We start from the raw sequence: 144,179 nt of genomic DNA on the forward strand, positions 1-144,179 counted from the left end.
TCTGCAAATAGCAATGACAACCCCCAAAGTCAAGAACACACTTGGTTTGTGTGTGTGGATGATGGTGTCTTGGGTTTATGACTGTATAATCTAACAAGCTAAAATCAGGCATAGATTAACACAGCATCAAATAAATGATACTTTCTATAAAATAGACATATTCAATTAACAGCATCAACTTTCTAATCATCTATTGCCTTTCCCTGTATGCTCCATTTAGGAAACGTTGTGACATCAATCCGGATTTAGAGAGATAGCTCGTGTTAATTTTTTTACTGGTTTGAATAATATTCAACTCTTATTTGCCAATGATTTCTGAAACCCTCATATCTTATGCTGTCATGAATGACAAGCTTTTAATGTATTTTCACTTAGATTGCTGCCATGCATTCACCTGGAAATCTTTTCCTCATTTTACAGATGAGGAAACTGACCTTTCGAAAAGTGAATAATTTGACTGAGACATCACGACTAGTAATTGGTGGATCAGAGATTCAAGGCCAGGACTTTCTGGCTCCGTGTCTTGGCCTTGCCACCTCCTGGCCAGTGTATGGTAAATTTACAATCCTTTAGAGACTGTTCATCTGAGCACTTTGCGTTCTATTTTTTTACTCATTGTAAAACATATTTGAATAGAAAAGTTTCTGTTTTAGAATTATTCAGAAATTTATTCACAATATATACTACGATACTAGGTACAACAGGGTGAAAGAAAATGGTATCTTTTTTAAGTAATGATTTTATTCCTTACATGGGTGTATTAAAGAAATATAAGGATACTTCATTTCATAATTAACCTAATGCTTTCCTTTAAAAAACCTCATTTTAAAATTTTGTTTAAATTGTGGTTATATTCTTGTAAAAGATTTGGACAACTTAGAAAAAACAAAGCCCTTATTCGTGTTTAGTCTTAATTCAAGATATAGCTCCCTGAACTAGTTATTTATCTAGATTCCTCAGCAATAAGTTCACCATTCCTTAATCTGTGCTAATGTGACTGGGGCTGAGACTCAGCCAAGAAGATTACTCAGACTGCCTTACCAGATGACTTCCTGAAAGGTTTTACCAAGAAGAAGTGGTAGGAAGAGAGGAGAGGCTTCCTCTCAGTTTTCTCTAATCCTTTTAGTCTTTGTCCCTCTCCCAGGGCAACTAGTTCCGGTCTCCTTGTTCTTTTGACAATCCTGGAACCAGCTTCAAGGACTCCTCTTTGTATCCTTTTAGCTTTCTAACACTTGAGTTTAATATCCCGTGTTTGAAATATAAGTTGGTTCTCTTTGTTCTTTTCTGGACTCTGATACATCACTATGATCATTTTAATCTATATACCTAACTATTTTATTTTATTTTATTATTTTATCAGTGATTGCTTACATATAAAAAGAATGCGAAAGATAATAATATAAAAACAGAGAAGCAAGTACAAACCTAGCTGTGAAGAAGAGGGCAATTCTGCCACTAATGGATGCAGGCTTTCAGGATAAGATAAACTGGATGGATTTTATAGGTCATAACCTGGGTTCAGCTTCTCTGAGAGGTTATAAGCACTCCTTCTGGGAAGGTGAGTGGACAAGACCAAGAATGAATCCTGGCAGATGTAGGACTCATCACAATGGGTTATCAGGGGGGTTGACTGAGCCAGGTGCTGATTAATTTGTAGGAAACCAGGTGGAGTGGGCTGTTCGTATGTTCTCACCTTAGGCAGCTTTTGGTTCTCAGAAATATGCCAGAGCAGAACTTCTTTGAGGGATCAATGGGTGTCCTCAGATGATCCATGTAGCAGGAAGTAAGTGGAAAACAGAGTAAACACTTCACCATCATGTGGCCCAGGCAAGCCATCTCAGTGATAACAGCTTGGCACTCAGCAAATTTAACTTGCTGGACCTCAAACCTGAACTGATGGCCCTCTTTCTTAGCTTTCTATGGCTGCCATAACAAATCACCACACATTTGATGGCTTAAAACAACAGAAATTTATTCTCTCAATTCTGGAGGTTAGCAGTTCAAAACTAAGGTGTCAACAGGGCCATACTCTCTATGAAGGCTCTGGGGAAAAGTCCTTCCTTGCCTCTTTCAGTTTCTGGTAGCCCCAGACATTTGTTGGATTGAGGAAGCATAACTGATTTCTATCTAGCTCTGTCTTCATGTAGGCGTCTTCTCTCAGTTTCTGTATCCAAATCTCCTTTTCCTTTCTCTTATAAAGTCACCAGTCATTAGATACAGGGCACCTATTTGCAAATAAGGTTACATTCTGAGGGTTTGGTGCACATGAATTTAGGGGGGGTTTATCCAACCAACTACTCCCTCACTATTGCTGGTATGCGGCTGTCTTCCTTGGGTCACCATTCATTATTATCCTGAGATTTCTGTTGCCTCTCTCTTGTGTTTCTATTTCCTTTATCCCATAATGTCCTATTTCTTGCCCTCAGTTTGGGGGCATCTTCTAGTAGTTTCCTGAGAAACGTTGCATGAAAGTAAATACTTTTGAGACCTTAGATATCTGAAATTATTTTTATTTTACTCTCACATTTAACTGGAGTTTGGTTGGGTACAGAACTATAGGTTGAAGATCATTTTGTCTCTTAATCTCGAAGATATTTTCCCACCATCTTCTAGGTTCCCGTATTGCCATGAAGAAGCGGACAGCACTCTGATTCCTATCTTTTTGTGTGAGTTGTTTTTTCCTCTCATGAAGCTCAGAGAATTTCCCCTTCCGCCATTGTTTTGAAATTTCAGGGTGATGTGTCTCAGGCTGAGTCTATTTGTGTACATTGTAGGCCAGTTCAGTTTGGAGACTAATCTCCTTCAGTTCTGAGACATGATCTTGAATTATTTGATGATTTGTTCTTTTTTCTCTTTTATTTGATGATTTCTTCTTTTTCTGGAACTTCTGTTACAGAATATGTGTTCTCTAATTTTTAATACTTTGTGTCTTATTTTCTACTCATTGTCTTTTTTACTCAATTTCTATAAAACTTTTTCTGCTGAGTGATTCTCTTTCTTTTATTTTCCTCGGCTACTTCTGAAGAGGGTATTAAAAAGATACCATTTTTGGAGCCTGAGCAGCCTTCTTGGTACACTTCCTGCTTGTAGAATTTTTGAGCCTATATTAGGCTGAATAGTAGCTACCCAGACATAGCAGGTCCTGATCTCAGAACCCGGAAATGTTGCCTTCTAAGGAAAAAAGATCTTTGCAGATGTGGTTGAATAAAGGATCCTGACAAGGGAGACGATCCTGAATTATCTGGGTGGGACCTAAATCCATTCACAAGTATCCTAATGAAAGGGCGGCAGAGAGAGATTTGACACACACAGAAGAGGAGGCAATGTGACTACAGAGGCAGAGATTAGAGTGATATGGCCACAAGCCAAATGATGCCAGCCGTCATCAGAAGCTGAAGAGGCAAGGCACAGAGTCTCTCCTGGAGCCTCTGGAAAGATGTGGCCCTGCCAACATGCTGATTTTAGTTCAGTGAAACTGATTTTGGTCCCCAGGCCGTCAGTACTGTGAGAGAATAAATTCCTGTTGTTTTAATGTTCCAAGTCTGTAATAATTTGTTACAGCAGCCACAGGATACTAATCAGGGGACCCTGAGGTCTTTTTACATCTTGGACATGTCCACTCCTTTTCAGTCTAAGCTGGTGGCTTTCTTGGCCATTCAGCTGTCACAGACATTCTTATGTATTTGATACCGTTTTACTCCACATGACAAAACTACATGCATAATCCTTGCTAAGAAATCCCTCTCCCTCTGGTTATAGTCACAGGTACTGGTATATCATACTTGTTCATTGTCTTCTGACTTCCAATGATGTGTTTGACGGGTCTAATGCCATTAGGAGGCCTGATTCTTTACAGATGAGCTTTCTTCTTTCTTCTCTAGAAGCTTGTGAAATCCTCTCTTCATCTTCCATGGTCCACAAATTTGCATTTCTTTCTCTCTTCTGAGAGTAAAGCTCATAAACAATTTTGGGCTGACCATACTCAGATGTTCCACAAGCATGTTAGATCCGACATGTTAAAAATGTGTCTTCCTCCTCTCCATTTTCTCCCTATCCTGCTCCTTTTCGTGTATCTTTCATATCCTTTATTTGTACTGCCAGCTACCCACTTCCCTAACATTCAGGCCTCACCCTGGATTTCTAATCATTACCAAGATCTTCTCGTTTTTAACTTCTACAAATTGTTGAATTGTTGACTCTTTTCCCTCATTCGACTATGAGCCATAAGCATGTCTCTTCTAGACTACTGCAACAGCCTCTTTATGGGTGACTCTTCTACACAACTTGTGTTCACTCTCAGCCAAGTTGCCAGAGTTATTGATCTAAATCTAATTCTGACCTTGGTTTTTAAGACCCTTAAGTGACTTCCTTTTGCTTACAGAGTAAAATCGAAGCTCCTCAATAAGAAATTTGAGGCCTTCCGTGAATTGATCCCTACTTATCTCTTCACTTTTACTTGTTCCAACTTCATGCTTTATCATACACTTAAGATATTTGGAACTGGCATGTGTCTCAATATACCCTATGATCTTTCATACTTCTGTACATCTGTGCATGCTTTTCTTTCTGCCTTGAATGCCCATCTTACCTTCCTTTACTTTGATATTCTTGCTCTTGTTTCAGAGAATAGCTCAGGTATTTATACTCTCTAGGAAGCCTACATTTAATCTCCAAACTAGATCAAGTTCTCTTTCTTGCTGTTCTTTTAGTGTCCTGATTATACCTCTAGGTTAGCACATGCCCTCTTATGCCACCATTATTTGTATGTGCCTTTCTCCTCTTCTAAATTCTAACCTCATCAAGTAAAAGGATTGTGTCGTTTATATTTTTAGCCCAGTGTCATGCTCAGGTTCATGTGTCAACTTGGCCAGGTGGTGGTACCCATTTGTCTGGTTGGGCAAGTGCTGGCCTGTCTGCTGCTTTGAGAACATTTCATAGAATTAAATTGTGATCACACTGGCTACATCCACAACCAATTCCATTTGTAATCAGCCAAGGGGAGTATCTTCTGCAATGAATGATGTTTAATCTAATCAATGGGAGCCTTTTAAGAAGAATTCAGAAGAGACAGTTTTCCTTCCTGCTTTAGCCAATGAGTCTCTCCTGTGGAGTTCATCCAGACCCTCCATCGGATTCATCAGCTTCACAGCCTACCCTACAGATTTTGGACTCGATGTTCAACAGTTACATGAGACACTTTTATAAATTTTATATTTATGGATATTTCCTATTGATTCTGTTTCTCTAGAGAACCCTGACTAATACACCTAGTGAAAAGCACAGTGTCTGACCCCTAGCAAATCCTTAATAAACATTTGTTATTTAAATAAACCTATCATTTTATTTATGCTGTTAATTTCTGTTAACTACCCCAAACTGTCTGAGTGTTTTGCTGTCTATGCCTGGAGCTTCTTTTCATTTTGTTTTGAGACACTACTTGTCCACATTATATATTCAAATCACTTTTGACATCAGCACTCTTTCTACAGTCTTGACCTCATATATATAGTATGTATGAATTTATATGCTGAGACTTATGAGGTCCATTTCAAGCACTAAAAAATTGTAATTAAACTTCATCAGTAGGATATTAACCCAGAGAATTCTCGAATGTTGACCAATTGGTTCCTGAGAGTGTTGATCTTTAGATATAGGAAGTTCAGGATATTGTGTTTAAAGGTAGTTGCTAAGATCAAGCCTGAATTATATAGCTTTTGAAGTGTATGTATCATCCATATACCAGAAGTCTGGATTGGAATAAGTGAAAAAGTAAACATTTTCATCAGTATTTCTTAGAATGGCTCTTTGAAAAGATGAAAGCAAGTGAGAGGCTGCCTTCTAAAATGAGTGAAAGGAAAATGAATCATTTTATAAGGGAAGTAATGTTTGGTAATGCTTTTTCTATTGCAAAGTGGTACATGATTGCTTACTCTTGAAATCATTGTGATTGTTATCTTGACCAGTTTGAAAGTCAATTGACTGCTTAAATTGGAGCAAATTATTAGACTTCCCTGATACATTTCTGAGTATTTTGGGCAGAAAATAAGAGTATTTATAAAATCCCCTTGAGGGAGTGGAGAAAAAAATGTGGAACTATTAAACCTCTCCACCTGGGAAATTTCTAATAGTCTATCAAGCATTAGGGACTCCCAATTTAATAAACCAAGCCCTTGACCTTAAGCCTTGCCCTTATGAAACTTATTTCTGCAGTGGTGAAGCTAAGCCTACTTACAGTTATTCCTGAGAGCCATCCCCAGAGAACCTCTTTTATTGCTCAGATGTGGCCTCTCTCTCTAAGCCAGCTCTGCAAATAAACTCACTGCCCACCTCCTCTATGTGGGACATGACTCCCAAGGGTGTACGTCTCCCTGGCAATGTGGGACATGACTCCCAGGGATGAGTCTGGCCCTGGCACTGTGGAATTGAGAATTCTTTCTTGACCAAAAAGGGGAAAAGAAATGAAATAAAATAAAGTTTCAGTAGCTAAAAGATTTCAGATACAGTCAAGAGGGCATTTTGGAGGGTATTGTTATGCAAGATTCACCCAGATACTTCAAAGTGACACAGTATGACAAGCTCCAAAGAACAGTATTCCTGAAAACCCTGAAGATACCCTGGGCTTTCTCTAAGACTCTCTAAAAGTTTTAATTAGTAAGTTTATTTCTTCAGAAACTTAAGGCCTCCAGATTGTTTTTATGCCAGATAATCCCTGACACTGAAAGGTAACAGATACTCCAAGAACATCAACCAATTTCATTTCTCTACCTTATTACGTTGACAACCCCTTCCATCATGAAGAAGCTAAAATGGTCATTGCCCAGTGTGGTAGTTAGATTCAGTTGTCAACTTGGCCAGGTGAAGGCACCTAGTTCTGTTGCTGTGGCCATGAGCCAATGGTAAGTGAACCTCATCTGTTGCTGATTTACATCTGCAGTTGGCTAGGAGGTGTGCCTGCTGCAATGAATGATGTTTGGCTTAATTGGCTGGTGCTTAAATGAGAGAGCACAACGTAGCACAGCCAAGCAGCTCAGCATTCCTCATCTCAGCACTCGCAGCTCAGCCCAGGCCTTTGGAGATGCAGAAAGAAATCACCCAGGGACAGTTGTTGGAACCCAAAGTCCTGGAGAGAAGGCCAGCAGAGACCATCCTGTGCCTTCCACGTAAGAAAGAACCTCAGTGGAAAGTTAGTTGCCTTTCCTCTGAAGAACTAACAAAATAAATCCCCTCTTACTGAAAGCCAATCCATCTCTGGTGTGTTGCATTCCGGCAGCTAGCAAACTAGAACACCCAGATATCCCTGAAGATTGAGAGAATGATCAAATGGGAGGAAGAGAAAGTAACTGAGAAGTTAGGGTTTAACAAATGATTATGAGCACTGATGCTTTATATAGTTGTTTCTTTTCAGTTTCTAGTGTATCAGAATAGCCAGAAGGAAATACCTGAAATTGCTGAAACTGTAATCCAGTAGCCTTGACGTTTGGTAATGATTGTATAACTATATAGTTTTTATTATGTGGCCATGTGATTGTAAAAAAACCTGGTGACTGACTCTCTCTTGATCCAGTGTATGGGTAGAGGAGTGATAAAGACATTCATGAAAAAAAATAGACCAGGAATGTGGGGAAAAATTCCCCTATATAAACTCTGGACAATAGTTATAGTACTACTTTAATAATCTTTCATCAATTGTAGCAAATGGAACTACTGCTAAAAAATAGTAGAATTACAAAAAGAATGTTTTCATCAATTGTAACAAATTTTCTGTGCCAGTGCAAATGTTGGTAGTGGGGGAGTGTATGGGAATCCCATGTTTTATGCATGATTGTTCTCTAAACTCACAAATTCTCTAATAAAATTTTTAAAAGTAATTTCTAGGCTTGTCATATTTTCCCATGACTCAAGACCAACAGATCCCATATACATTTTAATAGATTCTAGTAGCTATTGTTTCTGACTAACAGATAACTATTTCTCTTATCCATCCTTCACACTCCCATCCCCCTCCTCCTACCCCCAACCTCACCTCTTTTAAAAACAAATCTCATGTCTTGGCCTTAGGTGAGAGTGGGTAATTTGGCCTGGACCAAATTAATTTTTCTTTCTTCTGGACAGAATAATTTTTTTCAGGGCACTCAAGCAGAGTCACTTAATCTTTCCATGGAATGTATACATGGATGTTGGACAGAGGCATTTTCTTTTTGATGGAATTTTCAGTTGGAGTGCTATGAACATTTGACCAACTTTTTGATAGGCTTTTTCAGTTGCCCTTGGCCAACTTTTTTGGTTACACTGAGAAAATCCATGGAGGTTTTGCAATAATATAAGTCTTAGGTATTTTAATGAATTGTTCTCAAAAAAAAGAAATGATAAAAATATTTGTGTTCATCTATATCATCTAATTTTAAATTATTAGATTTTGGGGGATAGAAACCTTGATTTTTTGCTTCCATCAATTATCGTACCCATCATAATCTCAGGTTCATGGTAAGCATTTGTCTGGTCTATGTGTTCCCATAACCTACAGCCATCACCATGAAAGCCAATAGAGACTTGTCATTCACATCTCCATTCCTGATTCATTTGTCTTATTTATTTCTTGGTGTGCTTAACTTTTATTTTGAATTTATTATTTCACACTTTATTCGAGGCTTTTTCTTGACTGTACCTTTTCCATCCCTGACTATAATTTATAGTCCTCTTCTTGTGATGCTAATTCAACCCACCACTCTTCTCCTTCTGAGAAGGGCCCTCTCTGGGTTGATCCAAGCCTTGTGAGCAAGGTCAGACAGCATCGAAAAATTATTTGTTATTGAGAAATTACAGATCACACTTCAATCAGTAATACTCTACCATAGTGAAGTGGAGCTAAGTACAAGCAAATTGTGTGATCCAATATAGGCTTGGCATGCTTGTGTTTCTCAAACTTGGTTACTTTCTGCCTGATGTCTTCCTTAAACAATAATTTTCCTTGCTTTCTAAGTCATTCATAAACGTTTTTAATATGAAAATAACCATAGATATATTATCGAATGCAAAGCAAAATTTACATGGTTTCAGAAGACGAAACCCTTTCTAAAGAAATGTTTTCATTTTTTGGATGTTAGATCTATGGGGTCACATGCCTTGGGGAGTGTAAGGGATGAGACATAACTACTGTCATTTGTTGTTAAAGATAGTTCTGTGGAAATATTTGAAATGATGATGGTACTATATATCTTCTTTGCCAATACTAGATGGGATTAATGTTTAGACAGACAGAAAGCTGCCATTTTGAAACATTATATACGTGACACTCTGCTGCACACTTTACAATCGTATATCAATAGCATTTATAGTAACTGTTTTAAAGAGGAGGCAAATGAATCTTTAAAAAGTTAAATTACTTGAATGAGGCAATACAACTATTTTTTTGTTTAGACTTGGAAGTCAATACAGGTCTGTAATGTTTTAAAGTTCTCTGAACTACTAGAGTACACAGCCTACATGGGTTCATTTAGAATAACCTCATTCAAAATAAGATTTTACAGACAATTGAAAAGAACAGTTTCTATCAATAAACTAGCCAGCTTGAGGTCTTTTAGGAATTTCAAAGTAGGAGAAAGAAAGAACGAAAGAAAACATAATGTATGCACACACAAATACACACACACAACAATTTGCTTCGGAAGACTGAATTATAAACTATTCTCAGATTTTAAAATTGAAGTTATTATAATGATACCTTCTGCCAATTCAGCTTCAGAACCAGCAAGCTTTTGTTCAAGAAAAGGATGCTATGGGATTTGCTTTGTGTAGGTCAGAGCTACTTGTGCCCAAGCATACATTAGTGAATACAATGAATACTAGCACCTTGTGGACAATTTGTTCAGAACAGTGTCCCCTAAGATTACAGTTCTATGAACAAAATCATAGGAAAGGGTAAAATAGCCTGCTTTATTGTACATTATTTACAATAGAAAATTCATTAAACTCCTTTTTAAAATCTCATTGATAGAACTACTTATCATCACATTTTTCTTTCCATTTTCACTTTTGCTAAGGTTGACCTGGCAAGAAATTTATTTCAGTTTGCTACACTATGAACCTCTGGTGCATTGTCTCATTTATTCTGTGAGTGAACATTTTGACTATTTGGCTTAAAGTGGTTTACTGTACAGTGTGATAGCAAAAATTTGGCCTAACATGTTTTCTATTGATTAATTTGAATCTTGTTGATCTACAAATATAAAGCTTAATGCAAACTTGTAAATATTAAACCCCATCTAAGCTTCTAATCTTAATATCAATTCAGTTTGTGGGTGCTAGAGCAGAAAGCCAGGCTGCTGTTTCTCAGAAAGTGTTCTATGGAGCACAAATCAGCATTCCAAGATGCTTGTGCAAAAGTGCTTCAGTGGTCAAATGATTTGTGGAATACACAGCTGCACAATATATAAATTTTCTTAGTGATTAACACTATAATTAGTATATTAAGTTCTTTAAACCACATTGGAGTAAGAAAGCAAAGTAATTTTACTTAACCTAAAGTATTTCAAACTTACATGGGTAAGTAATAAAAGCATTGACCCTCGACTTTTGACTCTGCTGTTTCTTGAAACACAATATTGGAAATGCTTGTATCAGTACCTACTGGTTTCTATGTCCAACTGGACTTGAGTTAGAATTCTAGCTCATAGAATTTGGGTAACACATTTTTTTTCTGAATGAGTCAAAGACTCTTTAAGAATATTTACCTCAAGAAGTTGTTAAATTATGTGAGTCAGTACATTTAAAGCAAATAATGCAATACCTGGCATAAATTTTAGTTCACTTACTCTTAATTTGTGTTTATCCCTCCTATTTTAAAAGACATTTTTGAAATCTCACTTCCTTTGTAAATCTTTCCTTCAATAATTGATCTAGAAAGATAATATAGTCCTAAACCCAACTGAAGTAAATGTTAATTTATTTTGACCATAGTTTCAAATATAGAATAACAATGTATTTTCCCTTTCAATAAGTGCTCTGCTTAATGACAATGATAATAAATAGTTTCCTTTTAATGCAGAGGTGAAAGTCATATGATTCCAGGGAAGACTACAGAATACAATTTTTGGTTTTGCTCCTCACTGGATTCCTTAAGCAGACAAATCCTAAGCTTATTGATGTAAACCAAAGAAAGTTCTTTTGAAGCTGTGTGAGTTGACAGAGAAGTATCAGAAAAACCTCATATTTGTGTCACGATGGGGTGCTGTCATTAAGAAAAAAAAACCCATAGTTATAGCAATGTGCATTCTGAGATATCAGTTATGCTTTTGGAAAAAGATTGCAATTGCTAATTCCCTTGAGTACCTCAACCAAACTTGTGGACAACCAGGTTATATAAATAACACCGAAGAATTTTATTTTATTTATTCCCTCTTTCAATTTGTGAGACCGCATGTGACTCTGATTGTCTCATTTTAAGAAAGACTAAAGTAAAAAATTCAGAGAAGCAAATATTCCTGGCTTGTGTCACTATATAAGAAAGAATTCTGGATGAGTTATGTAACCAGCATTGGCCCTTTGGCATGATGGAAAGGATTGCAGGTACCAGAAAGAAAGCAGCATGACTACTAAAGGGTCATGAATACAGATAGAATTCAAAGGATGATGCATTGAGGAACCCACTGGACCATACAGAAGCAGCCTCAGATGGGGATCTTCAGCTCACTCTGGGTGCCTCCCTGTTTTTCCATCTGTTTGTATCCCAACTCATTTGAGGCAGAAAACCTTAATTCAAGACTATGTCAGGAAGGCAGATGTAGATTTCAAGTAGAGTCTTAGGTTTTTGTTGGAATGGCACATTGTTTCAGTTTGCTGAAGTTGTCAGAATGCAATATACCAGAAATGGAATGGCTTTTAAAAAGGGAATTTGTTAAGTTACAAGTTTACAGTTCCAAGGCCATAAAAATGTCCAAACTAAGCCATCCAAAAAAAGGCACCTTGACTTAAGAAAGGCCGATGTCTGTCACATGGGAAGGCACATGACTGGTGTCTACTGGTCTTGTGACTGATTCGGTTGCTTCCAGCTTCTAACGCCAGTGGTTTTCTCTCTAAGTGTCTGTGGGATTTCATTTAGCTCCTCTGGGACACAACTCTGGGTTCTGGCTTGCTTAGCATGTTATGGGAGGGCACATGGTGACATCTGATGGGCTTTCCATCTCCAAACGTCTGCTTTTTGGTCTCTGCTCTGTCAGCACTACAGGCATCTCCAAATGTCTGTCTCTTTCACTTATGAAGCAACTGTCTCCAGCATCTAAGCGTCCCCCAAAATGTTTCTCCTTTTAAAGGAACCCTAGTAAACTAATCAAGATCCTCCTTGAATGGGCAGAGTCATGTCTCCATGAAATCAGAAGGCCACATCCACAACTGGGTGCATCACAGCTCCATGGAAACAATCCAATCAAAGTTTTCCACCCTACGCTATTAAATCAGGATTAAAGGACATGGCTTTTCTGGGTTATACAACAATCAAACCAGTACACCTATGTACAAGACAAGTGAACTTTCCTCTGGTTAAATTTTACTCTCCTTCATAGCATGATTTTGGAGTGTTTCTATTCTAGAAAACCTACTCTGTCAGAGAGGGAAAAGGAAAGTGATAAAAAGTATGAGAGGTGAAGAACTCATATTCTTCTACCCTTAATCCTTATAAATTATCCTACTCCTTGTTCATTTCCTAAGCATTCATTTTCAATAAACTTTTGGACAAGAGTTCTCTTTAATGAAGAGAAAAGTCAGGGCTTGTGAGTACTTACGGTAATGTATGGCAGCTGAGATGAAGAATGATTAACAATGTTGGCTTTGAATTCAGGCAGGCTTTGTTGGTGTACAGAATCCACTACTTACTGGCTATGTCACATTGATCTTTGAGACCTAGTTTTCTTTGATTATATACATACACAGTATACCATAATGGCTGTAATGGACATGGTGTTTAGTTTTCTAGTATTCTTTTTACTTAGTGTCTCAGACAAAGGTAGTGGAGTAGAGTAGTGAGGGTCTGACTATATATTTGAAGTAAAATCTAGGTGATTCATTGTTGGATTTAATTTGGGGTTTAAGATTAAAGGAATCAAGGATGACACCTAAGAAAATAATACTCTTTGTATAGTGGGGCTGTGATAGTTATTGAAACAATTTACACAGACTTAACACATAAAAGGCTATTGGGTGGTGGCTATAGAATGAAAATAAATTATTACATGCATTGTATAAACTTTGACAGCACTATGGGCATAAAGGCAGCAACAAATATCTTTGATAATCAATACAGTGTAGAATGAGTCATGATTTATAACATCTTTTGATAAATTTTGTCATTTAATCCTAAGAAAACCCTGATAGGTATATATTACCATTTTGAGGAAGAAAAACAACTAAAGATGAGATGGATAAAGTGGCTTTGGTTATGGTTCTGTAGAAATAATTATCTCTCCTCTAACTTGAGTCTTCTGACTCCAAATACAACACTCGCTCCACTTAGCCTGCCTTCTGCTGACTTTTCTGATCCAAGATGTCATCTTTTTGGGTACATATCTTTGGGTATATATCGAGGGAATATAGTAGAGTTGTGAGCAATTCACATTTTTTCTAATTTTCCTTACTGTGATACAGCTAGGAGGTTTCATCTGTGGCTATGTAGAAAAATAATCATAATGAATAATAACTAGATTCATTAAAACTTACCAAGTTCCAGGCATTAATAGTATTTGTGTTAGTCCATGAAGTCTAGCAATTAATTTTATAGGAACTCTCTGAAGCAATGTATCAGTCAGAGTCCAGTCAAGAGACAGATACTACACCAGTAATTTAATATGAAGAATTATTAACTTGAACAAGGTTGCTAACTAGTTGTGGTGATTTGAATCTGTACATACTCTCAGAAAAAACATTTCCTTAAATCTACTCTGTTCCTGTGCATGTGAACCCATTGTAAGTAGACCTTTTTGATGATACTACTTCAGTTAATATGTGTACCACCTTACTAAGATTGAGTCTTTATCTTCTTACTGAAATCCTTTATAAATGGAATCGATGGGCGGGGTGGGGGTGGGGGGGAGAACGAGAGAGAGCACCACAGAAGCAAGATGCTGAAATCAACAAAACTTGGAAGAGAAGGGAGTGACCAGCAGACATTGTTTTGTGTCTTGCCAATGTGGCCAGGTAGTCAAGGATCACTGGCAGCCAGTCTTTGGGAAGAAAGCATCACCATGATGATGTCTTGATTTGAAGATTTCTCAGCCTCAAACTTTAAATTAATAAGTTTCCATTGCTTAAGTCAACCTGTTTTATGGTATCTGCTTTTAGCAGCCTAGGAAGTGAAAACATCACTTAAAGGGGTAAAAGAGAGCTCTAAATAATACAGCAAATTCAAAAAGCAGCCACTACCTTTAGGGCTGAGAAAGCATGAACAAAGAAGGAACTAAGAATGTGAAAAAAGGTCCCCGCCAAGTCTGAGATTCAAAACTTAGGTTGGGACTTATTACATAATTTTTTGGAACCAGAGTCAAATGAAAAGGCAGAACAACTTGACAAAAAATTATTAAGAATTTCAACAAAAGACAGCAAAGCATTAAACCCAGCATGGTCACATGCCCTGACTTGGGACTTATTATCACAGGGACACACACACTGTTTGAGGTGAAAAAACTTGGTACAGTGTGCAAACAGAACTGTTTTGTATGAGCTGCCTGCTGAGGGCTGAGTAACCTGCTAGAGGGTGCAGGTAGTTTGGAGTTTAGCTATTGGAAATTCCTGTAGAAGTTTTCTTGGGTGTTTGCAGGCCAGAGTTGACCTGCAAGGAGTTGCAACTTGAGGTACTAGAAACACTTGTTAGAGAGGGACTGTTTTGGTTTGCTAAAGCTGCCATAATGAAATATTTAGCAGTAAGGATTTATTAAGTTACAAATTTACAGTTCTAAGGTCATGAAAATGTCCCAATTAAGGCATCAACAGGATGGTCCCTTCTCTGAAGGCTTGTTATGAATGAACTTGGGTTCTTTTGTCAGATAGCAAGGGACATGGCAATGTCAGCTAGTCCTTCTTTCTTAGGTTTCATTGCTTCAGCTTCTGGCTTACCCATCTGTGACTTTTTCTCTAAACTTCTCTGGGTATTTCTCTGTGTGCCCCTCCTAATTTCATCTCTGAATTTTCTGTGTGTCCTTTATCCTCTTCTAAAGTATATCAATAAGATGATTAAGAGCCACCTTGAAAGAAGTGGGTAACAGCTCAATGGAAATAACCTTATCAAAAGCTCCCACCTACAATGGGTCTATACCCATAGGGATAGGTTAAAAGAACATGACCTTTTCTGGGATACATAACAGCTTCAAACTACCACAGGTAAATACTTGGGTCTCCCATGTACCACTGGCAGTTGCAATGTAAGAGAGGGGGAAACCATATACTTTAACCAGGAATGAAATCCCCTTCTTCTTGCATTGCCCTTCAATGACCTTTACTGATAAAACCTAACACTGTCAGTTGTCTAAGGAGAACTGGTACAGTGCCAGTATCACAAAGAATGGCAAAGAAATGGGGATTTGGAGCTGAAAGGCAATGAATTGACAATGGGTACAGTGTTGGGTTATTATTCCCATGTTACAGATGGAAAAACTATTTCAGAAAGATTGAATCTCCAGTCTTGGGAATTATATGTAATTCCAGAATTCAAAACCACACCAGTTTTCTATATTGTACCATTAGCGTGACACATTCATGAGCTTGGCTGCCATAGCTGATTTATCAGAAAGAGCCTAGGTTGGAGGGAGCTCAGTGAATAACAAGCAAGTCAGCTATTGTGAGGAAAGGGTATTGCCAAAGCAGGTCTATTGAGAGAACATCTTAAAAGAAACAAATCATAGAAATGACCATTAGGAGAATCAAACATTTTTCTCATTGTAGCTCAAGGCAACTAAGTACTTGGTAACAGGAAGCTTCTTTTTATAGCTTTTTATATTAACTAAAATATTTTAAAATATATTAACTAAAATATAGTTTTATAGCTTTTTATATTAACTAAAATATTTTATAGAAATATTTTAGTTAATATGAAAGGGAATAGTATAGAATTAAAATGTCAAGATTTTACAATCCTTAATGATATATAGGCAATATTTATCAATGACTGCTGATATCAAGAAAGAAAATGAAAAATGTGCCTACTGATTGAAACACACAGCACTATCTTTGAAGTATTTTTGACAAAATTGTATGAATATGATGAAGCCGCTATATCTACCAATTCAAAGAAAGTCTAAGGACCAAGGAAAATGTTAAAGGAAACTTCAAGAATAAAGTCAACAAAACCCACAGTGTGAAAAACTACAGGACAAGTGATTCAGATTTTTCAGCAAATAAATTACAAAAAAAAAGAGATGAAAAAGGAGCATATACATTACAAGAAACTTCAGACACATAAAACCAGTTGCAATATTAGGCCCTTATTTAGATCCTTAATTGAACAATAACCACAGAAAGAGCAAAACTATAAAAATAAATATTTTGAGAGAACTGTAAATATTTGATAAATTATATAATAATTGTTACTCTTTTAGGTGTGTATATAGAATTTGTGTGATTTATATTCTTTTATGAGTCCTTATCTGTGCTGGTTTGAAAGGATGTATGCCCCTTAGAAAAGCCATGTTTTAATCAAAATCCCATTTCATAAATGTAGAATAATCCCTATTCAATACTGTATGTTTGAAACTGTAATCAGATCATCTCCCTGGATGATGTGATTTAGTCAAGAGTGCTTGTTAAATTGGATTAAGTGATGACATGTCTCCACCCATTTGGGTGGTGTAGATTGGTTTATTGGAGTCCTATAAAAGAGGAAACATTTTTGAGAATGGAGATTCAGGGAGAACAGAGAATGCTGCAGCACAACGAAGCACAGAGTCCACCAGCTAGCGACCTTTGGAGATGAAGAAGGAAAATGCCTCCCAGGGAGCTTCATGAAACAGGACGCCAGGAAAGAAAGCTAGCAGAGATGCTTTGCTTGCCATGTGCCCTTCCAGCCAAGAGAGAAACTGTGACTGTGTTCACCATGTGCCTTCTCACTTAAGAGAGAAACTCTGAAGTTCATTGGCCTTCTTGAACCAAGGTATCTTTCCCTGGATACCTTTCATTGGACATTTCTATAGACTTGTTGTTATGGGACATTATCTCAACCTTGGAACTGTAAACTAGCAACTTACTAAATTCCCCTTTTAAAAGCCATTCTGTTTCTGGTATATTGCATTCTGGCAGTAGTCATTGTGGTAGGAATGGAGGTTATGCATGGGCTCAGCAACATGGACTTCCATTCACCAAGGCTGACTTGTCTACAGACACTGTTGAGTACCCAATCTATCAACAGCAGAGACCTACACTCAGCCCCTGATATGGCACCATTCCCTGAGATGACCAGCCAGCTACATGGTGGCAGGTTGATTACATTAGACCACTCCCTTCATGGAAGGGGCAATGATTTGTACTAACTGGAATAGACACATACTCTGGATATGGGTTTGCTTTCCTTGCATGCAATGTGTCTGCCAAAACTACCATCCGTAGGCTTACAGAATACCTTATCCATCATCATGGTATTCCACATAGCATTTCTTCTGATCAAGGAAGACACTTTACCGCAAATGAAGTGCGGGAATGGGCACATGCTCATGGAATTCTCTGGTCTTACCATGTTCCCCATCACCCAGAAGCAGTTGGATTGATAGAATGGTGGAATGGCCTTTTGAAAACTCAATTATGGTGCCAACTAGGTGGCAATACCTTGAAAGGCTGGGGTAATGTTCTCCAGGAAGCTGTGTATCTCTGAATCAGCATCCACTGTATGGTGCTGTTTCTCCTATAGCCAGGATCCATGGGTCCAGGAACCAAGGGGTAGAAACGGGAGCAGTACCACTCGCTATTACCCCTAGTGATCCACTAGGAAAATTTTTGCTTCCTGTCCCTGCAACCCTGAGCTCTGCTGGTCTACAGGTTTTTAGTTCCAAAATGGGGAGTGCTTCCACCAAGAGAAACAATGATTCCATTGAACTGGAATCTAAGACTGCCACCTGGTCACTTTGGGCTACTTATGCCACTGGATCAACAAGCCAAGAAGGGGATTACATTACTGGCTGGGGTGATTGACCCTGACTATCAGGGGGAAGTAGGACTGAAACTACATAATAGAGGTAAAGAAAAATTTTCTTGGAATATAGGAGATACCCTAGGCTGTATTTTAGTACTACCATGCCCTGTGATTAAAATCAATAGAAAACTGCAACAACCCAACCCAGGCAGGACTACCAATGGCTCTGAAACTTCAGGAATGAAGGTTTGGGTCACCCCACCAGGCAAAGAACCATGGCCAGTTGAAGTGCTTGCTGAGGGTAAAGGTGGGCATGGAATGGGTAGTGGAAGAAGGTAGTGATGAATATGAACTTTGACCACATGATCAGTGTCATGGTTAGGGACACATATTAACTTGGCCAGGTTGTGGTACCTGTTTATCTGGTTGGGCAAGCACTGGCTTGTCTGTTGCAATGAGGACATTTCATAGGATTAGGTCATGATCACGTCAGCTGCATCCATAGCTGATTCCATTTGTAATCAGCCAAAGGGGAGTGTCTTCTGCAATTAGTGATGCTAAATCTAATCATGGGAAGCCTTTTAAGGAGGACTCAGAGGAGACAGGTTCCATTACTGCTTTGGCTGGTGAGCCTCTCCTGCGGAGTTCATCCAGGCCATCCATCGAAGTCGTTGGCTTCGCAGCTTGCCCTGTGGATTTTGGACTCTGCATTCCTGCTGTCACATGAGACACTTTTATAAATTTTATATTTGCAAGCATTCCCTGTTGATTCTGTTTCTCTAGAGAACCCTAACTAATACAATCAGTTACAGAAATTAGTAATGCTGTTTTGTTCATGTTATACTATTTAAGTTGTAAGATATCAAGTTTAAGAATGAATGTTACCCAAGGATTTGCACCCTATTCTGGAGAGATTTAATGTGTTTCCAGTTATATGCAGGACAGTTGAGTATTGGTAGGTGAAAGAAAAAATGTGTGTCTTATTGGTTTTTATTTAGAAATTAGGTATGGTTTAAGATGGTATACATAGCTGCAAAGTTGACAAGGGGTGGACTGTCATGGTCAGGTTCATGTGTCAACTTGGCCAAGTGGTGGTACCTGTTTGTCTGGTTGGGCAAGTGCTGCCCTGTTTGTTGTGATGAGGTCATTTCATAGAATTAAATCATGATCATGTCAGCTACATCCATCAGCCAAAGGGGAGTGTCTTCTGCAATGAGTGATGCTTAATCTAATCAATGGAAGCCTATTAAGGAGGATTCAGAAGAGACAGGCTCTTCCTGCTTTGGTTGGCAAGCCTCTCCTGTGGAGTTGGTCCAGACCCTCCATTGGGATCATTGGCTTCACAGCCTGCCCTGCGGATTCTGGACTCCCATTCCCGCAGTCACATGAGACACTTTTATAAATTTTATATTTGTGAGTGTTTCCTGTTGATTCTGTTTCTCTAGAGAACCTTAAATAATACATCTCTTAAAGCTTACATACTGAAATATATCATAATTGATAAGACATTTGATATTTGCTTCAAAATAATTCGTGTGTTGGGGGAATTAAGTGGAGGTGTAACAAAGTGTTTTGGTTTGCTAAAGCTCCTGCAATGCAATATATCTGAAATGGATTGGCTTTTTACAAAGGGGATTTATTAAGTTACAAATTGCAAGGCTAAGGTTGTGAAAATGTCCACATTAAGGCACTGAAAAGAGGATACCTTCTTGGAGGAAAGGTTGCTGGCATCTGGGGTCCCTTTGTCACATGGAAAGGCACATGGCAATGTCTGTTGGTCCTGGTCCTTCTCTCCAAAATGTTTCTGTGGGCATTTTCTTTCTCTCTTAGCTTCTTTCAGCTCTCAGCTCTCTCCAAAAGTGTCTTTCCCTTAAAGGTCTGCAGCAAGAGGATTAAGACCCACCTTGAATGGATGGGGTCACATCTCCATGGAAACAACCTAGCCAATAGTTCCACCCTACAACAGGTCTGCACCTGCAAGATTGGATTAGAAGAACATCCAGAGTGATGCCCTGATAAATCCCAGAGTGATTTGTACAGTGAATAAAAAATATTTGCAAAGTGCCTTTGGGGGAATGGCGAGAAAGGGGGAAAATTGAAAAAATAAGAAAAAAAAGAATATGTTTTTTTCTGAGGTATAACGTTTCAATCCAGCATGCAAAGTTAACCATTAGTATAATGATGGGATTCATTATACTAGTCTCTTTACCTCTTTATTTTTAAAAATTTTCATAATGTAAAAAACATTTTCTTTTCGTGAAAATAATTTGACTTTTTAAAAGGTATTACAGAATTTGCAGTTTCTTGGCTGCTTCTAATAAGGATGAAAGAGAAAATATATTTTCCACTATGCAATTGCCTTAAACTCCTGGTTGTTGTAAAAGGGAAGTCTCTGGGGATTTGTTATAAAGTACTTAATTCGTATTTTATGTTTATGCATTTGAATTATTTTGTTCAATTAGAAAAAGTAAAAGGAAGAAAGCATTCTAGTTTAAGATGAACTGCTTCCACAAGTGTATTTCTTTAAAAGTGAAATAATAGCTCCTTCTCCTTTTACTTCAACGTGTCCCTGATTCTGGGGTCTGCCTCATCTTAGCTGAGTGACAGAACGAATTGTTAAACAAGATTTCATCGCAGTATCTAAAAGTTTATATTTTTCTTTTTCACCTTGGGCGATTTAAAACAGGAGAGAAAAATGTATATTTTTCTATTAATCAAAATGTTTCAAACATAAAACTTTTAGGATATCCTTGGGCTACCAAAGTCCTCTTTCTATTTCACTCTTCAGTAGACATTTCTGAAAACAGGTCAGCAAGAAGCAATAGCAATATCAAGAGGCTTCATTTAATTGAGCCTCTGGGGCTGTTTAAAACTTTAAATGCCATTTCTTTTCTTTACTCCTCTCAGGGTATATTCTGGGACCAGTCTCTTTCACTTAGTAGGTACTCGAGTGATGTTGGTTGAACTGTTTCTAAGAGCCGGTGAGCGTAATGAAAATATCTGGCTTCTCGTTTGTGATTCACAGTTAAGTAGTTATGGGACCTCATATGAATTATGTCACCTCTCTGGACTTCAATATCTTCACTGCAAAATTATGGTAATGAAGTAGAAAATCACTGTGAACTCCCCCAGCTCTGACATTTGATGCATAAAAAGGGTCAAACTTATTACCTCTGCTTCATGGGGTAAGATAAATTACCTTTTAGATATTAAATTAAGTTTTCTCCCCATATTTCCCTTCTTTCCTCTTCAATCTTGATCCAGGAGAGGCTTGTGGGAGGTTTAGAAAGGAGGGCTGAAAACTAGATGGGTTGAGGAGCTTGTTTGGATAAAAAGTTCCCCCACAGGCTCTCTGATGCCTTGATCTTATCGAAGTTTGACAGAATGTACATGCTGCTCCATGGAAATGGAGAGAAGGCAAAAATGGGTGACATGACTGTATTTGCCCTTTTGTTACCAGGCTGAAATGGAAACAAACATTAATAGAAAAAAAAATTAAATTTATAGCTCATGCACACTGGAGATTATAGCTTGAAATATTATGTTCACTGCATTTATTACTGTAAACATTCAGATTGAGTGTATTCCTCTTTGCATCATCTGGTTGTTTTGGCGTTCCATAAAGACAATCTGAAATGACATTATGAAAGTGATTTAACATTTCTGGCATATGAAGTCTCAACCTGGAGATTAGGTGATGGAAAATCAATGCAAATTAATCTACAGTGAACTTTGTTGACATCAGAATGTCTTCAGAGGTAAGCAATGGGAGAATGGAAGTTTTACAACTAATTGTTTGAAATAATTAAGGATAAAATTTAAGCTATGACCAACGTTCCCACTATGAATGGAATCAGAGTAGCAGGCGTCTGGGAGAGTCGATAATTATGTCTAATGGGCTGTAAGTGAAATTGTAAGCGTCAGTGCCTTTGATTTTGTTATTAACTGATCCAGTTTAGTTAAAGCCTGTGAATTTTAGATGAGGGATAAGGCAGCTTAGACCAGGTCTGCTGACATGGGGTGAAAACTGAAGGGAGGTGGGCATAAATGGACCTTGTAAAGCAATTTTGTGGGCAGCCTTGCCTTCCCAGTTTCAATCCAAAGTACTTCCTTCTAGGTCACTACTGCCTCAGAAACTTCCCCATTTACTCACTGCCAGCAGCACACTGACTATCTTATCATAAGGAGAAATCAAGAAAAATCTACTAGATTTTAAAATGAGATGCTCCTCTATTTATGATCACTTCTATTACTTACCAAATGGAGAACTGTAGTGACTAAGCCAAACACAGAGTTAAAGAAAAAAATCACTCGTACTTTGCTTAAATTACTGGAATGTTATTTGCCTTCTTTATTTTTCATAGCATATATATCTGTCTACTCCAGTTTGTTTAGATTATATTAACTTTCTCTGCCTTCCCATGAACATATCCAGGATTGGGGAAAGAAATTAGCTCCAAAATCTACTGGCCAATAATAGAAGCTGATCTGTTATTAAAATTCAGCCTAGGATAATCCAAAATGAGTTTAATTTGCATATAGAAAATTGTTTAAACATAAAGCCTGTAGCTGTAGAGATTGCTTTTTCCCCTTTAATTTCCACTCATTCAGTAAGCAGTGATTAAGCATCACTTTGTGCTGTTCCTTTTGGCTCACCTGTGAAATGACAATCACGAATCCAGAAAACCCCAGCTAGTGGCAGGGTCTTTTCAGCTTTTGTTAATTAGACTTTTGTCCCTGACCCTTTCTGTGTAATACCACAGCTTTGGGCCCATCGATATTTAAATTGAGGCCTCTGAAAAGAGCTCCAATTCCTTACACTTACTCTCAGGGATGATTTTCATGACCCCAGTGTTTTGTCTGACCTTTATGCCCTGATATTTTAAAGAAATATTGGATGCCATGGTATTGGCTGTGATGATGAAGGTTACTAAAAATGACAAATAACTGACCCTTTAATAAGATTTAAAACACGTTTATTGAGCTGTGAGACTGTCAGTGGTAATGAGATTTTATTCTCATTTTCTCACGTCTCTTTTAATTTACAGCAGAGTTAGAAAAAAATTGTTTTTAAGGACAACCAAAAAATATGATTCATGGCTTCTGCTCATGGATATCTTAAGCTCATTAGAAAATTATGAAGATGCATAATGCCTGGGATAAACCAAAGGCACATAAAACATTTTGCTTAAGGTAAAATTGATTTCAAATGTCCTGGGGGAGTGAATTTTAGTTAGCCTTAGATTAATTTCCTGTAACTTCAAGACTACATTGTATGGGGACAAGGTAGCTCTTTAAATTAAAGATGGCATAATTAAAAGTGCAATAAATTGAAAGAATTACATTATTTGATATAATTTCTATGCAGTCTGGTCTCACTGTCTGATTCTGTTATGGCATTGTCAATGAGTGGTGATGACTAGGTACTGATTTTCAACTTTATTATTCTTCACTCTAATCATTCTTTATTATAATACTTATCTGCAAGGGTGCATCGATCAGAAAGTGCCCGTTAATTACACTGCTAATGATCTGCAAGTGAAGAGGATTATGCTAGAATGAATAGGGAACATGCTGTAAGTATCTTTGGGATAGCTTCTCTAACTATAGTAGTGACACTGTGGGAAATGTTGAATTGGTAGGCAAAACTACCAGACTGGAGCCAGCAGGTAGCAGGCATTATTGACCTTTCATTTATTTGTAAAACTGCAGGAGCCCAAAGCCTAATATTAATCAATGATACTTACAGCTTCTCTGGCGTGGCAAAGCTTGAGGAATGTAGACCCCGATAATGCACAGAGATGAAGCGGTTTCACAATGACATGGTTTGATTCTACTTCAGGTTTTTGAACTTTTCCTTTCAGCTCCAAAGAGGGATGAAATATGAAGCATGAGCCATAAGATCTTTATATTTGAATGCAAATTATGGTAAGACTAATTATTCTTAGATAAGTTGCTTCCAAATATTTATTAGGCTAATATGTGTGCATATTTAACATACTCATATACTGATTTTTCTTCCAAAAATTCTCATATGCTTTAGAATGACAATGTTTACTAATATGCTGAGAAATCATATTTTAGAAGCCATGGAGTCTTAATCCAGCAATATCTTGTGCTGATTCGACTGGTATTGAAACTACATTTCTGTTTCTTAAAACTGGATTTAGTGTTTAGAAAAATCACAAATTTCCCAAGTGTTGTCTTATTCTTGTGGCATAGGGTATGTCATTAGGATTGCCTTTAAATATCATTGAGCTTGAAAACTGGAGAAATGGAAAATGAGATGATTTTGAACTGAGTATGTAATAGATATACTTCTTTCACATAATTAGAGAAAAGAGAAAATGTGATTATGGACCATTCACCGTAGAAAGTAAGTCTAAGTTGATTTTCAAATTTGAAATACGAGGTGGGGGGTGGGGAAGAGCAGGCTAGAGAGCCTCAAATGCTATTGAAAAGGCGTGGAATGATTTTTCCTCTTATATTCTATCTCATTGCTGATATGGAACAATAAGAACTTTTTTTGGATTATCCTTGGGTTTGGTGAAAAGGAGTACCAGTCAGGAAGCAGCAGCATCACAAAAACAAATGAATGAAGAAACAAGTGACTAAAATCCTGTTCTTAATTATCACTGCTCTTCACTGGTCTTTTGACTGAATTCACGAAAAATAAAAATAATCATGCTTTGCCACTTAGGTTTTTTTTTTTAAATGAAGCCTTCAGTTTTCAAACTCATTCTTTTGTATTCCCTGCCAGACAACTTTGATTTCATTTTAATTGTTTAGATTTTGTGATATACTGCTTCTTTTTGGCATCAAGAAGACAATGTTTTGTTTCCTGTGGATGCTAAAATGTAGGACAAATTAAAATTCAGCATACCTATTGCTTGGAAATTAAACTACTATTACATTTCTTCAGAATGATTTCTTTTATTACAAAGATATATTTAATTATGCGTTTAAAAATGAAGTGTTACTTGAAATTTGGAAGGGATTTTATTATTTCCATAATTCTCTTGCCAAATTAATTAGATACTCTGGACCCAATATCTAGTTTAAACTCATCAGAAAATTGCAGATGACATTTTGTATGTAAAATTAAATAGGAGACTTTTAGAGATTTCTTAATTTAATCTGAAAGGCAATAGCAAAAATAGTTCTCTTTGTCAAAATTAAGGATGCTATTTAAAATTAATTCTAAAGCTAATCTGAAATTATTATTTCAGATTAAATGCTAAGGACAAAGATTAATGGTGAAAAATTTTTAATTAGTAGGAAGGAATTGAGTGGAAAATTATTAACTTGTCCCTTCATAAATCTTTAATACCAATTGATTAGTGCTTTATATTTAAAGATACAATCACCAGAGTGTAAATAAGCAGTGTAACCTTTCTTAATCATAGGATAAAATATTCCACCAGACATTTGAAAGGCATTTCCTTCTGAAATAGATGGACTACTCTATTTCATTCCAAAAATAATGGAGAAGTTTTATTAAAAACAAAACATATTATCCTGAATGGAATCATTTCCTAAACTTTGAATCTCTGTCTCTTGCTCTCTGCTGGCAAAACCTCACACTAGCTTTTTGAGAAATACTAAATTTACCTCTATCATTTAAAAGTAAGTGTGAATCCTCAGACTCTCATTACTTAGTATTTTTAAAGCATCTTTAACAATTTATTTTTAACCACTTAGCAACTATTTTTCCTGTATAAGACTGTCACTAACTGCCCACTCTTCTGTTGGTCAAAAGGTAGGCATTAATAAAAACTAATTGTTATATTAATAAATATAACTGAGGATAGTTTTCTCCTTTTCAGTAGTGATCGCAAAGTCCAAACAACATGGATAAAATCAAAACACAAATATATTTACATGAACATGTACGGATTTGAAGAAAAGTTATCAGAAGTTTTCTTGGGGCAAGCACTATCTGAGAGCAGTATTTGATAAAATGAATTTAGGTAGATGGTGATACCCCAAGGGTTGTCCAATCATAAAAATGGCCCCTGATCCTCTAGGCATGATAAAAGAATAATTTACATTGCTTCCAGAAGAGAAGTAGTGAGGGAAGAGGGCAATAAGATGCCAATAGTAAGCTCCTGGAATGCTGTGTGTTGCATGATGTGCCTGATCCTTGCTAAGAATTTAATTGTTGTAGAAGCTTGAGAAGATGCTAATTTTGCAGCCTCTGTTGATATGCAATGAAACAGAGGCAGCGTGTGCCAACATAGAGTTAAAGCTGAAAACTGGTACACATGGAATTAACAAAGGCATTGTATCAGCACAACAATAAAAAATATTCAATTTATAGTTTTTAGGAACCATGAATGAGGTTGAAGAAAAAAAGCATGGTTTACAAGAGATGGAAGAAAATTCAATTCATTATTATGTATAGAAGAACTAAACCTGACAATTCAGTACCTCTGACACTTTTTAGAAAAAAAAATTTTTTTTCAGAGATGGTTTCAAATATGAACGTGGTCGCTTCTAATTACTTCCATTTCTTATTATTTTCAGGACAGCTAAGCAAAATGGCATCCGCTTTAGCGATATTTCTGGAAAAGAGTTCAACCATGGTAGAACATTGAATGATATATATTCAGGATGAGGACAGAGAATCCTGAGGACAAGGCAAAGTAGTACTATTGTTCCAGGTTCTTTTCCATTTGCTGATGTTTGTTGACACAACCATACTTATCTATGCTTATTCATTTATATATTGTCTATGGCTGTTTTCATGCTGCAATGGCAAAGGTGAATAATTGTTACTGAGACCATCTGGCCCACAAAGCCTAAAATACTTATTATCTGTCCCTTTATAGAAAAAGCTTCTCTATCTCTGAACACGGAGCTATTTTGTATTTTACTCTAAGAACAATGAGTGGTCATTGATAGGTTTTAACCAAAGAAATTACATAATCTGATTTATACTTTAGGAAGATCCTTCCAGTTGATAAGTGGAGAAAGATTAGAGTGGGGGCAGGAATGAAAGTAGAGCTGTGTTTTTAAGAAGCACTTGCAGTAGCCCAGATGAGAGAGGACTGTGGCCTGTCAAACAACGGTGTTAGACAAGGATCAAAAGAAGATGACAAATTCAAGTTATATTTTGATATTGTGATACACAGACTGATTTACTTCTGAATTGGATATGAAGGGTTGAGTGAAAGAGCAGAGCCAAGGATGACTCCTAGGATTTTGGCTTCAATAATTGGGAGTTCACTAGGGTTTTGACTGAGATGGGGAAGAAAGGGGTTGGAAACAATTTTTTTGAGGGGAGAAAGAAAAAGGGATATCCTTTACACATATGAGTTTGAGATGTTAATGAGTCAGCCAAATATAGAAGTCAGTGAAACTCAGAGAAGAGGTCTTGGCAGGTGACATAAATTTAGAAATCATAGATATGATAATTCTATTTAAATCCATTGCATTTAATGAGATCACTTAGAGACTATATAAAGAAAAAGTAAACACAAATGGTACAGCTGAGCGACACCAATATTCAGATATCAATAAGAAGAACAAAGGACTCTGAGAAGTAGCAGTAGTAAGGTAGTTGGACAACCAGATGTCTGAGGCTAAGAAAAGAGAGTGTTTTCAAAAAGGAATGGTTAACCTTGTTAAAAGCTGCTAAGAAATCCAGTGAGATAAGGAAAGAACTTTCTCATTGAATTTGGCAGTATGGAGGTCTGTGGAGACTTGACTGGAGTGGTTTCTGTGGAAGGAGGGGGTAGAAACCAGCCTGTAGAGCACTCATCATAAATAGGAGGTGAGAAAGTGGACAAGGCTATAAAGACAATGCTTTTCAGTTTGACCATGGAGGGAAGCAAAGAAATGAGACCAAATCTGAACCAATATATGGGATCATGAGAAAATTTTAAAATCAAATTTATAATCATGGGAGCTATGATAGCATGTTTGGAAATAATGGCAATGCTATAGTAGAAAGGAAAAGATAGATGATGTGGGAAATTGGCTTCAACTTTCATAGGGAAAAGGGCACTGTGACGGTGAGAAGAAGGTAATGGGGAGGAGAATTGTCAAGTTCAATCAGTTTTTAGATTGAGTGGTGGGAGGAAGAGGGGTTTGTGTCTGATGGTTCCCATTTTTTAGGAGGAGTAAGAGCTGTTTCATAGAAGAAAGTGTGGAGAAAAGAGGAGAGACTGTATAGGAAGATGGAAATGAATGTGGGCAGTATGAAGTGCCAACTGATAAAATAAAACAAGTTAGCACAGGTGCGATAATTTTCCCCCTGATTACTACAACAGGTGCTATGAATACTGTTAGAAATTTGCGACAATAGTTTAAGAGGTTTAGAACACAGATTTCAGAGATAGGGCAAACCTGGTTTCACATTTTGACTTTACCACTTCCTAGTTGTATGATCCTAGGGAAACTATTTTATCTCTCTGACCATCAATTTTCTTCTCTGTAACACGATTGTAACAAAACCTATCTTGGTGTAGTAAAAATTAAATGCTACTGAATTTACAGTCCGTAATAGAAGTAGAATAAAGCCATTAATAAATGGTAGCTATTGATATTATACATGGACATTTTCCTTATTAAAGTCCCCACAAATAAGAGAGGTTTGCTTGGACTTTTGATCATTTTCTTAATTGCAAGCTATTTTCTTTGCTTTCATTATTTGTGAGGTTTGGCATCTACATTCTTTGTATTGCCCTGAATCTCCACCACACCAGCTTCAACAATGTCTGAAGGATCTGGGGTATATAAAGGACAAAATGAATCCTATATTTGATTGCATCTAATTGAAAAATGAATCACTGAAGAGGTAAGCGATGAGCAGGATTTTGAAGAGAAGCAAGATATTGATGGAGAGAGCAAGGACTGAATTTGTAGGTCAGTGGGTTGGAGTGCTGTATAAGAAAAGAAACAGAGATGAAAATAAGCAACCTGCTGCTATGCCAGAGACCTAGGTTTGATTCCCGGAGCCTGCCCATGCCAAAAAATAAGAGCAACTCACTTATGGGAGATAGCAGGTAGATATTGCTGGTGGGAGTGGAGAGGCTGAAGTGAGAGGTAATGAGAAATGAAGGTAGAATGGGGCCCTAGGGCGGTATAATATTAGTGGAAAACGCTTAGGCCTGAGAAAGCTTGGTATGGGAACACTAAGTGACACTGAAGCACTGGAGAATGCTGAGCAGGCAAAGGACCTGAAAAAATGAAATTAAAGGGAAAATCTTAGAGTATTAGTGAGTAGGGGGATCTCAATGAAAAGTGACTGGAAGCAGAGAGATTGTCTTTGAGGCTGTCATAGAATTCAGGTATGATGAGCTTATGAGGCCCCCCGCCTGAGTGGCTATGGGAGTCGAGAGGAAAGTGTAGATTATAATGACATAATTTCAGTGTTTGTGGGAGAGTATATGAAGAAAGGTTGAGACAGCAATTAAAAATAGCTCAAACCTTGAAAATTTATAGCACTGAGGCATCTTGCAGATTAAATGATATGGTAATTTGAGAGGCGATGGAGTGGGAACAACGGGAGAAGAGAAGGGAAATATTTTTACAGGGTGAAGATATAAGACAAGTCTATCTGGATTAAAATTTCATTTAAATTACAATAATAAAAACAAGGACTAGATATGGATCATTCCATCAAAGAAGGAAAAATAATAGGAAGAAGGAACATTTGGAGCACTCTCCAGAAAATATGATCTTGGGTAAGTGAGACCACATTATGTTTCTGCTCAGTTTTACATAAGGATATAAAACAGTGGTCAAAATGGAGGTGTTATGTAATGATGCATTACTTGGGTGCATGCCTCTAATTTTCAGTCTTCTTTCTGTGTATGTCACCTTGAGCATCAAGTATTGGGAATAGGAGCGGGCAGTTTCCATGAGATTTGGTACTCAGTAAGAAACCTCAGAGGTTCCAAAACTTTTTAACTTGGAAGTACATGATGAAGCAGGATTTTACTTAGAGGTGGGATTTGCTGAGGAGTTGATTTAGATGCCACTGGATCATGAGGTGACAAGGAATATTATTATGCCAATGAGATTCTCTAATAACTAACGTGCAATGATGCATTCCAGGTACTGTATCCTGTCTGGTCCTTTGCATACAGTTGTACTTGCTAGTTATCACTTAAACATGGCCCTCTTTGCAATCTGTACAAATAGTACAACCTTAGAAGTAAAAACTTTTCCTTATGAAAGGGGCCTGTAAATACCTTAGTTTGAAATGCATTTTTCACCTTTCTCTGTGAATAAATAAAGGAAAGACAGCGCCCTTTCAAGTTTGATCAGATTACAGAATTACTGTTATCTTTAACACTTTTAAGGTATGTTTAACTGTGAAGTAAAGTGTAAATTAGCAAGAAAAACAAGTTTGGTTTCCCGACTAAAATGGGGAGGTCTCAACAGCTGGCATCCAGCTGGTTTGTGTTTTTGGCTTGGAAGTGTTCTGTGTTTTCTTGTAGTGCTGACAAAACTTCAAAATACAAGTAATACTCAGTGAAAGTAGAATCTAAATCCCTGTCATAATTAACTTTATGTAGAATATGCATATCCTATTTTATACATAATTGATTATATATTATGCCTCTCTATAATGTTTGTAACTTTTCTAATTCTCATCTCCCATTTAGTGGACTTTAATATCTTTCAGTGTGCTAACTTATTTGAAATCAAAATATATTTGGTAGTGTTTATTTCACTCTATTTTAAAACTATTTTCATATGGGCTGAAGATTTAATCTAAGTCCATATGCTATGTTGGTGTTTAATTACATGCTTGTGGTTCCTATCACTAATGGAAATATTTTACTTTGTTTAGAAAAACTTTTACACTTCAGAATTTGTAGATTTCTCAAAATAGTATATATATAGTTAGGTATAATGTGTGCTATGAGGAAGTTAAACTATTTTTGAGTTGAATTTATATTAAATGTTCCTTTTAAAAATAAACCCTACATGATAAAAATGTTAAAAAAAAATAGTAGCTGAGGAAAAATGTTCTAAAAGTGAGTAAGCCAAATAACTTTTAAAAGTAAAAATGGTTTATATATCTGACCAGCTGGCTGTGGGACTGAGCAGATGCGTGAGTAGCCAATGAGTGAGCAAACTCCTAACCTTCCTTTGCGGCCACAGGAATTCACCTGGAAGTACCTTATATCTTCTCCTTTGTTAATTCAGTCCCCAAGTGGGCTAGAAAGTGGTTTTCAAATCATTACTCCACAGTTTTCCGAAGCATCTTTGATTGTAGTAGCTCCTTGAAATTAAGTATGATTTTGAGAGAAAGGCTTCTATAAAGCAGGGTGAGAAATTCTTAAGGGTAAGTTGGAAATAGACTTCTCTCAAATCACTTTATAAGGGCTTTCATGCTTATACTGAAAGGACAATGAGGACAGCTCCTGTTGAAGTGGATTCAGCTTCAGAGGAGTCCTGGCAAATTGCAGCAGTAGTTGGCCTTATCTCTCGGCTGGCCTTATCTTCTTGTCCATAGCTAGTTGTCCCTGTTGGCTTCTTCTCTCCTCTCTTCTCCTGTCCAGTTGGCTGAGACACCCTAAATGGAGAGAACTTAGGTACTGGCCCTTCACTGCTCAGCTCATGAAGTCTACTTTCAGTACTAACATTCCCAAACCTCAACTCCACAGTGTTTTCTTGGGTAGTTGCATACTTTCAGAAAAGATTTTCTTTTTTCCTATATATTTTGTGGATTAGCCAAAATTAAGATTCTGAACTTGAAGGTCCCACATTTAGGAGCTAGAATTTGTGGAACACAGGAAGTAAAATGATCTTTCTGGTACAGTCGAATTGTTAAAAATTTCAGGGAATGGTGGCTGGTGGGGAAGTTGAACATCAAATAAACCCAAGAAATTGTCATTCTGATTAGGGGAACTGCAGAGCTGGGATTTTAACAAATTGAGTTATATCTCCAAGGCCAATTACAAGTATTTTTTTAAAAATCAGATTGAAAATAGTTTAGATTTGTTTATAGGGATGAAACTCAACTTCTGGTTTATTATTTTTTAAAGACAAGTTTTGTTCATTTTTTACATTTTTCAGTCTGTTCACCAAGCCCAGTCCAGTCCATTGTTCCTTTCTTATATTTCCTTTTACCAGCTAGAGAAAGTGACCAAAATTCCATCACTGGCTTCTCCACATACAGAAATTCACTGGATTCCTTAAAAACAAGTATGAAAGCTGTAGCTCCTCCCAGATTGACAATAAAGGCTGACTATCCACATGTAAACAATATCTGAACTTTCATTCCCAACCACTATTACAGGTAATTTAATTTTAGGTGACTTCTCAGCTCCTACCACATCATTGCTGATCTTGAAAATTTTGATTATGAGTGTTTTGAGGGAACCATTAGCATTCTTGCACCTTTCTGAAGGTTGATGAACCTAAGGGTAAGTAGTGGAGGAAGACTGGCTAGAGATATTTTAGTTATAGACATCTCTTGGAAGTTTCTGCTTTTGAAAGTTTCCTAATTCATGGCAATGAGAAATTGAGTTTCCTTGATGGGAATGTCAAAATTTTTCTTCTTTGTGACTATTAAGAAAACAGGGAAAAACAAGCATTTCCAATTTCTGTATCAGGAAATTGCAGAATGCCCACTTCAAATAGTCTCAAAGGATATTTACTAACTCAAATATATGAAAAGTGTGATAATATGGCTGCTTTGAGCAAGTCAGGCTCAACTCACTTTCACCAGGACAAGAGTTCTCTCTTCATCTCTTCACTCAACCTTTTTCGCAATGGCTCCATTCTCCATTCTCTCCCTTTATGGTACAGCATCAGTCTCACACCTTGCTAGACTCGAGTAGACCATTACTCAAGCTAAGTTTTTGAGGTTAGTACTACTACTTGGACCTGATCAATTTGTCTTGAATCATGGGCTCAGAACTGAACCAATTGTTGTATGCCGGAGAAGAAGATGTGATTAACCATGCTAGGATTACATCACCCTAGAAACTGGAAGTGAATTTAGCTCCTCAGAAACCATGTGGTCTGTGAATGGTGAAAGGATGTCAATGTCTCCACATGAAGATGGAGGTGATGTTAACAAAATAAGATGAACATATTATGGGGAACCAAGCACAGCAGTTACCCACTTTGCTTTTGCAGTACTTTCTCCCGAAAATATGTTTGGGGAAAGACCCGATATTTCATAAGGCTGGTATACTTGGGATAATGACATAAAACCAAGAATGTTTTCTACCAACTTTTCCCTTTTTTGGAAACTGATTTTTAAGAATTAGAATTTAATATACTACACGGCACAGATAAACTCAACTATCAAACAACATGTGTATGACGTACTTAGAGAAACTACTGAAATGTGTGGTTGTAACTCTCTTTAGATCTAACCAGCAGAAGTAAAGTAAAGGTTTTGAAATACTTTGAGCAACTAGAGATGGTCTTAACACATTAGAATTGCTAACAATGTTTTGAGAAACGAGAAAAAAGGATGCAATGAAGGAAACAAAGGGAAATTATAAGAGATGCTGAGGAAATACAATTCATTATGTAACCATTTTGTCTTATCCCAAGAATCATACTATTAAAAATGTTTTCTCATGTCTAAAGAATATTGTGACATTATTCCTTAATACAAGACAAAAACGAAAAAAAAGAAATCCTAGATTCAGTTGACATCCTATTTGTTCTTTGGATTTTACTACTTCAAATAAAAATCTCTGCAACTGTCAATACTTCATCCATTCTTTTTTTCCCCAGCTTTTCCAAGTTCTGGATGTGACTCCTATCTTCCCTGTGAATGAGATTTATTTTGTAAACAATTGGCATAACATTGTTGACAACTCAGATAGGTCTCGAAGATTTAGAGGGAAAGAAAGAATAGAAAATCTCTGACAAAGTTTATTTCGGTCTAAAGTGTACAATATAATTTCATGGTGTGGTGATATTTTGGATTAAATATTTCTGTTTGTAAGATCACCTTAAAGAGAACACACTTATGTATGTATATACACATAAATTGTGCTTGATAGAGGGACGTTGGCATTTGAATAATCAGAATATGTAGTTTCTACACCAGACTACCAGATAGAGTATTGATTGGAATTAATGGTTATTCAGCCAAATGATCAGTTTTCTGCCCCCTCCCTCTCCTCCAGGGAATCGCTGTGCAATTGAATGGTAACAACCTTATGGCCAGTTATTTTGGTTTCATCCAGGGATATCATCCATCCTCCATGAAATCATTTCACCTTTCAAAGAGCTATGTCTCAAACTTACAAGTTTTTCTTGGGGAAAGTTTGGTCAAAATTAAAATTTAGTAAAAGTGATGGCAATGGAAGTCAAGATCTCAAGATGGCATGTGGTACTTTTAAGTGCAAGAGTACCAGTCAGCTGGGAAAGCCCTTTTGAGAAATATTCAAATAAGTGTGAACATATGACCAATTTTTTTTTTAATGAGAAAATAAATGCCATCTTCTAAAATTAAGACTGTAATTGATACTGCTCATTTCCTTTTCTCCACTTGGCTGGCTCAGGAGAATCCATGTGTTCATCTATACTTATTTCTAGAATCAGCATCCATTGAGTGCCAGTTATGTGAAACACGTGTTAGGGCAGAATATTAGAAAGTAGCAGAAAGGTTTATATTATTGAGGAGCTCTAGTGGATGTTGGGGAAATAAGAGCTGTATAAAGGCATAAATGTTAATGTTAAGTACAATGACTACCAAGTTAATGGTATTAACTCAAAGGTCAACAAATGTTTTGTGTAAAGGGCTAGATAGTGAATACTTGAAGCTTTGGCTTTAAGGGTCGTATGGTCTCTATCACAGCTACTTACTTCTGTTGTTATAGCATAAAAACAGTTATATAAATGAACACACTTTATTTGTGGACACAAAAACATGAAATTCATATAATGTTTTTGTGTCACAAAATGCCATTCCTCATTTTATTTTATTTTTTTCAACCATTTAGCAATGTAAAAGTTTTTTTTTTTTTTTTTTTTTTTTTTAGCTTACATCTCATACAAAACAGTATGGGCCATAGTTTGGTGACTCTTTGTATAGAAGATAAGTGCTCTGATTTAATGGAGTATGGCTATGTAACATATTCTTTGATGATGTTTTTATCCTATTATAGAAAGTGAAATATACAAGGCTATATATTCAAGAAAACTAAGTTGAGTATCCAATTTTTTTTGCAATCAATTAATTGGCTATTTAATTATCTATGTTAGGAATCTTACTTGATTAGTGCTTAAGCTTATATATGTTCCTAATGCTATTGGATGATGGCTTAGCTTGGCTAAGCATAAGGTTTGTATATAATCCAACAATGAGAAAGAAAGATTAAAAAGGTGAATGGAAACCTGAGACTCTAGAATACAGGACTAAGTATGCCCTACATTAAAATAGAGGTGCCCTGGTGGTTTGGGACAGGAAAGTAATATGATCAGAATTGTGCATTAGATGGTTTAGAATTTAGACCAGAAGGATGGAAAGAAAATAGGGTAAAGGAACTGACATGACTGAACTTCTATTATATGTCAGATACTTTTTCGACCATTTGATGGAATAAAGTGGAAAGCTGGTTTGTAAATATTGCGGGAACCTGGAGGAGGCAAAGGTGCCAGACAACTCTTTGCTTCAGACCAAATGTGCACAATAAAGGAAGGTAAATAGTCAAAGATTATTTCAGGCTTCCAAACCTTGGTGATTGAAAGAATGGTAATAGGGAGTCAGGACGAAGAGTTGGCTTGGGGGATGAAGTTTGGGTTGAGGAACATGTACACAGCAAAGAAAATTAGTGCAGGTCTACAGATGTAAGTTCCAAGAGCTCCATTGATCATTTTGCAAATAATGTCTAAAGATAATTTTAAAAATTGTCACCTCATGGCTTAGATTACTGACATTTGCTTGTGTCCTGCTTTTCATCCATTGGAAACAATAAGTATGGGCAGAACTAGTTATAATTTTGTGAGTCAGTTAAAATATTTGAAGTATTTTGGTTTACTAAAACTACTGGAATGCAATGTGACAGAATGGGTTGACTTTTACAATGGGATTTTTAAAGTTATAATTTACAATCCTTGGGCCATGAAAATGTCTGACTTAAGGCAGCAATAGGACAATACCTGGACTCTGAAGACAGGTTGCTGGCATTTGGAACACCCCTGTCACATGGGAAGGCACATGGCCAGCATCTGCTGATTCTTTCCTCCCAAATTTTCCTGCTTTCTACTTCTGGTTCCAGTGGCTTCCTCTCTGAGCTTCTGTGAGTCTTTATTTTCTTCAGGCTTTTCTCTATGAGTTTCCTTTAATTTCATATCTTCTAAAGGACTCCAATAAAAGGCTTAATACCCACCTTGGGGCAACTCCTCAATTGAAATAACCTAATCAAAAGGTCCTACCTATAACAGGTCTGCACCCTCAAGAGTGGATTAAAAGAACATGGCCTTTTTCTGGGGTACATAATAACTTCAAACCATCACAGATAGCAAAAAAATTTAGGAAATTATGGGAAGTGAATGGATGCATACAAATATTGTCATAACAAATTTAGTAGTTCCAGAAATTGAATGTATTATAGGCAGCATTATTTTACTTAAGATTTAAGTATGCCAAAATCTATATGTTTATCATTTTATTTAACATAAGCTTCAAACACCTTCTGCTTTTTTTTCTCCTAATATTATTTTTATGAATAGTAAAATAAAGAGGCTAAGCATTTGAGTCATAGAAACCTCAGTAGTTTAGTTTGCTGACTTGTAGCCCTGTTCTTCCTATTCAGAATAGAAAATTCTTCAAAAGAACAAACACTTTTGACTGATCTATACCATTCCCCTTAAGTAAGTTCCTTGCGTGATTAAATAGATGTTCTCACTGTTGTACAGAATTTCCTTTGAGTTGCTCCATTATTGTCTCATCTTTGGTTATTGAGTTGCTGTGTTCATATTTTATAACTTAAGGAGTTAGCAACAATTTCTAGTAATAATGTTACTAGGGAGTTAGTAACAAATGAGATGTGATGCTCATCTACAGTGATCTGCTCTATTGGCATCTATGGATGCTGAGGGGAGGTTGACTTTGAGTCATAGTTCTTGACACTTTAATATTTATAAAGTACCAGAGAACTAAAACTAGTCTCCTGAGGAAGTAGGGTGCACATAGAATTAAAAATTAAACTCAATCCTGACTCTGGCTGGTTACTTGTATAAAACCAAGGAGATTATTTCAGACCTCTCTTCCTTTCTTCCTGCGTCTATCACTTCCTTTTTCCTTCTTTAATTTCTTCCTTCCTTCTCTTCATTTAAGTACTCATTTCAGTCAGACTTAGATGAGGAAAACAGAAGCAGCTCTAAATGTTCCAACTGGGAAGATGTGGTGGTTTAAAGGTGTATGTATCCCAGAGAAACATGTTCTTAAACCTAATCCATGTTTAAGGGTGTAAGGCCATTGTAAGTAGGGCCTTTTGATGAGGTTACTTTAGTTAAGGCATGACTTACCTCAACCAGGATGGGTCTTAACTTTATTACTGGAGTCCTTTATAAGAGGAATGAAATTGAGCCAAGCAGAAGGAAAGTCATGGAAGCAAGAAGCTGAAATCAATGAAATCCAGAAGAGAAGGGAGAGACCAGCAGATGCTACCATGTCTTTCCAGAGAAGACAAGGATTGTTGGCTCCTTGGGAAGAAAGCATGGGCTTGATGATACCTTGATTTGGACATTTTTCCCAGCCTCAAAACCATGAGGGAATGAATTCCCTTTTTTTTTAAGCCAAACTATTTCATGGTATTTGCTTTAAACAACCCAGGAACTAAAACAGAAAGTTTATTTATTTATTTATTTATTTATTTATTTATTTATTTTTTAGCAACACCACATTTATTTTGTCATCCAGCCAAGAAAATACTTCTTAACACAAGGAGATTAAGAAAACATCAGGAAATTCCTGGAGGACTACTACAAATCAGCCTTCAGTTATAGTAAAATTAAGATATTCAGTCATTTGGTCGTCATCCTTGCCATCCCACTTAGAAGCTGGGAAGGGTTTAAACAGAGAAAAGTAGAGGCTTTCATCCAATTGGAAGGGATGGGGGAACAAAAGTCCAGAAAGCCACTGACACTAGTATCACACCCAAACAGAAGATTCTCAAGTCTTTTCCTGGAATCCCTACATTGCCTTCCTCTCACAATTTCCTCCTCAGTTGCCAGGATAATGTCTTTCCCTTCTTCTCAGTTGGCCCAGACTTGCGCAAATGCCTTTCACTAACAGATTGTAGTCTAGAACTGCAGGGAGATAAGAAATCAGGGAAATAAATGTCCAGATTCCTCACTTGCAATGCAGAAGGATGGGAAGACAATGATACCAAGTTGGCAAGACCTGACCCTGTTGCTGAATCTCTACGAGACAGAAAAAGATGACTGTGAAGTTTCCTGCCATTAAGATGTCCAGTCTGTTAAGGTGACTTGTATGTTAGTTCCCTAAGATGGTAAAATTTGTTGAGCAACTATGCCAGGGACATGAATTCAGTAAATTGATTTCAACCTGAAAATCTTTGCAGTGAAACCCTGTTAACAAAATGAATTATTAATGCACAACATTGGTTATATCACAGCTCATTGTCATGGGCCCAGGTCTTAACAGTTTCGTGTAGTGAAACCTTAACCTACAGCAATTAAATGAAATATAAATACTGCCCCTCACCATAAGTGGTATTAACAAGTATCACTACATTTTTCAAAGTGCTTTTTAAATTACTAATAAGATCATTACGCTTTTTTCAAATAATGATTTGGGGATAAATTAATCTGGTAGTGTGATATCCCTTTGATTGAATAAAACCTCTGTTTATGGATTACTGAGAATTCAAAGAAATTTGTAAGTTTTCAGTCCTACCTAGTCCTGTCAAGTGTGGGCTGTCTCGCCGTAGGGGCAGTGGTATGTTGAGAGACGAGTATCATATAAAAAGAGAAATTAGGCATGTAAATTTGAGCAACTCATTTCATTAAATTATATTTTATCTCTTCCAGACTTGATTTTCTTAACATCCAACTGAATCATAGAGGAGAGAGAATTCAGTGGTGGGAAGTTATATTTAAATGTTATACTTGTGGCAAAAATGACTGATCACCCCTCTATACAACCTTCCTCAGTGGCTCCCAATTTCTCATGTGCAGGATAATGTCTTTGTTTCGTGTCATGTCCCAAAGCCTGTCCTCTCCAGTTTCAGAATTCAGATTTGCCTCAGATTCACCCTTTCTTCATAGTCTTCCCTTAAACTTATCTTGCCATCTCACACTTCGGTATCTTGGTAAATGCTCTAAGCTCAAACTGCAACACTTAACATCATTGTGTTTGCTTCTCTTTTGTCTATCTCGCCACACCAACTCAAGCTGATCTCTATTTTCAATATTCTAAGTCTTGCCCAGCACTGTGTCCTCTGTGTTTCCAAGGACCCACTGTTTACCTCTATTATCCACTTCTTTTTTTTTAATGATTTGATTGCCTGCCAGTTTTCTGCACCAGACTAAAAGTTCCTTAAAGGCAGGGCCTGTTACTGTCTAACTTAACATCCTCAGAGCCAGTCAGAACTCCCAGTACATAGGAAGTACTCATTAACTGATAAATGAATGAATGAACAAATCTTAGGAGCAGGCAACTTCTGATCATAATGATACAATGACTAAAACAAAACTACTCTTACAATGATTCCCATTTAAATGCTTTAAGACTATAATAGTATTATAACCTTTTTATTATAACTCTACAAAAAGGATAGGCATTACAGATTTTTTCATAGCATTTTGCCCAGTGCTTAGTATTCTACTGGGCCCCACTGTACCATCAGCAGGGCTTATAATAATGAACTAAGCCAGCCATTTTTTTTTCTCCCAAATAATTCACTCACCCTAGTTTACCTTACAAATCCAGCTGCTGGGAGAAGCTCTGATGGTTATAGGGTTAAAGAGAAAATGGTCATAATTTTTATTTACTGTTTTCCATATAAATGCACCTCATTATCTGCTGTACCTCATTATATACGATCTATTTTATGACTATTTAGTTCTCCCTAGCAGTCCTGTTTTTATTCTGTTATGCTTGCTGTCTAAACTCTTAACTTTATGACTCCATTATCTCAGCTCACTGCTGCCTGCTGTCCCACTCCCGCTGCTGAGATAGGTAATGTGGCTTTGCTATTGCCAGGCCAGCATTTCTAATAAATTCCTCGCATACAGACAGGCAGCAGCATAGGGCACAGCAGCTCTGTGTAATGCTTTCATATCACATCACTGGACTCTCATTAGATACTTGTGAGAGAAATTACCACCGAGAATTCTTCAGGCACAATAGCATTAATGAAGTTAGGAAATGACTCCTACAGATGTTTGACACTCAATCAATCCTACTTAATTTAATTACACTGCTGAGTGAAAGACAAAAGAGATGCTCTTGTAGTCCAACCCTTGCTTTTTATTTTCTCATATGCTTTCTTTCCCTTCTGACTTACTTAATCCTTGCTGAGAAATGTCAATGTAATTAACTTAAGTTATAATTATTTAAAAGTGGACTTTGCTATAACACCTTCTGTCATTTTCCACTTCTCTCCTCCTACCAAACTGCAAATACATGAAAGCTCGGCTATGTAAATAGGGTGATGGAGTGAGGAAAAATTACGCTTTTATGACCTTGACAATTCATCCACTTCTTATACCTCTGTAATTAAGAGGAACGATGGCTTTGGCACTTAGAGCTTGAAGTTCTAGAATTTTTTCACTGAGATAGGTTGAATGGCTTGTTCTTTAAGTTAAATAGATCCTTGGAAAGCTCCTTTATACCAGTCTCAGAATAACTGGATTATATTTAAAGTACCAAAATTAAAATAACAACGGACGTTATACTGGCCTTTATTTGTTACAAAGTCAATTCAAATATATGTTCTCTTTTAATCACTGCAATGGCTCAGCAGGATGTGCATTGCTATCATTTTAGAGATGAAGGACATGAGGCTAAGAGTATTCAGGTGATTACCTTGTCAAAGATTTTTTAAACTTTAACTTTCATTCATTCAACTAACAAGTAAGTATTGCCACCAAACCATGTGCCAAGCAGTCTTCCTGGCACTGGAGAAATTATCAAATAAGTAGAAGACCACAGAGTCATGTGGTCACTGATTGGATAGAGGTATATAAAGGATGCAATGGAGGTGATTGGATAGAATCAATTAGGGCAGCATATGAGGTTGTGGTGGAAAGAAAGCTGAAGGGTTCTAAGAGCAGTCTGTACAATATATTGAAGTAAAAGAGAAACATGGAAGGCATATATATCTTTCTTTGCTTGTGAATTAATGTGTCAATTAAAGTTTTAGAAAGATTCAATCTAACTTCAGTATGGGTCATGTGAAGAATGCCGTATAAGGTGGATGTTGCTGCCTCACATAAAGGTGGAAAGCATAAGAAGAGAAGCCGAATTGGAAGGCAAGATTATAATTTTCATTTCAACTTAGTTTTCTTGACTATGGGACATTTAGGTGAATTTCGGTCTGTAGTTGAGTAGGAAGACCTGCAAGAAATAAGTTTAAAGATAGGAGTTAAGGAGCCCTTTTCTGAGAACGTGTGGAGTGGGACGTAAAGAGGGCTAAGGTAAGTATCAAACACTGGAGAGCTGTAAAAGTGAATAGCCTTGATTTCTTTAGAGGAGACATGTCATCTAGACCAAACTGTCTCCATGTCCCTGGAGAAGTGGCAGGATAAGGTGGAAAGAGCAGTAGATTGGATTCAAAACAATGGGATCTTTTTCTCATTTAACCAATAACTTCCCTGTGGGGCCTAGAGGAGGGAAACCCGGTCCCTTCTGGTTCTCAGCTGTTCTATCCCTGAGATAAGGAGTTATAGCAATTTCTTCTCTTATCCTTCTCATCTCTACTATTCTGTGTGACAAAGTCCCAGTGACAAAAGCATTCAGATGAAGGGGAAGGACTGAAATAAAGATGAGCACAGTAAATGTTATGCACTTTGATCAGAACCAGCTCTTCCCTGCATGAGAAGGGCTCATATGCCCTTGTAACACAGAGCCTGAGACATGTTCTAAGGGGCATAGTTTTGAGAGATCCTTACTCCTTCCACACCCTCCTTTTCATTTAATACTTCTTCCTTGGTTGATCCCCTTCCTTGATTGGTCAAGGAAGTGTTGGACACTTCTCTCATGAAATGACCAAAAGCATGTAAATGTTTATCTATCTATCTATCTATCTATCTATCTATCTATCTATCTATCTATCTATCTATCTATCTATCTATCTATCATCTATCAACTATTTATTATTTATCTATCTGTCATTCACATATCTGAGAATACATTATATCTATATTTACATCTTTATGCAGAGAGAGAGAGAGCCATCACCTATTGAGCACTTAATATATATGCCATTCTACCTATAGGATATCTATATTATTTCATTTACTCCTCAAAATAACAGTGTGAATTAGAAATTATTTAAACTATTTTGTAGATATGAAGTCCAATCTCTGAAGCAGTTCAGTAACTTTTCAAAAGCACAGCTAGTACATGGAAACATGGCAGAACAAAGATAAAAATCAAGTTTGACTCCAAAATATGTGTTCTCAATCATTATATTATATTACTTTTAATATTGCTTGTATTAATAGTAATTTGTGTTTTAAGATAATAACTTCAAGGAAACCCAATTAAAATGTCTGAAAGTGTGTATTTGATTTTTATGGAAAATGCAGTAATAGCAGCAAGACCCAGGTAGTTTATTTATATTTCATTTTTTGAATTTTTTATTTTGCTAAGATGGCTGTGGTTTTTACCTGGCACTTTTCTCAGGGTTTATCATATGTTTGTATACTCATTTTAGTACTTTGAAAATAGCATAATAGGGCTGATCTAGAACCATTTCCTGCCTAATCTGAAGTTACTGTCTGTTCTCTTGTCCTATATTTTGTCTCCCTTTGTGAAGGAACAAAAAAAATCTTTTTTTTTTTTTTTTCCTTATTTCTGTGCAAGCGCTTACTTAAGGTTTTATTATATTTGGCCATGGGACATTCAGTAAACTTACTGATGATATCAAAGAATGATTTTACAAACAGTAAAAGTTACACTATTGACACCTCCAAATTCTGGAGTATTTACATTGTGTTAGGTGCACACTTGCTCCAGGAGATTAACAAACATTACTAGAAAGGAGATTTGTCTATTTACATGGGCACTGGATGTTTTGCTAAGGCTCTCTAAAACTGATGGTAATTGAACAGTGCCAGTGTGTTAGTGAAAAAATCTTTTTTTTTTTGCTTGAAAGATTACATTATATAGGTGTAACTTGCTTTGTACAAGCCTTCAACTGATTGGATGTGATGTTTCCATTACTGAAGAAACTCTCCTTTATTGATTGTAGATGTAAACAGCAATAGATGCAATCAACAGACTATTATTTAAATCAATGAAGTACCCTCAACAATCTGCCAGTGCTTTCTTGAACGAACAACTGGATACCATAATATCAAGTTAATATGTGAATTTAACCATCACACATATGATCTGACAACTGCACTCTGAAGTATTTATCTTTTGGAGTTGAAAAGTTATGTGCACACAGAAACTGGTATACAAATGATTATGATAGTTTTATTCATAATTGCCCCAAACTGGAAGCAACCAAGATGCCATTCAATAAATGAATTGATTAACAAACTGGCACAGCTATATAATGGTTAGAAGAAATGAGTTATTAAACAATGACAGCACATGGAGGAATCTTAAATACATACTGCTAAGTAAAAGAACCCAGTCTGAAAATCTGCCTACTATAAGATTCTAATATTACATTGTGGAAAAGCTAAAATTATGAAGATAGTAAAAAGGTCAGTGGCTGCTATGGTTGGGGGTATGGGTGAAGGAAGGAATGACTATGTGGAGCACAGGGCACTTTTAGGGCAGTGAAATCATTTTGTATGATACTATAATGTTGAATATATGACATTATGCATTTGTTAAAATCCATAGAACTGCATTGAAAACAAAATAAACAAAACAAAAAAAGAAAAAAAAGAAAAACTCCATAGAACTACATACACAGAATGAACCCTAATGTAAACTATGGACTTTAGTTACTAATAATGCATCAATCTTGGTTCATCAATTGTAACAAATGTACCACATTAATGCAAGATATTAATAATAGTGGAAAGTATGCGTGGGTATATGGGAACTGTCTTTACAATTTCTCTGTAAATACAGAATGGAGGATGGATTGGAGTAGGACAAGATTTAATGGAAGGATATAAAATAGAAGGTACTGTAGTTTCCCACTGAAGTTTAAAGTGGTTTAATCTAAGGTGATGGCAAGGGGATAGAGAGAAAAGACTGATCAAGAAATACTTACAAGGTGGAATTAAATATTTTTGGAGATATCTTGGATATAGGAAGGGATAAGGAAAAGGGAGTCTTTCAAAGATGTTACTCTTGAGCAACTGGGTAGGTTATAGACCTGTTTATTGAAATAGACAAAAAGGAAGGAAGATAAAGTTTACTGGGAAGATCATGAGTTTGGCTTGGATATGATCAAATTATATGACTGTGATTTGTGAAAGTGAAGATATTAAATAGGTGGTATTTAAGGATCTGGATTAACTCTATGATGTCTCAGGTTGTCTTAGAGCTAGTATTATAGTATGAACACCTTGATGAACTAACAGCACATAAGAAAAACAAGTATCCAAGAAGAGGGACAGAGCTCCAAAGATTGCTTATTTCAACTCTTTCTATGCCTCTTGCTTGGGCAAATGGGTGTTTGTGTCACCGAGAACATGCCCAACTTCTCACAGAAACCACTTGACTGGAAATGGACCTAATCAGCTGAGTTTTACAATTTCACAATGCAGGACAACACTGTGAGCCCCAGATAAGGATGAGGGTCTTTAATCTTATATAACTTAATATAATACCTGGATACATACTATAATATATTAACCAGATAATCAAAAAGTATTGGCAAAATCCCTTGAGGGATGGGAGAAAAAAATTTGGAACTATTAAACTTTACCATCAGGGAATCCCTTGATACTGTGTCAAATATTGGGGACACTCAAATCAATAGGCCAAGTCCTTGATCTTAAGACTTACTCTTGTGATGCTTATATAGGTAACAGAGAAGTTTAGCCTACCTATAGCTATACCTAAGAATTACTTCTGGAGGACCTCTTTTGTTACATAGATGTGACCTCACTCTACTCCCAACTCTGTAAGTGAAATCATTGCCCTTGCTGCTATGTGGGACATGACATCCAGTGGTGAAATTCTCCCTGGCAGTGTGGGAGATGACTCCCAGGGATGAGTCCAGCCCTGGCACTGTGATATCAACAATTCCATCCTGACCAAAAGGGGGAAAAGAAGTATAATTTTAAAAGTATCAGTGGCTGAGAGAGTTCAAATAGAGTCAAGAGGCTACTCTGGAGCTCATTCTTATGCGAGCTTCAGTTAGACTTTGCTGCCTATCATAACTTGCCAACCCCCAACCAAAACCATTCCAGTCAATCCTAAAGAACACTTAGGGCAATATATAAGATTCTACAAAGGTTCCATGCACTATGGTAACTTTCCAGAACCTACAAGATGGGTCCCTGGACCAGATAAGTCCTGAAACCTAGAGGGCTCAGCCTCTCCAGAACATCATCTAGTTCCATCTCCCTACCCCATATTATTGACAGCCCCTTCCAACATGAAAAAATTAGAATGGTCATAGCCCAAATAACCCTACAGAGTGGGCTAAAAAGATCAAAGGTGATAGTGGAGTTATACAGAGAAGGTAGGGATTAACAAATAAATATGACTGCTGAATGGTTAAATTGATATTTCTTTTAGTCTCCAGTATTTTAGAGAAGCTAGAAGTAAAAACCTAAAATTGTGGAATTGTAACCCATACCAAATTCTGAAATATCTTCTACAAATAATTGTTGTCCTGTGCTTTGAAATTTATTGCCTTTTTGTATATATATTTTTCACAAAAAAGGAAAAAAATGTCAATTGTGATGCCAAAAATATTTAGGCTTTCGAGTCTCCTATATTCTGGAGCAGCTAGAAGGAAAAATCTGAGAGGATGGTATGGTAGCCCCTGACAAGCTGTGGGATCTGTCCTGTAACTACTCTTTGAAGAGTGCTTTGAAAACTAAAAAAACTAAAAAACTAAAAAACAAACAAACAAAAAAAGAGGATGAAATGCACAATTTTAACTTGGAAAATCCAGAATCCAAACAGTCAGTTATAGTCAAATCTGGAAAGAAATAAGCCATTTGGTCTTAATGGTCTTAAATACAATTTAGGTACATTGTCACATACATGATTATGTATGTAACAACCTGTAAAGCTATTTCGTGTCATTTTCTGCTCCTTTTAATTGCCACAGGTATTGCAAACATCCTGCTTTTAATAAAAGAACATCATAGATGAAACTCTCTGGTTCTTTTGTGCTTGATTATTATTATATATTCTGATTATTCCTAATCTTTTCGTTTGTAGGAAGTGACTAATTTGCAAAGGCAAAATGTGCAATCAAAGCTTTAGAAAAATGGTGATAATTACTCCTCTCATATAGGAGTAAAGCACCATCTAGTCGGAAAATTGAGGGAAGTTATATAGCACTATCAGGGGACAAATCTATTCTTCCATTTATAAATCAAAGTTGATAGGTAGACTTTCAGTACCTGCATTGAATATTAATAAGAAAGGCTTAGTGCCTGAGCACTGGGCCATTATCTTATGCCACGTTTACTGGCACAAGCTGGACTACTTAGTTTTGGGGGGACAGCACATCTATGAGACTCAGGGGATTGGTGAAAATATCTGGAATAATGAAAATTCAAATGGGACATGTTACTACATTATTATAATAATGGCCCCAATTCCTCATCTCTAATTGTAACTATACCTTTTGCATGTGTCTTTACAGCTTCTTCCTGTCCTTTTGAGAATTTACCCATATGACTTGCTTTGGTCAATGGCACATTAGCAGGAGTGGTATTGTCAAAGGCTTGAAAACTGCTTACTTGGTTAGACTTGCTCTATTCTACCTTCCTTGTGAAAATAACATATCTCAGCTATTTCTATAATCCTGGGATAAGACTGCAAGACAGGTGGAGTTGAGCCTGTATCAGTTGTCATATGGAAAAGATGCTAGCTGGTGTTAGGTCACCTGAAAGAAGTTAAGAGAGAGGAGAGAATGGGTTTTATTTGTCATCAGAATCTTGTTAGCTGTCAGTAAATAATTCAATAGACAGAACACAATTGTTTTTTTGGTTAAAGTGAAAATTGAGGACAGCTAAAAGATTGGCACATAAATAATGGGGACATGAATGCATCTGGAAACAGATTCAAGGGTATTTGAGGCCAAGAAAATGAACAAGCTACCAATTTGTGAATGGCCTGGACATAAAAGCAGCAGGAGTTGCATGAGTCTTTCTCTTTTAGGGTGAATCTTCTTTCCTTCCTCTTCTAACTTTCTCACTTTAGCCCCTAAGAAAGTGGTTCTTACGTGGTGATTTGCCCTCCAGGAGACACTTGGTAATGACTGGAGAAATTTTTATTGTTTGGACTTGGATGGTGGCTCTACTGGCACGGAGTGTATAGAGGCCTAAGATGCTACTAAACATCCCACATGACAAGGACAACTCCCCATAGCAAAGGATTATCTAGCTCAAAATTCCAATAGTGCCATGGTTGAGAAACCTTGCCCTAAGATGTAGCTGGTGTGGCTTGACCTTATGAATTCTATATGCAACAGAGAGGACTGAACAGAAGTCCTGTTTCTTCAAGGACCTAATACACACACCAGACCATCTGCTAAGCATTAGGGATAAAAAAAGGAGTGAGTTACTGGTCTCATTTTCATGGAGCACATGGAGTATGCAGTGGGAGAAACAGAGAACTTAAAGTGTCCTGTGAATAAACATAAGATTACAAATTACTATGAATGAAAAGATCCTAGGGCTTATGAAAGAAATTTAACTTAGGTGGTCTAAAGAAAACTTTACCAATAGGTGGCAGTTTAACTGAGATGATGAGTTGGAGTTAACTGGGTAAAAAAGGGTGGCACAGCCACTAAGGTAGAGGGAACAGCATCTACCAAGTCTCTGTAACTAGGAAGGGTGAAGTGTACTTGAAGTATTTGAAGAACTGGAATTAAGTCAATGTGGCTGAAGTGTCTAGAGCAAGCGGGTGGTTCACGGTGAAAAGGCAGGGAGGGGCCAAATCATGCAGGGCTTCATAGACCCCTTTGAAAATTTTGATCCTTGTTCCAGGAGCCACTGAGGGATTTAAAGTGGGGAGTGACTTGATTAGATTTGTATGACTACCCAGTGGATGGACATTTGGGATCACGGGTGGAAAGAAAGGACTGATTGGTCCTTTATAGAAAAGGTCAGTAGCACAAGTAACTAGCCTTTCACTCACAGATGAGGAAATTCATTTGATATGATTGGAAGAAAACTAGAAACTGGGCAAGGGGATGGTTAGTATAGGCCAGTGAGTCAGAGCTTCCCCTGACTGAATGGGCACTGGGCAGATCTCCAGGGTCTGTAGGTCAATTACTTGGCAAACCTGTCTTACCTATGAAACAGGTGCAGAAGCTCTCCCTAAGGATTTTTTTCTCTGGTCTGCTAAGTGGAGCAAGGAGTTGCCCTAAACAGCCTAGCTGTGCTGACTGACTTTCCTCAGTTTCTCTGGGAAACATATTTTCTATACAGTCATCAGGCTGCTTTATATAAATAACCAGGTCTTGAGAGCCTACTACATGCCTAAGATAACATAGTATTTACGAGCATGACCAGATTATTTATGTTTAGTGTCTGTTTTACTAGCAGCATGATTTTGGTAAACTTACTTACCGATTACAAGCATCCATTTCCTCATCTGTAATAGAGGGATACTATTGCTACCTCATAGGGTTGTTGTGGTATTAAATAAATTTATTAATGTAAGAGCAGTGCCTGGTAAACAATAAGCTTTCAATCATAGTTACCTATTATTTTAATTGCTTATTGAGCACTTGAGATAGAATAATGAATACAGGTGATCAATGTAACCAACGAATGAACAATCTAGTAGATATATCAGAAAAGTAAAAATATAATTTCAATAATGTGCTTAATACAACTACAAAAAGAGATAGTTATCTATGGAAGTGCAGAAGAAATACATCTTCCATAAAAGCCTCTATCTCCGCCCAGATCGTTCTGTTGAATTCCTGATCTATATATCAAACTGTATTGGATATTGCCAGTGGATGTTCCAAAGGAAACTCAAGCACCATTATTTATACTGTTGTCCCAGGGAGAAACTTGGGTGTCATTCTAGTATCTCAACCTCATTGTTGCTTAATCAATCAACTCTGACATTGCCTACCTATTTAACATCTCTCACACCCATCTACTTCTCTCTAGATTGCCATAAGCTTTGTTTATAACAATTTCATCCTTTCCCTAGGTTACTGGTAGCCTCCCAATTGTTCTTTCTTCCTCCAGTATTGTGTATTCCACTCTGCTGTCCACACTGCAATCTAAGGGATCATTCTAGAGCATGATGCTGATTGTATCACTCCTCTAATAAAACTCTTGACTGGCTCCCACTGGCTTTAGTATAAAGTACAAGCTCCTTAGGCAGCAGAGGTTGTACTTTGGATGTAGCATCTCCATCTTATCAATACAGCCCTCTTTTCAATAGACACTTCCAGTATTTTGAACAGCTTGGAGTTCCATGAGTATGACTACACTTCCTTTGTCATCTCTAGGCCTTTGCAAATGTGAATCTGATCTTTTTCTCCCTGCTTTGACAGGAGCTTAATGATCACTTCTTGACTTAGGACCTGAAAACCTGAGAAAAAGGCAAAATGCAATAACTCACAAATAGCATTTTCATTTTAAAAGAGTACGCATGAGAGAACATTGACTGCCTCCTGCCTTTCCCATCACTCCTTTCCTTTGAGTGTGGGTTTGGGATCCGATCACCTGAAGTAATCTATTTTCAGTTTATAAATGACAATAAATTTAAGTTAATATGGAAGAGCTACAAAAATTCAGAAATCTAATTTATTAAACTATTTTAAGTTGTAGGAAAAAATAGAAGACATACTTCAAATCTATATTTTTATTTTGGAACTAGTGTTCCAATAATAAATCCTAAAGCTACTCTATTAAAAGGTTGAGCAAAACCGCAATCACTACATTCTCTCTGAAGGAGCAGAGCATGTAAATGATAGTCATTCCTTATTAATCCAGTCTTTGATTATCTCAAATACGGTACCCTTGGCTCCATTATCTAGGATAATTGATGTGCATTGTATCATGGTTCTCCTTCACACTGGATTATTAACCATCTCTGTGACATGCGTTTATGACTTCAAATGATTTTTTTTTTTGCTTATCTCTTAGAGACTAGGGTGATTATTGGAAATTTTGATTTTTTAAATATCAGAGTGAGCCTTTTTCAAAACAAATCTACTTTAGTATTGCAGTTTATGTAATTCAGAGAAATTGACCTTTATTTTTGGACTTAAACCAATAGTCTGATTAGATTTATTTAAAAAAGGACCTTTGATAAAACAATGTTGTCACACTACTTCTTGAAATTTTGATGAAGTGCTTAGTTGAAACAAAAATTAAAGCACCTGAAAATAAATGCTTAGACTCCTCTATGGGTCAGAAATCTATTTAATGAGAATCCGAGTCCTTTCTCTAAAGGACAGTTATCCTTAAGTAGCTTAGCTAAGTAATGGTCATGGGAAAAATACAATGGCCTATGAAAAAGGAGTTAATTGCATTTCCTCACCTTCAAATGAACAGATAGGCATATCATAAAATTCTCTGTAGTTTTTTCTACTTTTCAATGAGGTGCCTTGGTTAAAAATTCTTGTAGGAATTATGCTTGGATGTGATCATTGATGATAGGTGTAATATTCATATTGTCATGCATTATTTGGAATTGTTCCCCAAAGTATACTTTTTGCCATGGTTGTACTTTTGGCATGTTAAGAGAATCCAAGTCAAATAAAATTTTAGTAAATCATAGGAGTCTTAATATTAATGTAACTCAGATGGCTGAAGGAGGAAATACTTATAATAGCATTATGAAATGGCTCTGTTGGATGGTGTATCTGAGACACAAGAAAGGAGGCTCTTTGACCTGTAGATGGAAATAGTTGGGGAGCATATGTGTGTAGAGGATGGAAATGGTGGAGCCCCTACAGTAAGTTTTGTTTAGTTTCCTAATATATGCACATGGCATATATTGGATATTCAGTAGATTTTTAATTGAACCAGAAATTAAATCTCTGGAATCTCTGGCACCAGAAATATTGTTGGTGGTCAACAAATACTTTAAAAAACTAACACTTTTTTCATAACAACAATAGACAATACTTTTTCAACTTTTACCATGTGATAGGCATTCTGTGAAACACTTTATGTAGATTTTATCATTTAAACCTCATTTATATCCTCATGATATGGGTGGGGCTGACATAAACCCCATTTTGCAGACGAGAAACCAAAGCATGGAGAGGTTAAGAAACTCCTCCCGGTCATAGAGCGTGAAAGCAGTGTAGTTGGGATCAGAGGACGAGTGCCCAGATGTGTTAATTTCTGCACCAGATACATGAAGATAGATGTAAATAATTGCAATACTATGACTAATTGCAATACTAGAGCTATATACTAGGCTCAATTATAGCACAAATGACAAATGATCAGATTTACTTGCACAGTCAGGACAGGTTTCCCAGAAATAGTGAAAAATATTGGCAGGCATGTACATGGTGAGAACACTCGACCTAGTTCTGTTTTTGGTACTGCCATCAGGTTTGAGTAAATTAAGTTGACCTTGTGCAAATCATCCCTTTAACTCACTCATATTTCCTTATCTGTAAATGGAGAGGATTAGATGAGATGACATCTTATCTTAGCTATTATAATTCAAAATTATTTATTTTACTGGTGTGTATGCCTTCTCCACAAAGGTAGACTTAATAAACATCTATTGAATTAAATTAAATTGAAATAGAGGGAATATATCCAGTGGATGATATTGTTATACTAAAACAATCATTTGATTTCTAGGCAAATATTCTTTCTGTATCTCACATACTTATTTTATGTTAGTGGAATTTGCCTGTGATATTTCCCCTTTTGAAACTACTAAAAATAGGGTCTTCATGGGTTTATTTTTGTTGAATTCCAAATTTGAGAACTTGAGATTTATGATTTTTTTCTCATTTCCTAGATGTGCTCCTAGGAAATTCCTAGTACTAGGAATTTGTGGTCATTGTAATCTGTTACTTTACCTAGAAGAGTTTCTAAGGAAGTTGACTAAACTGCATATCATTGACATGTGTTTATTCATAGGAGTGAGAATAAACTAGGAATCACCGTTCAGTGTCAGGAAGTGAATTTTCAAAGGGGTATAATTCATCCTTTTACCTATGGAAGATGATGTCAGTCTCTTACTTATGTCATTTTGGAGAGAAAAACATTATCCTCCTTAAAACTACTTTTAGAGAAGAATCATGGTCTCCTTCAACACCAGTGGAGAAAATTGTATCAGAGATATACTTGATGAAGATAAACAATTTTTACTGTGAATTGTGTTTAGGGGTGAGGGTTGATGGTGAAATAGATTTCCAGTTTAATTTATTTTCTCAGTTGTTTACTATATTCAATTTTCTTGATTTCTCTTTATTATTTCCTTTTTTCTGCATGCTTTGGGTTTAATTTGTTCTTTATAGTTTCTTAAAGTGGAAGCTTAAATTCTAGACTAAAAACTTTCCTTGTATTCTAATACAATAATTACTGCTATACATTTCCTTTTAGAGTTTCTTTTGCTGTAGCCCATAAATTTTGATTTAATTTTCATTAAATTCAAAATATATTCTAATTTTCCCTGGGAGCTTCCCTGGAACCTATGGGTTATTTAGAAGTATATTGTTTAATTTCAATAATATTTGAGTATTTTCTAGACATCTTTCTGTTACTGATTTTCTTGTGTGATTCTGTCATGGTCAGAGAACATACTTTGCAATATTTCAATTTTCAAATTTTGTTGTGGATTGTTTTATGGTCTAGAATGTGTTTCCATCTTGGTGAATGTATTATTCTGCACTTGAATCTATGCTGGTAAACTGGGCAGGGATAAAAAGAAGCCACAAGGATTCCTTTTATGCCTCTAGCCTAAAACAGACTGAAAGCAATCCTTTTGGCCCCCCTACTCTTTGAGCTGTCCAATAGATTGCCTCTGACCAAATGTGGCGACTTAAATACAAGTGAATTAAATTGAAATTAAATAAAAAATTCACTCTGTCAGCCACACTAGGCACATTTTAATTGCTTAATAGCTGCCTATGGCTAATGTGCTGGTTTGAAAGGATATATGCCCCCTAAGAAAGCCATGTTTTAATATAAATCCTATTTCGTAAAGGTAGAATGATCTCTATTCAGTACTGTATGTTTGAAACTGTAATGAGATCATCTCCCTGGTTGATGTGATTTAGTTAAGAATGGTTGTTAAACTGGATTAGTGAATGACATGTCTCCACCCTTTTGAGTGGGTCTTGATTAGTTTCTGAAGTTCTATAAAAGAGGAAACATTTTGGAGATTCAGATTCAGAGAGAGCAACACTACAAAGCAGAGAGTCCACCAGCCAGCGACCTTTGGTGATGAAGAAGGAAGACACCTCCCAGGGAGCTTCATGAAATAGGAAGCCAGGAGAGAAAGCTAGCAAATGACGCCGTGTTCGCCATGTGTCCTTCCAGCTGAGAGAGAAACCGTGACTGTGTTCACCATGTGCCTTTCCAGATGCGAGAAGAACCCTGAACTTCATTGGCCTTCTTGAACCAAGGTATCTTTTCCCTGGATGCCTTTGATTGGACATTTCTATAGACTTGTTTTAATTGGGACATTTTCTCGGCCTTAGAACTGTAACCTAGCAACTCATTAAATTCCCCTTGTTAAAAGCCTTTCCGTTTCTGGTATATTGCATTCTGGCAGCTAGCAAACTAGAACAGCCAATGAGTACTGTATTGGACATTTCCATTGTGACAGAGGATTCTATTGGGCAGTGCTGTTCTAGATTCATATTCTATCTTGTCCAATCTACTAGCAAGGTTCTCTAGAGAAATAGAACCAACAGGAGATATCTATAAATATAAGATTTATAATGGTGTCTCATGCAATTGTGGAATGCAAGGGTCCAAAATTTGTAGGGCAGGCTGTGAGGATGGGTACTCCGATGAAGGGTCTTGACAAGCTCTATACAATAGACTTACTGGCTGAAGAAGCAGTGAAAATTCTCTCTTCTCCCTTAAAAGCCTTTAACCTATCGGATCAAACCCAACTGATTGGATTATTTCACTTGTGGGAGACATGCCCTTAGTTGATTGTAGATGTAATCAGCCACAGATGCAATCAACTGACTGAAGATTTAACAAACCAGCCTTCTGGTTTATCAACTGGCCACAAAATATCCTTGCATTATTGGTTAGGCCAGTGCTTGCTTGATCAGATGACTGGGCCCCATCACTTGACCAAGTTGACACCAGAACCTAACTATCACAACTTGCAAGAGAAGGCATGGAGAAGTTAACCTGAGAAGAGAGCAAGGAAAGAAACTTCTTGTATGAAGGCTTAGGGCAGAACTTGCAAGGTTGTCCACCTCAAGCTTTCTCCTTCTGGGGAGGGTTTTGTCATGAAAGAGGAAGCCTAAGCTTGTCTTGATGGTAAAAATTCCAAAATTTGGAAAAACTATGTTCTTTTAATCCTAATCCAAACTTGTTGGGACAGACCCACTGCTTGTGTGGAACTTTTTTATTAGATTATTTTCATCGAGATGTGGCCCTGCCCACTCAAGGTGAGTTTTAATTAATTTATTGGAGTTCCTAAAAGAGCTGAAAGAGATAGATAGATAAAGAGAGAGAGAGAGAGAGAGAGAGAGAGAGAGAGAGAGAGAGAGAGAGAGAGAGAGTCAATACAGAGAGAAGAGTCCTAGATGAAGACATTTGAAGATGCTAAAAGAACCATTTGAAACCAGAAGCCCAGAAAAAAGGATAGCAGATGTCACCATGTGCCTTCCCATGTGACAGAGAAACCACAGACTTAGTCAGTCTCTCTGAGTGAAGGTATCCTCTTGTTGATGCCTTAATTTGAACATTTATATTGCCTTAGAATTGCAAACTTGTAATTTGACACATACCCTTTGTAAAAGCCAATCCGTTTCTGGGATGTTGCCTTCTGACAGTTTAGCAAAATGAAACTGATTTTGGTACCACAGAAGTGGGATGCTGTGGTTTGCAAATACCAATATGTTGGAATGGCTTTTTACATGGTATGCCGATTTGAAAAGGTTTATGTACCCTAGAAAAACCATGTTTTGATCCTAATCAAACTTGTGGGAGCAACATTTTCTTCTAATCTCTATTCAGAACAGTATGTTGGAAACTTTAATTAGCTTATCTCCATGGAGATGAGACTCAATCAAGTGTAGGTATTAAATTTGATTAGGTGAGGGTGTGTCTCCACCCATTCCAGGTGGGTCTTGATTAGTTTACTCGGATCCTATAAAAGAGGAGGCATATTTTGGAGAGAATGCCTTTTGAGAATGATAAGAAAGCCACAGCAGAGCCAAGCAGAGCTACAAGGCTGAGAGAACCACAGAGTCCACCAGCCAGTGACCTTCGGAAATTCTGAGAGAGCAGAGAATGGCACAGAACCATGAAGCAGAGAGTCCATCAGCCAGTGACTTTTGGGGATGAAGAAGGAAAATGCCTCCCAGGGAGCTGGAGAGGAAGCTAGCAGATGATACTGTGTCACCATGGCCTTTCCACTTAAGAAAGAAGCCCTGAACTCCATTGGCCTTTTTGAACCAAGGTATCTTTCCCTGGATGTCTTAGATTGACCATCTCTATAGACTTGTTTTAATTGGGACATTTTCTCAGCCTTAGAACTGTAAACTAGCAACTTATTAAATTTGCCTTTTAAAAAGGCCATTCCATTCCTGGTATATTGCAGTCCAGCAGCTAAAAAACATGGATAAGGGGAAGATTCTGGAAAAATTGTGAGGCAGTGAATAGAAAAGGGCTGGATTGCTTTGAAGAGACTGTTGGCAGAAATCTGAATGTTAATGCTTATGAAGCCTTAGACAGAAATAATGTATGTGTTATTACAAATAGGAAGGAAGGCAATCTTTGTTTTAAAGTGATAGAGAATTTGGCAAAATTGAGTACTGATGTTGGATGGAAGGCAGAATTTGAAAGTGATGAGCTCAGATATCTAGTTTAGGAAGTTACCAAACTAAATTTGGAAGATGGAGCCTGTTTTCTCCTTGCAACTTATAGTAAACTGTGATAAGAAAAAGATAAGCTGAGAACTGAACTGTGGGGTACAAAGAAATCTGAAATTGATGGTTTGGAAAATTCTGGGCTTCCAGAAAATGTGACCCCAGAGAATAGTTTCCCACTTGAGGATTTAACCAAACATGGAGCTAGTCAGCCATTATAGAACCAGCCAAGATTGGAGATGGAGTTATTCAGAAAGGATTTGTGGAAAGCCGTATTGTTTGATGGTTGTAATCACTGTGTGTTGCATGGAAAGCCAATAATTTTTTTGTGTGTCATCTCTGTATATATAAAAAGAAACACTGCTAGTCTGGATTAAAAGCGACAATAAAGAGAGAGATTGAAGGAAATATGACATCGAAGGCAGAGCCATGGAAGTTAAGGTTGAGAGCCCAGAAATCTTGGGTCAGAAGGGCAGATTCATCCATGCATGTGGACAGGTTGGGTTTGCCCTGCAAGCAGATGTGGGCCTTCTTCTTCATTGTTTGGGAAATGTGTTGTCCCCTCAGTCTTCAGAGAGAATAGAGCACATTCCCAGAGGATTGGGGAAAGCGGGGCCACCACCCCAGTGTTCTGAAGGATTTGAGTGTGTGCTCCAGAGATAACAGAGAGTCTGGGTGCCACCCAAATGCTTGAAGAAGGTAGAGTCAAGAGCATGGTAGTCACCCCAGTGCTTAAACATGTTGGAATGGTTGCCCCAGTGTTTGAAGAGAATAAGATTACTGCATAAGCCCTTGGAAAGGGTGGGACTGCTGCTTTCTTGAGCTCCACAGAGGAAATATCATTCTATACATGACTCTCAGATTTTGAAATCTAATGGAGTTTGCCCCGCAGGTTTTCAGAATTCTTTAAGTCTGGTGATTCCTGTTTTACTTTCAATTTTTCCCTATGGCAATGGGAATGTTTATCCTATGACTGTCCCTCCTTTTTATATTGGAACCAGATAATTTGTTCTGAGTTTCACAGGTCCACAGCCAGAGGAGAATTTTGCCTTAGGACAGATCATTTCCATAACTGACTTTGAAAGAGATTTTGTCCTATTTTGAGTTGGTATTGTATTTGTATAGTTAAGGTTTTGTGATATTGTGATGGAATGAATGTATTTTGCATATAGTAAGAACATGTCTTTTGGGATCCAGAGGTTATAATGAATTGGTTTGAAACTGTTATGTACCCAAAAACCCATGTTCTTTTAATCTTAAAATAATCTTGTGGGGGTAAATCTACTGTTTGGGTGGGATCTTTTGATTAGATTATTTCCATGGGGATATGACACCACCAGCTCAAGGTGGGTCTTAATTAGTTTATTAGAATCCTTAAAAGAGCTCGTGGAGAGAAAGAGAACCAGAGACAATACAGAGAGCAGAAACCTAGGCACAGATGCTTGGAGATGCTGAGAGAGCCATTTGAAACCAGAAGCTCAGAGAGAAGGAGCACAGATATCACCATGTGCTTTCTCATGTGCAGAGAAACACCAGACTCAGTTGGCCTTTCTTGAGTGAAGGTATCCTCTTGTTGATGTCTTAATTTGGACATTTTTATGGCCTTAGAACTGTAAACTTGTACTTAGCAATCTCCTTTGTAAAAGCCAGTCCATTTCTGGTATGTTATAGCAAACTGAAACACCATTTGGAAAAAAAATGGTTTTTACCTCTTTGTGTATTACTGACCATATGGTGGCTAAAGCCATGTTTTCATTGGGATTTGGGCTGGTGTGGTATGGTATGAACTTCCTAGGATGCAATTTGGGGAAAGTTGCAATACCCGAGAGTCCAAATGAGATAGTTTTAATGCCTTTATTCCTAATATATGCTGTGTTTACTTACTTAATGTTTGCCTCTTTCAATAGACTGCAACCTCCATCATGGTAGGCAATGTGTCAATTTTTATTACTATTTGTGTCCAGGGCCCTAAAACTGTCCTTAATATTCAGGAGGCATTCAAAATGTCTGCTAGTATATATATACATGCATGAAGCATATTTGAGGGGGAGATTTATTGAATTTATTATTAGTTATTTTGGTACCAAACAAATCTGTATTACATTAATAAATCTAATCTGTTAAATGAATGAATAACTTTGATAACTTTTCATTATATACCACTCTTAAGTTGTTTATGTTCCTGACAATGTGGTTCCCCGAATTTGTGTATGCTTTTAAACTTAGACTAGAGGCTCTTAAGAGGTTAAGAGTCCTAGGTAGTTCTTGCTTGGGTTTCAGGGACCTACTTATTTGTACATATGCACTGTCTCGGTGTGCTAGACTGCTATGACAAATACCACATACTAGGCTGGCTTAACAACAAAAATTCATTGGTTCATGATTTTGAATTTAGAAAATGTGCAAAATCAAGATATTGGCAAGGTTTGTTTTCTCCATGAATCTGTAACATTATGTACTGGCTGCCGGCAAACTTTGGGGTTCTTTGGCTTGTGTTTCTGCTTCCCATCACATGGTGGGACTGTCCCCTTCTTTCTTTTTTCTGTAACTTCCAGGTTCTCACTGAAAGATTCTCAATTTAATGCAGATTGAAGCCCATCTTGATTCAGCTGACCACACCTAACTAAAAATAACATCTTCCAAAGGTGCTATTTGTAAATGGGTTTATCCCACAGGAATGGGAATTAAGATTGAGAACATGTTTCTGCTAGGATACATAACCCAATTCATTACATGTGTATTTTTCAGGGGAATAGATTCTTAGATTTCACTGAATTTTCAAATGTTAAGAACAATTAGATTCACAAGTGCTGTGCATATTTCAATGTTACTTTTCAGTTCTTCTGTAGCACAGTGCAGTGTAAAACATGGTCAGTGGGGATGCAGGAAACCTGAGTTCAATTTCCAGATTTGCTACTCTCACCTTGTTAAAATCTTTAGTCTGATTGGGTGCCAATGTAGACAAAATCAAAGATGATGAAAGATGACCTCTATGTGCCTTTTTTTAACTCAGATGTTTTTATGTTTTACAATCTGAGTCACCAATCTTCCAATAAGGTTGTTTCACCTTGTGTTTGTTAGTTTGAAGCAAGTCTCCACAGCACATTGAAGTCCAATTTCAGGTCCTCTATGAGCCCCAGATCTGTCACACTTTAAAGAGATAGAAATTATTATTTGTCAACTTGTGTTTCTGTTGGTGATTTAAAGAAAATTTCTGTCATGTACCCTCCAACTGAAGCGGTAGGTTTTTTTTTTTTTACTTTTTTCCTTATTTTACCAGCAGTATTTTGAATCTTCAATCTTATTTCCATGGTACTAGACTTTGTACAGAACTTTGGTTTATAAAATGTGGTTCAGTGACCCTTGGAATTCCCTCAAACTGTTGCAGGGGGTCTGTAAGCTCAAAACTGTCATAGTAATAATACTAAGATCCTATTTGCTTTTCTTCACTCTCATTCTCTCATGAGTACACTGCATCGTTTGATATCACAATGGATGGAATGCAGATATGAAAATTTGACTGTCTTTTATTGACATACATTAAAGATGTTTGCATAAATGTAAAGAAATGCTACTCCTTTAGCTAATGTTTAGAAAAATATATTTATTTTAATAAAATATGTAATTTATATTGCATGCAATAGATTAGTTATTGTTTTCTTGTAATAAGTTAATAAATATTTAAAGTATTATTTTGGTTTGTAGCACAATAAATAATGGCAGATACAATCCACATAAACAAAGGCTTTTCAGGGTTCTTAAAGGCTTTTATGAATGCAAAGAGATCCTGAAAACAATGAGATGATGTGGATGAACTTTGGTCAGTTAAGAGCAACAATTATATTCCAAGTTTTCATCGCTCTCATGCTTTCATTTAGAAGAGAAACAACATGGCCTCCATTGCCCTAGTTCTTGCAGTCTGGGTCTTCAAGAGATTGCCCGCATGTGCTATTGTCAAAGTAGCGGAGGAGGGCTCCAGGTAGGAGTTGGGAACTTACTGGAAACTCACCATGCAACTTTTGTATGTATAATGTGTCCCCAGTTTTTTCTTCTCTCAACAGCAATGAGGGAACTCAGTTTAAAAACATTTTCTAGAGGCAGTTTATCAAGTAGCTAACCTATAGTGCATAAGAACTATGAAGCAAATCTAAGGTACTACCTTTTTAGGATAGTGTCTAGCCCCAAAGAATTTACACCATAAACTTCATTTCTACAGCAGATACTTTTTTTTTTTCTTCTGAACAAGTAGCTTGTCTCCTGAGGTAGTTTCTCTGAATAGGAAATATACCTGGCCTTTTTACAGATGTTTCATTGAGGAATATCTGAACAATTTTTATATAAGCATTATTTAAGGGAGAAAAAAAGTCCTAGAGGCTTTCCTGCCAGATTGCCCCCATCCAAAAGCAATTACTTTTAGGTTCCAAGTACCAGCAATACCCAAGGGCTTGTTCGAAGCAACATTTCTATTATTGCTAATGATGAAAATATTTGGCTGGGGAGTATATCCATTCTCCTCTTTGTCATTTATAATCAATTACTTACGGTAACTCTAAATGGAGAGTATGTTTTTATGACAGTTGTGTTGCAGAATGAGAGCAGAAATCTTGAGTTATTGGTTATTAAGCTTTTCCACTCTATAACTTGACCGTTTTCAAGGCAACTGTGAAAGCAGAAGGCATTTAAAAAAATCATCTAGTTTCTCAGTCAAAATATCCTTATTTTATCTCAAACTTAATGTAGGGAAAATACAGCAAAATTGTGTTAATACTAGATGTTAAAAACTCAAAGCTAAAATATGCTAGAATAGATGTACATGTGAAATGTATTTATATATACACATACTTACATAGATACAGACACATCATATCAAAACTGTGATAGATTGATTCTACAAATTAGACATATTTTAGAAGGCACTTTTTTGTTTTGGAACTCTTCTTAAGGAAAGTACAGAAACTTTAAACAATCTTTCTCCTATATTTTCAAGAAAGTGAAAAAGGAAAGATTGGGAAATATAGCTTGGTTACTTTATTGGTTTGACAACTCGAGGTTTGGAATGTAAAAGGCTAATTGGAAAATTTTTCATTTGTGGAAAAGAGAACCACTGACAAGTGAATGGGACAGCACAGAGGAAAGGGTTAGTTTAAAAAAAAATAAAAAAGAGAAACATGCCATTTAGTGGTGAAGATGTTTTAAGTGATTTATTTGAGTAGAAGACAATGGAAAGGAGAGAAATATTACAGTTTCAGAGTTCAACTTTATTAAAATTAATCACAAAACAAATAAAATGCTGGGAAGTGTTAACTATATGTTACTAATTCAATGACAGATAAATAATATTTTAAAAATACTCAATAACTTAAAAAAACAATTTCCAAAAATTTGGAGAAAATATTGAAATGTGCCTATGAGAAGATATAATGAATAAGAATGGGGGATCTAAGGCAAGATATTTTTACTGTACAATGATGGATCATCATAGGGAAGAAGTTGAGGAAATATCTAAAGACATCAATGTGTCCATAAAGAGAATTCTTTGCGCTCAGACAAAAAGATCATGTACAAAAGGGGCATATACTCAGGGACAGACACAAAAGAGTGGCACCCATCTGAAGAACAGGGTCAGGAAAGCTGAAGTCCAGAAAGATTTTGTGAGAAATGTTAATGACCACAAAAGTCCCAAGAGCAAATTTTGGGGAAAGCTGAAAAACAAAAAAAAGAGATTCACAGCCAGGAAAGTAATGTAATGTTAAAACATGGCAGAGAGAAAGCAAAACTTTTTAATTTCTTCTCTGCCTACATGAGGTTATCAAAGATTAAAATTTAGCATCTATTTAATGAGCATGGACAGAGTTATTTTAGGGACCAAATGAAATAATTTATCTAGTGCTGTTCTAAATTAAAAATTACTATGCAAATATTAAATTACTATGAATATTATTAACTAGATAAGTCTGCCCAAGGATATTCATGTATACTTATACTTCCATTCATCTCACCCTTTGAAGAGTAATATTTGTTCTTTCCATGTAGAATCATTTCTTAAACAGTGTGTTTTGGTTTACTAAAGGTATCAGAATATAATATATTAAAAATGAATTGGCTTTTACAAAGGGAATGTATGAGGTTACAAATTTAAAGTTCTAAGGTCATTAAAATGTCCAACTTAGGGCATCTGGAGAGAGATACCTTGACTCTGAAGAAAGGCCAATGGCATCTGGGGTTCCTCTGTCACACAGGAAGGCATGTGGCTGGCATCTCTTGGTCCTTCATTCCCGGGTTGCATTGTTTTCAGTTTCTGATTCCAGTGGCTTTCTCTCTGAGCTTCTGTGGGTCTTTTCCTCTTTCTCCTGGAGTGTTTCTGTCTCGCTATTCTCTTCAAAATGTCTCTACCTTTTATTCTCTTATAAAGTACTCCAGTAAAGCCAATTAAGATTGAATTAGGAGGGTTACATCTGCATGGAAACAGCCTAATCAGAAGATCCCACCCAACAATAGGTCTGCGTCCAAGAAAGTATTAGAGTCATATGGCTTTTCTGGAGCACATAACAGTTTCAAACTAGCACACAGTGTCACCGAGTTGATCAGCATGTCTTCTAACTTTTTTTCTGATTTATATCCACTATTTTAATTCCCTAGGCTGGTCAAGCAAATACAATGAAATGGGTTGGGTTAAACAATGTGTTTGAGTCTGGGAAAAAAGTCCAAGTCAAGGGGTCATCAAGAGAATGTTTTCTTCCTGAAGACTGTGGAATTCTGAGGCTGGCTGCTGGCAATACTTGGTCTTTAGCTTGTTACGTGGCAAAGCACACAGTGGCATCTCCTGGTCTCTTCCTTCTCTTCTGGTTTCTGTTGATGTTCAGCTTCTTACTTCCTGTGGCATTCTCTCTCTGTTTGAATTTCATTCTGCTTATATAGGACTCCAGTAATAAGATTACATCCTTACTGAAGTGGGACACACCTTAACTTACCCTAACTACATCAAAGGATCCTAACTGCAGTGGGTTCATACACACAGGCAAGGATGAGCTTTAACATGTTTTTCTGGAGTACATAGCTCCAAAGCAGCACATTCACATTCTGACTACCTTGAGATATGTCCATTGCTACCATTTCTCACTCTATCTACTGTTACCACCTCAGTCCCAACTACAGTTATTTTTCTCCTGAACCCCTTCTTCCCGCTCTCTCTCTCTCTCTCTATATATATATCTTTCTCTCCCTCCCTCTCTTCTATAATGCAGCAGATAGGATGGTAATTCTAAAACAAAAATCAGGTCATGTCACTTTTCCATTTGAAGCCACCCACAGGTCATATAGTTATACCAGAAAAAAGTTTGCCAATCACTGCATTCTTTTCTTCTGCTAGTGCTCCCTTGGCTCGTCCTTTGCCATCTGCCTCTCAGCAGTATCCAACTTTGTTACCATTCGCTTCACCTTCTCATTGGACTGCTCTCTCCCTGTTTCATACTACACCATGGTGAATTTCAACGTGGTCCTAAAAGGCAATGTCATTTCTGCTTGGTCCTCATGAAACACTTTCCTCTCTCAGAACAAAGCCGCCACAATGAGAAAAACCCAAGCCACATGGAAAGGCTGAGTAAAGTTGCTTTACTTGACATCCAGTGATGAACTCAACTTTTACACCTCCCCATAATACCAGCCCCAGTGTACGGATTAAGGTGAGGAAAGTGAGGTGCCTAGGTACACAACATTTAAGGAGGCATGCACCTAAAGCGGTCTACATTTGCATGAAAGTGAGATTACCTCTTTAAATTTTTGTAGCCTAGGCACTTGACTTGCTTCAACCTTACTTCTGTCCAGCTTTTGGTTGTTTCATTTACCCCCAGCCATTCCAGTCTTCCCAGATGACTGTCCAGATATGGAGCAGAAACAAACTATCCCCACTGTGCCCTGTCTGAATTCCTGACTGACAGAACCCATGCACATAGTAAAATTGGGTTGCATTATGCTTCTAAGGCAGGGGTGACTGTACGTAGCAATACAGGCATACCTTGGAAATATGGTAGTTTGGTTCCAGACATCCACAATAAAATGAGTAGTGCAAAAAGTGTCATATGATTTTTTTTTTGGTTTCCCAATACACATAAAAGCTATATTTACAGTATAATGTAGTCTGTTAACTGTTCAATAGCATTATGTCTCAAAAACATACATACCTTAATTAAAACGTGACACAGAGACATAAAGGCAGCACCTGCTGTTGGAAAATGGTGCTGATAGATGCACTTGATGGAGAGTTGCCACAAGCCTTTGATCTGTAAAAAACACAGCATCTGCAAAGTACAATAAAAAAAGCGTAATAAAATGAGATATGCTGGTAGATAACTAGAGTAGCTCTCAAGGGATGTTTTGCTTGTGTTGAACCTGTCCTTATTTCTTAAGATATTTTTTGTAATCTCTGAGCCTGGTCAATGTTTAAAACTGATTCTTTCCCTTGTGTCATTTTTAGAAGCTCTGTTCTGATCCCTTTTAGTGTGGGTCTCCTGTGACTGGAGAAGAGAGTGCAACTCACAAGACAGCCATCTCCACAGAAATCTCTCTCATCAAAGCTCCTTTTCTCCCAATCCTGTCTCTTGACCCTTTCCTGAACTGGGTGAAGGGCTATTGAATAAAGGACACATGAGTCAGGAAGCGGGCTCTGAACATATCCCTTATAAATTCTACTTAAGAGAGTCTGCTTATATTCACTTTACTATTCAATTTTGGCGTTTTGTTGAAACAGAGTTCATTTTAACATCTATTAAAAAGAATATAATCTGCTAATTTTGTTTTACTTACAGAATTTATTAAGTACCATATAATTAGTTACCTTTATTTATAGAATCATTATTGATCTCCAGGAATCATTTGAAATGTTCCATTATACTTGACTCAATTTAGATTTTGTCATAGTTGTAATTGACCACTTTGTAGACTGTAAAAAGCTTGGTTTGCATTTCTTGCAAATCCCAAAGCTTACAGTATGCCTAGTGTCAGATACAGAGGAAATGATAATGAAGACCCTCTTTTTTCTTCTATTTATTGTCTTGTCTGCCTAGCAGTACCATTCAGATGGGAGTGGGGATGGGGTATCAGATGTGGGATTTACCAAAGTGTGATGTGTCTTGGAGTCAGGAGCATTCTTGTTGTTGTCTATTTCTAAATGCTTACAAATTGCCATGGTGGTTCTAAGGCTCATATTAACTTTTCCCTGATGTGATCTATACCCTGACCCTACCAGATTACTCAGTTTTCACTTTTCATCTTGAAAGAATGACATATTTCTCCTCTGTGCTCTTATAATTCTTTGCATTCATAATTATACTCTGATTGGTTGCATGTGAATCTGTCTTTCTAGTTAAATTGTGAGGACCTTGAGGGTGGGGGGATATAATCCCTCCAAATTAAATTAAAAACTGTTTTTGGACTATCAAAATATAAAATAGAATGTTCATTTTAATAATCTCCATTGGAAAAGATCTTTATGTGATATGATACAACTTACCTTTTCATCCTCCCTTCTGGCATCACATTTTCTAAGGTTCAGGTTGAATCCTCAGTGACAAGATGAAAACGTACAAAGCACTACATAAAATAGGTTGCGTTACTAAATCTGCTATCATTTTTAACTGTTCTCTCCACTTCTAGGTGAAACTTTCTTTCCTATTTCCTATGTTAGGTGTAAAACTCTATTACAAACTTCTCAGATTCTGTTATAATTGTTATTCACTTATTTTTTTCTACTAAATCTGTAGATCTATAAGGATGAGAATAGCATTTTATTATCTTAATACAATGTCATAATAAGTTCTCAAAATTCTGTCGAATTGATGGATGGATGAACAGACAGATGAATTGCTGAATGAGTGGTTAAGTCCCCAAATAGTATCTCTTTCCATTTATTAAAGCCATAGAATTTTAGTTAATATGTTGAAATTTCTTTTGTCAAGTATTAAACATTTCAAAAAAGATCTATTTCAGATGACAAGCATATTCAAACATTGCTTCATACTATGAATAGCTTTAAAAATTCTGGAAACTAAACAGAAAAGCAATTAATGAAAGCAAAAGCAAATTGACATGAATCATTGAAGAGATAATGGGAGAATTATATTTTATGTGAATATGTTTACTATATAGTCAGCTTATCACCATTCTGCTTAATTTAGAACACTTACAAAGTTCAGAAATATAAGACATTGAGGAAACAAGAGATAGACAGATGAACTACTGATTTGTTGTTTTAGAGTGATGTCCTCAGATTATCCAAATCTGAAATTTTAATTCTGATTAATCCTGATCACTTCATATTTAACAGAAGTAAAACATACTTTAGAAGTGTCAATTATTATATCTCCTTGACCTTTATTTCTGCAAAAAATGCTGAATGTTAATATTCTATACAATTCAATTCAGAAAACGTTATATTTGTCCAGAAAGGTTATTTAAAAATAGGACTTGTTTTGCTTTAATTATGTGCTGGCTATCGATATATGTCTTTAATTAGGCTGTTTTTTCCTTAAATAAATCATAGACACATTATGATGAAAATTTAATCATCAATTAATGAATTTTAAATGTTTGTAATAGTTTCTAACATATAATATCAGTAGATGTGTTTTTATAATGTCTGTGCTACAATTTTTTAAACAAACTGACTAGAAAATATTTTGCTACCCCCTCCTTTGTTCTTTATTGGGGGTGTTTTTCCCCAAGTTTAGAAAGGTAGGCTCTCTAAGTTAAATATTTTTAGCAATCTTTGAATCTTTAGAGATTTGATACTATTTGTTCCAAGCAATATAGATGTCAAAGAAAAAATAATTAAAGAATTACAAAAAGCAAACATGATGTCTTGGATATTGTGATGGTTTGGTGATATATATTCCCCAGAAATACATGTTCTTAAACTTAATCCATTTGTAAGGGTATGAACCCATTGTAAGTAGGAATTTTTGGTGTCATTACCTCAGGTAAGGTATGGTTATCCTCAATGAGGAAGGGTCTTAATCCTATGAGTAGAGTCCTTTTGAGCAGAATGAAATTCAGACAAATACAGAGAGAAGGCCACAAATAGAGTAGCTAGAAGCTGTTTAACAGAAGGAGGCATCAACAGAACTCACAAAAGAAGGGAGAAACCAGGAGATGCTACATTGCCATGTGACATGCTAAGGACAATGTATCACCAGCATCCAGCCCCAGATTGCCATGGTCTCTGGGGAGAAAGCATCAACCTTGATGATGACTTGATTTGGACTTACTTTAGCCTCAAAACCAGGAGCAAAAAAATTCCCCCTTTTTAAAGTTGAACCATTGCATGACATTTGCTTGAGCAGCCAAGGAAACTAAAATAGATTTTGGTACCAGGAGAGTATTGTGCTTCTATTGCAAAACTGAAAGTGTGGAAATGGCTTTGTAATTGGGTTACTGGACAGAGGCTGAAAGAATTGTGAGGTATTTGATAGTAAAAGCCTATGGATGCTAAATCTTTGCATGACACCTTAAAAGAAAATAATGAATTTGTTATTGGAAACTGAAGGAAAGATGATTCTTGTTTTAAAATGGCAAAGAACTTGAGGGAATTGAATTCTGATGTCACATGGAAGGTAGAACTCAAAATGAGGAACCTCAATATTTAGCTGAGGACATTTCCAAGCTAAATATGAAAAGTACAGCCTGGTTTCTCTTTCAGTTCATATACTGAAATGAAAGAGGAAAGGATAAGCTGAGAACTGAACTCCTGTGGACAAAGAAATGAGAAATTAATGGGCTGGACCCTTGTGAACTGCATGCAAAGACAACAAGTTTATTATGAAATGTGTATTAATGGAACCACTGCCAGATGGGACTAAAAGGGACAGAGAAGGGACAAATTGAAGGAAGAATGGTTTCAAGGACAAGGCCTCACCATTTGTGTCACCACAGTGCTTGAGATGGCAGGGCCTATGCTCCAGCATTCACGGAGAGTCTTGCCACAGTTGCAGTGCTCAGGAAGAGTAAGGCCTGTGTCCCAGGGTCTGTAGTGAACCTGGCCACCATCTGATACTTGGAGAGGGTGGAGCTTAACTCTAGCATTCAGGGAGAGCACAGCTATCGCGTAAGCATTTGGAAGTGGTGGAATTGGCATTCCATCAGGCCCAGAGGACAAAATATTGATCTACATGCAGATGACTCTCAGACCTTGAAATCTAATGAAGTTTGCCTTGCTGGAGTTTGGAATTGTTTGGAACCTGTGACCTCTGTTATGTTCTAATTTCTCCCTTCTGGACTGGAAATGTTTATCCCATACCTCATTGTACATTGGAAGCAGATAACTTGTTTTCTAGGTTTCACAGGTCCACAGATGGAATGGAATTATGGCCCAGGACAGATCACATGCTAATTGATTCTGATAATACTTTACTTAGCATTGTTTATGAAATGATGTAATACTTCTGGAATGTTACTATGGAATGAATGTATTTTGTATGTGGAAAACAGCATGTGTTTTTGGAGCCAAGGGGGTGGAATGATATTTTGGAGCTGTATATACCCCAGAAAAAACATGATCTCTAAGGGTATAAACTCATTGTAAGTAGGAATTTTTGGTGAGATTACTTTAGATAAGGTATGGCCTACCTCAATTAGGATGTGTTTTAATCCTATTATTGGCATTGTTTTTGAGCAGAATGAAATTCAGACAAAGGGAGTGAAAACCACAGATGGAGCAGCCAAAAGCTGAACATTAATAAAACCCACAGGTGAAGGGAGACCAGGAGATACCACCATGTACCTTGCTGTGTGTCATGGTCAGGCTCATGTGTCACCTTGGCCAAGTGGTTTGTCTCATTGGGGAAGTGCTCGTCTGTCTGCTGCGTTGAGGACATTTCATAGAATTAAATCAAGATCACATCAGCTGCATCTACAGCTGATTCCATTTGTAATCAGTCAAGGGGAGTGTCTTCTTTAATGAGTGATGCTTAATCTAATCACTGGAAGCCTTTTAAGGAGGATTCAGAAGAGACAGGCTCTCTTCCTGCTTTGGCTGGTGAACCTCTCCTGTGGAGTTCGCTCAGACCCACCATCAAAATCATTGGCTTCACAGCCTGCCCTGCAGATTTTGGACTCTGCGTTCCCACGGTTACATGAGACAATTTTATAAATTTTATATTTGTGAGTGTTTCCTGTTGATTCTGTTTCTCTAGGGAACCCTAACTAATACAATGTGACAACCTAAGGAACAAGGATCACTGACAACCAGCTCCTGGACTCTACTGTCTACGGGGAGACAGCTGCACCTAAACAGCGCCTTGATTTGGAGTTTCTTTTGGCCTCAAAATCATGAGCAAATAAATTATCCTTGTTTAAGATGAACCATTGTATGGTGTTTGCTTGAGTAGCCAAAAGAAACTAAAACAGATATCCAACAGTGCTTGAGTAAAAGAAAAAAATTCAACAATGGCAAAAAATTACATAGAATGCAAAATTCTTTGATGAGCATGCTGGAGAAATTTCAATAAAAGATGCTTTATAAGGACCAAGTCAAATAAGCATTAGCATAATTACACAAAGCGGAAAACCTCAAACTGAATTTTAAATGGATACTCAGGCTACACCTATTAATTAAGTGCTCTGCTGATTTGCATGCCATTTCCTTGTGATTGAAGCTACATCAGGAGCACTGAAATACTATTCATTTTCTCTGAAAACTGACGAAAGACCTTGTTGTAGTGTTTCAGGCAGGACTATGGAGATGATTGTTAACATGATCAAGAAACTGAAATTCCAAGTCAGAGATTGAGTTTGGCATAATTAAAAAGTGGGAGTGAAGAAAATACTATTAGAGTTCTCTGCAAGACAGCTAACACTTGCAGTGTGCCTTTTTTTTTGTTGTTTTTTTTTGTCAAAGCACTATACAGACACTCAGTCTTTGATCCTCACCCTTCCTTAACAAGCAATTATTTTCCTTTTAAGGACTGTAAGGAACTAAAGTATAGTTGTTAAATTATTTTGCAAGACTTTTTAAGCAGTCAATGGAAACAACAAAACCATACTTCATGCGTCTGGAACTTCAAGTATCAGGCTCAAGTGCTTGCTCTTAAAAAGCCCCTATGAAAACGACAAAAAACAATACAATTTTTCCATGGAAGGGAAGAAATTTTTCTCAAATTGTCTCAACCTCAACTTTTTTATGTCTTTATTTTGAGAAAGGATGCTGTAAAAATGTTCGGTACAAATGTGTTGAAGAAATAATGATGCTTGGTTGTTTGGTAGGAGAGCAGAAAATTATAGCTGAACTTGAAAAAAAATCATAACCTTTAAGGCCGGCAAAGGACAAACTTGTGAATGGTGTAAATTGCCTTCCTATATCCTACCTCCATCTGCTTTTTCTTTAGTAATCTTTTCCTTACAGCGGGTGAGTAGCTCATGACCTTAAGCTCTCCTTGGGTATCTCTTACTCTAAGCAGTGTATAGTAGTGGTTAAGAGCTTGGTCAGGAGGCAAACAAATCAAAGTCTGAAAACTGCCTCTTACAAGCAGAGTGACCTTGCCAAGTTCTTTAACCTTTCCAACCTCAGTTTTTTCATCTGTCAACTGAGGATAGTAATATCATTTACTTCAGATTGTTGTGTGAGAATTAAATGAGATTATACATGTGCTTAGCCCAAATACCTGGCAGATTTTAAGTAAAAAGTAAATTCTAGTTATTTTGTTTTCTCTCTTTTTCACTTTCTTTTCCTTCCTGTTGCTATCTTCTTAGACTCTGACAACTTGCTCTGGTAATTAAGTCTTTTCTAGTTGTTAATTTGAAGACAATGACAAATACCCAAAGATATTTTCATTTAAAAAGACTTTACAGCTGACAATAACTTAATCCTTCAGCCTTTTTGAACCTCCAGTGAAAAGTTAGGTTTAATTATGATATTTAATTTGCAAAACATGCAAAGTCTCTCTCATTTACTTGTTTTTTTTCCATCTCCTGTTCATTTCCCATACTGATAACAATCATTCTTACATACTTAAGGTGCATCTTTCTCTATGTGTTCTTACAGATTATGTGTTTAAGTTTATTTCCATGTATTTTAACTTATGTAATTGATATTTTATGCAACAGATCTCAATCTGTTTCGTTTTGTAGGGTGTTTTTAAGACCTAGTTAAGTTGTTGGTGATTCTAGGTCTTCATTTTAACTGCTGCATAGTCCTTAAAGATAGGCATCAGTCCAAAGTTTCTTAGTTTGTCACTAAAGAATTCTTAAAAGCTGAAGAGAGCAAACTTTTACTCTCATTGCCTGTCAAAGTAGAGGGCAAAGTTCTAAATTCAGGTTCTACCTTTCTTTGATGTATCATTTAATGATTTAATGAGAAATTATGTGGATTCTGCATTTCATACAATAACTATATTATGTGCTATAAAATAACATTTTGAATTACAGTTAAAGTTATTTAACTTTTTTTTTCACTAAATCAATGAAATTGACCTTCCAGGAAAATGTTCAATATTTTTCCTGTGAATGTCCATACTCTGGCACAAACCCATGCATCCCAAGTTTGAGAAGCTTGGCCTTAATACAAAATAAGCAGTTTCTGAAAGTGACTTTAGCCAGAAACTTTGCTAAATACAAGCTTCTTAGGAAAGTCAGCTCTGGCAAATAGACTTAGCACTGATAAGGTGATGCATTTCATTTCCCACAGTAAACTGCTAAAGCTATTGGCTGCTGTTCCAACACAACCATAATAACACAGGATAATGAAACTTGTTCTTTTTTACATGCACATATTTATTTTATTACTCATCTGCCCAGACACTGGATAAAGGGAGTGTCAGTCACAAGATTTTTACAATGACACAGTAACACAATAAAAGCTATGAGTCAGACAATCATTATCAAAGAGCTAGGCTATTGGATTATGGTTCAACAATTTTAGGTATTTCCTTCGGGCTATTCTAAAGAGAAATATCTATGCAACGAGTCAGCAGTCATAATCATTTGTTAAATCTTAATTTCTCAGTTATACCTCCTCACTCTCATTTGATTATTCTCTCACTCTTCAGGGATATCTGGGCAATGGCCATTCTAACTTCTTTGTATGGAGTGGAGGAATGAAACCAGTTGATGTTCTTGGACAGATTGGTACTTCTCAGTTTCAGGGCTTATCTGGCATAGGAACAATCTAGAGACCTTAAGTTTCTGAAAAAATAAACATACAAAGTAAAACATTTATAGAGTCTTAGATAGAACCCAGGATATTCTTTAGGGTTTTCAGAAATACTGTTTATTGGAACTTGGCATACTGTGGCAATTTTCAATATCTGGCTGAAGTTTGCATAAGAGTAACCTCCAGAATGACCTCTTGACTCTATTTGAAATCTCTTAGCCCACAAAGATGTCAGTGGGTATTGTTGTCTTGGTCCTAATTTTAGAGAGAAAGCATTCAATCTTTCCCCATTGTGTATGATGTTAGCTGTGGGCTTTTCATATATTCCCTTCTCATGTTGAGGATGTTTCTACTTATTCCTATACTTTGAAGTGTTTATATCAAGAAAGGATACCAAATTTTGTCAAATGCATTTTCTACATAAATTGAGATCATCATGTGGATTTTCCCATTTGATTGATTGATGTGGTGCATTATAGTAATTGATTTCCTTGTGTTGAACTACCCTGGGATACCTGTAATAAACCCACTTGGTTATGGTGTAAAATTCTTTTAATTGCTGCTCATTTTGATTTGCAATTATTTTTTTGAGGATTTAAAACATTTATATTCATTAAAGAGATTGTTCTGTAATTTTCTTTCCTTATAACATCTTTGACTGGTTTTTGTACTAGAGTGATGTTGGCTTCATAGAATGAGTTGGATAGCTTTCTTCCTCTTCAAATTTTTTGGAAGAATTTAAGCAGGATCGGTACTAATTCTTTCTTGAATTCTTGGTAGAATTCTTATATGAAATTATCTGGTCCTGGACTTCTTTTGGGGAGTTTTTTGATGACTATTTCAATCTCTTTTCTAGTGATTGGTTTGTTGAAGTCTTCGATTTCTTCTTGAGTCAATGTTGGCTGTTCTGCTGGTTTGAAAGGATGTATTCCCCCTAGAAAAGCCATTTTTAATCAAAATCCCATTTCATAAAGGTAGAATAATCCCTACTCAATATTGTATGCTTGAAACTGTAATCAGATCATCTTCCTGGAGATGTGATTTAATCAAGAGTGGGTGTTAAGCTGGATTATGTGATGACATGTCTCCATTTGGGTGGGTCTTGATAAGGTTTTGGAGTCCTATAAAAGAGGAAAAATTTGGAGAATGAGGAGATTCAGAGAGAGGAGAGCAGAACGACATAACCATGAGAAGCAGAGTCCACTAGCCAGTAACCTTTGGAGGTGAAGAAGGAAAATGCCCGCCACCGGGAGCTTCATGAATCAGGAAACCAGGAGATGTTGGTGGATGATGTTGTGTTTGCCATGTGCCTTTACAGATGAGAGGGAAACTCTGACTGTGTTTGCCATGTGCCCTTCCACTTGAGAGAGAAACCCTGAACTCCATCAGCCTTCTTGAACCACGGTATCTTTTCCTGGATGCCTTAGATTGGACATTTCTATAGACTTATTTTAATTGGGACATTTCCTCAGCCTTAGAACTGTAAACTGGCAACTTATTAAATTCCCCTTTTTAAAAGCCATTCTGTCACTGGTATATTGTATTCTAGCAGCTAGCAAAGTAGAACAGCTGTTCATGCTTTTCTAGCAATTTGTCCATGTCAGGTAAGTTGCTTAATTTGTTAGCATATAGCTGCTCGTAGTATCCTCTCATTATCTCCTTTATTTCTGAGGGATCAGTAGTTATATCCCACTCCCTCTTCCTCCTCAGGGAATATTGATCTGTGGTTTGTTTTGTTTTGTTTTGCCTCTATATGTTTTTAACAGTCCTTTCATTATCTCCAGCAACTTTTACGTGGAGGTCTGGCTCTGGAAGGAGTGTCCCCAAGATAGGATTGACTTCAGTCCGATTTTCCTAGATAAACAGGCCCAGGATTCATGATGGGGATTGAGACTCAGCAGGATGCCAGTCTCTCTTGTGTAGCCTCTTAATTATATGCTTTTCCTGTCCTACCTAGTCCTTGTCAGCCTGCTGCTCTTCACAGGCTTAAAGTGGTACTGTGTCTTTCATTCTCAGCAGACACTGACACTGCCAGGGGTGTAATTGAAATAGAGACTGAAGCTGAAGGCAGGCTTAAATTGTTCTGTTTTTCAGTTCCTAGGGTCTGAATTCTCTAAATAATAGTTACTGCTTGTGCTGGGCCTTATTTCCCTCCTTTATTTTAGGGAGTGGGAGCCACACTTCAGCCCCCTGTTCCCTGCAAGCTGGAAACATTACAGGTCTCTCAAGCAGCCTCCCTTCCCCCAGGCTGAAACAGTGTTTAGGAGAGGCTGGCACTGCATTTTGCTGGTTGAAACTGCTGCTGGTATCCCAGTTCCTGAGGTCTAAATTCTCTGAATGAGAGCTGCCACTCACAATGGCCCCTACATCCCTCTTTTCTATGCAGTATATCTTGGGAAAGATATACTCTATAGGGGACTACCTCTACCACCTAATTAGTTGCTTTGTTTCTCAGTCATTCCTTAGTTCCACCTTTGTCTGAGAATGCCTGCTTCTTTCTTTATGAGTTTCAAAGAAATGAAAAGAAAAACACCTTCTCAGAGCTGGTCCTTCTCCCCCCTCCCCAGTTCAGCAGTGAAGACTTGGAATTGGTACCCAGCTCTATGTTCCCCTTTTCTTGGGACACAGCTGTTTTCCAGTATTCTGAGCTCAGTAAACTCCAGATACTTCTGTTTTATTTTGTTTTTCATCAGCTCTACTTGCTCCCTACTGATAACAGGGCTGCTCCCAATTCCTTGTTTGCATTGCAGATTTATCTATGCTCAAAGCTAGTATTCAGCAATCTGAATGTGTTAATCAAATCCACAATTGGAGCCTGGTTGAGCTATCCTTCCCTTGCTCCTAGTAGAGAGGGCTTCTTTTTCTCACGTCGAAGAGTCTCGAATGCAGCCTGCCATGACAGTGGGAGAGCGGCATCAGCTTCCACAGCATGGAATAACTTACAGTTCTGTGCTGTGACGTCAGTCCCTCTACTCATTTCAGGCTGATGTATGATGTGTGTCTGGTAACAGAATTCCCTCAAACTCTAAAGACTTGTTCTTAAAGAAACATTTCTTGAAAGATTTCTATGAGGTACCTGTACTGTGGCACCAAGGTTTGTCTTATTGAGGAGTGTGGCTAACTTCTCCTCCATTTCCATTTATAGTTCCCCAAGCCACCCAAAATAAACCTAATTTAAGTAATAACTTCAGATATCACCCCTTCCAATCTGATGAATTCCTGGAACTACTTCCTTGACATTTTAAAGCCAAGCCACTGCATTTTTGCTTTCATACCTTTGTTAATATTATTTAAAGCTTCCCCATCTTCTTTTTCTGTTCACTCTTTGTGACTCAGGTCAAAGCCTAGCCCATTGTGCTTTCCTGGATTCCATTCATTATTCTGTTTCTATGAGCTCCTATGCCACTTAAAGTCTCTTTAATTTAGTCCTTTTAATTTCTTTTCATTTCCATGCATTTATCTTGATGCAAGTTCCTTGCAGGAAGAGACATATTCTATATATTCAGGAATCTCTCCTGGCAACTAGCACAGAAGTGGACATGTAGTAAGTACTCAATAAATGTTTATTATCTGATTAAATTGCATTACCTTAGAATGTTTCTTTGATTTTTAATTATATATGTGCTAAGCCTTGCCACTGAAAGTGTGGAATGCAAATTACCATGATAAGCATCCCTGAGAATTTCCTAGAAATGTGGAATCTGGATTCTACTCCAGAATCACTGAATCAGAATCACCATTTTAACAATATTCTCCACATCATCCATACACACATTAAATTTGAGACATACCTAGTATTCTTCCAGGTCCTAGATGTAAATAGATGAACAAATTATATAAATATTCAAAGGTCAGTATCATTAAATGTTGTCTAATAGTTAAAATTTTTGAAACAACCAAAGGGAGTTTCACAATATCTTTTTAGAACTTGATTTCTCTATTACGTGTCATCTGCAGGCCAAATTTGGTCCACCTACTGTTTTTGAATGGCCCAAAAGTTAAGAATGGATTTTGCATTTTTAAATAATTAGAAAAAATTCAAAAGAATAATAATATTTCACGACATCTGAACATTAAATAAAATCAAATTTGTGGTCCTTAAAGTTTTACCGGGTCATAGCCCACCCATTTGTTTTGGCTGTTGTGATGCAAAGCAGAGTTGTGTGATCAAGATGGCATGACCCGTAAAGCTTACAGTATTTACTCTCTGGACCCTGACAGTCAGAAAATAAAAAATTCACTGACCTCTGATCTAGATTCATGGAGCGTATATTTATTGAAGAAACTCCAGATATAGCCTAACTAAACGTGTTGAAAAGCAACCATGTACTTTATATATTTGATAGCTTTTACCTTCTGTGCATATACAACATAAGAGGAGGTACACAGCTACATTATAAAATTTCTTACTGCGTAAAAATTATTTTGAAATGTTGCAAGATAATTATTTTGTGGAATAACTGCTTTCTTTATGAGCCAGTCACAAGAAGTAACAGATAAAATAAAATGCCTGAAAATGACCAGTATGTCATTGTCATTTGGAACTCAATAAGCTATTACAGTTTGTCAGGTCCAATCTCTAAGGAGGTGAATGAAAGTATCTATCTTGGGCAATCTGACCCCTATCAACATCATGCATCGTGGTTACCCTGACATTTGAGGAAGAGCAATTCTGCCCTGTCAACTTGGAATCTCAAAGTTGCTGATAAAGGTCACTCACACACTCCTTCACCTTTTCCAACTGGCTATCAGATTGAAATTAAAGTGAGGAGGTATGGAAATAGTGTCCTACATCTTCTGTCAAATTAGCTTAATCCTCATTTAGTTGTACTTCTAATTCAGCATGTTCTCAGGGCTCACGACACTATGAGAAATGTCACCCTAAGACTTTAAAGGACTTAAGGGACATGAGTCTTCTTCATTTGAATCAATAAGTCCCTGATGCATCCTAGGGCTTAACAGTACGTGTGCCCTTCTGAGCTTCCTGCAGGAATGCTATCCATCTTTGTATTTTCGGAATGTAAAACAGCAGTGAAGTTGATTGACAGAATGAAACATAAGACAGAAGAAGTTCAAAGGCTGCCAGAAGTATTTGCACAGTTATGTGCCTCGTACCTAAGATTTATTAAGGCAAATGTACATACTGTAAAAGTAAAATGTAATGTAAAAAGTAGTAGGTGACCAAAGAAAGGCTTGCACCCTCAAAGTTAGCAGACTTAAGAGCATCAGAAAGAACTAATCACTGAGTTTAAAGCTCCTTTAAAATATTCATTTTAAAAAACTATATTGTTTAATTAGTGGACAACTTGCTGGATGTCAACCAGAACAGTGTGGGTTATGCTCTTCTCACTAAGTAAAATGCTTTACAAGCTACTTCATTTCTTGGTAATTCAGATTCTTTGCTTTACAAAATAGGCTTTAATACCTGGCTTTTGTTTTTTTAAACAAAATTTCTACAATGATAAAGAATCACAAAGTTTTGGGGGTAATTTAGATGAGAGAATAGTGATGTAATTAGCCACATAAGCAAGAATGCAAATAAAAAATTAAAAATGGAAGCTTTCAGCTACTTTATTTTTCTTCTTCTCACTTTTTTTGGGAAAAATTAGTGTGAGTAAGGAACAGAAGACCCAACAGTGAATGTTATATCAAACTTAAGTACATTGGAAAATATATTTCAAGTTTCCCAACTTTACCAATCTAGGGCTAAAGATGAGTTCATAATAATGATGAAAATAACCAAAATGTTATTTTTTTTCCAACCTTTGAAACAGGAGCTCCAGCCAAAGGGAAAATTTTCAGCCTGATAGTCTTACCCTCCTGTCAGCCATGCTGCATTTTTTCCAGATCCCAGGAACCCAGGGGGTGCTGCCACAGCTCAGGCTCAGTCCATTAGCATGATGGAAGCACTAGATCCCTCACAGTGCCAAATTGTGCAGGGCCCCTGTGAAGTAGGGTGAGAGTGTGGTGGGGGAGGGAAATGTCTCTTTCCTCTTCGTTAGACATTTGTTTTAGAGATTCCAAAATTTTTTACATTAGACTTTTATCTCTCTATATGTCCAGGGGGCTAAGTCCACAGATAGATTTGATTGAGGGCTGCCATAATGTATTTGGAATCAATACTCTCATCCCAGGCTTTGTTTCCATGCTAGTTCATTGTGTCTTCCTCTTTGTCCCATGCCTGCTGGCCACCATTTTTGGTCCACTAGTCATGCCCAAACATATCTGGGCTCCAGCATTGGACACAACCTAAGTTTAAGCCAGGTGGTCTGAGAACTTCCTACTGCTGCATATTTGCACACTATTCTTAGATGGACTGCTATACTAGTGCCTCCTTCATCTTTCATGAAACCCAAGAGTCACAGAATAATATATTAGGTTGAGGCTAACAGTAGGTAATTCTATTTGAAGTGGTGGTAAGGGGGGTTCTATTACTCACTGAGTACCACCTCTACATTAGGCACTGTGCTGTGTGCTCTGTAGTTTAATACTCACAAAAGTTTGTTTTGCTTTTACAATTACATAATCAAATGAACAAACAAAAAATTCCTTGTGACTCAGACATTTAATTTGTATAATTAGAAAATGGAAGGGATATCTAACATAGGTCAATCAATCAGATTTCAGAATCCATTAATTTTTACCCTGCAATACACTGAATATATTTGGATATCTTTTCTTTTATTTTGAAAAATTCACTAGATTCTTCTCTATGTATGTACGCCATTTCTATATTTTCCCCAATTCATTACTCTAAACTATGCACACATCCTTACATTGTACAAGAAGCTTCCCACAATTCTTTTCCAGAAGAGTTGTTACAAAATATTCACACAATAAAGAAGGAACCGCCATTGAAACAAGTATGTCTAACCAATACTATCAAACTCAACACTTTGTAGCTGACAAAAATTAGCTACTCATATAACTGCAAGGGTCCTCCTGGACACCTGCCACTTCCATTAGAGGAAGTTGCCTCTGCTCAGTGATGAATTAGTTCCAGTTGTCTTACAACATTTAAACATCTACCACACTCAACCATGAGACCATAAACCCCTTTATCAAACTTAGAAGTAAGAGCAGAGTTAACGCCAAAAGAGAATAGAGTGTGCATTTTGTTTCATTGTAGTCCAGGGATCAGTAGGAGCTTGTCATAAATATGCTCCTGACCACACTCTCTCTAGAACCTCAGTTTATATTGTTACATTAGTGAGAAGTTCACATTTAAATTGTAATTTTTGAATAGTCCATTTTACTTAGAGCATTTATAGTGTACCTCCAAAACAAGAAAATGTTGGGACGTTCTCCATAGGAAGTACTCTCAAAGTATTCTATATATAAACTATTCCAAACTCTGGGATTTGAGATTCCATAATCTCTGGTTCACATGTGTTTTAGTTCATCAGGGTGTCAGTGAAATCATACTTTCTCTGAAGTCTAGTGGTGGCCTGTCAACAATCTATAACTCAATTTCTGCTTCTGTTATGTGGCCATCTGTGCTCTTCTGTCTTCTTATGACTACTGTGTCCAAATTTCCTCTGCTTACAAGGACTCCAGTCCTTGGATTGAGGCCCACCCATTCTGTTTGGGTATACCTTAACTAATAGGATCTTCAGAGATCTTGTTTACAGATGGGTTCACATCCACTGGACTGAGGTTAGCATTGAACGTGTCTTTGTGGGGAACATGATTCAGTCTATAACAATATATAGAATTATTAACCAAGCAATGCAAACATTTAAGTAACAGATAAAACACCATCATGTATCAAGATAATGCTGTATGTTCTGTTTTGTTTTGTTATGTCTGGCAGTCACACTCTTATATTAATAAAATAGTTCAATTATTGGCATTGCAATTTTATTATTTTTCTGATGTACTGTTGAGAATTATTAAACTCTTTACCTTTCTCAATTAGAATGTAGTCCAACTTTATTTTCACCTTAAAATAATAGTATTATGGGCACGTAGAGAGCATATATTGAGGCATTACAAATTCAAATGAATCCAGGAACCAATCAGGTAAGCTACTTGGGGAAATCCATTGAGTGCTACAATAATAGAGAGTGGAGAAGTCAAAAGAGAAGTGTAGAATGCATGGTTCCCATAAGGCTGTAGTCAGGGTTTTCTCGAAAAACAAAACCAACGGGAGATGTGTGTGTATGTGTGTAAATATTATTGAATACATTATAGAAATGGACTCAAATGACATGGAGATTGGCAAGCCCAAGTTCTGCAGGCAGGTTGCCAACTGGAAACTCCCATGAAGATTTCAATGAATCCCCGGAAGATACTGGCTGTCTGAAGTAAAGATGCAAAATCTTCATTCTTATCGTTGAAATAATCAGTTCTCCTTTTAAGACCTTCAGCTGATTGGATAAGACTTCTCTCATGATTGAAGGCAATCTCCTTTGTTGACTGTAGATATAATCAGCCATAGATTATACAGCCATAGATGCAATTAAGTGACCAATAGTTTAAATACCTTCAGAGTAACTATCAGGCTAGTGCTTGCTTGTCCAAACAACTGGACACCATAATCTAGCCAAGTTGGCACATGAAATTAACCATCTCATAGCCACTAAAAAATATTGCTCCTTCTAAATAAAACCTTGCCGTATTCATTCAAGAAAGACAGCTTGAACTCCTGGAGATGATTCAATGATTTGCCATGCAGCTCATCAGAGGTAGAACAGAAGGTGGCTCTAATCATCCATTGCTTCTTTCAGGTTTATTTCTTAACATCTATTTTTTGAAAACCCACTCTGAATAAAACTTTAGTCCAGACAAGGGGACTAAATATTATAACAGATAGAAATGGTCCCTGTTCTTGAGAAACTTATGCTTCATGATTCAGATGGTTCTGAATTAATTCTATTACTTCAGGTTTTGATAATTCAGGGTCTAAATTCCTAAAGATTTTATATGACTTTATCTGTGTTATAAGGATTTATTAGCTGGATGTCTCTAGCAATCTATATCTACTCAAAGAAATAACTCAAATGTGCTATGTTAACTTTTAAAAAGCACAGTAGCATCTATGTCTATAGCTTTATAGATTGACAATGTATCTGTTAGCAATGTAGAGGCAAAGAAAAATGTATATTCTCGACTCATACACATAAATGTTCCTAATAAAGTAACTTGAAAGTACAGCTCAATCTTTTCTTGGAAAATTTCTCTCTCAGAATTCAAATAATCAGACCTGTGACATAAATTTTGGGGGAACAGATCATGTGCATTAAATTGACTCTACCTTTCAATACCAAGAACAACCTCATAAGCAATGTGCTAAAATGCTTTCAATAAAAGATATTAAATAAAAATATTTGGGAGGCTTGATGAACTAAGGAGTGTAAGACTTGCTTAAAGATATCAATATGATTTTTACAAAAATAAGCTTTCTACTGGCTAAAACAAAATACTTTGATCTGAGAATCCTTTTGTGCTCTGTTAGGCCTAATATACTCCATTGATTTTCAAAGTATCAATCTTGACAAAGGTGTGGCTTAAAAAAGTTACTAGTATCTTCTGGTTTTGAGATGGAGACCATTAATTAAAGGAGAAATTTCATTCCACAACTGCAATATTTGACACTAAATCTATAGCAAGCTTCACCAGAACAAGGTTTACTCTTATCAGGAATCGCTGATTCAATTAAAGCATACCTCACATTTTCAGCTACCAACACAGAAGAAAATAGAGGATAATCTGCTATGCCTAGAAAATTAGAGTTGATACAAAAAAGGAAGAAGATCACAATGTTATATCAGAACTTGGTTTCATATTTTGGGGAAAGAAGTATTTTTTACTATTAAGGAAATAGTTTTATGCATCCCACTTCATGATATGATATTTGGAAGGGCAATATTTTAAATATGTTGCTTACAGGAAAACAAGAAATGCAAGAGGGAAAAATTGCTCATTCTACCACTTTTTTAATCCTAAAAAACAGTCTTTTGCCAATAAATTTTCATTTCCATAGAAAACATAAACTCAAAACATTTCATTTTGTAAAGCATGTATTAATAATCATTATGGTTTTAAAAAAAAGATACGATTTCAAACTGTCTTCTAATCTTGAAAACTTACAAAGGACTACTGTTTATGATGTTTTTTCCCCAGGAATCTAGGATGCAATCAGTAATTGATTTTGCTAAGAGATCTAACTGTTTGATAAAAGCATTATTTCATTCTTCAGAATAGTAACCTTGGGGGAAGAGGACCTACCTCTTATTCTTTCATAGGCCTGAAGATATGTTGTCTCTAGATTGAATGTTACTGCTAGGTTGACTGTGTGGAGTTAATTGATTGGTTGATTTAGCCAGCTACACAATTTATCCTTTTATTCTGTTTCCCAGTTGGTTTTTGTCTGAGCAGATGGAAGCAATAAGCTTCAAGAGAACTAGAACAAGGGTTTACATTTTGCCCACATAGAAGTAAATTTTTGACAGCCTCAGAAGTTTCTTGATCAGGACTTTTCTCATAAAGGCATATTTTTAGGGATGCAAAAATTGTCCTTAACATTCCAAAATGAACTTCTGCTTATTACATGTGAACCCACTTTTTCCACTATCTTCTACCATCTATGACTCCCTTGTTGAAAGTGAGCTTTGCTCACATTGCTTCTCTGTTCAAAAATACTCATTGACTCCCCATTGCTTATGAATCACAATCCTTCTAGGATCTCTAAAATGTGGTGGTGATTTGCTTGTCATCCATTAGGAAAGTACTTCATATACCTTCATAACAACCCATTTAGATTTCATGCTCTTTGAAATGACCCTACCTCTTTGCTTTTCCTTGCCTGGTTTAGCTCATCCAAATGCAAGTTCTTCTATTAATTATCCTGATAATTAACTAAGGGCACATTCCTGTTTGATGTATTTGTAAAGTTTTTCAATGTTACTCTCAAAAGGACCTCTTTTCCTTGTCTTTTGGCTTTATCTCCTTTTCCTCTGCCCTATCACCAACAACCAGGTCAAACTATAGCCTGTTGTTTTTCTTTTCATATTTTTTAACATTATACTTTATAGTGAACTTCACAATGAGTCCAAATTCCATAGATAATCTAGCTATTTATTTCCATGTAGTCGAGATGTCAAGCATTTAGTTTAGACTGGGTCAATATGATAAGAAAATACTAATACCTAATTATTAATGTTTGCTATTTTTCAACTTCTTTATGGCCCACTTAAAACAAGTACTTCTTTTAGAAATTAAGAGCTATATCCAGTGTCCCTAGAACTTTCTTGGCATATAGCTACACTTTTAAGAATCTTTGTTAAAACTCCCAATAGTTGAATTAAAGCACAAAACAATAGCAACAATCTGGCAAGGAAGATTTTTAGAAATTGAACCTTGGACAAATGCCTTTGAAGTGAGTTTTTGCTCATTATGTCTAGATGATCTTAATATCAATTAACAAATAAATCATTAGTGCACATTTACTATGACCAATTCTGGAACTGACAATTTGAAAAATCCATTAGAAATATTAGATATGGTTCCTGTTCTAGTTTGCTAGCTGCCAGAATTCAATATACCAGAAATGGGATGGCTTTTAGAAAGGGGAATTTAATAAGTTGCAAGTTTAAAATTTTTAGGCAGTGGAAATGTCCCAATTAAGGCAAGTCTATAGAAATGTCTGATCTAAGGCATCCAGTGAAAGATACCTTGATTCAAGAAGGCCGATGACATTTCGGGTTTCTCTCTCAGCTTGAAGGGCACATGGCGAACATCGTGACAGTCTGCTGGCTTTCTCTCCAGGATTCCTGTTTCATGAAGCTCCCCAGGAGGCATTTTCCTTCTTCATCTCCAAAAGTCGCTGGCTGGTGTACTCTCTGCTTTGTGGTTCTGCAGCGTTCTAAAGAATTCTCCAAAATATTTCTTCTTTTATAGGATTCCAGTAAACTAATCAAGACCCATGTAGAATGGATGTATACACATCTCCATCTAATCAAGTTTAATACCCACACGTGCTTGAGTCACATCTCTGTGGAGATAACCTAATCAAGTTTCCAACCTATGCTACTCAATAAGGATTAGAAGAACTGTTGCTCCCAGAAGATTGATTAGGATTAAAACATGGCTTTTCTAGGGTATAAAAATCCTTTCAAACCAGCAAAGTTCTCTCCTAAAAGAGCTAAAAATCATTTGAAAGGAGAAAAGACAAAAGGGGACTCATACTGCCTTGGTTCAAACCCCACCCCATCACTTAAGACAAGTTACTACTCCACACTCTGTTTATGCTGCTGTAAAATAGCTCAGTGTTTTCATGCAAGGGCTCAGGGATGCTCTCAGTGCTTAAACCTTTATGTGTTCCCTAGAGAAAACTCAATGAATCTTGAACTCATGCCACTTTTTATTCCCCTCAGAAGTGTCTATATCTATTCTACCATGCTGAGAACCCTGTGGATATGTATCAAGTACTGAGTATTTATATTAGCAATCCTGAAGAACTTCATAGATGGAAATTCTCTGCTACAAACTACACAAGTACTCAGGAATACAGCCTTAAGATAAACTAAGATATCATTACCAAGACTGATAAGATAATAAATCCTCAGTGGATATGAAGGAACTAATCTCTCTGAATTGCTTATGCCTCTGGAGAATATTCTAAAGTTCAAATGATTGTTGGACATCTGCAAAGTTGGGAAGCATACATACCATTCAGAAAAAAAAAACAAAACACCTGTTTACTTCAGTGCCCGATGTGATCCTAACTCAAGGTTAGATAAACCCCAAATCAGCAAATGCCTGGTGGCCTTGAGTTCAACTGATTTTCTTTTTCCTCAGAGGAAAGTATTTAATTCTATAGCATATTTTGCTTATGTCCAAAGCCCAATCCTACCTGTTAAGTATGCATCTAAATTTCTGCTCCTGAACACTAAAAATATTTCCTTGCTACCTCAAAGATGTGCTAGCCCTGTGAGCTTCTTCAAGTGACTTGACTACTTTGAAGTTGGATGAGATTCTTTGCAAGATCTAATGCCTTAAATAAAATTAATCTCAGAATAATTAATAATTTGGATTTAAATCCATTATTAGTTAATATGAAGATGCCTATGAGGCAATGATAATTTTAGCCTCAAGTGAAAGTCTCTAACCTATTGCATTAGGGTCAATTTGATAATTCAGAAGAGTTAGCTACATTCAAAGTAACTTGATCCAGGCAGAAAATTCTTTACTATGGGTATTACCACCTTTGTAGCAGCAATAAATTGAGCCTCTAAGAATTTGTTTATTAGCCTTGCACTAAAAGGGTAAATGAATTTTACTGAGTTGATAGTTTTTGTGACTTTTGAGTAAGCATATTTTTGCAATTATTCATAAATTCCATTCTGTTATTCTCAGGATACTTTCAGGCTCACAGAAAATTTGAATATTCTGGGTAAACAGGACTTTGTGTATCACACTGGGGAGTTTTTTATGTTTTTCAATTTTTCCCACTTATTGCATATGTATATAATTTTAGCCAAAAGTTATCAATGAAATTCAGTTCTGCAGTAAGAGAAAGCAAAATGAGCTGTGATCTTTAAAATTACCAGACCATAAGTGATTTTGAGGAGTCAGACTCTGAATTTTAAAAACCCAGAGGCATTATTTTGGTCTGTTTGTCTTGTTGCATAGGAAGAGAAGTTTGTTACTTGAGAAAATGTCATCTTTCTCTGAATAGATAGTTTATATCAAACTCTATTTAGTTTTCAATCGCTGTTGTGTGTTGAGGGGTCTTATCTTGTCAGTTAGTTGAATGTCAGAGGAATATCTCATGGTACTTAGAGTAATTTAGGTTGTTTACATGGAAAAAGTTCTTGTCTACTTGGAAAAAGTTCATGAAATGAGATACAAAAGTAGAAATTCCATAAGAATTGCAAATGGTAATATGAATTACGAAGCTTTTAAATAAACATTTTATGATTTTGCTGCAATAGTATTTATATACTTTTTCTATAGTTTTTATTGACTTGGTAGAAAAAGTCTATATTCGTGATGAACATAAGCCAAGGAATTTCTTATTTGCATAAAACATGGTACATAACCAGAATTCATGATGGAATGTGTCAGAAACTATAAATAAAATAATTACAGAGCTATGGAAAATTTCACTATTCAAGTAGCTACACATGAGAAGCTATATTATGTGCATTATAGGAACTTCATTTTCTCTGAGGTAGGTCAGTCATGTCATCACCATCTTTCCACTCACACCTCACCCTCAGCAATCTTCTAATGTCCCTGCAGTTTTACCTTAAAGTTTTTACTCTTAAAGACCTCTTCTTGCTCATTTCAAAGGACCATTTCTGCCTTGTTTAGCTTCTCTACAATAGTTGGCAGCCATCCTCCTCTTGAACCTCTCTATTCCCCTGCCCTCAAGACAACATCATCTCCACATATTCTGTTGATCTGCTTCATACCCCTTTCCCATTCCTTCTTAACCAAGAGGGTAACGTTCTCTGTCCATTATCATTGTTAGGCTTTAAAGCTCTTTAAAAAATTGGCCTTTTCTTACATCTCTACATATTTTCCCTAAATGATTTAATCTACTTCCATGATGTTATTACTATGTGTGTACTGATGTCTCACCTGAGCTAAGACTTAGATGGCTATAATGAACAGCCAAAGGATTACCTGACCAGAGCCCATTTTCTGGGAATGGTCTTCCATTTTCCTTCAAATACTGAATGTTACTGTGTGATCCTTCCCTGTACTACATCCTATCAAGGGATGGGAACCTGATCCAGGCTTGCTTCATGAATTTCTGACCTGAGATTTTAGGACCTGAGTCCATGAGTCAGGTCAAACTCACTTTGGGCACCTGAACTAGAATCAGGTTGGTTGTACAAGTTGAATGCATCAGTGTTGTGTAGAAGCTGTATGCATTCTAATCAGTAGAAATTTTGTCATATTGATGATTACATATTTTAAATATGTCCTCTAACTGTATGGAATAAAGCTTAGGAATTGAAGGCAGCCATGTTTATTTCCATGCAGTCATATAAGCAGAGAAAGTTCTTCTGTAGAGAGAGAGGAAAAATAAATAAATCAAAGGTACAGGGATGAACAGAGATGAGAAATACCAAGAGAATCATGAAGGCAATTGGTCCCCAAGTCTTCCAATTCCTGAGATCCAGACACATGTCTGTGACAGTACATTGATAATAATCTCTGCTTTTTGTTAAAGATAGTTTGATGGGAAACCTGTCAATTTAAGCAAAAGGAATAGAGTTAATAAAATATCTGCTGCCTACTGGACACTTCTACTTTTATGTCATGTCCCTCAAATGATCTCCTTATGCCCCATTGGCACCCTCAGCTCCAAGCCATATTCTTCCATAGCTTGGAAAGTGGTATCATTACCTATTTGATTATCCAAACAGCTAAACTGGTCATTATCTTTGACTTCTCTTATAACTCCAAACTTCCCTTCCAGTCAGTGAAATTTTACTCTTTAGCTGTCCATTTCTTTCCGCTGTCACCCTACCTACTTAGTCCCCAGTACAATTGCCTTATTGGATCGTTACAAAACTGGTCTTCTGGTTCTGGCCCTGATGGCATCCAATAAGTTCCCTTACTCCAGTGTGATCTTTTCTTTGCCTTCACATTAAACCCCCATATCTTTAGCTTCACTTCCAGAGCCATGATGAAGTTTATGACTATGTCTCCAGCATCATCTTTTGCCACCACCTGTCCTTCTATTATATGAATGAATGATATTGAAATACATATAGTTGTTCTGTGCTATTTTCTCTTCTGAAATGACCCTCCTTTCTCTAACCCATCAGAACACCTTGTAGTGTAATTGCTTGTTTAACACTAGTCTGTAAGCCCCTTGAAGGCAGGGGTAATAATTTGCATTGCATACTGCTATATCTTAGCACAGTATATGTTTCATGACAGTTATTCAATAAATATGTACTGAATGAATACATTTTTTAGATGAATGAGCTGCTGCTGGAGACAAGTACAGAGCTCAGGAGCAGATATTTGGATTTTTAAGGCAAGGACAAAGTCCTTTTTCATGAACTGAACATTAGGAGGGAGGCAAGCCCATAACTCTGGTTCAGTGTTTCATGAATTATCACTTAGCAGTCTCAATAATCTTGAATGTGCAGTTCTTCACGCACTAGTTCAAGTTCATCACTTGCGGCAGTCATTGATGCTTTGATGTGTAGCTAGTCAGGTAGAATAGATTTTATTGTCTGCAGCTGGTGGCATTTTTCTCTGTGTCTTCAGTTTTTTAGTTCCTTGACACTCTTTTAGATATCATTGTTTTGATTTTTCCAGACACCGCAGTATGAGGACTATTCACATTTTAATGGCTACAACAGTGCACATCCTAGAAACATTAACTGCTTAATTGCATTAATATGAGCCTGTCTGCGTTTAGTGCTGGAATTATATTGGAGTGATTGGATAGGCTGGATGATCATATATATTTGGTAGATAATTACAGATCTTCTATTGTGCTTGATTTCAAACTACCCAGGAGGAGTGTGTCAGTTTGAAACTACTATCTACCCCACAAAAGTCATGTTTTATCCCTGATTCAATCTTGTAGGGGAGCCATTTCTTTTAATCCTAATTCAATATTGTAGGGCAGAAATTTTTTTATTAGATTTTTTCCATGGAGATGTGACATACCCAATTGTGGGAGTAACTGTTTTAGTAGATGGAGACGTGACTCCACCAATTCTAGGTGGGTCTTGATTAGTTTATTGGAATCCTTTGAAAGAGCAAACATTTTGGAGAAACAGGAAACATTTTGGAGAAAGCCAGAGCTGACAGAAACAGAAAGAGCTGACACAGATGCTGACACTTGGAAAACGGAGTCATGGATGTTTGGAGATGCAGCAGATGTTGCCATGAGACATTAAACAAACCAAAACCTGTAGAGAGTCCAGGGAGGTCAGAAGATGAACTGGGTTCCCCTTACCCATGCAGATTTAGACAAGATTCTTTGTCTTATGGAAAGTCCACGGTTTTTTTTGTGTAAATCCGCCAAAGACTTATGTTTTCATGGTCACTTGACTCCATTGTCTTGCCTCTACTGACATTTTGTTGGCTCTAACTTGCAGTTGCTCCTTTATCTCTGATCTGCCATTGTTGCCACTGGACCCCAACGGGGATAACCCCTTCTTGATTCCCCATCAAGAAAATCATGGATATAGATAGTTGTATATAAAATAGAACTACATTTTTGAAGGTGTTGTCTTCAGAGTCAGAATTCCATATGCGTCATCCTGCTTTTAATTCCCTGTAAGGAGTTTTCAGTGGCTACAGTGCCCTTTATTTTGTGATGTGTCTCTCATTCTTCTCTTCTGGATTGTTTCTAGAAACTTGTACTTCTCATTATGTCATGCAGTACAATTCAGCTCTCTTTAGTTGTCTTCACCAGATCCATCTTTGTTTGTATATCCAAATTCTGTCTTGTTATTTATCCAAAAAAAAAGACACATAGACTCATTTAGAGCACAAAAGATATCCTGATATTCTATTTTTCCTTTATTAGGATGCACCCTACCAAGAATCCCTGGGAAAGTTTCTGGTTAGTGGGCAGGGAAATGGGAACTCTTTAAAAATTAGACCTTATAATTAAGGAAACACTATCTGTAGAGGGTTTGAATAGTGATATATTACCAAATCCATCCCTACTGATCCCTCATGAGTAAAAAGAAAACAAACTGACTTCATTATAAATCTTTTCACTCTGCAAATCTTAAATCATTTGTTGATTTTCTCAATTGTTTTCATGTCCTCAATTTCATTTATTTTGGCTCTAATCCTCATTATTTCTTTCCTTTTGCTTGCTTTATGGGGTTAGTTTGCTGTTCTTTAGTTCTTTCAAGTGGACAGTTAATTTCTCAATTTTTGCCCTTTCTCCTTTTTTGATATAGGCATTTAGGGCAATAAATTTCCCTCTTAGCACTGCCTTTGCTGCATCCCATACATTTTGATATGTTGTGTTTCCATTTTCATTTGCCTCGAGATATTTACTGATTTCTCTTGTAATTTCTTCCTTGACCCACTGGTTGTTTAAGAGCGTGTTGTTGAACCTCCATATATTTGTGAATTTTCTGGCACTCTGCCTATTATTGATTTTCAACTTCATTCATCTATGATCTGAGAAAGTGTTTTGTATGATTTCAATCTTTTTAAATTTATTGAGACTTGCTTTGTGACCCAGCATATGGTCTATCCTTGAGAATGATCCATGAGCACTTGAGAAAAAGGTGTATCCTGCTGTTGTGGGATGTGATGTTCTATAAATGTCTGCTAAGTCTAGCTCATTTAGTGCATTATTCAAATTCTCTGTTTCTTTATAGATCTTTTGTCTAGATGTTCTGTCCATTGATAAGAGTGGGGAATTAAAGTCTCCAACTATTATGGTAGATGTGTTTATTTCTCTTTTCAGTGTTTGCCTCATGTATTTTGGAGCATTCTGGCTCAGTGCATAAATATTTATGATTGTTATGTCTTCTTGTTGAGTTGTTCCTTTTATTAATGCATAGTATCCTTCTTTGTCTCTTTTAATTGTTTTATAGTTGAAGTCTAATTTGTTGGATGTTAGTATAGCTACTTCTGCTCTTTTCTGATTGTTAGTTGCATGAAATATCTTTTCCCAACCTTTTGCTTTCAACCTATGTTTATCCTTGGGTCTAAGATGTGTTTCCTATAGACAGCATATAGATGGGTCTTGTTTTTTAACTCATTCTGTCAGTCTATGTCTTTTAATTGGGGAGTTTAATCCATTAACATTTAGTGTTATTACTGTATGGGTAGTACTTTCTTTTGCCATTTTGCCTTTTGGATTTTATATGTCATATCTAATTTTTCTTCTTTTTACCTTTACTGATAGTCTTCATTTCTACACTCTTCTCCACACCTGTCTTTCCTGTCTTTTCATATCTACCTCTAGTGCTCCCTTTAGTATTTCTTTCAGAGTTGGTCTCTTGGTCACAAATTCTCTCAGTGATTTTTTTGTCTGAAAATGTTTTAATTTCTCCTTCATTTTTGAAGGACAATTTTGCTGGATATAGAATTCTTGGTTGGCAGTTTTTCTCTTTTAGTAATTCAAATATATCATCCCACTGTCTTCTCATTGCCATGGTTTCTGCTGAGAAATCTATGAATAGTCTTATTGGCCTTCCCTTGTATGTGATGGATTGCTTTTCTCTTGCTACTTTCAAGATTCTCTCTTTCTCTTTGACCTCTGACATTCTGATTAGTAAGTGTCTTGGAGTACGTCTATTTGGATCTGTTCTGTTTGGGGTATGCTACACTTCTTGGATCTGTAACTTTATGTCTTTCATAAGAGTTGGAAAATTTTCAGTGAAAATTTCCTCCATTGGTTTTTCTTCTCATTTTCCCTTCTCTTCTCCCTCTGGGACACCCACAACACGTACATTCATGTGCTTCATGTTGTCATTTAATTCCCTGCTCATATTTTTCCATTCTTTTCCCTATATTTTCTTTTTCTTGTCAGATTTCAGATGTTCTGTTCCCCAGGTCACTAATCCTATTTCTGCCTCTTGAAATCTGACATTGTAGGTTTCCTTTTTTTTTTTTTTTCATCTCTTCTACTGTGCTTTTCATTCCCATAAGTTCTGTGATTTGTTTTTTCATACTTTTGATTTCTTCTTTTTGTTCATTCCTTGCCTTCTTTATATCCTCCCTCAATTCACTGATTTGATTTTTAATGAGGTTTTCTATGTCTGTTCAAACATTCTGAATTAAGTGTTTCAACTCCTGTATATCATTTGAATTGTTGGTTTGTTCCTTTGACTGGGCCATATCTTCAATTTTCCTAGTGTGATTTGCTATTTTTTTGCTGGCATCTAGACACTTAAAATCCTAGGTAAAAGAAGTGAAAACAATCTCCAGAAAAAGTTTATTCTGGAGATTGTCTTCACTTCTTTTACCTAGAATTTTCTTGCTGGATGACTTTGTTGTCTGTCTGTTCTTTGACATTCAGTTCAGCTTATTCTGGACCACTAGCTTAGGTTTTGTTTAACAGAGAGAGAGTAAACCAACATAAAACATGTCTAGACAGGTGCTAACAATCTTTCCACAGAATTGAATTGGTGGTTACACACTTCCATTCTGCTTGTCCCTTTCCCGAACTCTTCATGTCAGAAAAAACCTTACCAGCAAACTGGCATAAGCATAAAGCAAACAAGCTTCTCTGTGTTATCCTTCCTTGCTCAAGAAGGTGAATACCATAGGAAAACAAATGTCCTTACTCAAATGATTTAAAGAGAGATGCCAAGATGGCCGGTTAGCGAGGTGTGGGATTTAGTTCATCCTCCAGAACAGCTACTAAATAGCCAGGAATAGTACAGAACAACTGCTGGGGCCACATCAGTGACCAGACACACAGTGTACCCCAGTCTGGACCAGCTGGACTGGCTGCGAGCCCCACCCCAGAACCGTGAGGGCCCCAAGCCACGGTGGCTGGCACCACTCCCTCATAGCCTGCTTCCCAGAGGGGAAAGGAAAAGGACTTTACTAGCAGCAGGGGCTGAGCACAACTAAGCCCCAATTGTGGAATTAATTCACAAATTCTGACTACTAAAAATAGGCCCCCAGCTCAGCTGAACCTCGACAAAGTGGAGGTTGCTGACTTTTACCCCAGCACTGAGGGATCAAGGTTGACAGAAAAAGGAAAAAGAAGAAAAGAAACAGAGGTTTTAACTAAGCCCCAATTGTGGAATTAATTCACAAATTCTGACTACTAAAAATAGGCCCCCAGCTCAGCTGAACCTCAACAAAGTGGAGGTTGCTGATTTTTACCCCTGCACCGAGGGGTCAAGGCTGACAGAAAAAGGAAAAAGAAGAAAAGAAATAGAGGTTTTTGGATCAGATAGCACATAATACTTGAAAGGGTCTGGGCCCTGAAGGAAAGGAGGGGGCACATAGGATCTGAAAGTAAACAAAGTAACATACCAATTTGTGCTCTTGATTGGCAAACCTGAGGAAAGGGGGTCCTGCTCTGAGAAGGATTTTTCTCTTTCTTTTTTGTGGCTGTGTTTCTACAAAAGGCTTCACTGCCTTTGTATACAGCACCAGGGCTTTTCAGGCTGCAACTGCCCCAGGCATAAGCAGGAACAATCTTGTTTGACAGCTTGTCTGGAGCCTGTGCCTTCCCCAGGAGAGGGGTGGGGCCCAGCTCAGGTGGATTCCCTCCCTGGAGGAATTCAGACCCCAGGGTTTGGAAAATTGAAGCAATTAAAACCAGCCTATAACATCTCCTGTGTCTCCACCACACCCCCAGCAGGGATAGTCTGCTGAAGTTAAAGGTATTGCATCACCTTATGCTGGTGGGACCTGCAGGCAGACAATCGCCACATACTGGGCAGGATAGGAAAAACACAGAGTCCAGAGACTTCATAGGAAAGTCTTTCAACCTGCTGGGTCTCACCCTCAGGGAAAACTGATGCAGGTTAATTAGATTCTCCAGGAGTATCTCTTTTAAAGGAAATTTGTTCATGTTTCTAAGGTTTAGCTATTTAGTAAGTTTCAAGTCTTTCCTAGGGGCTACCCACCTAATGATTTGCCAGAGAATCCAAATAAAGAAAGGGGCTATGTATAAGGAGAGATCTGAAGTAGGCAGGAGAGCTCACGTCCTGTCTAGAAATGGCAACAGGTGTTGAGCAACTGTCTGGTACTGGAGTGGAATCTGGGGCTTGGGGACACTATGCCTATTTTGTATATCTGAAACCCCTTCTGTTGCTCAAGTAAAACAAAAGGCTAACTTCCAAAATTTGTTACCAATTTTCATGGTTAATTTAATTTGCCAGATTGGCTAGGTTATGGTATCCAGTTGTTTGTTCAAGTATGGGACTGATTGCTACTGTTAGATTATTATGATTGCTATGTTTTAGATTATTTTGCATCTATAATCAGTTGACTGCATCTACAGTTGATTACATCTACAATTAATAAAGGAGATTGCCCTGAGTCTTCCAGATGACTTCCTAATCCAATCAGTTGGAGATTTTAAAAGACAGAACTGAGGATTTCAGAAGTCAGAAAGAAGAATTTTTATTTCTTCTTAAGCCAGCCAGCTTCCCCTGGGGAATTCAACTTCACCTTTATCAGAGTTTCCCTGTTCTATGAAATTTTAACTTGCAAAGTCCTATTCTCTCAATCTCTCTCTCTCTTTCTCTTTCCACACCCCTCTCTCTTTTCACTCACACACACACACATACACACACACATACATACACTATTGGTTGTGTTTCTTTGTATAATCCTATTTCACCAATTTCTGATACCAAAACAAAAATGTGCTGTGAAGGCAACACTGTGAGGGTCAAGCAAAACACATCTGAGGCTGAATCTTATCTGAGGGTTGGGACAGTTGACCTCCACTTGCTGCTCTAATTTTAGAACTTCTATTTAGAAGAAACTTTTGTTTTTTTATTTTCCGCTCTTTTATTTCTAACTTCCTTCTCTAAAAGTAAGAAAACTGACCCCCATTTTCTTCACTATTTTCTCATTTGTTCAAGCTTAAAATGCACATCATGTATGCATTCATGTACCCATTATCAAGATACAGAGGAATTGCATCACTCCGGAATTTTACAATGTGCTTCTCCCTTTTAAACATTTCATTTCTTAGTATTTTTTCAGCATAATTCCCTTCTCAAGTACCTCTGGTCTGGATAACACACAAAAAATGCATTGATGTGCCTCACTCTGAGCTAATACAAGATTTTGGATCACTGGACTATTAGAATTTGAGGGACATTCTACAAAATACCTTACTAGAACTCTTCAAAACTGTCAGGGTTGGAAAAAGAAGGAAAGTCTAAGAGACTGTTACAGGCCAGAGAAGGTGAAGGAGACATGGTATGTAAATTCAGCTTGGTATCCTGGATGGGATGCAGGAACAGATAAAGGACATTAGCGGAGAATCTGATGAAATCTGAGTAAAATCTGCAGTTGAGTTTATAGAAATGTATTAACATTGGTTTCTCAGATTTGGAAAATGTTAGATGAAACTATTAGGGGAAACCAAAACAAGGTGAGGAGTACACAGGAGTACTTTGTACCAACTTGGCAATTTTTTTTTTTGTAAATCTAAAATTATTCCCAATAAAAAGCTTATCTAAAATTGATCATGGTGAAGTATGCACAACTATGTGATTATACTGTGAGCTATTGATAGTACACTTTGGATGGATTGTATGGTATATGAACATATTGCAATAAAATTGCATTATAATTATTCAAAACACTAGATATATAAAAGACTCATATATTTGAATGGCTAAAAATCCAGCATCTGATGGAGACAGCTCTGAGGTTAGCCCTAAGACTTGCAAATGTAAATGGGATAGATTTCGATGAGTCATAAAAATGATCTGCTTCCAGTGATCTTTCTGCATATTTCTAAGTAGCAATAGCAGTTTTCAGGAAAGTACAGCAGAAAATTTTCAAAAGGAGTCTGTCTTGAACATCTTACCTAATTTTTCTGAGCCATAGTGTTCTCACCTGTAAAAAACAAAAACAATTCCTATCATGTAGGGTTGTGTGAGGGTTAAAAGAAAGAAAATCCGTATATAGCACTTAGAAGAGGACTGGATACATCACAACTATTTGACAAGGAGTAGCTAAGATTGTTAGAATTGGCTCAAGGTTGTGACATGGATCACAAACATATCACTATTCTAGCATTTAACAAAGTTTGTTGTTTAATTGCCTGTATCTCTCAATGATTTATGAGCTTCTTAAGGACAGGTGTGCTTTCTTGTTCACGATTGTATCTCTAGCATATTACTGGCATATAGTAAACACATGATGAATGTTTATGGGTGAATAAACTTTTTTTCCTATGAAATGAGCATACCATAAATTATTTTTTTAATTATTTATATTTTATATATACTTTATATTATTTATATACTCTTCAGATTATGACATCTCTGAAATATTACGTGGGCATACAACTCCGAAATGTTTTGACCTTTTCTGGATATAAATGCAGCTATACTATGTATCAGGAGGCAACTCTCTGACTCTAAATACACATCACTCTTATATTCAGTTTCTTGATGTAGGTTGATTCTATTCTGCCTTCTTAATTACGAAGGTCATTTAGACCCTACCACTGGGGACATTTTAAAGTTACTGTGTTCTTCCTCTAAGTTTAGGCTTGAAAACATTAAAACAGATGGTGCTACTTGGAGGGTAATTAATTTTCCTTTGGAGAAATAATCACTTTCCTTAAAAATAAATTAATGCCTCCCTCTTTTTTCCAAGAGGTAATGGTTTAATAAATTGATCAATGAACTCGGCTGCCCTTGACCAAGATGTAGGGAGAAAGGAGAAGTCTTTTCTGATTTTCCCCCATCTGGTTGTGTGAATCTAGGAGCCTCACTTCCTATGGTGACTGGAAGAATGAACTGAAACACAGCATTATAAGCACTGACACGGTCAGGTTTCAGAACTGTTAGCCAACATTATTATTAGAGGTAGAAAGGGGTCATAATTAATTGATTTTGTTGACTTTGTATGAACACTGAGAATCTTATCAGGGTATTAGGTATACAGCACCCTAAGCTTCTGGTATGCAGAATCCATTGGTGCAGGCGGTATTTTTAAAATTAATTACTGATTAATGACCAAATTGTTCTCTTTGTTTCATGTCATAGTAAATCAATTGGGAAATAGCAGAGTCTTCCTTTTCTTTCTGGACAGCAATGTACGGCATGTCACTGGCTAACATATCACAGAATGTCATCTTACCAGGAGTTTAAGTTTTAATATTCAGAGGCAGTTCTTACTATAGTTTTAAAGGTTTATTGAAATGAAGCCTTCAATGTGTTTATATTTCACATTTGCCATAGTCACAAATTTTGAACTTCTATCAGTTCTTCACATCAGATTTTCTGTGAAACAGTCACATCCTTTTTTGTTTGTGTCCATGAATGTATATGTAGGTGTTTGCTATTAGGAAATTTTCACAGCTATATAAATAATATAATCTAATGATACTGGGCAGAAAGGTGTTACATGGTCATTCTCTTGAGTTTCTTTTGGATTAAGCTTCTGCCAGGGCCATATTTATTGCATGGAAATTATCACAACATCCATAATTCAGCATGACAGGAGATGCATTTTCAGATCTCATTCAAAACAAGAAGGGATTCTTTCAGCAAAATGAGTTTTAAATTCACTTTTTATTACCACAGTATGTAAGATAATGCCACTCCAAATAGAGAGAATTGCACTGGTAAAGAGACTAGAAGAAGTCATACATACCATTCAGCACAGATTTCCTAGGAATGCAGCAACAACAGCTTTAATTTTCCTTTCGCAGAGTATTTAGGGGGCAATGTGTGCTTTAGAAATTGCTTGACAAAGACTGTTTATCTAAGAACTTGGTTCTGTTTATTTAAGGATTTGCCCAAGCAAAAATATAGGAAAGACAGACTTAGGGAACCAGAACCAAGAAGCAGAGCTCCAATACAGATAATTTTGGACAATATGACCCTGTGATACAGAGGAGGGACTCAGGATGAAGCCAAACTATATTTTCCAACACATGGATTCAGGTTTATCTTCCCTATGAGGATGAATTGGAGGTTGGAGTCAGATTCCATTGAACATCCTGTAGAGACATTTGTGTATTGGTCTATAGCGTAAACTGAATCTCTTTTTCATTTTCTTTTTCTAAACTGTGGGGCAGTAATTCTCAACAAATAGTAAATCAATACCATTTGTCATCTTAATAAAGGTTACAGTCAAAGAACCTGTTCAGATATTTTTTTAGGAGTGTAACTATTGCCTTGACATACAAACTGTTTTGCTTGTCTTGTTTTAATTTCTCCTATTTCTTTCAAATGTATTCAGTAGGGAAGGGTCTTGCTGGGTTTCTGGATGAAGTTTCAAGAAGGCTCAGCACTTTTCTGAATACTCTCAGATATTATAAAGCTCTGTGGTCAATTTAAGATGCAAAACACAGTCATGATTTAGAAATTGGAATTTCAAATCCTACATATTGATTAAGTCTTCAACCTCCATTCAAAGACAAGACTCTTAGGTTCCTTCCCCAGTGAAAGCCAGCTACAGATGACATGCATGCCTCTGAAGAAAGTGGTATATGTGGTACAATTTTCTCATTCCCCATCCTCTTTTCCCAACTTGTTAACTGAGGATTCTGGTCTCATCAGGTTTGGAGCAGGGGAGGAAGAAGGAAAAAGGGAGTCCTAGAAAGTCTTAAGGACTGGCATGTTGGTAAACTGCCTTGTTGTCTTTGGCCTGGGTGATGCTTTAGGCTGGCCTCCTCTGTTGGTGATTCAGTGTGTTTTTTCAGACTCTTTTAGGCCTGTCTCCTAACCCTATTGCAACATAGTCAGCACCTTCCATCATTTACTTGCTTCTAATTTCCCAGCCATCTCTGATTTTCTGACTACCCTTCTTCTATACATTATTTTCCCTTTATCTTTTGGATGAAGTTCTCTTGTCAGTAGCCCTTTTAAAATCACCCTAGGCCAACATTCTTGCAGAGTTCTCATCCAAGGCTTGTACTCACACACTGTAGTGAATTGAATGGTGGGCTCCAAAAAGGTGTGTCTGTGTCCTAGCTGCCCCCAACCCCCGCCCCAGAACATGGTGAATTGTCACCTTATATGGATAAAGGGTTTTTGCTGATCTCAAGATGAGATCATCCTGGATCTGAGTGGACCCAAAATCAAATAGCAAGTGCCTTTATAAGAGAAAGAGGGATACTTTCAGCAAAGAAGGGGAGAAAAGAAAGAGAGAAGGAGGCCTCAGGAAGATGGAGGCAGAGATGGAAGTTAGGCAGCCACAATTCAAAGAACACTTATGGTCACTGGAAGCTAGAAAAGCAAGGAATGGTTTTCTTCTAAGGAGGGAGCATGACTCTGCCAACATGTTGATTTTGGATTTCTGGCCTCCAAAGCTGTGAGAGAAAATATTTCTGTTCTTTTAAGCCATGGTGTTTTGGCGCTTTGTTAGGGCAGCCCCCGGAAACTAATCACACAGTTTAGCTGGATGTTGCTTTGTGCAGTTACTAAGTAGACACAGACACAAGTCTGCTAACATAACTGCTTTACCCAGCTTCTCCTCTGCAGATTCTCCAGGCTTAAATCTGACATCCCAATGTGCACCCCAAATTCTAAGGCACATATCTCAAACTCTGAGTGGTATTCTTTGAGCACCCCCTCATGAGACTTACAGGCAGATGAGACCATCCTCCCCACCAAATCCACTCCCTTAGGGCGTTAGGGCGGAATTTATAGTCTAGCGTTCCCTAAAGAAATCCTCTCCTATTTCCTTTCTTAACCATTTGTTTTCTATTTATTTATTTATTCTATCTTTGTAATGTGATGAAGAGTCATCCAACTTATTCTGGTCGCCAATTGTGAAATTTCTGTATCTTGCATCCCTCTTTGAAATTTCATTTCAGTTGCTTACTGCTCACTCAGTTAAAACTGTCCGATTAACATCCTGGGTCACATGTAGATATCTGGAATATATGAATATTACCTACCTATCAAAACTCTGATTCCCACAGTGAAGCTTGAGTTCTTGAAGGAATCAAGATCTCAACCAAGGGCTGGTGCATGAGGGCTCTTGATTCAGTAGCAGGAAAAAAAATGAGGATCTCCCATTTGATTTATTTGAGTTTCTGCCACCTGGCATAGGTGCCATTCTTCACTGCATCTTTTTTCTGTTTAGCAGGGCTAGCCACCCTAGTTCTCTTCAGCTTTGTGGGATTTCCTCTCTCTGTCTTAAAGAGAACACTGTGCCTTGGCCATAATAGCATGAGTCATGATACAGAGCAGACACCCTCATTAGACCTTGACAGACAACCAGGGAGTTACACCAGAACAAGAAAGATGCAAAAGCACCCATACTCTTCCAGAAGAATCATTAGATATGATAGCCAGAGGATTCTGCTCCCATTATAGGCAGGGATGACACCCACTCTGTCAGCAGGAAGCAGTTACAGAAGACTGAACTCCCTCCTTTAGCACCCTTTAAAATTAAGGGATGGAATTCCCTGATTGGGGAATGAGGCAGGTTAGATAGTTTGACAGCCTTAGGATTAGTTAAGAGCATTGTATAAGGGCCCTTCCATTTGGGCTGTAGCTGCTCTGCTGGGGACTTTCATTTCTAAGTTTTTAATAAGACTTGATCTGCTGGATCTACTTGGGGAAGTGAATCAGTGTGTTGGGGTGCAGGAAGGACTCAATTCCCATATTTTCTAAGAGCCTGTTGAACTTGTCCTAGATTATTAAGTATTTTACAGTTTTGTGTCTCAGTGTCAGAAGGTCTGAGGAGAGGAAGGGTCTTCCATAAATCATCTTGTAAGGGCTTAGCTGCAAAGTGCTTTTCAGGGCTGCCCTTACCCTGAGAAGAGCTATAGGTAGGATTTTTATCTATGTCTTAGCTGTGTCTTGGCACAGTTTAGCTACTGTTTTCTTAAGGTAGTGATTTGGTTTTTCTCCTTTACCAGAGGATTGGGGCCTCCAGGAGGTATGCAAGTGAAAGTAAATTCTGAGGCCACACAAAGTTGTTGAACTACTTTTGAGGTAAAGGAGGGGCCATTGTCACTTTAAATGCATCTACAGGGTCCAAAATGAGATATGATTTATTTTAGCAAGGTGTTTGAGACTTCCTGGGCCTTTTGTGTCCTAGTTGGAAAGACCTTAATCCACCCCATGAAAGTATTGATGAATATTAACAGATGCCTAAATCCTGGGGACAGGGGCATCCAGTTAAAGTGTAGCTGCCAGTCTTCTCCAGGATATGTGCCTCCATGCTGGACTGGTTGTACTAGTAGGAGAGGCCTTAGCTCTGTTTCAAGTTTATTTAGAGCACAGAGAGGGCATGAAGGAGTGCCTTCCTTTACAGTCCTGGTGAGACATAGGCCCATAAGGAGGTTACTAACAAAGGTAGTAATGGCTTCTCTTCCCAGATGGAAAGAGTCATGGAGATACTTGATGACTTTCCATTGCATGTGCCTCAGTAGAAATATCTTTTATTACTGCTTGTACCATCCTCAGGGCTGCTATTATATTTGCTTTATTCAGCTTGTTGGATCTCATCCGACGTGTCCTCTGGTTTTACATCTATTTCCTGAGGGTTTGGGATTAGACTCATTTCAGACACTGGGGAGAGCACTGCCTGTCAAGCTGCTTGGTCAGTGAACCAGTTTCCAATTATAACATAATTGTCTCCTTTCTGGTGCCCCTTATAATGAATTTCAGCAACTTCTTTGGGCCTTTGTATGACCTTCAGGAGGGATGGGATTTCTAGGTGGTGTTTTATTGGGGAACATGTTGCTGCTATAAGCCCCTTTCTTTCCCTATAGCAACATGGGTATGGAGAATAAGAAAGGCATATTTGGAGTCATTGTAGGTGTTGATTTTAAGTCCCCGCCCTAATGTTAGATCTCTGGTCAGTACAAAGAGTTCAGCCATCAGGGAGGATATGTTGGTGGTAGGGTTTTGCCTCTGTAACTTGTTGAAGGCCTACACTGCATGTCTTACCCTTCAAAGATGAAACTACTCCCATCTGTAAATCAGACTTCATCAGGGTTCTCCAGAGGCTTATCCTTCAGGTCAGGGTGACTGGAGTACATCTTATTAATCACCTCTACACATGGGTAGGTTGAAGGCTCTGACTTTTCTGTAGGCATGAGATTGGCTGGGTTTAGAGTATGACATGTTTATAGTATGACTTCATTTGTCTGCATCCTGGAGTTGGGCTCTGGTTTCAAGGCTAAATTCCCTTAGCTCTTTACACAGAGCATTCACATATAGGTGGGGGATATCTCAAAATCCCTGTGGGAGCACTGTCCAGATACACTGTTGGGTGTCTGTGGATCCAAGATTCTAGAGTGAAGGCAAACAGATACTGAGGATCAGACTGAAGGGGAATATGCCAAAGAAAGCATCTTTAAGGTCCAAGACACTAAACCACTTTGAATCCCCTGGTATTTTAGTTTGGATGTTATAGGAATTTGGTACTATCGAGTGGGAAAGGACCAGAGCCTTAAGGTCCTGTACCATTCAATAGCCTCTGTTTGCTTTCAACACTGGAAAGACAGGAGTATTACAAGAAATGCTGTAGAATATTATTTATTAGAGGTTGCATCCCTTTCTTTGCCTCTGGCTTAATGGGGTACTACAATTTTGGGGGAAAAGCATTTGGGTTTTTAGGAGAGACTTTTTTTGGCTGAGCATTGATAGCCCTTCCAGATACACCTTGGTCCCAAACCTGGGTCCTATCTGGGGCTGAATATTTGGGATTATTTAATCTGGATCTTTGTATTCTGCAACAAGGCCAGGATTGGGTGGCTGGCGGGTGTGACAAGTTGGAGGTTGTTCCTAAAGTTTGTAAAAAATTTCTTCCCAAGAAAGGGGTGGGGAGCCCAGTGACTACTAAAAACTCATGGCTTATGAGAATATCCCTTAACCTGCAACTTAAAGATGGTGTGAACTGGTGGGTCTTTAGGTTACTGTCAACTCACAATATGATGCAAGTTTTTGAAGAAAAGGTTTCTAGAGTAATGGCTAAGGACAGAGTAGGTGGCTCCCACATCAATTAACAAGTCAGTAAGTATACTTGCTACATCAAGGATAACCCAAGGCTCCTCCATGGTTATGGCTAGCTGTGAAATAGGAGCCAATCCTCACTCAAGGCCATCACTGGTGTGAAATCTCTCCTCTTCTCCTTTCCTAGTTGGGGTCAGTCCCTTTTCCAGAGGCCTTCCTTTTTGCATCAAGGATAAGGTTCTGTTGGCCCTTCCTGACCAGGGCACTCTTTGCTCCAGTGTCTCAACTTCCTGTATTTGAAAGAGCAGACTTTCCATCCTGTTTAGCTTTTGGATTGCCCTGAGGATGCAGGGTGCTACCTGCAGCGACTGCTATTAAATGTGTCTGTATCTTGTCCTGTTGCTGATCCTGCTGGACATTCTCTAGATCTTCAGTTTTCTCTCTATTATTGAAAAACACTAATGGTAGTGTCCAGCCTTTCGTTAAATGGGGTTTGTGGTCCCATAACTATTTTCTGCAATTTCCTCTGAAAATCTAGGCATGATTAGCTAAGAAGGTGACTTCCTAATAAAATTTTACCTTCCTGGGAGTTAGGGTCTATGTTGGTGTATTTCTTCAAGGTTTCTACTAAGCATCCCTGGAATAAAGCAGGGATCTCATCCTTCTCCTGGGTCACCCCTCTAATTTTATCATAATTTACTGTTTTTTTTTCTTTCATTCTTTCTACAGGACAGGCAATAATATCATCTTGGTGTCTTAAATCTGCCTGCCCTTGTAGGTAGTTCCAATTGGGGTCGTTATTAAGAACTGCGGTATCCAGTAGGATTCTGGCTTGCCGGGGCTGCTGCTAGGTTATCTGCATGGGCTGGGGTTTTAGTCTGACTACTTCTTCTGGGGTGCAGCAGGTGGACATAATGATATGGATGTCCCCCTAGGTTAGCTTAAAAGAGTGAAAGGACAGAAATTCTTTGGCAAATTTGTCTAGGTCTTCAGAAAAACACCTTTGCTCCTGTACGATGGGCTAAATTGGTCGTAGAACCATATTGGGGCCAGGCCATATTGCAGAAGACTAATTCTTTTTTTTTCTTTAGGCCATCTAGTTGGAAAGTGTCCCAGTGTTTCAGGAGCCATCTAAGGGAAGAGTTGGTAGGGATAGAAGGAGAATTACCATGCTTTGCTCTTCTGCTGGTTGTGTCTCTGCCTTTGAAAGGGAGAAAAAAGAGGATAGAAAAGGAGGGGGTATTAAGGAGAAGTGGCATCTTCATCATGGAAGACTCCCAACTGAGCCCTTATGAGAGGCTCAAGCCTTGGTCTCAGTCCTACACCCAGCATCCCAGGTTGGTTTGACTGGCCAGGTGATTCAATCTCTGAGTGTCCCCAGAGATCCACCCTTGCCAAGGCATCCCCGGGGCTTATAAGCAGGTGAGCACAGGATAGGAAAGTCCTCAACACAGACAGGAGAACTCATCCTTGAAGGGGGTTTTTGCAGGTATTTTTGTAGCTCTCCAGATAGTATAGAAAGTCATGGAGGGATTGTGCCTTGCAAGAGGTAATATAATGTCATATAAATGTTAATTATAAATTAGGTCCCTGATCAGACTGGGAAACCTAATGGCAGAGTAGAAGGTGCCTAAAGAAACATCTAACTTCTGAAAAGGTTATTTAAGCCTTGTAAATGCAACATCCATGGCCTGGGGTAAAAACATTCTCTCCTAAAATTGCCATAGGCAACAGAACCCCTCTCAGAATTATGAGTGGGATAGAGGAGCTCCGCTACATTACTGAATTCCATTGTGTTTTGACTTGAAATTTTAAATCACACCCACATTCCCATCTTTCTGCACCAAATCCTTCCCCTTTAGCTAGTTCATTCATAGCCAGTGACAGTCTTAAGAAGATCTGAGGGCAAAGATAGGTGAGACAGAAAGAATGGGACCTGATCTGTGAGCGTTCCAGGCATAGTGGAATCTCTTCCCCTAATCTTTTGGACCCTTTGAGCTGTGTAAGTAATAAAGAAATCGTTTGCTGAAAGTTTCTATTGTGCCTTTCCTTGTCTCAATGATGTATCATATAACAACTTGCTCTACAAATCCTTACTAATTCTACTTTCAAGAGGCCATTTTCTCATTTTTCTTATTATTATGCACATTACAATATTTCAAGGAAACTGATCATTGGTGATGTATTCAGTGTAACACTGGAACTCTGGCTGCAGGCTGCCCTAGTCTCAAGCAATCTGCAGTGTTTTTGTCTCAGATGGATATACTCTTGCTTTAAAGTTTCTCCTTCACAGAACCTCTTCCAGAGTTAAAGTACAAATCCTGGTTCCTCCAGTGAACACTTGTGCCTTCCTTTCCAGATTCCATGTACTATCATCCTACTTCAAAGTTTATCCATTAATTTTTTTTTTAAGGAAACTCACTGGTCCTTGCTGGTTCTGGGGCAGCTGGAGGAAGGCAGCACAAACCACCATCAATCCTTAAACTTTCTTTCTGCATTGTCAGGAGGGGAAGATGCAGTGTCTGAGGAAGAGAGACACCAGAGGAGAAAGAACTCATGGAAAGTAGAAGAATTGTGTCTGTATTGAGGTGTGGGGTGCTGTTAAATAGTTTAATTGATCCCTAACCCTGGCATCAGATTTAAAATATGAGCTTATCATTGCTCTCTACTGGCTACTTTAGCAGGCTTTTTTTCTTTACATACATATCAACTCATACTGCCTATGGTAGATGTAATTATATACCCAATTTAGACTTGTTCTTAATTTTAATCTTAATCTGCATTCTTGTGGCCTTGAAGATATTATTTTATTTAGGGTATGGCCTACCTGAATAAGGGTGAGTCTTAATCTGCATTATTGGAGTCCTTATAAAAAAAAGGAACCAGAACCTGAAAGTGGGAGAGGGCCACAAGGGGAAGTTGGAAGTCAGTGGAGATCAGAAGAGCAGACATAAGGAAAAGACATTGCCAGTGACTGATTATCAGAATGCTATGGACTCAGCGAGAATGCATGTCTTGTTGATGTCTTAATTTTGGACTTCTTCTTGCCTCAAAATCAAGAGCCAGTAACTTTCTGTTGTTATGCCCAAACCAGTTTGTGGTATTTGTGAAAGCAACTCTGGCAAACTAAAGTGCTGCCCTTTCTAAGTATATGTTAACAGAGCATCAGTGTTCTTAGGTATTCAGGTAGGGCCTTGGGAATCTTACCACTTCCTATTTCTCTTGGAGGTTTCCTGTCAAAAACTATACATGTGAGAAAAAGATCCAAGTCCAGGCAGAGTTATTCTTTGGGTTGGCGAACATTGCTTAATTAGGTTCAATCTTTCCATAACTATCCCCACAGCTAAATAGCAAGTCCTGCTCAGATCAGTATACCACAGGGAAGCAGGGAGTACAAAAGAGAAAGATAGCCAGAATACAGTGGAGTTGGCCAGGCCACTAATAAAACTTGGCACAATAAAAAGTCCATGTTTTGACCAACATTACCACTTCTCTCTCTAGTAAAGGGTCTTTATTATAAATAGGACAGGAACTAAGAGTAAAAGTATGGGGATGGGTGCACGGGTGGTTCAGTGGTAGAATGCTCATTTTCCATGGGGGAGACCTGGGTTGGATTCCCAGACCATGCACCCCCCCCCCCAAAAAAAAAGAATAGGGAGAAGGAAAAGATTTATCTCTCTTCACAATTGTTAGTCCTGCCTACCACATCTAAGTGCTGAAGTCCTTTAGAATTTCAGAGAAGTGTATCTCTACCACAGATTTCTCTTGCTGAGGCAGAAAGATACTCTCTGGGAGCTATTGCCATGGTGGAAAGTGGAGTGTCAGCTTTGAATCCAGTTAGGCCTTCAAATGAATCCCCTTCATCCATTCTATCTGGGTGATGTGGGAAAGTTTTTTAACCCTCCAGAGTCTCAGTTCCTCTGTAAAGTAAAGCAAGGATAGTGTCTAGTAGAGTTGAGTTGATAATTAGATGATGTAGCAAGGGTTAGGAACTCAATCCATGATAATGTTATGATTATAACTTTATAGCCAATGTTGGTATGCACAGCCTGCAGTATTGTCCCGGAAGCAAGTAACCTCCATGTTCCCAATTGTGTCCATGTTTTCTTCTGCCATTTGGTAAAATCCTTATTGTTCTAGTTTGCAAAAGATGCCTGAAAAGGGGCTCTGTCTGTTCTGTTGGTTCTGGTGGCTCTAAAGCTTTTTCTAAAGTGGTTCCCTCTTAAAGGGCTCCAGTAAGCAACCCCAGCTTGAGTGGGTAGAGGCACATCTCCATGGAAACCATCTGTTCAAAAGTTACCACCCACAGTTGGGTGGATCACATCTCCATGAAAATAATCAGAAAGCTCCCATCCAGCGATATTGCATGAGGATTAAAGAACTTAGCTTTTCTGGGGGTACAAAACAGATTCAAACCAACACACCTATCTTGAGGTTTTGGTTCTTTTTAGTAGTGCCCTGACCTCCTGAAAACCACTCTTTTCCTCTTATACAGACTGGGCATTTCTCTTCCTTCTTTCATGCAGGAAGAATATGGAGACTATCTGTAGGCTGAAGACAGAACCCTGGGGAACCGTAATGTTTAAGAGGAGAAGAAGGAACATCATCTGAGGGGTTCAGAGAAGAAACTAGAGCTAAAAAGGAAATGCAGTAACAAATGGAATAAAGACTCAAGGAGGAAGCTATATAATAATAAGCAAATGTGTCCTGAAGGTTTAGAAAGATGATTAAAAGAGAAATGTTTGCCCAGACCAATATATGCCCTCCTGCTCTTGCCTTTAGGGACCAGTCACATGCATTTCTGTGGCTGGTGCCAGAGGAGTCTTATTCACAACAGAGAATGCACCTAAATAGTCCCCTGAGATGAGACTATTTTCTTAACACAATGTGGGAAATGACTAAGCCCTGGTAGACTGAAACATGGAGAGTTGGCATCCAGCCATATTTTAGATTTAGTGTTTGTAGCACTTATAGGATGAAAAAGCAACCTGATATAGAGCCTTCTCTCTACAGGGGAAAGTGAATCAGTACAATAAATTCCCTAGGGTCCTGGATTTTCGAGGCTCTAGAGTTAATGGAGAGCGTCATTAAGGCCCATTCTGGGAGGAAAGTAGGTTACTTGTGCTAATAATCAAGGCCATTTATTCAGCAGAAAGGAACCTTACTGGCCTTCCTCTGCAGAAAATCACATACTCCACTGATCATAAACCAGTGCCTCAAGTGAAGCACCTACCTTCCATAGTGTCTACACAGTTGAATTTGGGCCCGCATTCTGCCATCTGGATTATAGTCTGCACCACTCTCTTCCCAGCTGACAATACTGATTTACAGCCCCAGGCTGGCCCCTACTAACACCTAATTAGTATGGGGGGCTTGACCTGGTCAGGTCAGGTGGTACCACCCTTGCTTCTACAAACTGAAAGAAAAGTCTTTTCTTACACCTTTTATTCTTTTAAGACTGCCTCAGATATTTATTTAAACTGATTTCACTCAGGTAAAATGTTGGAGGGTAAAAATTTAATCCTTAGAGATTGTGGTTGTTTTCAGTGGATGCATTTCCTCATCTCCGGGCAATTTTTACTTAGAGGAATTCTACTGCCTTCTCCTCTTATGCAAAAATCTGCCTGAATGCCAAATCTTTCCCCATGAATACATGCTGGCACTAGAATGTTTTCTGTTTTAGCAAGAATCTTGCCTTGTAGTTTTTGTGCTGTTTTCTTTCTCTTCATTTTTTTCCCCGTAAATGCTTGATAATGTGGGTCTGTTTCTTTGCATTAAGTTATGAAATGGTGTTCTTGCCCTATTGCTTTTATAGGAAGCAGCACTTGTGACTCAATTTTGATTTACACAGAGTCACTGGAAAATGGAGCCAAATTTCAATGTCGTTATTTGTTAAACAGTGAACTATACCACACACAGTTTGTTTGACGGGCAGGGGCTAAGAATGCCTCAGAAGGGATAGCCTAGGGTCTTCCTTTTATGAAGCAGGATTCAAGGAAGAAAATATGGCTTATTCCCTTGGAGACCAGCCTTCAAGACATGCAGGACTATATGCTAGGGTTGCGTAGTGCTAACTGGCATTGTTACTTAAAAACTTCAGTTTCTTGAGTAGGTAAATCAAGCAACTCAATGTGGAAACATAAGGCTCATTTGCTGGTCCCCTAAAAGACATCACTGACTATAACTGAATAAATTTTAGTGTTATGAAGTGCCTGGAATATAAAAATATTTGTGAATCAATGAACTTTGATATTTTATCAAAAGATTCAAATTATGGGATAAGGGTGAGATGTGCCATCAAAAAGAATCTGTCTTTCATCAAAAAAAGTCAACTAAAGCAGTGCCTGTAGTGAATCAACAACTCAGAAAACATGAACTAAGACAATTTATCAAAAAGCATAAATGGTACTTTAAATATCTTCCCCTAAGAACGGATGACTGACTACATAGCTTAACCAGCCCAGAATAAGGAAATCCCTCAAAGAAATAGATTTACATTTTCTGTCATTAACCTTCTTGTTAGTCCATGTTTTCTATTAATGAAAACATGAAAAGATATAGTTGCCAAAATATATATAGAAATGTGCACATCCTTTATTTACATAATGTTAGTTACTCGAATTTTTAAATAATTTTGTCAACCTGTTATAATAAGACGAATTTCTTCCTCTGGCTGCTAACATTTTTTCCATATACTGTATATATTCCTTATACTATGCACTATACACACACACAAGTTAATCAGCCACTTCACATGATTAGTATGTAATTTTAACATTTTTTGAATGTATATTTGATATTTTCATTAGCATGGTCCTATAGAAGAGCGCTGTAAAAGACGACAACTTAGAATTAGAATTTTTTTCATACTTATAAAGCCATTTTGCTGCTAGTGGCTGATCTCTGTGTAGTCCTTTACTACCTTTCACTCTGCGATCTCCTCCTACTCCTTACTCATCTCACCGGCTTCTTCTTCTCCTTCTTCTCTTTCCCTCCAGCTTCTGCTTCTTTTATAATAAATTACTGATGTTTGGTTTGAATTGTCGCCATCAGCAGGAAACTCATACATCTTAGAAATTGGGTTCCATTATTAAAACTGCATATGCTAAAGCTACTACACATTTAGATAAGTGCTTCTGTGATCCGTCTATATTTCCTATGTAAACACTATAAAGCATTCTTGCCAATAAGAGACTCCTCTGAACAAATAGAGAAGAGAAAGAATATGCAATTTATTATGGATTACAGTTACATGCATGTACAGTAGCATAAAAGTGACTGCAAAGTCTGGCTGATTTTCACCCAAATGCAGACAATGAAGTAGAAGAAAGAATAATTAAAGCATCTCTTATCTCTTTGAGAGATAAATGAATGCTCCTTATGAGTTTTCCCTGTATAACTTGTGAGAGAATTAATTTTGAAGTCCATGCTTATAGTTTCAAGGGTCAAAAGGGCTGTGACCTTCTGTTATGAAATCAAAAGGTCAAACTTCTTATCAAGCTCATGATATTCTCAATGAGGAAGAGGGAGGGAGGCAGCTCCTTCCCTCTTCAAGAAAATGTCATCATATTACCTTTACGCTATCCAAATTTAGATTTGCAAGGTGCATCTCTAAGTGACTTTGATTAATCACCAAGGTAATCCATGGTAGAAGTGGGAAGATAGTGACTGCTCATTCACTATATGCCATGAGTTTTGGTTGAAGTAATTAGCTATGTGTCTGCATATGCTGTGGTTTTAAGAGATTCAGAGATACAAGTTGAGATTCATTTTGACAGCATTTTAAGAGGAAATATTGATCAAATTTCAGACTCAGATCTGATCTTAGTTCTATTAAGTTTCATCTTGTTGTTCATTTACTGAAGTTTTCTTGGCAAAAGTTTACCTCTTGTCATTCTTATAGGACCATTTTTATACAGGTCATTGACTGCACTAGTGATTATATTGCTATTAAATCTTACGGTACCCAGGGCCTTGTCAGAGTTGCCAGAATTTATTTTGTAGTATGTAAGCCAAATAATTGAATCAGAAAATTCTCCCCAAAAGACCTTATATGACTGGTTTGTGGATTGTTGGCCTTTCTTTGGTTTATGGCTTCTGATCAAGAAATCAAGAAAAGTTACCAGCAGGAAGATGGTGCTATTCATTCATCCATTCATTCACTAATTCATTCATTCAATGATCTGTTTTGTAAGATGTCATAATGAGAGGGAACAAAGATGAAATATAATTAATTTCTGTTCTAAAGATGATTATAGTTTAACTGTGAATATATTCCATACATAAATACGTATGAAACAAAATACTTTGTCAAGGGTCAGTGCCTCATTAATGATACAGGGCTTGTCAGAGGATGAAATGATGGCCTTTGCCATGTGTCTTGAGTATTGAGAAAGGCTTTGTGGAGAAGACATATGATCACTAAGTGATGAATCAAGTCTCCATGAGTGATGACAGTGGGTATAGGAAAAATCATGATACATTCAAGAAATGACAGGAAGTCGTCTTGGATTATACATATGGCATGTCCAGAGGATGAATTTTTGAGCTACATTACGAAAAGTTATAGGCTAGAGAAAAGTGAAGTATCACATCTGAATTATTTCTAAAGACGCCCATGGAAAGGGCGTGAGCTTTGGAATCAGAAGCCCTATGTTCAAATCCTGTTTGTTTGTTTTTTTATCCATTTTCTATTTATGGAGTCTTGGGCAATTGCTGAGTCACAGTTTCCTCATCTTTAAAATTGGGTTAATAATGCTTCCCTTGTATTTCACTATACAATTTAGAAATTATAGCAATATAGAAAAACATCACATACAACTTGTGATGCATTGACATTATCTACGAATCTGAGACTCTCTATAGCCAGAGGTTCATTACTATTCTTTATCTCAGAGGGCAGAGCTAGTCTGTTCTATTGATTTGAAAATAAATCATATCAGAGTTTAGCACTTAGCAGAGATCATGTAATGGTGTCTCCTAGGAAACCAAATTACTTTTAGTTGTTTCCCAATTCCAGTTAACATCTTATATTTTGGTCCAGGATATTTCTTCCTATTGCTTAATACAGTTCTTGCTATGCCTCAACTAATTTTACTTCTCACTGCTAATTCTAATGTGGTGTTACTTTTACTTTTTGTTTTTTCTAAAAGTAGCTGTTTTGAATGAATTGACTTTGGAGGGGGCCCAATTCCTTTATTTACCTCTTAATCCTTTCATGTCACTCTGGAAGTGCTGCCTCAAGACCAGTCCCTGCAGAGTTGACATTTCAAGCAGCCTATCAGGATTAGGTTTGGGTTTATTTTTCCAGCATGCAAACCCAATTTGGGGAATTATCACCTCAGGCATAAGGATGGTAGTTCCAGAAATGTCAGTCAGAGAAGCACGTGGAGTAGCCCAGCTTCCTTTTACAAATACTTTGGTGGGGAGCAAAATACCAACTCCATCAACTAGTCAGGGAGCAGACAGACCTTTGGAAATGTCTGCAAACCCCTCTGTTAGCTGCTAATCTTTTCTGTAATTTCACTGACATACGTGATAAATCCTGCAATTATATTTCACTAATTGAGAACACTGACAATACTGGAATATCAATCCCAGCACTCATATATAAACCCAGTCAGGTTTGGAGTCTAGTTTTGGCCATTTGTAGTTTTGATTATAATCTAACTAAAAGGAGCTTGTGGATGCAAGCTGATTAAATCACATGCAGATCAACTATTCTTCCAAACTACCTTGAATATGATTTTTAAAATGCACCATTTATTAAATTAAATTCTTCATGCTGATGTTTGAGCATGTGTGATTTCCTTCCTATGTAGTTTATAACAGCAGCAACATAACATTCCCAGCACAGGACATTTCTTAAGGATTAATGGCCAGCTGAGGTTAATGGCTGAAGGTAGAGCAAAAGACCATCAATTCCTTCCCTTCAGTCATTAATTCTTAGGAGATGACCGGTTCTTTCATCATTATTGCTTGAATGTTTCTTTGACTGACCTTTGTATGAAGTGATGTGGTACCATGGGAATTAATTTTGACTGTGGGCTGAAAAAGATGCACTCCAGGCTGGAAACTTTTTATTTGCTCTTAAACATTTTTAGGACAACTATCATTTACCTACCTACCACATCACAACAAATCATGTTCTAAATCTGCATATATCAAATAAGTGGCTTTTCTAGGGTGAGTGATTTACTTTTTTTTAGCTTCTGATGAATGGTCAGACTGAATAATTTCTGAGAGTTCCCTATTGTTTGATTGCTCCTTTCTAAAATGCTCATCGTTACCAGGAAGCTCTTTTTTTAAGAGATGTTTCAGGAAATGACGCTTTCTATCATTGTGTGGGAATGATTACATGTTCTCCCAGACCCTTAATTCAAATATGCACAAAAACCCTTCCTCTGGGGTCTCTGAGTGTGTTTGTGCTGAGACTGTGGGGGAAGTCAGTCTGTAGGGAATAATGGGCTGTTAAACACAAAACAGGCATCCACTGAGGGCTTCTGAAAGTCTTTCTTATTTGCAGGGACAAGGAGGCCTCTTTCTAATCAGCTCTTTATTATTGTCTTCCTAATTATCATGTTCCCTGAAGATTTTCAGTCTTGTATTCTTCTTTGAAAGAATAATAATAGTAAAATTATTTAATAATGTTGTTTTGTCTTTTATCTGGTCTCTCACTCAAGAATCTCAAGGTGCTTTGCAAAGATTAATTGCAATTCACAAGACTCACAAAATGGGAGAATCTTGGATCTTAATTTGAAGCATTTAAAATTTGTGAGGACTCAATAATTAAGGAAATTGAAGCAGAAACCTAAAGTTAGGGTTTATTTGTTTGATTGTGGAAGACAGAGATGTCCTACTCAATAATCCTGTGACTTTCTTTGCTTCAGAGTTAGTATAAAGGATGTAAGGCAAGATTCATGAAAGCAAATTAACTCCTCCTAAGCACTTTTCCTAAGTACTCTGCCTGTACTATTTGTCACCATGGGAACAGTGCTGCCTATTTAGACTAGTGCATTAATCAGAACTCTTGGGTCATAAGTGACTAAAATCCAACTAATAATGGTAAAAAAAAATGTAATGGGCTGATGTCATTGAAATATACAGTCCTTATATGTCTTCTCCTAGACTCAGTGTCTCAAATACTTTCCTGATGACTCTCCCTCTTGGTTCTTCTTTCTTGTATGGGCTTAATTTGGTCATGTGGCCATCCCTGAACCATTTGCTATGTTCAGTAGGATAAAATTATGTTTGGTTGGGCTGGTTCATGCAACTAGCCTTGATGATGACAAGGGAGTCAGCCATACCAAAACTGAGCAGATTGATGTGACAGGTAGGGATTGTTCTTGAAAAGAAAATCAAAGTATTATGCCAAGACAGAGAAGGAATGGATGTTGGGAAGGCAGAAACAGCAGATGTCCATAAAAGGTAGCACAATTTAAGCAGTTATACTTGCTTTCATTAGAGATAATTGAAGACCTCAGATATAAATCTCAACATCTCTGTCCTTCATAAACATTATTTTTTGTTAACCAACACACCATTTTTCAAAGTGTGTACCCTGGAAACTAATCCCATGAGACTTTTTGAAAAAATAAAAGTGTTCAATAAGTACATAAATTTACACAGAAAACTGTACACATCCTTTGATACTTAGCAGCCAAGTATTACTCTGTTAAGTTACCATGTGCCTTTGTATTATATACTGCTATATATATATAATAATAACTCGTATATATATATATGAGTGAATAAGGAATTGTCATTTTTGTAAATATATGTGATGTTATTATAAAAATTTGTAATGGCAGGATTCACAAATGTAACATAAATATGACAGTCTCTGGAGGTAGTATGGTACCGGAAGAGAGAAGAAAGTACTGCTGAAAAAAGATGACTCCTGGGGAACTGTCCTGACTACAGAAATGAACATTGGAAGTTCAATTGGCTGTGTCAAGAAGTGTCCACAAACATTCACAATTTCTAAAATGATCAGATCTGGATTTTCCACTGGGGAGACCTCACAGCATCAGGGGCTCTGGGGAGCAGTTAATGGTTGTTTATCTGGTAAGTATGTGCTCAGTATCTGAGCTATGAAAAAATTGTCAATGAGAATATTGTTTACAATACAACGAGGTATTATTGTTCACAGCCCAACTCCAGGAAATTATATTAGCATGAGTGAGGAAGAATAAAGTACCCTTTGCCACCAATCAGAAGTCCAGAGAAAACCTTTAGTCTTGAAAGAGAGCAGCAGCATAGTATACAGAGTGAGGGGGCAGACACCGGAAGTGAGGAAGAAGCCAAGAAAAAATCTATCAGTGGTATATGGTTGGGATGTGTATGTGAGGAGATACCTATGAGAATATGTGTCTTTCTGGGAACCTAACTTGATACAATGATGGAAATGAGAAGAAGTGCTGGTGTTGATTGTCGTGATTTATCATCTGAACATTGGAATAAGGAACACTTGAGTGGGTAATTTATTTATTTTTATGGACTCATCTGTAATGAAAGTAATTTATTTTACTTGTAGGAATGTTGTGAATGTAGTAGGTACAATACTTTGCCGTTACAATGTTGAGTATACCAAAACATGATTTCTTTATGAATGGATTTAATTCGTGTGCCTATTCCTGCTCACAAATGAGAAATACAATATACCTTACCAATTAATAATAACTCAGTCACTTTAAAACTGTTTATTTTGAGTAACTGTTCACATCAACCAAAGATGTTTTTCTCCCCTCCCTTTTACTGTTTCACATCTCCCTGGGTGATACTATGTTCAAGAGGGCCTTGTGTAAAAGGGAGGAATGCTGTTGTTGGTTGCTGAGCTTGCTAGCATATGTCGAGGTGTAACCTGTTCTTCTGATTCAGCCACATCTTACTTTAATATATTTGGACTTTCCATGACCTCCAGGTTTGAGTCCATTCATCCCTTCTGTTAACTATGAGAGTATTTCTGGTACATTAACTCCTTTTCCACTACTGAGTCCTTCTAAGGGGTTCCGGAGCACTCAGCTTCTTTTTTGTCAGGTTTTCATCAGGATTTCTTGGCCATTGACAGGCTTACTCATGTGCTCAGTACCTGAGCTATGAAAAAATTGTCAATGAGAATACTGTTCACAATACAACGAGGTATTATTGTTCACAGCCCAACTCCAGGAAATTATATCAACATGAGTGAGGAAGAATAACATACCCTTTGCCACCAATCAGAAGTCCAGAGAAAACCTTTAGTCTTGAAAGAGAGCAGCAGCATAGCATACAGAGTGAGTGGGCAGATACCGGGAGTGAGGAAGAAACCAAGAAAAAAGCTATCAGCGGTATATGGTTGGGAGGTGTATGTATGAGGTATGGAGCTTCTCTATAAGGCTTAAATCCTCTTAGGGTATAGTCTAGAAAGTTAGGTGATTACTTTTTGTACTTTGTATCCCCCAAAATGTATCTGATGATCTTTTGCAGTTTATATCATCTTACTTTCTTTCCTATCTGAAATAAATTTCTGAGTGGTAGTGGGCAGGCAAACTGGGTCTTTCACCTCATCTCAATCCTAGATATATAATCCCAGTGAATAAAAGGGCTCTAATATCATCTTATATTGTATTTTCCTTATAACAACTCTTTGCTTAATGGGAAAATTCTCAGTTGTGAACTCTCTTAGATTTGACTCTTAATAAGCAAAGCCAAGTTTTAGAATTGGAAGGAAGGAAGGAAGGAAAGAAGGAAGGAAGGAAATAAGGAAGGAAAGAAAGAAGGGAAGAAATAAGGGTAAAAGGAAAATAATTTTTCTTCTCAAGCACCTAGTTTTTGCAATTGAAACATAACTTTCATTAGTTTTTGTCTCTATTAAATTTGTAAGTCTATACAGGAACTTGAAAGGTATGCGTTTAATGTTTGTATTCTCTAAATCAAATGCCAACCCAAGGGCAGTATGGATAAACAAGCCTGGCTATTGCTTGAATAAAAGGGGGAAGATTATGGGTAAAGGAATGAAAGGAAACACATTTTGATATCAAAATATTAGATTAGCATACAAGAATTGAAGATAATGCATGTACAATAATGGCACATAAGTATTTAAGAAACGGTAGTTATAATTATGCTACATTCACCATTTTGGTGAGCTTTTGACTGAATCTTGATGGCAATTGGTTCAAGATTAGACACTCAGGTGCAGGCCTGATGCATTAGAGTTTTGTGCTGCTGCTGGCTTGCATACTGCTTGAATGGAATCACTTCTAAACTATTCCTAGTTCTGAACCAGCTTCCTTTGCCTGGCACAGTTGTTTAGGTTATGACCATTAAGGGTATGACCAGTAAAGGCCACTCATTCTCTGAACAGCTCCACCTTGGCATAGATGGCTGGCGTTCTCAGACTACCAGTTTCCTGATTGCAGGCAGCTACCTTGGTCTCCTAAAGGTTTCCCCAGCAGCAAGGCTTCTGGGGAGTCCACTCCGTTTTCAGGAACCACCTTATATGGCATTTCTAAGTATCACCCTATTTGGGCAAAGATTTGATAGTTCCTGCTTCTTCTTCTGTCTTCATATGTGCCGTCTCTCTTTCTCAAATGAGAGGGATGCTGTATGCTCTTCCTTTGCAATATAAACTTTTATTACTTGATTAGTTTGACCAGTATGTGTATTTTGCAATCGGTTTCTTTAAATAAATAAATAAATAAATAAAAGATCCCTCTCAACCTTCTCCCCTACCCCCCACCATTTAATGATAAACAGACACAACAAACAACCGAAAAGAATTAACATAAAATACTAATAGGTTCTTGTCAGGAAAGAAAAAGGCTATTATGAAGAGTTAACAAATTATGAATTTTATTTTTTGTTTCCTTTGGGTGTATTCCCTGACCTTTAAACAAAGTTAGGTCTTGTGGCAATTAATCCGATGAAGAGCCAAAATATCTTGGAAATTCAAGCCTTAAATAAGTACACAGTATAGGAATGGGCATTTAAAAATTGTACAAATATTTCTTGAACATCCCTTATTTATGCAGCGTTGTTTTGATTGCTGATTGCTTTACCAGAGGAAAATAAAATCCAAGTTTCTGAAAACTTTAGTGAAGAGAGAAAACCCTTAGAGATAGTGAAAAAGAGCATTAGACATGGACTTCATAGCCAACATGTGGTGCTTTAGTTTACTTATTTTTAATTAGAGAAGTGGTAGATTTACAGAAAAATCATGCAGAAAGTACAGAGTTACAATATTCCTCTTGCATCATTCAGTTATCCCAATTATTAACATTTTGCATTAGTGTGATGCCTGTGTTACAATTGATGAAATGATGCTGTTACAATTATATTATTAACTATAGTGTATAGTTTATATTAGATTTAACTCTTCGTGTTGTACAATTCTATGGATGTTTTAATTTTTATTTTGGTAACGTGTACAATCTGAAATTTTGTATTTTAACCACTTTCAAATATACAATTGAATGATTTTAATTACATTCACAATGTGGTACTACCATCACCACAATTCATTACAAAACCTTTTTCATTACCCCAAAAGGAAAATCTGAACCAAGATTCTGTTTGTCTTTGGTCCTCTTCCAGGCTCTGTGGGTACTTATGAGTCAGCAAAATCTGGCTCTTTATTTCAGTTTTTGAAATTAAAAAAAAAATTAATCTAAAATTTTTAGTTTGGAATCCAAATTTAATTGCATAGGTAGACACCTGCAAGTCTTAAATGGACTAAAAAAAAATGAAACAATTGAACTCTTCGTATAATTCAGTTTGATAGTGTGTTTTGAAGGAAACCACATGAGAACAGAAATACGAAAAGATTTGAAAAATTCTGAGCAAGATCTGATGAAGGATAAGACAGATAAAAATTGGCCATAGAGCATAGAGGCAAGGTAACAGCAAGACTCTTCTAATACTAAGATCTTCTTTACATGTACAGGCAGAATTATTAAATCAAGTCACAGTATAATCAGATATTTTATAGCACTAACCCCACAGAGAGATTTTACTGCTCTTATGAAATGAAAATCTTGTGTCTCAGTTTCAGTTCAATTTTAAATATTTGTTGTATAGTTCTGCATATAATGATTCTTAGATATAATGATTCAAAAGCAGTTCCTTATTTTGATGCATGTAAAACATAGTTGGCATTAATCAAGCAAAGCAGTTCATCCCAGGAGAACCCTTCTGAAAGTGGAGATCTTGTTTACTTCAAAAGGACCTCGAGGTAAGGATTAAGTTTCAAAAGGACCTCGAGGTAAGGATTAAGTTTCAAAAGGTGTGGAGATATTCAGAGTTATCTTAATTTAATTGGAACCAGTATTTTTACCCCATAAACCTAATTACAACCTCGTTTTCATGAAGAACAATGGTGAAGAAGAGAGAATATAGAGTATAAGATTAGAACTCAAGACTTGAGTTCAAAAGCTATCTCCATAATTACATCTTGGCAATTTTGAAAAAACAAAACAAAACACTTAGTATATGTGATAGTTAGATTGAAAAGTCTAACTAATTCCTTACTTCCCACTCTACCCATGTGACCTAAGATGTATCTATTTCCTCACCATCTGACCCTGGGTTGGCCTTGTAATTGGTTTGGTCAACAGAATGAGGTGGAAATGTGTTGAGTGGCACTTTGGACTCCAGGCCTCTCTTTCACCCCATGTAAACAAGAGACTACTTGAGGAAGAGGCATCCCCAGATGACAACTGATCAAACTGAAGCCTCCTAGCTGAAACACAACCAACAGCAGATGTTTCAGGGAACCCAACAGAGACCTGACTGATTTTTCAACTGGACCTAGCTAACATTACTGACTCGTAAAATCATGATATAAATAAATGGTTATTTAAAAATCACAAGTTGTTTTAATGAATCTTTGAGATTCAGTTACTCTGCCTTTACTATGAAGATATTTAGACCTATGCTATAAGGCTTTATGAAAACTGTATGATATGAGAAATGAGAAGAGCCTATCACCATGGTTGGCACATAGCATGTGTCTAATTAATGTCAGTGTAAAAGATCAGATCCACCTCCCTTTTCACCCCTTCCCTCCTTACAATTTTATCTCTTGGGTCAGAAAAGCAAATAGTCAACCTTTGGAATAATTTTGATTGCCACAAAGAAGGCTAAGGTGCTGTGAATATGTAATTAAAATGATGAATGCTCAGTTCACATTAAAATAACAGGCATGGTGAATGTACCAGAACATATCTTGATTAAGCTGTTTGACCCACGTGCTTTCTCATTGGCTGCAGACCAAATTCTGAGTGGAGCTGAGTGAGGTTGAATGACAGGCTCTGTCTGACTCACAGTGGGATGATGCTGTTTGGGCTGTCTTCATTAAATGCCACCAATTCACATATGGTATTTATGGATTGGTTAATTATGAAATTTGTTTTACAGCACAGACTTTCTGAATTTGAAGTATTATATGTCTGAGCTAACTTGGGATGTTTTGAAAGTGCATCAACATTACTTGATTCAATTAGTAAATATGTATTGAGAGCTGAATGCATATCGTGGCTGGGGACACAGTGAAAACATACTTCTCGTCCTTATAGAACTTGACTATGTTATGTTCCTAAGTCTCTTTCCAAATGCAGAGATTCTGGGATCAATCTTTTCCTGAGATGGAGAGGTGGAAGTTCATTAGTTCAGTATTGACCCAGTCTGGTTTATGACTGTTAGGAACATGTAAACAAGGTTGATGATAACTGGGTCTTTTCTTCTTGTAATGAAGTTGCAGTGAAATTGCATAATGCCTAAAGTGACTGAATATGACATGTTGCCTGATAATTGTGCTATCTTGATGTAGTATACTGAGTTATGTACCCAAGTGACATGTTCTTAAACTTAACCTTCATTCTCGTGAGTGTGAACTCGTTGCAAACGAGACCTTATGAAGATGTTATTTTAGTTAAGGTGTGACCCAACTGAATTCGGTGGGTCTTAATCCATATTACTATATGCCTTACAAAGAGAAGAAACCAGAGGCCAGAATTTGGATAAAGCCACAAGGGAAACCCAGAAACTGGAAGAGCAGAGAAATGAGAGGGCATCACCATGTGATGCAGAGACACAAGCCAAGGAACTCGAGTTGCCTGCAGCCAGCACCAGAACAAACTCCTGGAGAAAGCAAACCTTGAGGACATATTGATTTTGGATTTCTAGCCTCAAAACCATGAATCAATAAATGCTCATTTTTTAAGTTAACCCATTACCATGTCATAGCAGCCTGGCAAACTAAGACAATTGATGTTCACAATTAGACCATCTATCTGCCAGCATTGATGATTACACTGCTGTTTGGCATTTTCTCATATGCTCTGAATCTTTGATTTATATTTATTTATTTATTTTATTTCTGCAGTAGCTCATTTACTCAATTATCAACTTATTGAACACATGAGCCAGACGTGGTCTTTGCTCTAGAGGAATTTCCGGTTTAGTGAATTGAGGTAGACATGTAAATATGTAACTACTACAAACTGTTATATCAGCTAGAACTTTTACAGGGGACCTGGGAGCAAGAAAAAGGGGTCGTGGTGACTTTAACTTGGGATAGCTTGTTTTGATCTGAGACAGACTCTGTGCTGCCTGAGAAAACTTAGCACCAGGAAGCTAACTGTATAGACAATCCTTTTTCTTATTTCTGTATCTCATACTCCTGGCTCTTCTTATCTTGTGGCTTTTTGCTGGGGTTCCTGCATGCACCAATTCTGTCCCCCTGAGGTCCAGTTACAACTCTAAAGGTATGAGACACTTGGTCAGACTTAGGAAGAAGACAGAGTCACAGCCAGAAGAATGTGTTAGATTCATTTTATAAGAAATTCTTTCAGTGATATTTTCATTTTGCTACAGATGATATTTATGGAAAAGTGATTCTTTTGAGTAACACTGTCATTTGCCATGAATTTAGGAAGTTAGTAGTTTTCACGAAACATATTCGTTAAAATCTGAACATTCATAAGTAACAAATTGCTGTTTTATTTTTTAACTTAGCTCATGGAATATATCCAGCCATTTTAAAGGAAAGGAACCTGCTGGTTTATGGCACTTGGTTTATATTTGTATACAAGCTTGATCGGCTCAGGTGTGAAGAAGAGAGAAACCTGAAGTTTTCAGGAACACAGAAACAACACGAAAGCCTTCGGGTTGCTCTGAGCTTCTACATATTCATTTTCTTCGTCGAGTAAAAGAATTATACTGTGTGATTTGAAAATAATTACCTAAAGAAATCTTTTCTTAGTCAGCCATTAATCAACTTCTACTTTGTATACTATCAGGAAACTTTTCTCTTTTCTTTTCTTTGCTTTTAAGCTTTTGGTTTAATTTCTGTTTTAGCAATACATCTCTTAACTAATGGTATTTCTCTCTACCTGTATCAATGTGTGGTGTATGTGTATGTGTGTGTGCATGCATGTGTGTGTGTGAATCCAGAAATTCAGAGAGAGAATTATCCTAAAGGCAGAAGAGAAAGATTTATTTATTGAATTCACATGCAGGATAAAGAATATTTGTATCATGCTCTTTTAACATTTGAAATTATGCTAACATTTAGAAGAAATGAATAGAAATTTAGTCAAAGGCAACACTGCTATGTCTTATTTCTCAATTTAGCAATTTATTAGTGAAACTACATTTTGGATTTGGGCATATTACATATCTTATAAATGTCCATTTTTGCTCTTGAAATCTTCCTCTTATTACTACTACTCTTTTCTTTTTTTTAACAAAGAAGACATCATAGATCAGATGTCTGATTATAAACTTAAATTGGATATTGAAAGGCAGTATTTATTTTATTCTGATAACCATATTCCCAATTTCATTCTTTTCTGAACATTCTCTCTATTTTTGGGCCATCCACAGAGGCTTGTCAGTTCAAGTCTCTTTCTCTTCATGCTTATTGCATGTGTCATCTGGTGCTGTGGAATCACAAAATAGTCTTCTACTCTTCTAAGACTTCTGTCTTGGTCTTAGATGGCTTAGACAAGACATCATAATTTTACATGAATTTCAGTCACCCATGGTTCATGATGAAATGAGAAGTCCCTCTAAATGGCTTCAGCAATGCCCACATATTGTGGCCACACTGATATTTGTATTTGTGTGTATGTGTGTACCTTTAAGGAGTTTTCTTGAGAAAGGACATGATTTTTACTTACTGCCTTATAACAGATATGAGGCAATTAAGATGAAGTATGCTAAGTGTTCTGATAAGGGAATAACAGTGTGCTATAAAATGGACATCCCATTTGGCTTGTGGAAATGAGAGAATTCAAAACTGAAGAAGCAGCAGGTATCCTTTAGAGGTTTGATATCCTTGTTTTTTGGGGACTGTAATTCCTGTGCCTTGCCTCCTTGATGCTGATTATTTGACCACCTGGAGCTCCACTGATCCCACTGGAATCTTTTTGACATTGATGATAAATTTGACATGCTAGCTTAAATGTCTTAGACAGGCCTTCTAACTGAAGATTCATTTTCTGAACATGTATATTTTCTTGCCCCAGAACCACAGATTTCTGATGATGCCTAGGCCTTAAACCAATCTAGCTGATTGGTTTGGAATCAGAGTTGTGGCTTTGTTTGCATTTTCCTTTCTATTCCACTTTAAGAATGCCAACTGTTTTAGGTAGAGTTCTCTAGAGAAACAGAATCAACAGGAAATATCTGTAAATATAAAATTTATAAAAGTGTCTAATGTAACTATGGGAACATAAGAGTCCAAAATCCGCAGGGTAGGATGTGAACCTGATGACTCCGATGATAGGTCTGGATGACCTCCACAGGAGAGGCTCACCAGAGGACGTAGGAAGAGAAGAGAAGCTGTCTTTCTGAATCCTCCTTAAAAGGCTTCCATTGATTAGATTAAACATCACTCATTGCAGAAGACACTCCCCTTGGCTGATTACAAATGGAATCAGCTGTGAATGCAACCAATGTGTTCATGATCTAATTCTATGAAATGTCCTCATAGCAACAGATAGACTGGCACTTCCCAATCAGACAAAACAGGTACCACCACTCGGCCAAGTTGACACATAAACCTGACCATGACACCAACTATCCAATTACTATGGGGCAATAGGCTCAATGGAGCTGAAACCAAAACTTCTGGTGTCACTTTCTCTTCACTTAGGAAGTAGCAAGCAATTTATCAAAGATGACATAATAAAATTGTATTTCTGTCATGTAAGAAGTCCAGGCTTACTATATGGGATTATATAGGGGAGAGGAATGACAGGGAATGTAAATTTATTGAGGCATCTTAAACACAATTCAGTAGAATAAATGTTAAGACATCTTCGATTTGGTCTTCATTATCAATTTATTTGATAAGAATTGGTGTAATTCACAAAACTTCATCAATTCAGTACCTCTAGTTATTTTTTCCTTAAGGAGGTGTGCAATAGCAGCAGGGGCATGAGTTGATGCAAAATCTGTCTCCATCAAAGTTTCAGACAGAATTGTGTGAGTGATGGAACATGCTCAAGAGGGGTCTATTGATAAGAAAGACTGAATAAGGGGATAGAAAATTTAGCTTCACTACTTGGTTCATGGAAGTAGGTTAGTTATTGGAATCTAACCCACATGTCTTAATATATTCACTTCTTCTCTTTCTACTTCCCTTAGTCTAGGCTAATATTCTCCTAATCTAAATTTGCTTTTGTTTATGTCCCTCTTCAGTCTATTCTCCTTTATTCTCAGTAGCCAAAGGGATGTTTCTAAAAATTAAATAGAAGCCTGTTATTCCCCTGCTAGCTGCCATTTGTTTCCCACTGCACACCTAGTGCAAGCTTCCTTCTCTGGCCTACGAGGCTCTACGTGATCATCTCCGTTTATCCACCTGTATTCTTCTGGCTCAAGAACTTACTGTGTCGGTTGTGTGGCCTCCTTTCAGTTTCTAGAGCAGACCAAGTTCTTCTCAACCTCAGGGTCTTTGAATTTGCTGGTTTCTCTGCTGGGAATTATTTTCTTCTAGATATTCACCTTTTTTTCCCCTTCTTTCTCATAACTTTTAGAGTCAGATAAAGTGCCACCTCCTCAAACAGATCTCCCTTAAGCTGCCCCCTCAGTTATAGTAGGTTGGCTTCGTCTTGCTTTGTTCCAGCATTCTGTTGTTTGATAGCTTATCAAAATTCATAATTGCTTCTTTTATGTGTTTGTTTTGATCTGCCTGCTCAATTAGTCTTATGAAAGCAGAATCCTTATCTGCATTGTTTTCCTTCTCACCCCAGGGTGGAGAACAGTACCATTAGATAAATCAATATTTGTTGAAGGAATGAACAACAGAATATCACTCAATCTAGGGCAAGACTGTTTTATTTAAATTTATGTAGAGTATTAAAGCTATGACACCAGTATCTCTAGAAAGGAAGGGACTTAGCACCACAACTTTTGTTCTGGAAAGAATAAGTGCCAAAGTCACTGGCCTTGACTTAATCAATACCATTTGGAAATATTTTAATACCCCCAAAATGGAGAAAATCAGCCATTACTAGCAGCCTCTGTGGTGTACTTCAGTGACAAAGTTGCTGGTCCTGGCATTGATAACAGCAGAAGATATTACTTTAGTAATGTGAAGCATGAAAGTAGAAAATGAATGAGGTTTGTATGATTGTGAAAAGGACTATCTGTTGAGAATCACTTCCAGGAGATCCCAAGAACTGCCTGGAAGGAAATGAGAAAAGTTGGAATTACTAAAGTGTGGCTAAAAGAGAAAGTACAGAACTAGAGATCTTATTCTGCTTTTTTTTTTAATGACTGTTTGTTCATCCTAGACTAATGCACCCTACAAACCATATATTAAGTGTAGGAATAAGTATTGTCTAAACATTGCACAAATCATTGAGGTCTAATTTTTTTTCCAATTGCTGCAGCTATCCATGACTAAAACTACTCTTTTACACAGCCTAGGGAGAAGTATAGATAAATTACAGGTAATTAAGATGGGCCATGATAAAGTTCTATGGTAGGGGAATATCAGTCTACTACGGGACAGGTAGGATAGACACACAGTCCAGCCTGAAAAATAAGCAGAAAGTGGCCTTTAGAGGCTTAATTTCATGGTTTATAATAAAAACTCATTTAATCTGTTCACTATTTTCTGGGTCAGGAATTTGAGCAGGGCACTGCTGAGAAGTTCTGCTTCATGTAGCATTGCATAAGGTACTGGAATGATGGAAGGTGAAAAATGAGTTCACGCACATGCCAGTAGTTTGTGCTTGTGATTAGCTGGGAGTTGTGTGGGCTGTTAGCCAAGGCCCTCAGTCCTCTCCACGTGTCTGCGAGTGCTTTCTTACAGCATGGTGGTTGGGTTTCTAGAAGAAGCGTCATCAGCAGTAAAAGTGGAAGCGATGAAGATGTTCAAAGGCCTAGCTTAAGAAATTATAAGCATCACTTCCACCACATTTTACAATTCAAAACAGATCACAGGATCACCTCATATTCAGGGAGAGGGAAAATAGACTCCACCTATCTATGGAGGAAAAACAAGGTCACACTGCAAAAGAATATGTCAGAGAAGAGATATTTCTGCGGCCATCTTTGGAAATACATTCTATAACATAGTTCTAAAGCACCTTAGTATTTATTTTGCTTGTATTTTTCCCCCTGAATTTAGAAGGCAACTGACACTTTCCATGGGGCAATGATCTTTCCCATTCTTTAGGAAAGTCAAAATGGAAATGATCTTTATATTCCTTAATATCCCCCCTTTGTTTCTCTAGGAATATTTGATTAAATCGTATTTTACAACTTGAGTTGGTTCTTTTCTATTTTTTGAAGATGGTCAACTTCCTAGTATCATTTTAATTAGCATGTTATATGGGACTCTTGACTTTTGGTAGGAAATGATAAATATTAGTCAAAACCAAAGGGCAGGGTCACTCTAATTTTTATAGTAAATATAGCCCACCATCAATGTCCTTCTTTGGAATAAGCATTGATGTTAGAGCTGGAAACCTGGTTTTAGTACTTGGTCTCTGATCACTACTCTGTGTTACCTTGAACAAGTCACATAACATCTCTGGGCCTCAGTTTCCTTTTGTATAAACAAATGCTTTGGACTGTATGATATCAAAGACCCAGTCTAACCTTAAGGGTATTTAATTTTCAGAAAAGACTGATGAATGTTAAACATTTCAAATAGTCATTGAAGCACATTTGCTTAGTAATTCAACTTGGAAGGAAGTTATTCATCCACTCCTTGTATCTGTTTCAGTAAATAATACAAATCTTCAAAATATACACTTTTTTCCCATGAAGAGTTAGCATTAGTCAACTGTTTCTGGATAATGTTATATTAACCTGTGAACTTTAGTTTCTAAATTGTTCCCTCTAAGTGTGAAACATATTGATCTTTCAAAACACAAGTCCGACCTTTGGCTTCATTTGCTAGCTTGGTCAAGTTTGGTGAAGCAAGCATCTTTTTTTTTATTAGTGTATTTTACTAATTCCAATATATCCAAATATTATTATCTTAAAGGAACATCTTAATGACATATGCAGGCAATAGAAACTCTTGTTTAGAAATTATAGAGCAATAACCGACATGTTTGTGTGAATGTTGCACTGTTCGATTATTTCAGCAAATTGTCTCTGACCTTATCCATGGATTTACTATATGTCATCATTTAATAGTCATCATATAATTTATTTCTCGTAGCAACTTTATGAGTTAGATGATATTATTATCACTGTTTTTACAGATGGGGAAGCAGAGGCATAGAGAAATTTAGCAAGGGTTTCAAGGTCACATATCTTACAGGTAGGAGAACTGGGAATTAAACACTGGGTTTGTTATTTCATAGCCTACTCTCTTAATCCCTGTGGCATGCATTCCTTTCCAATCTTAGCATAATTTTTTTCCCCAGAAATTCCATCCGTAAAATCATTAGGGCATTTCCAGGAATGAAAGCATGACACCAGGGCACTAACTCTAAAGCATCTTGGAAACATCTTGGAGTCATTTGCTATAATGAATCCCAGACTGAGTGATGAGACAGATATCACAAGTTTTGGGACTTAATGGACTTTGTTTCCAACATGTTTAAGAACTGTCCCTTGTACATAAGTCCTGTTAAAATATCATTATTCTGTTTCAACTCCTACCCATTGCCCAGCCAGAAGCTTTTCTTGCATTTCAGGATTCCCATTCAGCATTGCTTAAAATGAGTAGGATGATAAAATAACTCGAGTCACATGAAAACCTCCAGTGACATACTATTAAAACTAGTACAAATTGCACAGGACTGCAAACATGTTTTATCTTGAAAATTTATTTGGAACATTTGCTTAACTGGAACAATTTTGCATATTCAGTTCCATCTGCCTATAAAGTATTCCTTGGATAAAACTACTTCTTGTTCTGAATATTCAACGTTAATTTTTTCCTTGACTCTTTAATAAATTCACGTGTTTATTATGAACACAAATCAGGCAGTTTTAGGTATTGTAAATTATATATAAGCATATATATAATCTTTTATTTAATATTTTTTAGTTCAACCTACCATTTATTCATGTACATTGGAATTGCTTATAATAACTCATCTAGAACAGTCTCCAAAGCATTGCAATCACTATACTTAATTAATTGGGGGATTCATTTCAATAGTTTGCTGTGTCTTAAAATGTGGGACCTACTGTAACACACTTTTAGGCTGCTATTAAATGGAACTTTCTTAGATGGCTTAATAAATAACCATGTTTTTAGTTTCTGATTTGCTTTCCTTAGTTTTTATTTGTGACATTATTAAGTTACATTTTGTCTTAGTTTTGGTAGAGATGTTGTCAAACTCAAATAAGATATTGCAGGTGACTGAACCTTACAACTGTCTGACCATCTTTGTATCTTTAACAGTTCTTCCTCCCTCCTTATCCTGAAATAGGAGCTACTGTATTTAAGGACACCCGGGCCTCGTTTCCTCATGGGTAGGCAATAGAGTAGATTTTGCTTCCAGTGCTCCAAATTAATCCACTTACCATGCTCTGGACTCTCTCCCCTGTGTCCTCCTGTTTGTGCCTGATTTCACCGGCCTCTGTACCAAGGTTTCACTTACCTCTGGACTGTCTACTCAACAATCACTTCTGGATTATCTCTGATGCTCCCCTTTGACTCTACCCTTCTTTACCTTTGGCTCTTGTGAGGTTGTCCTAACTTGCACTGTGCCCAGCACAGGAACCCCTAACACCATCTGTAATCCCAGGAACTGCCTTTCTAGGAAAAAACTATTCAGGTACCATGTCTGATGCTCAGCTGACAAAGGAGACTGAGGCCCAAGAAACTTTCTTGCATTGATGTGAGGATAACAGAAATGCATAACTTTTTCTAATGTGATATATACAGTGCAAACTGGGCATAGAACTTAGTGGGAACACAGGATAGGGCCACAAAAATCCAGCTTCACAGTTATGAAAGAGTCTTTGAAAAATGTGATTATTTAAATGTGTCTTGATGTGAAGGCAGTAACTAACTGAAACATGTGGCTGAAGGGAAAGCTGTTTTATTTGAAGTCAAGGCATGGAGTACAGAGACAACCTAGTTCTAGCAAAGAAATTTGGACATTTGGATTTTGCCAGAATGTAAAATTCAATGAGGAAAGGCAAAAAAAAAAAAAAAAAAGAAAGAAAGAAAGAAAGAAAGACTTGGGAGAATGCAGAGGCCAGATCATGAAATTTGTCTGCTATACTGAAATGCATAAACTTATCCTAGATTGATAGAAAATGGGTGCACGTAATAGTTTGTTCTTTTATTTATCTATTTATTTATCACTTGGGGTCCATTTAATCTTCTCCAAGAGCTAGCACTACAATTTGGTTTTGGGGTCCCCACTACTCATATCCTTTCCTTGGGATTGGGTGGTATTGGGTCCATTCCAGATTGCCCAGAACACCCATCCTCCCTGGCCCATAGCCATTCTCCTTTTGAAGTTCTCTTCTGTCTCTGTTTCTTTTTACCTAGATGTTAATAATAATAGAAGTACTAAGGAAAGTATGTGTGCAGGACGTGGAGCTATGGTGGTTGAGCTGGAGGAGATGGAAGAAATCACTACCCTCAAAACAAGGCCTCAAATAAGATAAGCAAAATTTCCCCAAATCTGGCAGGCGAAGAGTCTGTGACTCTGAGCTTGGTGGTAGACTAAGACAAAAAAGAGGAATCCTTAAACTCCCTATGGATAACAGATTTGTTTTGTTTCCGATGGTTAAGCATGGAGAGGCCATGAAGCTGTTCATTTTTTCACTCTAACTTTATTGATGCTATAATTACTGGAAATTCTTCCAGTGTTCTGACAATATTGGAATTATGTTTTCCTCTATAATTATTCCCCAGGGAAATTGGGAGGATCCAGGATATCTAAATAGATCCATTCCAAAGTATGATTCCAAGGCAATAATCTAACATTTATAATAGCAATTTACTGTTCACAAGTAAGCTCTCCCATATAAGAAATTGTTTCACTTGCATATTGTGGTGCTTTGAAGCTGCATTTGCACTGGGAATTGAACCCAAGTTTCCGGCATGGCAGGCGAGAACTCTGCCTACTGAGCTGCCGTGGCCTGCCCAAGTAGGGCCTTTTGATGAGGATGCTCAGTTAAGAAGTCATGGCCCACCCAAATCAGGACAGGTCTTAATCCTATTATCAGAGTCCTTTATAGGCAGAGTGAAATTCAGACAGAGAGGAAACCATAGGAAACAAGAGGCTGGACATTAATGGTACCAAGAACAGACAAGAGACAATACCTTGCCATGTGACAGAGGGGCCCAGGATTGTTGGCAACCAGCCCCAGAAGGTCACAGGCTTCAGGGGGAAAGCATCACTTTGATGATACCTTGATTTGGACTCTCTTTTAGTCACAAACCTGCAAGCTAATAAATTCCCATTGTTTAAGAAAACCTATTGCATGATATTTGCTTGAGCAGTCTAGATAACTAAAACATATATGAATTATGGGCACTAGATATTATAAGAATCCCCATTGTACAGACAAGAAAAAAATTGAGGTTCCATATAATCGTGTGTCCTAGTTCATAAAGCAGATCAAGTCATGAATAGAATTCTCTGACTTCAATTCTGGGTTCTTCCTTATGTCATAACACCTCCATAGAGCTCTAGCTATAATTTTGGAAGATGATTCTGGGAAACTGTTAAACTTCTCTCTTTCCTAATAAAGGAACTGAAGTGCAAGAAAAGACAAAATAGTGGCTGGAGTTGGAACATGCACAGATCTTTTAACTTCTTAACAGGTGAGCTGTCAACTTTCTCCATGACTTCCTTTTGCATAACTGTATAGCCAGTTTCTTGACACACACATTACATAGCTTGGCTTCATTGCTGGGCTATTCCTCTGTGATCTTTTGTTTAATGCTGGGTCACAGTTACAAATGACTTTTGCACTGTATTATAAACCGGGATATGAGTATTGTTTCCTTAACCACAGAAGAAAAATGATAGCTATGTATCAGACTCGGAATCTGTGTATCCAAATTATATTTCATCTGCAAGTTTCACGGGATGAACATCTAAAATACACATTATAGCACATGTAACGGTAGGAATTTGACAAGTAATTCACATATACAAATGTTCTAAAATGTACTTAAACTGAAATGGCTTGGGAACTATAATTATAAGCAGAGACTGTCCCTGATTTTCAGGTCACCTTGGCTCATAATTTTACCTTTTGAACATGCCCTCAGAAGAGTATTACTACTGAATGGGCTTTTAGCTCTCTGTTGAACTCTGGTGAGTCCAGAGTGGGTCAGGAAGATGTTTTAACTTCATCTATTTCTGTTTGGCTAGAAAAAGGTTTTAATCTCTGGAAAGCCTCACATTTTGTAAATGTGAGATACAGAAGTAGTTTCTTTAAGAGAACAATGATGTTACTGCTTTCTAAATATGAAAAAAATTATATGGTTTAGATGTATTTGGCAGTTTTATATCAATCCACCTATTTCTGCAAAGTGCTTGTTATTTGCATTAATACTGTGCCTTACTCCAAGTTTAATGTGCAGATTTGATAAATAAATAGCAGAGTTGTGTACACTCTTACTGGATGCAATCTTTTTAAAAAGAAGGTCTGATAGAAATTTCAAATATTTGAGGGGCACAAATACATGCTTGATATATTGCCAACAGAATACAATTCGACCATTCCTCTATCTTTATTAGGCAATATGTGGCATCTTGATTTCTTTAAAAAGTATTTTACTTTATAGTTCCATATTTGGAATGTTTATCTTTAAGTGACTAGTTTTCATTTGTTTTTCCTCTGTGCATAAGAACATTTCAAAGGAAAGTGACACAAGCTGGCTTTGTAATTGAATCCTTTTGTTGTCATCATTAAACTCTTCCAATGGATGATGGGTTTCTCTTCTACTGAAGAAAAGACCTCTTTAATTATGCTATCTCAGTTTGATAACAAAAGACTAGACTTCTAGAATGTCAGAACTGGTAGGGACCTTAGTTGAGTGTCTAACAACTGACCATGACTTGTATAAAAAATATGTATTGGGCGGGCCGCGGTGGCTCAGCGGGCAAAGTGCTTGCCTGCTATGCCGGAGGACCTCGGTTCGATTCCCGGCCCCAGCCCATGTAACGAAAACGGAGAAACAAAATACAATAAAACAAGAAAATGTTTAAAAGATGTTTCCCTTTCTTCCTCTCTTCCTTCCTTCTATCCTTCCTTCCTTCTCTCTGTCTTTCCTTTAAAAAAAAAAAAAAAAAAAAAAATATGTATCATTTTCGCAACCCAGCACATGCCCACACGCCAAAGTATGCACACATGTAAATAAAGCTGAAACAAGATTTTCATGAAAATCACTATGCCTTAGGTGTTATAGCTTATCTTCCTTTTTTTTTTTGGTAAATCATACGTGGTTTCACTTAAGAATACATTTTCTTACATACAGCTGGTGTTTATTGCTTCTAAGTGACCATGTTTAATTGCCAATTCCTTAGCACTTTGAGATTAGCATAGTCTTGTAGCTGTTCTGCCTCTTGGTTCTAGAGCAGCGCACTGATGGACTTGTTTCCTAGCTCTGATCCTTGGATTCTGGAAGCAGAGGCTCTCAGGTGACCCCCGCCCTCAGTGGCTGGTTGCTACAGTGTAAGGGCTCACTTCCTTCCTCTTGCCACAGCTGGGGGAGCTTGTTGTACATGCGTGTGCTCCTCCTCTCTCGGTTGTCCACGTGGTTCACATTTTCATCTCTTTCAAATCTTTACTCTTTTTCAGAGGCTTCCTAACCATCTTATTAACCTCTATACCTGAAACATCATATCCTTCTTTCCTGATTTATTTTTCTCCATAATATTTGTCACCTTACTATTTTTCATATAATTTCTCTATTATTTTAATTATTTTATATATCCCCCTACTAAAATTTAAAGACCGAGATTTTGTCTATTGTCTTTGGTGATACGTAGTAGGCACTCAAGAAATATTTGGTGAATGAATGAATGACTTTCTTTGACTTGTATATGTTCTATATTACTCAATGATGGATGGACTTAATTATTTAATCAACTTTACATGCATTAATTAAGGTTATACTTTTCTTTGGTTATTTTCTACCTGAAGTCTGGTGCCAAGACTTCAAATATTCTTTCTTTTTTCTTTTCCACTCACTAGTCTCTTTTTAACTTTTCAAATTGTATAATATAACATATATATAAAGCAAAGAAAGAAAAAAGCGGTAGCTTTCAAAGCACTCTTCAACAAGTAGTTATAGGACAGGACAGATCCCAGAATTTGTCATGGGCTACAATACCATCCCCTCAGAGTTTTCCTTCTACTGCTTCAGAATATAGGAGGCTAAAAGGAATAAATATATATATTTTTATCATTGCAACTGACTTTTTTGTGAAAAATAACATCTATACAAAATAGCAATAAATTTCAAAGCACAGCACAACAATTAGTTGTATAAAAGATTTCAAAGTTTGGTATGGGTTACAATTCCACAATTTTAGGTTTTTATTTCTAGCTACTCTAAGATACTGGAGACTAAAAGAAATATCAATTTAATGATTCAGCAATCATATACATTTTTTAAAACCTACCTTCTCTGTTTAACTCCACCATCACTTTTAATCTTTCTATCCCACACTTTAGGGATATTTGGGTATGGCCACTCTAACTTTTTCATGTTGGAAGGGTCTGTCAATAATATGGAGTAGGAAGATGGAACTAGCTGATGTTCTGGAGAGGCTGAGCCCTCTAGGTTTCAGGATTTATCTGGTCCAGGGACCCATCTGGAGGTTGTAGGTTTTTGGAAAGTTACCCTATTGCATATAACCTTTGTAGAATCTTATATGTTGCCCTAGATGTTCTTTATAATTGTTTGGAATGGTTTTGGTTGGGGTTTGGTGAATTATGACAGGTAGCAATGTCTAACCGAAGCTTGAGTAAAAGTGACCTCTAGAGTAGCCTCTTGACTCTATTTGAACTCTCCCAGTCACTGAAACTTTTTTAGTTACACTTCTTTTCCACCTTATATCCTGTCATTTTCTCTTCTCATCATCTAGTTCACTTGGAGAAAATGCTGATCTCAATCCTCCAAAACAATCTTATCACTATATTTAGTGGTGAGCTCTGTCATTTGTGGGGCTCAGAGCAAAATGAAAATATGGGAATCCCTTGTTTACAATTATTAAGAATAAAAAAAAGACAAAAAATTTCTGAGAATGTTTAAATGCTGACATGGGATATTAAACCAAGTATGGGACCCTTCTGTGTGCAGGCCTTCTGTGCACAGGGTCTCATGTGACTTCACAGGTTGCACACCCATGAATCCAGCCTTGCTCCTCCTGGCTTATGAGTTGTGACTAGGTAACAATCATGTTCTAAAGCACCTCTTTAAATTTACAGATGCAGAGAGCGAGGCCCACTGAAGTTTAATAACTTGCTTAAGATAAAAAAAAAAGATTAAGTGCAAGAGAATGGCAGTTCTTCAACTTCTATTCCAGTGCTCTCATCACTAATCCAACCTAGTTAACTTTGTAAATGGGATAATGAAACTCTGAATTTTCTGGTTCATTGTGAACCACCTCCTCCTCTAACCCCAACTTTCCTTTTTCTCCAATTTAATTTTAATTCAGATGTTGTTGAAAATATTTCTAATGCATTTTATTCTATTTTCATATCTCAGTATGAGTGATTTGTTTTCCTTTGAGACTTTTCTGACCATCAACTACTATTGCACGTAGTTGCAATATAGTTGCATTGTAGTTGTTAAAAGGTATTGAAGGGAAAGAACCAGGTTCAGATTCTGGATCAAAGAAGAAAGCCTTAAGAAAGAACTCAGAAGAGATGTGGAAGAGTGAAAGGGGTTAGGTTTAGAGAAAGCAGTAGGGAAATCTTTTATTCTCTGAGCCTGAAGAGAAGGCCGAGAGGACAACTGTGTACACAGCATATTATACTTGAGCATTGTTCTAGTTTGCTAGTTGCTGGAATGCAACACACCAGAGACAGACTGGCTTTCAATAAAAGGGGATTTATTTAGCTGATGCATAGTTCTTCAGAAGAAAGGCAGCTAACTCAACTGAGGTTCTTTCTTACATGGGAAGGCACAGGGTGACCTCTGCTGGCCTTCTCTCCAGGCCTCTCAGTTCCAACAACTTTCTCCAGGGTGATTCCTTTCTAAGCATCTCCAAAGGCCTGGGCTGAGCTGCGAGTGCTGAGATGAGGTATGCTGAGCTGCTTGGTCTGTGCTATGTTGAGTTTCTCATTTAAGCACCAGGCAATTAAATCAAACATCATTCATTGCAGCAGGCACACCTCCTAGCTGACTGCAGATGTAATCAACAACAGATGAGGTTCACATGCCATTGGCTCATGTCCACGGCAATAGAACTAAGCATCTTCACCTGGCCAAGTTGACACCTGAATCTAACTGCCACAGGTATATACAGAAGGAATGTGTCCATGGCTTTTATTTCTCTACAGAAATGACACCCAGGGTCATCATGTGATGAGGATAAGGTATTGGGAGTCAAGCTGAAGAAGTTTGGAAAGGCTAATCTGGTAAGGCTGTGCTCTGCTGGTACATCATGGCTTTCTATTAAGGGTCTGCCAAATGAAGACATTAAGTACTGTATTCAAAGTCACATAACTATACACTCAACTAGATTTAATAAAATACATTATTGAGTTCTAATAATTGTGAAAATATTAGTAATGCACATTTAATTGATGATTAGGTTGAATCCAATGGCTTGCTTTGAAAGCATAAGTGAATCTGAGGCAGTTCAACATAATAGGCTACTATTACATGGCCTCTGATCTAAATCTACAATATATTTTGTGTGTTTTGGGGGGCAGTTGATTAAATTACTTTTGGGTTTAGATCTGATTTTTAAGGTAGTGATTTCAGCAATCAAAATTTGGGTTTCTTTAATTCACCTTTATTTTGAACAGAAGAAGTCACAAGAATTGCAAATGAAGAACAATTAGAGAAGTGAAAACAAAATAAATTAAAAAACATTAACCAAAGGTTATCCCATGTTGCTGTTTTTTTCATTGCTGTTTGATCCAACACTGACAAAACATGAGAAAATGTTACTTAAAAAAATCTGAAGGAATGCTAAATATTCCTTATCAAACCCCAGATATAATTCTGTACTGCAGAGTCATTTATACTTAAAGGGCTTGTGTCTCAATTTTAGACAGAATGTAATTTAGAAGCTGCTGGAAAACATTAGTAAATCCTTTCATTCAACTTTGTAATGCAGGGCTTCAGTAGCAAAAACTATTAAAATCAAAACATATGGTACTATATATTTTTTCCATTTCTGTTTGCAAATCTTAAAGAATTTTGGACTCTTTTATCAGAAACACACACTTGTGAGTTCTTAACATGTGTACCTTGAAATGTGCTTAGTCCAGCCTAAAAGAGACACTGTTTTATGATTGTCTATTCCCCAGGATCGAGAGAAGATCAAAAGTTAACATGTCTTAGGAAGTCCCTTTATTCATTTTGATGCCCCTTTCACGTCAACTTTTAGTGGCACATAGCTGCATGACATTAAAGACTCTTGATATCTCTTTATGGGAGTTCTTAATTTCAAATGTCCAGACACAAGGTAGTCTTCTCCAATGATCAGAGTGAAATGTAAATATTATAAAGTGACAGTTTCTACATGACAGCCTGTATTAGTCAGGGTTCTCCACAGAAACAGAACCAACAGGGTTCTGTGTGTCTATATATCATATATATAAAATATATGTATAAACAGATTTACTATAGGGATGGATCACATAATTGTGAGGATTGACAAGTCTGAATTTTGTAGCGTAGACTAGAAGCTAGAAACTCTGATGGAAGTGAAGTTGTGCTTCCCAGGACATGCAGGCTGGCTGAAAAAGTGGCAGATACTCTCCATTCTGACTTTTGAAATCCTCAGATCTGGTTTAAGATATCCATCTGATTGGAAGCAGAAATTCCCCTCACAGCTGAGGGCAATCTTCTTTGTTGATTGTAAATGCAATCAACTGACTAATACAAATCCATCCACGAGATATCCTCACAGTAACAATCAGGCTAGTGCTTGCTTGGACCACCAAGGACAGAGCCAAGGCAAGTTGACACGTGAAATTGACCATCACACACATCCCTACCGAGATTTCAATATAGCTATTAAAAATAGTTTCCCCCAAACAATTTACATCTTAGTACTAGCATATATTCACTAAATTAATTTTTACACTTGATTCTGTTCACATATGATAATTTGTTTCAATAATTTTAGGATCAGCAATTCCTTAGGAGGATCAATGTTGAATAGAATTTAAGATCTAAATGACTGCCTTCAATCTCTTGAACTATTTCTCAGTAATTTGCTTCCTTTAGAAAATAATTGAAGAGCCCCATTTCCTTAATTAAAATTTAGATGAATCAAAACATCTAGAACATTATTTCTTCAGCATGGTAATCGTTATTTCTAATATTAAAACATTCTGTTAAAAAAACAGGGTGAAACATCATTTACATTTCTTTCTGATGGGATTTCTAAGAGCCTTTAAAATTCTGATATTCATTGTGAATCTCTAAGGATGGGGTAGTAGAGAATAGAGCATTTCTCACATTTGTTTGACTACTTTAAAGAAAATATGCCTCAGGGGACTGCTCTGTAGATCATGCTTTAGGAAAAGCTGATACGGAGGATGCTTGAGTTTCTGTTTTCACCTTCAAGGACATAGTCATAGAGTATAGAAAAAGTGCCAAGTTTTCTTTAGTTTATGGAGAAATGTGGCATCTTACAGGGAGGCAATCCTGTATGAAGTGGATGGAATGTGAAATATTTCCAAATTTAAAACAAAACCAAAAACTAAGCCTTCAGTTTCTATTACTTTGTGAGATAATGATTTATCAGATTGTCTTGGAACAAAGATCTTTTGTATGCACTTTATTTTAACATGGAGAAAGAAAGTAGAAATTTTGGTCATCTTATCTCTGAGAACATCTGAAGTGATTAAGCAATGGCCAAGACAGGGAGGGGAAGAGTGACTTCTAATGGGCACCAAGAGAAGAGCTATAAGTTTGGATTCTTTATTTCAAGGAACATGGGGGTTGGGGAGGCTCTGCCAGGACCTCTGAATCACTGGGTTGCAGATTATATTGAAAAGGTAAGTAAATCCCTTGCGTAGACTGAGATTATATCCAAATCCTTTTCCCACAGACAGAAGACAGTAGACTTCCAGTATGAAGTTGATTGATAATTATCACAAAAAGCAATAATAGTAATAATTACTCATTTTTTAATGTTATGTGCTTGGTCTTGTGCTATAGTGCTTTATGTAGATAATTTCATATAATCTAAAATTCCAAATTTAGGGAAATTGAGACCTGGGCAATTGCATAGCATCCCTAGTTCTCACAGCTAATATGTGGCTGAGTCAAGAGGTGAATTCTGGAAGTTCAACTCCCAAGTTCATGTTCCTAATCACTAGCAGTTTGTCTTCTATGTAATATTTTACCATCAGTAATAAAGCTTCTAGTAACAAAGACTGTCATTGGAACATGACAAAGGGAACTTCTGTATCAAAATAGTCATCTGTGGCTACCAATATCCCAAGTTTCTTGGATGGCTATGTTTACCAGTTATTGTCTCAGTAAAGAATTTCCTTTCATTCCTTTCACTTCTAAGGTAGAACACTAACTTGTGTTTGTATCTGAGGTTTTGGGAGGGAAGGATAGTGCTTAGCTGAAGAAAGAGATTTTTTTTTTTAAGAAGAAAGTAAAGCCTCTTGAATAAAGAAGAGAGAGAAGTGGAAGTAATAAAGATAGTTGAATAACTTCAAAGACATGCAGAAGAGCACAACAGAGCTCTCGCAGTATGCAGTTTTAATTTTGTAAAGGCAAAGGCATCTCCATGTGAGTCTGAGGGTGGTCCTGGGCAGTTGAATCCATCCAGGCAGATGGTGGCAGAATAAGCTTGTGTATGCCTCAGGAGGCTTCTCCTGGGACTAGTCACTTCTTATTCTCCTGGAGCCACGAAGCAATGGAGTTAATGGAGGTGCCACTGCTGCTGTGATCAGACCAGTTAGTGCAGATGATTCCTAATGGCTTCGAAGCATAGCGTTCTTTACTAATTTCCCATTTCCATTCCTACTGTTATAGTTCAGGCCCTTATTACCTCTTGTCTGGGCTACCAGCTGGTCTGACTGCCTTTGGTCTTGCATCTCCCAGAACTGTCCTACAGAGATTAAGGTTCTTACAGCTCCCTTTTTATCATGTCACTCCCCTGATCAAAAGTCTTCAGTGGGTCCCCATCACCTACTGAATGAAGAGCAGACCTTTTTCCTCCTGGTATTTAATAGTCTGCCTGAACTGGCTGTAACCCACCTGTCCTGCCTTACATTCTCTATTAATTTACACGTGGCCTCATCCATACCTTCACGGCTACGGTTCACCGTTTCTGAGAGCCTGTGCTTTCTCGTGACCCTCTCCCTATCTCCTGCTTTCCTTTCATTTTTCTATCAGCAAAAATACCCTTCTCCTCACTTTCTTCCACCAGCATTCTTCATCAGCTCTTTTCAAAGTGCATTACAAACATCACTTCTTTCAGAAAGCTCTCTAATCCTGTCACTAGTGAGACACTTTTTCTTTTTTTCTTTAATACATGGGCAGGCACCGGGAATCGAACGTGGGTCCTCTGGCATGACAGGCAAGCGTTCTTGCCTGCTGAGCCACCGTGGCCCACCCTTACTAGTGAGACACTTTTTATCCTCTGAACTTTATGACTGGGTTTGTGATCTGTTCTTTTAGGCAGCTCCAATTTTTTCCTTAGATTATAGTTAGGGTAGATCTTTATTGCTGGATTCTAGGTTATTTATATGTAAGAGCTACGTCTTAGTGATGTATGTCCCCACAGTGATTCTCCAAGAGCTGTACTAGTGTAGATGCTCAGTAAATATTGGCTGTATTTGGGTGAGCTGCTTCCCACCATTCCTGAGAGTCTTTGTAACAAAATCCTAAATCCTCAAGGGCGAGTGGTCACAATATTTCTGTTGGTTTATTTGCTCTTCTAGCACCATCTATTTTTCTTATGAGAAACCATCAATTGGAATCAAGATCTTAATTTGTATTATTATTTGTTTATTGTTAGTCTTCCTAAGGACAGAGACTAAGTCTGCTGAGCTTCCTTGTAGCCTCAGAGCTAACACAGAACCGGGAATCTGGGTATCACGCAATAAACATTAATTGAATGAGTGAATGAGTCCCCTAACAACTTCTGTTTATAAAACATCTGAATAATGCACATTTGAAGATATTTATTGGGAACTTATTATATTGAGCATTTTGCTAGGACTATGGAAAAACATCAACAGTGAATTCCCCCATGTGCAAGGGTGAAAGCCTTTATTCATTTAATCAACTGGAAAAAATGAGTTAAGCCAGCCACTCCGGTTTTAGTTGACACCGGAAGACCAACTACCTGCAATAACTGGTCCATAAAGAAATTACAAAATCTCCCTAGGTTCCTGATAAAACCAATGTGTACTGCTTTACTTGTAAGGATTATTTAGGAATCTTTCATTTATATCTGCAATTTCAGATATCTAGAAGCATTTCTTCTGTGTAGTAGATTTAACTCCAAGTGAATAGTGCCAGTGGGCATACAACCATATACACAAATCAGTCAACAACGTAGAATGCAAAAATTTCAAATACTTGATAACATACCCATTAGCTGAGACACTCAACATTGAAATGGGTTAGTCTAAAAGGCATGCCATTCATGAATGTATGATTCCTGACTCCAAGCTTTAAAACTGTGTAATGTTAGATCAATATATGGTGGGCTATATACTGTAGAACAATATAAAATCTCTTCTTTTCCCTTTATTGGAGTCATATGAGAAATGGTCCTATGTAGAAGGTCTCTGCATGTTTAATAAAATGACAATTAGAGATATTATCCATAAATTTATTTGATATTTCTTATATGAGTACCCATGTAATATGTTTTGTTTTTAAGAATTTAGTGCTGTGATAAACTTTGTCTCTTCCTCCATTTCTATGCTTTCTTTCGTTAATGAAAGCTCTCAACTCATGATATAATATTGATCACAATGGGATAAAGACAGCAATATGCCTAATGCAGTATGCAGTTTTAATTTTGTAAGGCAAAGCCTTTTTGATATGAGTCTGAGGGTGACCCTGGGCAATTGAATCCATTCAGGCAGATGGTGGCAGAATAAGCTTGTGTTATAAGCCATGAAGTTCAGAGCTAAGTCTCGTGCTTGTTATGGTAACTTTCCTTATCTTGAGTTTTATTCTATAATTATTTTACTTTACTCTCTCTTTCCACTTACTTGCCTGACTTTTTTTTTTTTCCTGTGCTTTTGAAAATAGTTTTATTGTATTGATTACTTGCATTGTGGTTTGAAGAAATTATTTTTGAATGTAGTTGGAGTATAAATAAATAATGGCTGAATAAATAATAGACTTGTCTTTAGACATCCATATTCTCTTCTATAAATGCTCATCAGGGATTTAATTGGAAATGGATCTGAATAATACTTTGATTAGTGTTCATAATGTTCTCTTAGTGTGCTTTATAGAACCTAGGGAGCTCCTGGCGTCTTCTGTAATGCAGCTTGAATGGTACTTTTGGTAAGATAGCATTGAATTCTTTCTGAATTTTAATGAACATTTTATATATATATATATGAACATTTTATATATATATATAATATATATATACACACACACACACATTAATTTTTTGTTTAGCATTCCATATTGTTCCTTCTGCTTTGAAATGAAAATTGCAAATGCTTAAATAAATTAACTCAAAAGCTGTTTGCCATCACTGTAATTCATATACATATTTTCATGTCCTCAGCTGAAATGCAATTTTCTAATGCCTGACACAGGTAATATTGTTTAATGAATCACAGCCGAGTTCACTATTAGCTTCCTTATACTGGGAGGGGGTGGGACCTCTTCCTTCACTTATACGAATATAAAAATGTGGATGTGTTCAGGCTGCTCACAGTCTAGAAAGCAATCCTAGGTTTATTGGCATACCTGTTCCATTACCATTAGTGGAACAAACAGACCTCTAGAAAATAAATACCACTCCCATCTCACACTGGAACGATAATGTTCTGCTGAGAGAAAAAAGTGCTTGAATATATAGACATGGCTAGTCATGAACACAAATTTGAACCTTGGGTTCTACCAGCACCTCTTCTCATCATTCTGATTTTTGGGCACTTGGTTCTCACGCAGCTTAGCCTTGGACTGTGCTTCCTAGATAGTATTTGGCAAAACACTCTTTCTTAAAGACATACCGTGGAAATAAGGATCCTTGACCAAATACCTATGGAAAATACAGTATATTATACTTCCCTTAACTTCGTGAATCACAGTTGATATTAGTATTAAGGCTCTGAAAAGTCCTGCAGAATAGAAATATGTTATATTATTAAATCCAGTATTTCCCTAAAAGAAACTGGGCTTTAGAAGGGCCCTTAAAAGTTACTTAGCCTAGTGGTTTTCAAACTCTAAAATGCATTATAACTACTTACAGAAGTTTTGATAAAACACAGGCTGCTAGGTTCCACCTCCACCCCAGAATTTCTGATTCAGTAGGTCTGGATCAAGAGTAACAAGATTTGAAATTCTAACAAATTTTGATGTTGTTGGTCTGGGATGATCCTTTGAAGATCATTACTCTGTTCCTCTTCCAGTGTTTGAATGTTACTTAGACATTTTTTACTCTCAATTTTCTCATGTCCTTAATTGTTTGGGACACGTATCTTACCCCCAAGCCCTGGGTTTGAATACATGAACCAGACGGTCACTCATTAGCTCTAGAGTTCTGTTTGGAAAGAGCCATAGTTTATTCTCTCAATGACCTTCACTGCCTCTGGCTGACTTAGTCTTTAATTATTCACCAACCTGGAATTTCATTCATTAATTTTTGAACAAGTATTTCCTGGGCACATACTATGTATCAGGTACTTTTACAGCTTCTGCATACAGTGCAAAACAGCACAGACAAAGCGCCCTGCTCTCACAGAGCTTAAATTTTAGAAGAAAACAGAAAATAAGCAAGTAAACTTAAAAACAAACAAGATAACTTTAGACAACAATAAATGATAAAACTACTCAGAATGGTGTTCAAGAGAATGTCTGTGAGGGGCTATTAGATCCTGCGGTCAGAAAAAAATGGCTTCTCTGAGGAGGTCGCATTTGAAGTGAATCCTTGATGAGTTATCTTTCTTTTTAGATTATCCTCTTTTGGATTTAGTCATCTAATGTCTATGTTGATTACTTCGCTACCAACCTTGCTGTTTCTTTGGACTTTGACTCTTTTATAGACCACTCTCTTTCAGCTTTGAGAATTTGCTTAAGGTTGTGGATCAGAGATGCTTTTATCTAGAGGCCCTGTACCCCAGAACCCCAGAACCTCTGTCACTGGTCTTGTAAACCCTTCCCTTATTACCAGCATTCAAACTCTACTTCTATCTCTCTGGACCTAACAGTAAGAGTGAGTCATACATATATATACTGCGCTTTCAGCAAATCTATTCTTGGGCAGTTCTTGAGAAAAGGAATGCTATGCTTTTTGAGGTGGGTTCTTTCCATCTCT

The sequence above is a fragment of the Tamandua tetradactyla genome, chromosome 19 (assembly GCF_023851605.1).
Source record: "Tamandua tetradactyla isolate mTamTet1 chromosome 19, mTamTet1.pri, whole genome shotgun sequence".
Taxonomy (NCBI): domain Eukaryota; kingdom Metazoa; phylum Chordata; class Mammalia; order Pilosa; family Myrmecophagidae; genus Tamandua; species Tamandua tetradactyla.